The 144179-nt window shown below is 40.3% G+C and overlaps 2 long non-coding RNA genes across 2 annotated transcripts; both read left to right on the top strand.

Moving 5' to 3' along the window:
• Nucleotides 1-43983: 43983 nt before the first annotated feature.
• On the top strand, nucleotides 43984-99411 carry LOC135450352 (uncharacterized). Its single transcript, XR_010441042.1, has 6 exons — nucleotides 43984-44030; nucleotides 80461-80527; nucleotides 85886-85981; nucleotides 88950-89134; nucleotides 95237-95271; nucleotides 98704-99411. It is a non-coding gene; the product is annotated as an uncharacterized LOC135450352 (long non-coding RNA).
• Nucleotides 99412-118144: 18733 nt separating this feature from the next.
• Nucleotides 118145-121060, top strand: LOC135450039 (uncharacterized). The gene is made up of 3 exons (XR_010440930.1): nucleotides 118145-118270; nucleotides 119679-119825; nucleotides 120949-121060. It is a non-coding gene; the product is annotated as an uncharacterized LOC135450039 (long non-coding RNA).
• The last annotated feature ends 23119 nt before the right edge of the window (nucleotides 121061-144179 follow it).

Genomic DNA, 144179 nt, shown 5'->3' with positions numbered 1-144179 from the left:
TCTAACTTTATTTATTTATTCCCACCCCCCCTCCCTCCAAGTAGAGCAGTTCTCCCATTGGGCTATTAACTAGAGATATTTTCCCTGCTGATTGCTGCTCTGAATTGGGGTCTTTTTAGAGGCTTTATCTTGCTCTTTTCAGATTGTAACAGGATATGCTGTCTCACTCCCAGTGCAATAAAGAGAAAGTTTAAAATAATCTGAACTAAGAAACACTGACTGCTTTCTTTGCTCCTAGCAGCGATGGTCAGGGACTACTATTAAAATATCTTAAAGGAAAGAAAATAGTATTCAAATTGTGGACATAACCCCAAATGTTGCATGAAAGAATTGTGGGGGATTTTTTAAATTTTAACTAACGTTTTGTTGTCAGGAAAGAAAAAAATTGACTTTTAAGATTTCTCATCTACATACTTAAAATAATTTTCTACTGGCATCAAAGGAACAAATGCATGGATTCATTAGAATAATTACAGGGGAAAAAGAAAAAGGAGGAAAATGGAACGAGTGCGTTAAAATCTCCATTTTAGCTCTGTATATTGCCTGCCATGCGGGGGGAAAACAGTTAATTAGGACAGCAAAAGGCAGCACAGACAGAAAATGCGCTGTGTGACAAAGGTGGCAGAACTCGACAAAGATTCTGACTAGGGAGGAAGTTATAATCCTCCCTATAAAATGGCTTAAAAAAAAAGCAAAAAGAAAAATATATATAAAAAAAAATTAAAAAGGGATGTTTCAAAGCCCCTATAGCAAGTTGGTTAAGATATTTCTGAAAGGGCTGTTAAATAGTTAAATAGCATTTATTTCTTTCTGCAGCGCAGGCGGCTGCTGCTCCCTCCGCGCTGCCTGCGCCGCCTCCAGCCCCGCGCCCCGTCCCCATCCCTGTCCCCATCCCTGTCCCCATCCCTGTCCCCATTCCCGTTCTTTATTCCCAGAACAGCTCCCAGCCCGCGTGGCCAATCGGGGCGGCAGCGCCGGCCCAGGACCGCGCTTGGTGCTCAGCTCCAAATGTGATTCCAGCCCTGACAGGGGGATTATAGGAAACAGATGACTTACGCTTCTAATTTGTGGCCTTAAATTGCAAACAGAATTTCAGGAGTCGAGCGGAGTAATAAATGGCAATAGAGAAAGCCACACACAGCCAAATCAGTATGTGGTGGTTGTAGGTTAAACTAAATAGGAAGAGACAGGTTATGATGGTTTAGTGTATTACAGAGAAGAAAGTCTTAAATTACTGGTGCTGAGAGGTATTGCACTATGGCAGACAGTATTGCATTGTGTAGTCTACAGATATCACAAGCAGAACAATAAAAAAGCAGGTTTAGCATAAAACCTGTTGCTGGACAAATCTTTTTTTCCTTCTCCTCGAAATGGAAGCGGTGTTTTATGTTTGTTTTGACCTTAACTATGTGCTTGCCCCTTAACATCTGTTTTCTACTGTTGCAGTTTTTCACACCAAATTAACTGTCAGGGCTTCAGATAAAATAAAGTTGAAAATACTTCCAAATTATTTTTTTGGTGACTTTCAAGACTACAAGAGTGTCCTGTTACTCTTCCTGTCCTTATCTCCCACAGGCATAAAATATATTCTGTTAAACATTTTCAAACTGTTAAAAATTAAAATGGCAGATTTTAAACTTTTTTTCCTTCCCCCCCCTTCCCCTTTTTGCTGATGGCATCTCTGCCAGCCGCTGCTTTTTGTGTAGTGGCATCAGAGTGTGTTTTGGAGGAGATTTTTGCTCTTTCCCGCTGGATCTGCTGACTTCTTTTGTTATCATTTGTAGCTCCTGGTTCTGAAAAGCTTCAGCGTGTTTATTTAATGATGATTTGTATCAAAAGCTTGCTCCACGGTGTTAATTGGTGCATGCTCCTTGTAAGCCTTAAATTATAAAGATATATTCCTAGAGCCCACAATGGTCTCAGCTCTGATATGCCAATGACTAATGTGGGATTTGCTTTTTTTTTTTTTTATCCAATACAAGAAGGAAGGAGAGATGAGGAATATGCTTAAAGGTCTGGAGGAATAGCTGGTACCACAAAGGCATATGTCAATTGTTAGTACTTCTTAAGCCTCTTAATTTGCAGATGCATTTTAAAAGATGAAATGAGTCTTGTCTTTAACAATATGTGATCTCTGGAGCCTCTGGAAGCTGCTGGAAAAACATTCCCATTACACCCTGAGTAACGTGCCAGTATTATCCTACCACCCAGATAATATTGCCCTAAACTGACAACTGGCCAGACCTCCAAAGAGCATTAACCCAAAGGTTTAAAACAAGAGGGGAGAAATAAATCTTTGGCACCCCGGTGCTTTGCATTCCTGTGCTGTACAGGACCCTGGTCTGTGCAACCTGTGCTCTCCAGCCTGGTGATTTCCCACTCTGAGAAACCCTTTGGTGTCCCAGGGCACTGTGGCAGGGCCAACGTGGACGTTTCATTCCAGGCAGCAGAGCCTGCCTGCATCTGAATGAACATAACTGTTATTATTGCAAAATGATTATTGTTTTAAGCGGGTCTTTTGATTATCATTGGAAATGACTGGCTAAATACATTTTGATTAATCACTTGCAAAAATTATGCTTGTTAGAACTGTTTTATATTCTCAGTTGCTGTGCTCTCACTGTAGGTTGTAGCCATTTCTTTACAGATGAAGATTTTTTCCCTTTAAGTCACCTGGTGAGAAAGGAAAACAAATCTTTGTTGAAAGCTTTTGTCTGCGAGACAGACTCCTCTTTTCATCCCTATGTCCTTTAAAAAAATGCTCAATTATTGTCTGTGCCATGGAGGGAAGAATGGGGCCTACACAGGACCTGAACCTTTTCAGACAGGAGATGGCTTTTGTTTTTGCACCCCATCAACACCGCTCACCTAATTAAATCTGATATCTCTGGCTGAAGCAAAATGATTTGTTAATAGTTCTTTGGGAATTTCCTTAATGAGTTGAGATGTCTTTTGTATGGTACATGTGGGGGTATTTTGCAAATGGAGCTGAAAAAGGAGAAAAAAAAAAAGAAAAAGAAAGAAAAAGAAAAATGGGGCAAAGAGAGAGGAGAAAGAGCAGCAAAGCAAGGTGTGGGCTGACGGCAGGTCCTGGTGGGCTGCCGGCAGTCATTAGCCGGGGACAGGCGGCAGCGGGGCCCTCCCCATCCCAGGGACATCTGTCAGGGACTCGGGTGTTACACCTTGATCAGGCCCAGACAGTGACACCATTTTCTTTAACAAACACCAGCAGCTTTTCTTTCTCCTTTATTTTAACATTTCTCAGGGGTTGGATTCCCTTTCTTCTCCTGCTCTGCTGAGAGTAAAAGGAGCTTGTTAACTTGCTTAGATATTTTGACTGCTGATGCACTTTGGCCACTTGCCTGTGGTAACAGTGTCAAAGCATTACTTGGGATAATTGCTATATTTGCAGTCTGAAGAGTGCTCTGACTTAGTGTTCAAGCTGCTGAATAAAAAAGAAATTGTCATTTTGGAAGAAATCTGTGAATTACCCTCCCAGTTAAAAAAGCGCACAATTTTCAAAATGTCTTTTCCCCTTGTGTTCAAGCATAATGTTAGTCAGATAATTAACATTTTAATAACTCGCTTAAAATATGAGAGCGACTTAAAAGGCTCTGGTTTCAGTAGGGTTTTGTTTTGTTTTTATTTTTAGCTTTGGGGATTAACCACTATGGGGCTCTATTTCTTCATTCTGTGCATACCCAAAAGTACCCACCGGTCCATAAAAACACCGTGAGCTTCCAGCTTGGGCTTCTCAAAGGATGCAGAACCCAGCTCGGAGTTTTCACCCAATTTACTTGTCTTCCTGGTTTCAAACTTTGAACTAATACTGTAAAAATATCAGTGTTCTTGTAATTATGAAATAACTGGGATATTAAAAATATTAGTTAGGTTGTCAGTTGTGGCTCAAGCCATACTGCATATGGATAGCCCATGACAATTTTTTGATAGCCCTTCATTTAGTAAAGATGTGAATAATTTATAAGTGCTCTTATGACATCCATTTTCCATGTGGAAATCGAGTCTATAATGGAATTTAATTGTATGAATGCACCATAAGAAAATGCACCTTTAAACTATGTTTGTTATGCATTGCACCTTTCTGAAACGTTTGTGCATCCCATTTGTTGTGCAATCTTCAATCTTTTTCTTTGAGAGATTAGAACAGGTACCATGGGCAGGCTTTGGTCTGGGAAAAAGTCCAGATTTCTTTTAGACTCACTGGATGTCCTCAAGCTTCCTCTGATCCACCTTTAGCAGGGGCACCTGGCAGGATCTGGTTGGAGCAAAGGTTTGGAATCCAAGGACCACGGACTCCAGGTCAGGTCAACACTGCCATCAGCAGCACAGAGCAAAGGCAGGAGAAGATGATCCAAGAACACATTGCTTCTTGTGGCCCCTTTTTTGTCAAATTTGCCCCAAAAATCCAAAATATAAAGTAAACAGAATAGAAAGATATATTCTGATAGCTGGGATTGTGCTTTAAATCCTGCTTGTCTGGATTCACACTTGAAGTTGCACTGGATCACAGTATCACAGCACCCAGGCAATGTACTGTGGAATCATGGAATCCCAGCATGGTTTGGGTTGGAAGGGACCTTGTTGCAACCCTCTTACCGAGAACAAGGACATCTTCCAATGGACAAGATTGGCCCAAGCCTGGTCTTGAACACTTCCATGGATGCGGAATTTAGCAGACTAAACCTGTTGAGAAATCCATCATTTAATATCATCTAAAGGACATCCAGCAGGAGAAACAGAATGATGAAAGGCTGGAGTGAACCTTTCCAATGCTCATCCTCGTGCCCAAGTTAATCAGCTTAGAAATTACCAGTTATTATCAGCCCTGTTTCTCGCTTACCTGTGTTCGGTTTCAGTCCTCTTGCATCTGGCTCCTGTCGTTTTATGGCACACTGATAAACAGCTATTGATTTAATCAAAATTACACAGCCAGGACAGTGCTTGGCCCCAGGAAATCTTGCAGGGAAGCACCTAGTAAAATTACTCATCCTGCATTTTTCTGTTGCTCGTGGGCTTCAGCACTCGCCAGCTCTAATGCAAAGTGAAGCATACTTTGTTCTTCTGCCTCCAGATACCTTGTGTGGCTGCCTGATGCACTCTGATGTGCATTTCACCTGGCATTTGGAAGTATTTATTTAACACAGGCATGATTACTTCTCTGGCGGTGTTAATTCTGAAAAATGCTGAGCTCTTCCAAAAAGTGCTGATTGCTCTCCTGACAGACAAGGTGGCAAAGGGGAGCGGTGCAGGGTCCCAGCTGATGTGGCCCGAGGCTGTTGGTGGGGAGGGTTTAATGTGCATGACAAATTTGCTGCTAATAAAATTGTTCAGGGCCAGGTTTTTACTCTGGGTTGTGTGGATTTGAATTTGCAGCTCTTCCAGAGGGTTAATTTGTGACTGGAAATTTCAAAGTGGGGTGGGTCAGAATCTGGCTGGCTGTGTTTTGGGGTGTATTCTGCTCAGTAAGAGAAACACTGCATATTTTAACTCTTCCTTTATTTAATTATTCCTCTATAATTACCTTTTTCCTTATAAAAGAACTCTTTTTATTTTGTTTTATTTTAATTTTAATTTTAATTTAATTTAGTTTTAATTTAATTTTAACTTTAATTTTCTTTCCTAATAATTTAAAAACTACTTCTGTATTAAAAAAAAAAAAAAAAAGCAAACCAAAACCACCCCACTAAAAAAAAAAAGAAAAAAAGAAAAAAAGAAGAAAGAAACCACCCCTCCAAACACAAAAATCCCAAAAGTTACATAGTATGAAAGAAAAGCTCCTTTCTGTTAGGGTAGGATCAGCAGGGCTGGTTTAAGCCCCTTGCCATATTATACATATTTGAAACATGAGAGCTATTGTTTTGAAGCTTTACTATGTTATTGTCCTGCTTGTCTGAGTAAGAAGCGTGTATCTCTGGTGGATGGAGGTTAGCTAAGTAAGTCATGCATAGATGGAATTTATTAAGTTTGCATGGTAGTGACAGCTGTGAGTGGGAACAGTAACTCTGAACGTGCCAGGGCTGAGAAAGGGAAGGAATTTTCATATGTGTCTTAAAGGAAAATGGTGGGGTAATGGTGAGAGCTCTTCTAATCACTCCATTGCATTACCAAGGGGGAAAGTCACTGAAATGATTTTTAAAGTGTAATAGTCTGGCTGAGAGCTGTCTTTGGACAAGCTCACCAGGCAGATGAGGACAGGGAAGAGTCAGAACCACTGAAAATCACCAATTTAATACAAATCCATTCAAAAAGAGTTATAAATATACATCAGTGCAACGTAGGAACTAGTTAGTTATCTGTTAAATTGGCTAAAAATGTTTTTTAAATATAGAATTCACCCCCAAATCACTTCCTAACCATCTGATCTTCAGGAGCTCCTCATGGAAACATTTTTTTTCCCCCTTTCTTTATTTTGCATTCCCTCTCTGCCTCCTGAGATGAAACTCACCTTTGCTGCTGGATCATTAAAATGGCAGCTGTCACTTAGAGGGAGACAAATTCCAGTTGCTGGGGCTGATCCTGGCAGGGCTGTGCATGCAGAGAAAGGTCAGCCTGGCTTGTGAGAGCCAGGGATGGGCTGCCTGGGGAGCAGGGCAGACCCAGGCAGGGACACAGGGAGAAACACTGGGAGAGGGGGAAATATTTGTTAATGATGCACCTGATATTAATCCAGCTCGCCCTCCTGGTTTGTAGCTCTGGCTGTGGTGAATCAGACAAGCAAAGGAACCCATCTGGAGCAGGGATGCTCCAGCCCAAAAATAGCGAGAGGAGATATCTCCTTCCTCCCAATGCTGCCTGGAGCAGTTCCAGAGCAGAACATACTGACATGGCTTTTAAACGTCCCTTTCAAACCCGAAATCCTTCTCTGGCACCTGTGGGGCTACCAAAATGAGAGGTGATCCCTCCGCACCTCCTGTGCTACCCCTTTGTGCCCTTTCTCCTCTTGCCCTTCCCTGGCTGCACCCAGGACCCCATCCCCATACCCTGTACGTATCAGAAATGCCACAGGATGGGCTCTGCCAGTACATTTTCATGTGGTTTAGGCATAAATCTGAACAGCAGAGCATGATGTCTGCCCTGTTTCTCTAAAACAGGCTTCTCGTTCCTTTTGTTTGCCATTATATATATTTTTAAAACAAACCCCCTCTTCATAACTCTCAGCACCGTTCAAGGTTTTTTTTTCCAGGGAGATTAAAATTAATTCTAATTTTAGAGAGCTCTTTAGGTGACATCTTTTAATTTTCACCTTTTCCAGGGCTTTTGTTGCAGCCTAAAAATGAGCTTACGGTGGGTTAAATCTGTGTTGTTAATGAAGCACTTCTTGCTCTGTGTTTTTTTTGTTGTTGTTAGACCACATAGGATATGTTCTGTTGGTGTGTGGGGACTTATGATTAGATGAGAATTTACCTCTGAGGAAGCTCAGATTATCACACATAAAGCATAAGAAATAGAAAAATGATGTGCACAACCATGAAAAAAAACAATGGATCTTATCTTTAGTTTTTTTCCTAATCACCCTCCAGCATCACTACAGCAGTTAAGTTGCCTCAGGGCTCGCTAGGATTTATAGTTTATTAAAACATTGATAAGAGCAGCTGAGCGAGCAGTGAACTGGATGTTCGGTAAATATTAGTTTGAATTTGTGGCAGAATTTTGATCCGACGTGTTCACAGCTCTCCTGCATTTACAAAGTTCACTGCAGAATCGCTCTGCACTGACTACTTTGGCAAATTTTGTGTGTGTGATTTTTTTTTTCCTGGTAGGGAGCTAACCCGTGTAGATCAAACAGCTCTTGCTGTGGCTGGAAACACAGTTTGAAGTTGACGTTCTGTCTGTCACATGAATTCCATATTTCGCTTAATAAGTTATGCAAATGGTGGATTTCATGTTTGGCTTTTTTGTAGTGTTGACTTTGAGTTTTGAATAACATCCAGGCTTAATAGTTTGATTAGTGAAATTAGAGAATAATTGGGAAGAGCAAATCGTTGCTTTTGTGATCTGTCAGTGAATCACTTAGATGAAACTATTCCCTGTGCCTTGTTTCCTTGTCTTGTATTTTGACACTTGATGCCACATCACTCAGGGATTACCATGAGGAGTTTTCCCTTCCTTTGCAGGGAAGTAAAACCAATCCCCCCCTATACAATGGGAAGCCTAGAGTGGGAATACCAGCACTACCTTAACGGATGTCACCTCTGTGGATTTATGGATCCCTCTGCATCTAAATAATGGACTAGAAGTGATGCAATACTCTCCACCCCTCATTCTCTGTGGCTTGCTGCCACTGGGGCTGAAAGCAGCTTCTTCTCATCCAAATTCTCTATTTGGTGGGAATTTTAGCATTTGTATTTTTTTCTAGGTGTGGTCAAAGTTAAGAAATCCTGGGTTAGGCTGTTTCAAAGAAGGAGATGAAATAATGCAAGAATCAAACCAAAATTTTAACTCCACATCATTTTCCTCTTGAGCAGCAAATGAAGACCTGTTAGAAATCCCACTTTGCAACACATAGGTACAATAGGTTGTAAAAATGCTGAGTTACCTTGGGTTTGCAGCATCTGCCTGGTAGCAGGAAGGCAGAAGATCGTGCCTGGTGCAAACCTGAGCTCACATGTGGCCATGACCCAAATGCCCAACCTGCAAGAACTGTCTCTAACCCCCAGAGCCAGGCCATGCCAAGCTGTGCCACATCTGGGCCTCACATCTGCATGGCAAAGAAACCTCCATTGCCTTCCTGAGCCTGCTGTTAGGCTCATTAGAATAAATAAATAAATACATGGAGGACGAAAAATAGCCTCAAATCTCAGCTGATCGGGTCTTGCTGGATAATTTAACAAAAGTGCACATATTCTGCCTGTTTAACAGAAGGGAAGATTTTCTTCCAGGATTTTCCCGACTAAGAAAGTCTGTCAGTGCTGTGAACCGAAGGAGAAAGAAGCAGGAAAAAAAACCCCATTCATGCTTCCCTAAGTGAAATCACTTATCCCTGTTTTACCAGCCTTTATCAGAGTTTGTACACTTCCTCCAATTAAATTATTTTTTTCTTCAGGGGAGCGCGCTAGGCACTTACATAAATTCTCTTAATTTCTGAGTAATGCAGTCCTGACAATCACTTAAGACAGTGGAGTTGATACCACTGTCAGGGAAGACTCTTTTTCAAAAGAATGTTTTTATAGAATATCACTGTGACACTTCGCTTAGATGGATGTCTTTAGCAGAATTTGATTAATGTAATGCAATAAAAGAGATGCACACTAAAGTGTCTGTACATGTCTTGTTAAGTATGTTTGATTCATTATATGTAGTTCTCCTCACTTCTTTTCTCTTTCCCCAGTTCATTTTTTATCATTTCAATAATATATCTATAAATATGAAAAAGTTGGCACTTTCTTTGACGTATATGGCTATTAATTCATAACTCTAAAAAATTGTATCTTTCAACTTGTCACTTTAAAGCTTGTACAGTTTATTACAGTAAGTAACCTGTGTTGGAAATTAGATTTTGAACTTTAGCAAGGAGATAAATAAGCTTGTGGACATAGAAGTTATGGAGAAGATACCTAGATATAGTGCTAGAATAAAATTGCATGAAAAGATCACTTACTTGAAGATGATAATTTCAGAGCTCCCTGAGGATCACATTAAGATTGCGTATAGGAAATGGGCTTCAGCTTGAATTCCAATAACTTTAATTCCTAGAAATGGCAATATTTCAGTTAATCCTTTTCCTTGGGTGGATGAGACTCATTCTGTGGGCCAATAATATGTATCAGCAGCATGCAATTTCACTAAATATAGGAAATTTACTTTAGAAAGACTCGTGAAAATTCCTCTAGCCCAAGCTTTGTCTGTCCTTTTGCATTATCAATCAATCTGAGGAAGAGAAAAACCTGGAAAATTTTCATATCTTTGCTACAGAGTGTGCCATAACTTTTAAAGGGAAGCAGGCTAGTTGTTTCCTAGTTGGCCAAGTAAGTCCTGGGGAAAGTAAGGATAGTCATTAATGTTCTAATGCTGTTTTGCTCTGATAGCAAAAGGGCTGCTCTTCTCCTTTTCTAGTGGGGTTTTAGCCTGTGAATTTTCCAGAGCAGATCTGACAGGCCATCTGACAGTCCAAGCTTGGATCACTTCAGGTTTGGGAATGCAGAGATTGCTGGCACTGAGGATTCTGCAGCTGGGAAGATTTCTTTGAGTGAACATTTCTCAAGGCTCGTCTGGGATTGGGAAAGTTTCTCAAGGGGGTTAAGTGGGGTGGGAGATTCTGAGCTCAGCACGTTGTTATCAGCCTTCCTGATGTGGTGGAGGGTCTGCAGGGAAATGGAGGGGAGCAGAGGAAGGAGAGGGCCACTCTGCAAAGTTCCTTCTGTCCTCCTACCAGCAGGTTGTTGTGACGGTGGCCACAGGGGTTTTCAGGGTGAGAGAGAGACGAGAATGTTGATTCCATGTTCAGAAGGCTTGATTTATTATTTTATGATATATATACTACATTATAACTATACTAAAAGAAGTAGAAGGAAAGTTCTCAGAAGGCTAGCTGAGCTAAGAATAGAAAAGAATGAATAACAAAGATCTGTCTCTCGGCAGAGAGCGAGACTCAGCTCTGCCGTGAGTGGTCAGTAAATCCAAACATCTACAGGAGACCAATCACAGATCCACCTGTTGCATTCCACAGCAGCAGATAACCATTGCTTACACTGTGTTGCTGAAACTTTTCAGCTTCAGCAGGAAAAATCCTAACAAAAGGATTTTAATGAAAAGATATCTGTGACAGGTCATTTCATTTTGGTTGCGGCAGGGAACGGGCGAGTGGGACTCGGCAGGCAGAGCGTGTGAGGAGCTCGCCCTGCTGACATCCAGAGCACAGACCACACGGGGTGGGTGCAAACAGCGCCCTGGAGGATGCTGGCAGTGGGTGCAAGGTGGGTTTGCTGGCAGCAGGAAATGCAGAAGTCAGGGCAGGCTGGGAGCAATGGGAAACCGCACGGCGCTACTGCAGCGGGATTGCAAATCACAGAGAGCCCGAGGAGCACCCGGCGAGCAGGGGAGATGTGGTGGGGAAAGATGTGTGAAATCAGAGCTCCCAAGTGAGGACAGATGGACCAGCCACAGGAAGAGGGAGGCGAGGAAGGTGGGGATGCCACAGAAGACGTGCCATTTGGTACGTGGTGTAGGAGCGTTTTGCTGTTACTTTTTCTGCAAAGCGGGGATTTTATTGCTAATGCTTCGCCATGGTTTTTGTTAGACCAGGGCATGTGGTGCTGATAGCATGCATCCTCAGAATGTGGTTGTGTTAATTAAGTGCATGGAGTAAACAGGATCAAAAAAAGCAGCCAGGGGGATTCACTTTTGAGAAGTGCTCAAGCTTCGGTGTTTTCTGAGGCTTTGGGGAAGCACACGTGGCTGCCTGGAAGCCACAGCTGGTGGCAGCAGGTCTTTGGGCAGCCTGCAAAGAGAACTGAGTGCTCACAAAACAGAGGTAGGGCTCTGGATGAACATTGGGCCAGTAGCACTCAGACCAGCACTGATAATGTCCATGATATGGGGAAACAATGTCAGTGTTACAAACACCTCTCTGGAAAGTCCTGGGATGAGTGTTATCCCCAGGAGCATATATGAAGCTGATCCTCCAAAACATAGTCACACTTTGGAAGCTGAAGTTTGTGTTTCCCAGCTGGGGAAGATGATCCTTGCAGGTGTGCAGAGGAAGGAGACAGGCCCTGGCATAGGTTATCCATAGAAGCTGTTGTTGCCCCATCCCTGAAGGTGTCCAAGACCGAGCTGGATGGGGCTTGCACAACCCAGACCAGTGGAAAATGTCCTTGCCCATGGTCTTTAAGGTCCCTTCAAGTCATTCTGTGATTCTAAGAACTCTGTTGCTCAGAACTTCTTTATTTATGGCAGCTGGTAACCAGCCAGGTAAAGGAAACCCAGCAGGTTCTTCACCTTGAGCAAGCCACATCTCAGGGGAGTCAAACCAGCTGTACTGATTCCTGCCAGCACACATGTCTTTGGGGAATTGTTTGTTTCATAAAACCAGATTGCCAGATCTGTACAGCAGAAGGAAAAGGGAGAAAAACCAGATTTTGAATGAAACCAAACAAAACTTTTAGGAGTGAAGAGCTCCTATCAGTGATAATCTGCAATATCTGAGCATGAGCAGCTGGGATAGGCACCTGAAATAAGGAGTGAACAGAAGGAGATTGGACCACTGCTGTGAAAAAAACCCTGATGGGCTGGCTCACATCAGTGTGAGCACAGCTCACCTCCAATCTGACTTATCCTGGTGTCTCTGGAGTGTTTTCACCAGGGAAATTCATCTCATCCTTGGGGTGTTTCACCTGTAAAATTAAGGGACATTATTTGTGTTATGGAATCACAGAACATGCTGAGTGGCAAGGGACCCACCAGGATCATGAAGTCCAACTCCATACCTTGCACAGGACCATCTCCATGAGTTACAGCCTGTGCCCAGGAGAGTTCTCCAAACATTTCCTGGGTTCTGTCAGCCTTGGTGCTATGGCCACTGTCCTGGGGAGCCTCTTCCAGTGCTCAGCCACCTCTGGGTGAAGAAATAATTCCTGATGTCCAACTTAAAGACACAGCTCTAAGCTTTCCTCAGGCCCTATCACTGAGCACTACAGAGATCAGTGTCTTCTCCTCCCCTTTCCCAAAGCTGCACCCAACACTCAAGGTGAAGCAGAGTGGGACAGCGGGGACATGGTTTAGTGCTGACTTGGCAGGGCTGGGTTAATGGTTGGACTCAGTCTCAGAGGGTTTTTACAACTTAAATGATTTGAGTATTCACTTCTCTTATCACCATGATTTGGGACAGTGAAATAACCAGTCTCTACTGCGAATCAGGTGAAGGGCTAGAACATATTCTCTAAAATATGAATGAAACCTAGATAAGTAATTTTACTTTATGTGAATACCATGAGTAACAGAGAAAGATGATTAGAGTGCCTGCTCACCCTATCAGGAGGATTTTTACTGTCTCAGTAGATGTCCCTGTGTAAACCTCACATTTATTACTTGCCATTTGAGATGCCTTGGCTTGGTTTACAGGCTTTAATTCAATTCTTTCCCTGCTCCCAGGTGTGCTCTGGCTCTCCAGAAGGGGCAGGTGCCTTCACTTGGGCCTGACTGTGATGGCTTATGAACTATTTGTGTTTGAAAACTGGATGTTGAAGCCTAAATGTAATTTTTTACGTTGGGAAAGATTTGGAGTAGTTGATTTTTTGAATGCTTATGAACTATTTGGGTTTGAAGGCTGGATGGTGAAGCCTAAATTTAATTTTTTATGTTGGGAAAGATTTGGAGTAGTTGTCTTTCTGAATGTTTAGTGGTTGAGCCCTGGTCTTGCTGTTTGCTTTGGTTTCTTCAAAGAAATCTCTTGAATATGTTCTTAAATAAAACAAGCAAATAAGGTTGTCTTAATGGAGTTGGGGCATTTACTTGGCTGATCATATTAAGCGTGTGCTTAATTGTTCTTTTGATAGCAGCCAAAGTACACAGATATCAGCTCTCAGAAACTGCTCAGAGCAGCTATCTTTGCTTTCTGTTTGTGAGAGAGGACTGGTGGAGTTTGTGAGAGAGAAACAAAACATCAAAAGAAAGTTGTAGTTAGAGTTGAGGATCTTACAACCAGTTTTTAAGGCATTTTTATAGCAAGAGAAGTGGATTTCCTTCTGAAAGATGCCTGGTCTCCAAGCAGAATAATAAGAAAGGTGTGGAAAATATTTGTGGCTATTTCGCTCAAGACCCATAAATGCAGCAAATCAGGTATTTTGTCTATATGCTGAACTGGGAGCTGAAGGAAATATGTTAAAAACAGTGAAGCTGGCAAAATAAACCCTCTCTGCCTGTAGTTCCTGAGAGCTGAGGTGGTGTGGGCTGGAAGGGATGCCCAGCTGTGTCCCCAGGAAAGGGGAGGAAGGGCTGCCCTGTGCCTGTGGCTGAGCACAGGTTGCTGAGCACCAGGGCGGTTTGAAAATGAGGAAGGGGTGTTGCAGGCGATGAAATTTCTTCTGGAAAGAAGGGTGTGTGTGTGTGTGTTGTGGTGAGAGCACAGGGAGGCTGAGCTGTAAACACCTCTCCAACCGGGCTGCTTCCTTCCCTGTTCCTTCGCAGCCCTCCCTGTCCTCCCCAGCAAGAAGAGAAGTGAGAATTAAAACCTCGTGCATTTGGGGGTGTTGGTGTGCCTGCTGCACCTGCTCAAGTGCTGAACAGCAGGTGTTTGTGGCCACATTGGTGCTCCTGCAAGGATGGGGTGAAGGGCATGAGCCTTGCCCAGGGTGGCTGTGCAAAATTTGGGGTGCTGGAGATACCTGGATGCTCTTCAGGTCCCATCAGGGAGACACTCGAATGCAAAATCTTTTCATGTGTTTGGGCCCAGTTTATTGCCCTGCCATCCCCTTCCTCCCCCCACAATAAAACCCCCATGGTTTATCAAACCTCATTTTCTCCAAGTGCCTTTCTAAGTTTAGTTTTCTCTCCTAATTGCACGCCAAGATGGGGAAAGGGAAGGGGGGGAGAGAGAAATTGGTTAATTGATTAGTAATTTAGTCTCTGGTGATATGCTTATTTAAGAAATCTGCCAGAGTTATATATGTCAAATGATTCACATGAAAACAACATCAAGTGAATCATATATAAAAATGACATAATTGCTATTAAACTTAGAAGCCATATGTGTGGCTGAGGAAATTACTGGCTTTAGCAACTCTTTTATATTTCTTCCCAAACCCAGTTATACTCCTCTAGAACAGAGAAAGCAACTTTATGTGTAGGAAAATAGTCCCTGTGAGTGTTATTTGGAGATCTGTTAATTCAAGGAAGTAGGTGCATATTCCAGCACTGCAGGAAAAGAATCAAAATTGGGAGTGTTGGGAAGCTGAGAGAGGGGTCTGTCGCTTTTTCTTTTTCTCATCAGCGAGATTAAACTCCGGCTCTTGCAATATGCACCATCTGAGATTTTATTGCTTTCTGTTATTTTTAGTACTAGGAGGGAGATTAAATGAAATCCGGGATTATTTCAGACAGTGTTAAACTTTTTATTGCTCATTTCTGCCATCAGGCTCAGGCTGACCCACTTGGGTGGGTCACTACAGAAGGTGGGCTCTGCAGAAAATTAATTCCTCTCCCTATATGTAACCTTATAGAAAAAGAAGCAGCAGAAGTAAATATAGCTATTAATACAGCTACTCTTTTGTTTGACATTGCTCTCTTCTCAGAAGTCTGTTGTGTGCTGAACTCCACATATGCAAACAATATTTTACGTGTGGCTCAGCATCACAGGCTCATGTCACTTCCCTGGGCATTTTGGAAGCTTATTTTTATTTATCTCTTTAAGGCCGCTTGAAATAAACCTAAACTGATTTAATATTTTGCATTTCTTTATGAAGAGATTAATAGGAAGGCTGTTTTTTTTTTTTTTTGTGCGTGTATTTACTTCAAATCTTTACATTAAAATAATTCAGCTTGGTACAGCTGACTTGCTGATGGTTCCTTCATTTTTATTCCTTTTTATAGGGTGGTGCCTTTTCCATTAGTCACAGCCCTGGCCACGTTGATATATGCAGTGAGGAAGGCTTTAGGTGCTGCTGGTGATGAATAGCTGCTGGAGCACTCTCCTGCAGTTAATCTTGGGAGCAAGGAGAAATGCTGGTCCTGCTTCTGCAGGTTGCAGAGGTCTCTCTTGTCTTTGGGGTGGGTTTGGTCGGCTCACGAGCGTGCCTGCCAGCTGGTGCTGGCACAGTTTTAGCCCAGGACATTAGCAAGCCCCCCCTGGTGAAGAGGAGGGGTCGGTAGGCAGCTATTCAGCTCTGACAGGGTGCCCGTGTCATCGACACTGAGGGATGGAGCAGCTATTGTGGCCCGTGCGATGTGAAGAAACCCCCCAGTATTTTCTGTAATTAGTTGCCGATAAATCAACTTCCAGAAGCTGCACATGAAAGGCTATCTCAGTGGCATGTCGTTATAAGCTGTGTTTTGTTGTGTCTGGAGTAACATTCCCCATATTTTGGGCACTCTGAGTGTCCCATGGTTTGTCCTCGGCCGCCAGCCTGGACACACATCGTTTCTCCTGCAGGCCTTGGGCTGCCCTGGCACAAACAAGTTTGTCAGGAAAACGGGGATTACACTGTCCTGGGCTGGATTTTTTCCCTGCTGCATGTCTGTCTAATCTTGCTGTGGAGTCACTGATGTAAGAGGAATGAGCTCGGGCTGGAGTGGGCAGCGAGTGCGTCTGCGACGGAATAGCGATTTATTCCGTAAACACGGAGCGCTGATGGAGCCCTGAGCTCTGACTCAGCCCCAGCTTGGGAAACCCAAGCCTTTCCCCTTGCCCGTGCCTGCCAGCCCCTTCTTTCCCCTCAGACCCTCAGCCTTTCACCAGACACAGCCTGGGAGCTCGTCTCTGATCCTTATCTAGGAGTGCCCCTGAACTTGTCACTAGACACAAAGGGCTTTTGTTTCAAAGAGTTAATGCAGCTGGTTTGCTTAATTATTCAAAGGAAGGGTATGAGCTAGGTAGGGAGCCACAGAGTGACCAACATTTCTAAAGAATAACTTAACTTTTATAAATCTAAGTTTTCTAATGGGAGTGAATCTAATAATCTAAGTTTTCTAAGTGGGAACGAATCTGAGTGGAGAATTGGTATCAGCAGTCGCAAAGAAGCTTTTTTATTTCTTTTTGATTTTGGGAGCTCTTAGTCATTTTTGTCTGAATCCAGGTTCACAGCTGAGTCATTCCTTCTGCTCTTCTTCCCCTGGTGATTTTTCCGTGCTGTTTCATTTTTCCCAGATAGATATTACTGGAGTAAGGCTAGGCTAACCACACTGCAAGTAGTGAAAACTGCGTGTGATTTCCTTGGGAAGCAGAGAACATCCTCTGTGTGTGTTTCTGGGATGTGTATCCCCATCACAGGGAGGCTTGTGCAGTGGGAAAGTGCATCAGGATAAAGTGTGGGAGAGGCAGATGTCATCAAAATCACTGGATTTATCCCCAGCTCTGGCTAAAGAGGAAATTATGGGTAAACAGGTTGTGATCTTCATGCTGGTGCTCAGTTTGGCAGTGCAGAAGATTGAAGAGGAGCTGAGGGAACCAGTGTCAGGAGCTGCTCTTGCACACTTTGTATTTTCACCTTGTTTGGGACTGGCACAGCATGGGATGGCTTGAGAGAGACAGCAAAATGCATTTCAGAAGAGGAAAGGGCCCCCCCTATAATGAAGAGTTCAACTGAAATAAGTGTGGAGAAAAAATTTATTTCTTTGCATGCCAGATTTCTTGCCACTTTCAAGCTAATCCTTTCAGTTCACTTCAATACAGTCACTGAAGTAGCTTAGAAAAAGAGAGAAAAAGATCTTTGATATGCTAGATCAACCAAAGTTTAAAAAGTCTCTCTTTGTATATGCCATTTATAATGCAAATCTCAAGTTGGCATTTTAGTTTCACTTACTGCCGTTACTGAAGTACCTTGGAATACAAAGGCTGAAGATGGAGGGAGTTCCCAAATGACAGAGTGCGTTTAATAGTTCAATAATAAATGGGGGGAAAATTACATTTCCTCATTTCTGTAAATACCTTCTGCCTCCGTAGTGTGTGAGGCACAGGGAAAAAGAGAATGTTACTGTATAAAAAATGAAGTTATTGGTCTGAGTCTTCTGGGAATTTGAATTCAGCCTCGGTAGAACATCTCCAAAAGGATTTAACACTGGCTGGGGTGTGACTTTCCTCCTACTAGGAGAAAATTTAAGTGTTAACTCTGTTTGCTTAGGCAGTGAGCAACTGGTTAAGTTTTCTTTTGGAAAGAAGCCTAATTTCTAAGAGTTGCCTTCCCAAATATATAACCTGATTTCTTTCCCCTGTGTTCCCAACATTTAAGCACTGATTAAATGTCACCAAAGATAATAGGAGAAATGCTCATGACGGCCAGGCTATTTTAAAATAGCATGGGCATGCTTAAAGCAATAAGTAATTTTGCCTCTGCTACACAGTGTGTTTAATGCATATTTAAATTAAACTGTAGACAACTTTGAGCAGGCTGGATCTGGAAATGAGTTATCTTTCTAATTGGGGATATTTTGGGATTTGCCCTGCTGAATTTCACACATCCACTCTGCAGAAGGTGACTCTTAAATGGGGTGATTGTGGGCTCCTGTCACTCCTCAGAGCAGGGATCTTGAGATTATCCTGTTTGACTTTTGAATCCTTGTATTTTGGCATTCTAGAGACAGTGGGGGAACTTGGACTGTAGTGCATAACCCAGCCTTGTGCTCTGTTTCCAAACCAGAATTAGTTTTCCTTTTCACTCCCTGCTTGGTGCCAATGTGCCTTTGTCTCCACTGAGAAATCACAATGGCATCAGAGCTGAAGCTCTTCAGGGTATTTTCTGGGAGTCAAAGTATCAAGATTATATGTTTATTTATTAATTTTCCCCATTTTTTTTAAACTGCAAACACCACTTGAACCTCTGCTATAGAGTGTATTGCACTGTATCCACCAGAAGTGCCAGTCTGATTTTGAGGGGTTTGGAAATGTTTTGTTGAATCTGGAAAATGATGAGTGGAAAAAAAAAATAGTGTCTAACTAAGCTGTTACTGATTATCTGAGTGCAATGTACAGATTAAGGGCCTGATCTAAAGACCACTGGGGTCAATTGACTGAAGTGGACTTTGAATCAAGTCTCAGGAGGGTTCAGTGAATGCTGTGGTGGAGAGTTCTGGAGATGAGCACAGCACACTTTCCTCTCCAATAAGCCTGAAATACTCCAGCTGAAATTCTAAAGCAGACTTGGTTTTCTGGCTTGTCTTGAAAAGCCCTGAAATTATTGCATAGAGAGTGTTTTTAATATGTAATGCAAGAAATATTCAGCTGGGAGCAGAGATTATTTGTAGCATCTCAAGAATGTGACTTTCCAGGTGTAGGAATGGACGTTACAGAGGTTTTTTTTTTCTTTTTGGACAAAAGGGTGTTTCATCAAACTTTCTGCTCTCCAAAATTCTATGATCTAAGTCCTTTAGATTACATGTTTTCCCACAAGGCAGTGATTCTATTGCCTTTTTCAGGCTGCTATGGAAAAACTTGAGGGAAAAATATAAATAAAATATGCCCAAGCATGCAAGTCAATGATCTGTGTGTTAAGCCTATTGGCACATACAGGACAATTTTATTGCATGACCTACTGGTTAAAAACATCAAAAATATAAGTCAAGTCATTTGAAGAACTGCTGTTTAGTGAGTTAGAATGAATGAAGTCTTTATTGAGTGCACGCTTCCAGATCCATCACTGGTTCTGTTCTAGCCATGCCCTATCCTAGTCTTATATGCCCCAGGCAGTCTTTTTGAGGCCACTTGACCTGCCAGTCATATTTCAGAAACTACTGATACGGTTCCTGATTTAGTTTAGATTCCAAACAGGCTAGCTGAGGATTACAGACTAATGACCCATCAGATGCTAAAGGCAAAGGCTTAAAGTGCTCTAGTGAATTAAGCCTCAACATTGTCTGAAGGGAAGAATTTATTATGTCATTAAACTTGATTCAATAAGTTTCATTTCTTTGGATGTGTTGCGCTAAGCAAGAAGTCAGGAATTAGTGGGAGGGAGTGATACCATTTTGATTCTCTTCAGGTAAATCATTGATATTCAAGTAGAGCAGCAAGGGATGCCATTTCATAGAATTTTGGCTGTATTGCTAAAAACAATAGGTTGAGAAAACTCTTCATAGCTGATTAACTAACCATGGACTCCTCAAACTGGGTTCACTTGAATATATGCTTCACTTGGTAAATACACAGTAAAGTGAGGCTTGCCTGATTTGATGAGACCCTTGGTGAGGTTTCAGGGGCTTTCCATCAAATATCAAAGCCTCAGTGGTGTAAAGATATTAGTAGCAAGTTATAGATGGCACTGGGATTTAATGCAAAACTTAATATGAGCACATAATGTGATGAGTCAAACGGGGATTGCAGCCTGCCTCGGAAGACGGTGGCAGTGATCTGAAGGAAAATGCAAAATGCAGAGATCACTTTAAAACATAAAAAAACCTCCAAATTAAAAAAAAAAATAAACATTTGGTGTTTTATCTATCTACATATGTCTCCTAGTTGTGTTACAGCAACAGAAAAAAAAAAGTGTTTATAAATAATAACAAAGATTCTTCAGGAAAATGTTAGGATTTTTTTGTAGCTTTGTCACTCATCTCTCCCAGTATCTGATGGAGTTCATTTGAGTCCTTCAAGATGCTATGTTGTAGAGGTGGTCACGCAATAAGGAGAGAAGCAAAAAGCTAGAAAATGTGATTTTACTGGTGTTCTTTTATATCAGGCAGTAAGATGGTAAGAGTGTATATTTTTGAAGTTTAAAATTAATTTAAATGTGGTTAGATTATAATTTTAATAAATTATGGACCTTATTACAAATGTTAAGTTGCACTGAAATATTTTGAACCGTATATATTTATATGACAGCAGGTCTGGGATTAGTTTTTTTTTATTATATGATTTTAATCACTTTAATACAATTCATAATCAAAGGGAATATTTAATATTCTGGTCTTAAAATTAAAATTGACCTAATGGGCTGATTGTCTCATTCTTTAATGGAGACTGTTCTTTCCCTAAAATGCAATAGCTTTTCCTTGGGAGTTAAAGAAGTGGTAAAGGTCACTCTGATTTATGTTCATACACAGCTCTACTTTTTTTTCTTTAACACACTGGAAAGGCAAAATTCACAGCTGTGTTAAAACTACTTTCCACTGTGATCTGAATGATTAAGTCCTGCAGGTATGTCTGTATATACACACTTATGAATTCATATTTATCTTTAGGCTTCTAATGAAAAACATATATAATTTAACTGACCACTGCAAGATCTTTATAGGATGGGCTTCTGAAGAACTAAATCTGGGAAATTCATATGACTGCAGGAAATTCAGCCAAGCATCCAAAGTGTTCTTCACCTTCTCCTGCTGTTAGAACATTGTTAATTAGTGTGATAGTACTGAGTAGGTGGCCCACAAGTTGTCTCAGACCTGTATGAAATTCAACTTTACCTGGTTTATGGTGGGCTTGGTTTTGTGTGCGTGTTTTAGACAAAAAAGTTCTGCTGGGAATCAAGGAAAAGGATATATTTAGGACATACCAGGCCAGAATACATCAGCATAAAAACTTTAAAAACTTCATGTTGGAACTGGAATGGGCACTTCAGCTGTCTAAAGTAAGTGGGAAATGTTTGGAGGACTTTGCTTAGTGATTGTAAAACAAATGTTGGAGTCTTGGAAGCTGCTGTGTGGTGGTGTTGGAGTGGGCTTTTCCACCATCCCTTGTGGTGGCATTTTTGTTCTGGGCACAAAGTGATGTCACTCTGTGTGGGCACCCTCAGCCTTGGTCGCCTTGTCCTTCTCCACGGAAAATGTCAGGAAGATCTCAACTGGCAGTTTGAAAATTAAACAGATTTCGGTATTGTGCTGAAAAGGCAAAATATGCTGGTTAAATATGAAAGGGTGTATATTTATCTTCAGGCGTCAGCTGTGGCATCTTGTGCTGGTGGTGAGAAAATGTTACCCCCAGCTGGTGCAGTAGGACCCTGCTTCTCAGCATATTCTCCCCATTCTGCTGCTCCCAGTATGTGTAAAAACAGCTTGCTGGGGTCTGAATCATGGAAACTTTGAATTTATGGGACTTCCCAGATTCCCTTGGTGTTGTTCTTTGTAAGCAGTTTCCCTCAGGAAGGAGGAGAGGAGAGGGGTGATGAATGAAAGAGGGGAATGTGGGGCCACAGGTGGCCTCAGCATGGGCTCCTTCAGCTTTTGTGAGCCAAAACTCTTGACCAGTCCTATAGCTGGTGTGGGGAAGGCTGTAAAAGCATTAGAAACTGCCCCTCTCACCCCTAGAAATCTCTGTATAGGAAAACATTAATTTCCCCCTTTTTTTGGCATTGATTCCGGATATAAAAATGGGGACCTGAATCCCAGGAGATCAAACCCCTTGTCTGAGGAGTGGCTCCATGAAGCCTCAACACAACCTCTGCCAGTTTTCCCAAACTGTGTAACAGGGATAATATTTAACCAGCCCGTGGGGGTGTTGAGTGATTATTGCCTCTGTAGGACTGTGTTTTATTATCACCCCTGTGTCTGTTCCTGGCTGACCTGGGCAGTGTGTCCTTGCCTGCAAGAAGGGAGGTTTTGCCACCAGGTTTTGTCTTCATGTGCATCTTAACTTATCTTTAATGGGGAATAGATGAAATCTGAGGCTGATGGAAAAATAATAACCCAAAATACCAGATTTTTCTGTGAATATTATGTGGGTGGAGAAGAGAGCAGGGCAACACTGCCTCAAGGCCACCTCAAAGCCTTCTTTTCCTCTTCTAAACCTGTCCCATTTCAAACTGCATTTAGAAATCTTAACCCAGACTTGAAATTTTTCACAGCATTACAAATACTCATTCATTTCTCTTCTTTGACTGCTAAACATGTGTCCTGCAAAAGAAATATGCTGAAGGGGAAGGAGAAAATTTCTCTCCAGTTTAATGCTGTCATCACTCCGTAGCTCAGACTCTGTTGTGCTATGAAAACACAGAGTATAAAGATTTCTGCTAACGAATATGAATTTGACTTCTGCGTGCAAGTGGTGTTGTTCTTTATAGTGTTTCTTCAGCCTGTTCTGAAGATACTATTCCAAAAATAACTTCAGGTTTAGAGTGCTTTGAACATGATAGCTTTCAGGAAAGGAGATGAGATTCAAGTTCTCCCGTTTTATAGAAGGTGAAATTGAGGTATGAGGAGCCACAGCTGGCCAATTTTTCTTTTTTTAATATTATCTGATAACAGAAAAGGGTGTACTTTTGGAAATTAAACTTGCATGCTGTTTGTGTAGGAGAAAATATGGATTTACTTGGTCTCCTGCTTAAAATAGGTTTCCCCTTTTAACTGCTTCAAATTTGTGAATTTATATTTCTGTATATATGATTGCTGTGTATAGTACTTGGTACTTGTTTGGTAAAGTTTGTGTGTAGTATTTTCTGTAGTTTACTGCAGTTCTTGTTTCTGATTTTTTATAATGTATTTAGATACCTAAATAAAACTTGTGTAGCTTTACAAAGTTGCACAATTGGTTTAAAGGAAAAGAGAGGGGGAAAATCCACCAAAACATTAGTCTGTATTAGGTGTAGTTTATAGTATTATCACTGGATCTTGACATAGGGAGGAAAGTTAACCGCAAAGACAACAAGCCACGGTGACAAAATGTGTTGCTCCTTTTTTGCAGTGGATGACTTTAATTTTCAGAAGGGAGTCTCAGTTACCTATTTCAGAACGCTTCACTTGGCCCCAGGTATTTCAGGTAGATTAACAGCCTGGTGTACCGTGCCCAGTGGGAAATCAGTGATGCGGTGGTGTTACCTTGGATGCCATAGGTACAAGGTACAAACTTCATATTCCTGTTTTTCTCTTGCCTGCATTCCATCTTCCACCTTTTGGTAAATTTTAAACACACGTTGTTGCAGCTCCAGCAAGGTTATGATTTGGTTTGCTTGCAAAAAATTAGTGCAAACCAAAGGGAACAGGTCATTATTTTAAAGATTAGAATGAAGAGTCAAGGAGTTCTTAGCTGTTCAAAGAATTTTTCTCCTGGTTTCTTTTATTAAAATATCCATGAATCAGGCACAAAGCTGGAGTGTGACATGCATTCTGTTTATCTACACATAGACCTTAAATATTTTTACCTCTCCTGTTGACTTTGTTTGCTTCTTGCCATGTGCTTCCCCATGGATGGTGATGAAGAAATCACCTGACTGATGGATAATTCTGCATCCTCAGAGCAAAGGAATGTCTGGAAATTTCTGGATATGGCCTTCCAACCACAGGCTGGTTTGGTATCCACAATATAGATGTAAGACCATGAAATTTGAATCTGAGAGTGTGTTTGGACCTGAGTCTGTATGATCCTTGCTCAGGGGATGTTGTGGCCTGAGGGTGTTGCTCCCTGTGGGATGGTGAAGGTGGCTTCACCTTACAGGGAAATTAAGGAGCAGAGGGACTCACATTTTTAGCTGGATTTGGGTAGATAAATAGTTTGATAATTTAGCTTGGCAACCAAAACCCTTGCATAAGATCTGACCCTCCAAAGGGCCTGAGTGGCTTCAGCTGGCACGTGGAACTGCAAACAGGGCGGTCAGTCTGTCTGACCCTGGGCTGGCCAGATCACTTTCTCTGGCTGTCCCCTCTCTATCCCCCTTGCCCCTCTGGGCAGCAGCTCAACACTGGAAATCACTTTAGAAAGTAACACTCCTAGAAGGATATTTCCATTTAAGTTCATGAGATCAAATGCTGGTTTTGATTACAAAAGAGCAAACCTATTGCCCTCCACGGGGTTGTGTTGATGTAATACAGCCATAAAAGAGCACAATTTGTTTAGCCTAGCAACAACGAAGACTAAGAGGGGTCACGATTGCTCTGTGCTTGAAAAAAAGGGGGATGTAAACACCAAGAAGGGTTGAGTGGTCTCAGTTAAATGACAATATTGGCATGAGAACAAACGAATATTCAAGAGCCATAAATAAAACCAGCCCTAGATTAAGTCTTCAAGTTATCTTGGTTCTGGAAAGAACTTCCCATAGAAGTTATGGGGTTAACAAAGTTAACAGGTTTTAAGACCGAGCTAAGTAGTTTATGAACTGTATTCATTCAGCATTATATGATGAGCTTTCCTGGGATAGCAAGGGACAAGGCTCTAACCCAGAACTGAGCAAGATTTCCTGCGTTTCTATAAGCAAAACTTAGCCAATCTGGCCTGCAGTACTTCCAGTTCAGAAGATGTATTTATGTGAGCCCCTTTAGCTGAGCACGACTGAGGATGTCCAAGCTACATTTCCCAAATAAGGTGGTGGATTTGCTTTCTTCAAAGCCTTTCATCCTACCTGGGTGTAGGTGTGCTGTATTTGATGAACTGAAATAATTTGAGCTTTGCCCCTTTCTCTGGAGAGGCAGATGGGTTATCCAGATATCTCCCTTTGGCAGGGCTGCCAAGCTCTGGCTGGGGTTAGGAAGCCACTGCTCCCTGTGTGTGGTGGCAGTGACCCCCATGGTCCTCCCTGTGGGGCTGGGGCACCACGTCCACATTCGTGCCCTGTTGGGGACCTGGGAATAGATTACAGACAGTTTCAACTTTAAATTTCCTTGCTCTCTTGGGGGTGAAATATAATCCTTGCCCTCGCTCTAACACATCCTTTGTGGTTTAATTTAAATGGTGATTTTTACCGTGACATGTGATGCTCATCTGCTAACCCTTTCCCCAATATGTTCAATTTAAAGAAGCATCAAATCTTGGAACGCGCCTCTATCTATAGACACAGAAGCGTGCTATGAGGTAGTTTACCTACTTAGGTTGGTACCTAGGAGCTTGTAAACAAATTCATAAATTTGTCATGATGATTATAGTGTTGGCAAACACAATGGTTGATCATATTATAAATGTTTATCAACACCCGCACTCACCCACCTGCTAAGAGGTGCTACGCTTTAATGAAATTGTTTGAATATCAAGGCTGGTTGCTAAGATACAATGTTCTTGTTACCAGGGATGTGATGCTTACAGATTTCTGTTATCAAATAATGATTAGAGATGTGCTAACCTCAAGGTGCTCGGTGCAGTGGAAGGCTTACTGAGCCACAAATTAGTAAACTGTCTGCCTGAGCAGACACTTACAGAAGGAGCACATGTGCATCAAACTTACCGAGCTGACATTTTTAAGGAAGACAAGATCTGGCAGTGTAAATGTTCCTATAGATGATGAAAGACTGTCATAGGAAATGTTTACATGATCTGTTGCCTAGCACAATGTCTTCGTGCCATTTTCCCTCCCGACGCAGAGCGGTGTTGAAATCACCAAGTCAAATAACTGCTTTGCTCTTGCTCGCTGAAATGTCTCTTGCCACTCACCTCTTGAAATTACACATTCACAAATTTCTGTTTTCTAAGGGCCACACAAAGATGGAAACAAAGAAGTGTAAGAAAATGGCCAGCACATGGGTCTGCTGGATAAAAGATGGCATTTTGGGAACTGTGGTGGAGCCAAGCTTGAAAGTTTTGCTGTTGTTAAAACCACAGCTAGATGTTAAAGAAGACAAACATAAAATATTGATGATGTTTTCTTTTTAATGTAGGTGCTCTGAGGGCCGTGATTTGCTAATGCACTTTGTAATAAGGTATAAATATTGTACCTCATCTTATTCTTTTACCAAATGCTTTTCAGTGTTATTAATCATCAAAGAAAATAATGAACAGCACAATATAGGTGATCAAAAGGATTTTGCTAGCCTTGCTGCAGTGCTAAGTAACCTTTAAGTGTAATTGTTGATCTCATTATTGAATTAGGGTTCAAGGTGTGTTTGCAGTCTCTTCATTAGCACGAATCTGAGTTTAAAGCCAGTTCAGCTGATATTATCTCAATTGTAAGCGGGGTTCATGCTTGCCTGTGAGACTCAGTGTATTTTTACATCAGCAATAATTGTTTGTTTCAGTGTAAAGGGATGTTATTTTCCTGCTCCTGTAAGAATCCTTTTGTAGCTACTCACAAGACACTCCTATTGCTAGAAGTAAAAATCTGTTGGCAATTAAATCCAATTCAGTGCAGTTCTAGCAGATAAGTAGACAACTTTAAAATACATAATTGCAAAATAAAAAAAAAAATCAGTGATAACTTACTACGGTTATAATTCATGATATTAAGCTTTACCCTTTGGAAGTAAAATTCCTGCTTTATAAAATGATACAAGACTGCATCCTACAACAGGCTCTTAACATAACCCATGTTCTACCTACGCTGTGTGGGCTGTTCAGACAAATAATCGCCTTCAGCAGATGCCTTTGTCATAATGAGTGTGATAGTTTAATATTTATGGAAGAACTGCTGATTTTCAATGCCTGCTTTAAAACCCCAAGAATAATTTTTCCAGCTCCAAGGGCTGCATGGAGATGAAACGTGGTGCAGAGTGAATGGGGTGTAGAAACTGCTCAATGCCACTTCCAAGGGATGGGATGGGGTCTCCTGCAGGGAATAACCTGCACTGTGGCTCTTTTTCCTCCTGCCCTCCCAGTTTTACATAGGGAGCAGCAGTGGGGCTGGTCAAAGAGGCTGATCACTCTCAGTTAGGTAAAGTTGATGAAGTGATGCAAAGTTCCTAATTTCTGTTGCTTAAGCTGAGGTGGGAGAACCTGAAATCTGGCCTCTATGGGAATGGATTTGCACCGTGGCTTGTGTTCACCTCCTGGGACAGCTGATCCCCTTTGCCTGCTGTCCCACCTGTTCCCCTGATGGTTTTCATTGAGCTTTGGACCTGCATTGAATTTTATGGCTCTGCTATAATGTCTCTGACATTTGTACTTTTGTTATCGCATATATTGGCTATGAAAATATAAAATGTTCTCTAAAACCAAGGCCTAAAACTTCCCTTCCTTTCACCACTAGTTATCAGCAAGCTGGGACTGTAGCTGTGGCCACCATGGAAATGGAGATGTAGTGAAATGCCTTAAAATAACATCAAATAACAGATGCTCACCTGGCCTTTTATGAAAATATAGACACTTTATCTGCTGCAGCTGCCTGTGAAGTGGAGAAAAAAAGTCGTCTTTTTTTCTGCCTTTTCTTTTTTTCCTTAGGTTTGTTGTAATGAATGATTTACATGGCATTAGATTATGTTGGGATATACTGTGTCAGGTGGCATGACCTGATATAACCCAACTTAATGCAACACATATGTTTAGATTGTATTACATGTGAAGAAAAATTCCCTGAGAAGCTGTCAGGAGCAGGTGATTCCTGCAAATGGAAAATATTTGCACAGTGATATTTTATACGAGTCAAAATTGAAAGGTGTGTAATACTTCAGCATGGATTTAGGAGCCTTAGCCTTGCTGACTTTGCTGGGACTAAAACTTTTTTATATGCCACTGTTGCCTTTGGAAATATGATTTAACAGCTGAAGTTGAGATGGAAATTTTGCAAAATCCTGCTTTCGTTAGAGCTGATGGAGTTGCAGTTGTGTAAGAGACTGCAAGTGAGATCCAAATCAATTGACTCGCAGCTAGCAATAAAGCAGGATGTAAGGAATTCACACAAGCAAGTCTGGATTATTATTTTCCTTTTAAAATATTGCGTGCTTGATCGCTTCCCCTTTTGGAAATCAACTTGATAGGAATGTGGGCCGAAGTGCAAGGTTTACATTTCACTCCGACATGACTACGTCGAGGTACCCAGCTCTAAATTTGGACGCTCATATGGATTTTTTTTCTTTTCTTTTTTTTCTTTTTTTTTTTTTTATTTGGTGTCAGAAATAGGAGCCTAAATTTAGGCTGTGAAGTTCATTTAAGAGTCTAAATATAAACGTTCTGCTTTTCAAAAGTGCTGAGCACCCTGCAGCTCCCTCAGACTCCATTGAGACTTTGCCTCCGTGTAGGATGCTGCTCCCAAATGCACCCCATCCCGGGGGGGGTGTGAGGCTCCTGGGTGTGTCCATTCTGCGTTTGCACAGCACAAAATGTGTGTTTGCAGTGCCTGAGACTCAAAAAGTCAGAGGAATGCCTGTGTGACCCTAATTGTGTACACATGTAGTGGCCTTCTGTGTATACATCGTGACGGGGTTTGATCACGTCCTCGGTGGGTGTTTGGGAGTGTGGTGTGAGCAAGGCAGGGGTTACAGCCAGACAGATGTTTCTGTGAGGACAGAGAAACAAAAGGTCTGTGGTTTGAGAAGCCAAACATCCACGCTCCCAGCTTTTTCTTGTGGGCTCTTCTGTGGGCAAGCTGAGTTTAAAACCAAAGCATTATCACACTTCCCTTGTAGGGTGTTTTTTTACCTGTAGGCTGGTTGCTGTTGCATCTGTGTTGGGGATACTCCTGTTTCTACTCTGCCCAAAGCCTTTTCCATCCTATCTGGTACTCAGCATTTCATGTCATCTTGATCAGATTTTCTTCTACCTTTATCCTGTTTCAGCAGACTCATATTTTACTTTTATCCAGCTTTCCCTTAACCCCACCTTAACCATACTTTTCATAGAAAAATTACTTAATTTCTCTATGAAAAGTACTGACAGTTTAAATTTGTATTTGCTCTGGGTACCCAGCCCTAAATCCAGGAGCAGCATTTGCAAGTGGTAAATTCTTTTATTCCTGTAGCCCTAAGCTCAGCACAAAACTCTCCCATGCTGTGTAAATGGCTGTAGAAAACCCTGGGAAGGGATATGTACTTTCTCACAAGCCATACCTTTCAACTTTTAAAAGTTAAAAATCTGTCACAAACTTGAGGTGTAAAGAAGAACAACCTGAGATATAAAGAAGAACAACCTGGCCGAAGGCAAATGGGTGATCCTGGACAAGAGCTACCCCCATTTCTGCTGAATCCAAAGTTCCTACTTGGAATAGTGGTAGGATCTTTGGCAGGAATAAGCCTTGCTGTTATTCTGGGCAAGGCAATGCATTTCCTCTCCCCAGCCCTCATCAAAGAAATGCCTCAACTTTTTTGAGCTGAAGTGTCTCCAAAGCATCTGTCTCTCAAACAGATACCTGGCATAGCACTGCCAGCTCAAACAGTTAAAATTGGCTAGACAAAAAGTGACTGAAATCCGTGTCTATTAGTAAGAGGAGTTTTCAGGCAAATGATTATATGTGTTGCTGCCACTGCCAATAACGCCGATATTTATTTTTGTATTATGCACAAACCTTTAAACAGGATCATCCTCGTTACAACACATCATCAGGGGCTACTCTGCACTGAGCATATGGCAGGGCTGGAGCTTGGAGAAGTGGGTAGTAGCTGGTAAATGCTGACAGCTGAGAACAGACCATTGTCACTACGCTGAGCGTGTTTGCAGTCAGGGTGCAGAGGCAGCAGTTACCTGCTTTTGAAGGCTCCAGCTTCTCCAGAAAAGATGGGAGCAGATGTCAGGAGCCTCGGATTTGGATCCGATAAGGACTTGGATCAAAATATCAAACAAAAATATTTTAGGGAAAGTTTCTGGGAGGAAGTGAGCTATATGGGGAGCGTGGCTTGCCAGGCTTTTTAAAAATAAAACGTTCTCACTCTGTGTTTAGCTCTCCCACAGTTTGAAACACTTGCGGTGATCGAGCCTAGCAGCCCTTGTCAGTCTACAGTACATCATCCCCCTTCGGTTGGCTGGGAACATCTCTCCTGTAAGGGCAAAATAAAGCTGCTCATTTTGCACACATGCTTTTAAAACTACAGGCAAGGAATACCTAAATATAAAACAAGGGCACCTTGGACTGAATGCTTTCTGACTGGGGCTGTTATCGCCCTTTCCCCTTGCAGTCACACATCTGCTTCCCCTGCCTTTCCTTACACGCACCTGTAGCCTGATGACAATCACAGAATGGTTTGAGTTAGAGGAGACCTTAAAAATGCTCAGGTCCCAACCCCTGGCCCTGGGCAGGCACAGGGACAATGTGCCCCATGGTGTGTGTTTGTGTGTGCTGCTCAGGTTCACACCACTGTCACACCTCGCTCGCTCCGTGCTCAGGAGCGCGTTCCTCCAGTTAAATACCAAACCACAGCTCCGTATCTACAGAGGCAGCAGGAATCTGGTGCATGGGTGGATGAGAGAGGGGCCTTATGCTGCCTTCACATTACCCTTAGTCCTTTATTTGCAGGGGGATACAAGATTTGGGGGTCAGTGTGTGCTCTTAGTTTCTTCTGTGTTTTTTCTTAAGCAAATCGCCTTGGGGTAATTGTGGTAGTATGACCAGGAGAGAGATTTTGGTTTTTTTTTGGTGTCTTTTAAAAATTGCTATTCATATGATACCTCAAAATATCTATCGCTGGCTGGCTTTCTGAACTGTTCTTTTTGTTGTCACTTTGGAAAAAGTAAAATTAATGAATTAAAAATAAACTTATTAGTAACTGCCTCCAAACTGAGAAATGGGCAGATTTTTCTAGATTTTTTTTTTACTTGAAACTGCCTGGGTTGGGAAGACAGGATGCTTTTCAATGCATAGATTAAGAAAAAGGAGATTAGCAGACCTTTGTCGAAGAACCATGAGTTATGTTAATCTATGAGTCTCTTTATGGTAATTACAAACTAAATCAAACGACACAACTGTTGAAATGTGCTGTAGAATTTTTTTGCCAATTAACAATCAGAAACAGTAATGTTGATGTTCCTATGATAAGTCATAATATGTCAGCTTGCAAAAGCGTGCAAAGTAAGTTTGCTGTTTCATGGCAAGTTTTCTTTTGTTGCTTGGTAATGAATTGTAATGTAGCTGCTTCCCATTTACCGTGAAGAGGTAACCATCAGCACTCGGTGGGCTGGGGGCCTTCTCAGGGGTGAAGAGAGTGCTGTTTTGACTATAAATGTTGTGCTCAGCCTGTGAAGACATTATAGAAAGGTTTATTCACCAAAATGAAATGCAAAATCTGCCTAGCTAATGTCCCTTCATATACCAATATATTTGAACACCGCCTTACAAATTAAGATGCAACGTGGCTCGTTGAGGCAGGTGATTTCACTCTTTATAATACCATAACACCCAAATACGGAATCATCTCAACCAGCAGCCCCCATAAAATATTTTTTTTAGGGGTATGTTTTATAGGAAGAAACCAAGTTGGAGTGAGCATATTGCAGAGCATTGTTTTGTATACTAATTATCGACATCAACGGCTGCGCGGAGCGGCTCGGAGCGCTGTACCTGCTGTGCCGAACAACTCGCTCGTAGTCACGGAGTGTCTGCTTCCTGTGGGCACCTGCCCGCTCTGTGCAGAGCATCACGTTGAGCCATGTCACGTTGTGTCACATCACGGATGAGATGTGACCCGGTGTAACCTGACACAGCGCAGCGCTGGCACCGCCGCGGATCAAAACCGCGCGGTTGTGTTCGTCAAGGGCGGTGAAATGCAGGCTGGACCTGCAGGTTTGCCCCTTAGCCTGGCTCTGTGGAGGTAGTTTGGCATATCTGTCTGGGATATAAATACAGGAGTTTCCCTGCTTGTGCTTATTTATGGTACTTGTCATTTGGGAAACAGTAATCTTCCTACTTTTTAATCTAAATTGAACAGCGGTGAGCGTGCCAATAAAACACATCGTGACAAACAAAGGAAATTCTCCCTGTATTAATAATAAAATCTTTGAGATTTATCAGTCTCTCCCTTTTTCTTCCCTTTGTGCGATGCAGTCTAAAGCAACTGCTACATTTATAGATGTCTGATAAAATTTTAATAGAAGAACCCATTACCTTTGATTCTGGAGTAAAGAGACTATATCAAAACCAGGAGTGTTGAACCTGAGCTAAATATAACTTGTTAACTTAGAGTAGCAGCCCGTGAGCTTTATAATGCTGATGGATTTACTTTACATTGTCACAAGCAGTGGAACAGTGAATTTCGTAGCAGGTGAGATGCCATTAAAAAAAAAAAAAAGCAAAATATTTTCCAGTTACTGATTACTGGGGTGTTGATTGGACACTTTTTTGGAGGTCTTTTCCAGCCTTAAGATTCTCTGAGGAGGCTGTGTGAGACACACCATTGAGGATGGCTCCATTAACCCAAGATTTTGAGGTTTGCCTCCTTGATTCTGGGGGTCTAAACAATGTCAGAGATGGGGTTGCCCATTTATTAAGATGGATTTAAAACCCCATATTGAGATTTTTTTTCAACAGCCAAATCCAGAATTGCTTGGGGGGAAAAATGCTGGTACCTTGTACCCCTTGGGGGCTTTTCAGGAGCTGTATGCCTTCCAACATCCAACTCTGACTTCTGGATGCTCTGCATCTCACCTGGCATTTAGTGCCTGCATAATCATCTTTTTAAGGGCAGACTTCAAATTTTATGGAAATGTTGAAATAAATTTTCACTTTTAAAATTTTATTTTATATACTTAGTGGTATTTTGGGCAATATTTTTTTCTTAACACTTAAATCTTTAGCAGAATTTTTTAACACTTCTGACACATTACTAAATGAAAATTGATGATTTTAAATACACACACATATATATATATGCATGCATATATATAAATGTGTGCCATAAAATATGACTTTTTCTGTATCATTTAGAGAAGAATCACTTTTTCCATGGGAGGAGGAGCTGCAGTTCAGGACTGTTTTTAGCTGTGTAATTACTGCTGATTGCTGATTAGCAGGTAGAAAAGAGCATTTTTAGGACTAGGAACTTGCACTGTCCCATTTCTCCTATAGTGTGTGAGATTAAAAAAACCCCAAACTATACTACTTGCTATGATTTTTTTTTTTTCTGTTTGACTTGAAATGTGCTATTTTCTGAGTGTTTCATTAGCAAAAAATCCAGATATTCCTCTGACAGGATGGAGTTTAAAGATGGGGTGAAAACATGAAGTCAAATGAGTGTCTTATCTGAATCCCTATCTCAGATGGGAGGGTTTATTACTGAGCTAATAATGTTGTAACTAAAGTTGCACGATGCAGCAGGCTTCAGACAGAAGCTGATGACCTCTATTATGACACATCCACTTTAGAACCAGATGAAATGTAGTAAAACGTATTTAAAAATATTTCAGAAACATATGTAGCTACCAGAATCTGAAGTCCTAAATGCATATAGCCTCTATTTCTTCACCAAAAGATGAAGCTGGTAAATACAGTAACATCCTTTCTCTCCTCGAGCTGAGCTGAATTTAAACTGTGAGCTTCATTTCCACAATTCAGTGTCCAATATGCAATCTGATCACACCTCCACTTTTGTGAGTTGTAGCCATGGCCTTAAATTAAATTACAAACCCTACATTGGACTGACATAAATCTGATTTTGGGCTGAACTTGAAGTGTTTGAAATACCAAATCACTACTCCCTGATCCCTAATGAGAAGTAATCAAAGAATTTAACCAGCAGTACAAACACTTACACATCACTACAGATGTAGCCAAATTGACTCAAAGTACTCTTTTTCTCTATGAAAAAATTGTGTGCAAATATACCTTACTGACACAGGCTCTTCCAGCAGAATCACTAAAGAGGAGGGAAAAAAACCTGTTCTGCTTTATTTCTCAAAAAAGAATCCTTGTATTTTTTTTCTCCTTCCCTTCTAGAAATCTGTTTTTCACTGTTCTTCTTTGTGCCACATGAATAATAAAATGGAATAAGAAATTACCTAACCTGCCTGGATGTGACATGGACAGTTGATAACCTGGACATGATTTGGACACACATAAATTGGTTGGGGTGTCTTTCTCCTGTCTCTTTCCCAAAAAATAAACCCCTGGCTTGGCATCTCAGTTCTCCAAACAATCCTGATTTATTTGACTGTCAAATTTCCTCATTGTCTCCTTGCATTTTCCACGGCAGTTAAAAATCTCAATGCATCGGGGCGATTATGATATTATACAGCCATGTGTGTGATGGTACAGACACAGAGTAAAAAGAGAACTAAAAATCAATAGAGTTTGTATCCTTCTGAGGAGAAGCAGCACTAAAGCTGGCCCTGGTGGGAATGTGAAAAGGTACATCCTGAATTTTAGCCTTAAGGTGATGCAAAGCAAGGGAAGTTGTCTTTTCTAATGAATTGAAGCCCTTGCCTTCTGACCCTCTGGAGTTTTTTTTTTCCTTCCTTTTCTTTGTTTTTTTCCCCTCCTCTCTGCCTTTTTGGGGGGGTGTAGATGTGAGTAAGAAAACAGTTGTTATTAATGTTACTATAGGCAATTTATTATTATGAATTTTTTTAAATTCCTGAGCAAAGGGCAGATCGTGCCAGCTGCTCTGGTAACTGTAGAGTGGGATTTAGGATACTTAAATGAGGCAACCAGACTTTAAGTCATTCTATGACTGCTGGAGAAGTAATTTTACACCTGATATTTAAGATAATCTGTCTACATCATGCATGTCATCTTTCTCCAGTGTGTGTTTTACTGCCTAGGAAAGCTCATGTTCCTGCCTGGGTAAAGTGCTGTGAGTTATGTTTTGTCTGATACAGCTTTTTAGCATGCACAGTTATTGTGTGAGGGGAAAGGGATGGTGGGTGACACGAGCAGCACTGCTGCTGCTGGCTGATGCTCTTAAGGTCTCCTGTAATAAATTGTGCTGGTAAAGCTGCACCTGCTGCCAAAAAACAGGCAGGGTTTGCCATGCAAGCCCAGTAAACGATCCCAGGAAGGAATTCTTCCCTGGCAGGATGGTGAAGCCCTGGAGAAGCTGTTGGTTCTCCATCCCTGGAAATGTTCAAGGCTAGGTTGGACAGGGCTTGGAGCAATCTGCTGTGGTGGAAGGTGTCCCTGCCCATCACAAGGGATGGAATTGAGGGAACTTTAAGGTTCCTTCCACCCAAACCATTCTGTGATCCTGTTGGTAAGCATTCCAAGAATGAAATATGCATCTAAGGGAGCTTCTAATAACTTCTGAAGGAAAGATGATGGTGATGATTATTTTATATTATTTTCCATGTAAGGACATAGACTGCCATCTACTAAAACATCCATAAAGAACCAGATCAGTGTGTGAAAGATGTTAAATGTTGACTTGGTGTCTGGCTGCAGTGTCTTCCACAAATGAGCAATACTCAGACCATCATTTTAGCAAGGAGATTTATTTTTGTTTCTGCTATTAAGTAGAAAGTTGCATTGGCCAGCATTGAATTTCAGAATTTACATTATAAATCAGGAATTTTATGTATTCTTTGAAGGAAAGATGAAACTGACACACCTTAACAGTTGTTTTATATGTATAAACTATATATATAAATATATATAATATATATATATATTTATATATATATTATAGATGCAAACATATATAAATATATGTATATTTATATTTTATATATATATAGAATATATATTTTTGAATTTTTTTTTCTCTTTGGCTAGTTGACTGCAAGCTGGTAGAGAATCACTCTGGAATTATAGATTCTGTGATTCACGAGTTAAATTTACAGACTCAAGCCCAGTGAATCACAGGTTCTCCATGTGCACGTATCTTTCCTTATGCACTTGCAAAATCTGAAGTCATGAGGCTCCAAAGGAAAAGTTCAGAGATATAAAGTTTCTGTTCCTTCTTTCTGAGTGTCCTGGATGCTGCCATCCAACTTCCCTTGAAACAGACCTCATGGTCTTGTATTTTGAGGTGGCTGCTTTGTAATGACCCTGTTTTTGCAGAGGTCAGGCATGTGACTTGCAGGATGTCCACGAGGGAGAGGAGATGTGCAGAGCTCACTCAGCTGTGCTGGGGGAGCTCTGGAAATATGTTCCCTGCTAAGGTGTCAGACCCCAGGACAGGGCATCCTTTCAGCATCATCTTTCTGAGTGAGGACTTCTCACTCAGGTCCTTGAGATAAATAGATGTCCAAAAATATGGGTAAAGCCAGGTGGAATTTTTGGGATTTCATAGGTTTTGGCTGTAGAAAAAACACTTGATCTTAAGTGTCCATCTGGGATTTACCCCTTGAAACCCAAAACCTGGATCTAGGTTCTACATCCTGCTGCCACTTAACCTTTGGACAGACCTTGAACGCCTTAGATACGACGTGTGTGTTGATAAACTCCAAGTGCTTCTGAGAACTCCAGAATTGCTCAAGCACTGCAGGCAACACCAAGCAGAGCTTCCCCTGCCTCCCTCCATCGTGTCAGCCTGGCTGGACTTCTCGTAAGCCACGAGCAGGGTGGAGGGAAGCAGATGGAGGGAGGTTCAACCCTTCTGAAGCCCTTCCCTGCCTGCTCCTTGGGGAAGGACGTGCCTGTGAACACGTAGGTTTGGAAAACCTTGTGAGACCACACCTTCCACAAAGAAAGAAAAACTATTTCTGCCCCAAATAATGCTTTATTTGAGTATTTGTAGCAACCCAAATATTTGTAGGGTGTTTAGTGCATGTTGAGCAGGGACAGCAGCATTTGAGGCACCAACTCCTGTGTCTCCATTGGGAAGCAGCTGTTATTACCCTGTATAAAACAAAGTGTCCAATGTATTTGCAGACAGAATTTGTGAAGGCATTAAAGTGAGATCTGTCTGATGTCAGCTTTCACAATTGCAGCCCTTGGTGTCGTCTGACCTCCTGAAGACCCAGCTTTTTCCACACATTTCCTCTTACTTACAGTAGCTGACACTTAGGTGGGGATGGAGACCTAGGGAAAGGAAATGGAGGTTACATTGACCAAAAAAGTCATAAGAAATTCGGCTCCTCAAGTTTAAGCTTTTCCTGGTGATTTTTTTTTCCCCTTCACAACTCTTCCTTTGTTAAGATGAAGTGAGAAAACTTAAAATGACAAGAAAATTAGGGAATTGCAGGAATATGAGACAGTCAGGTTCATGCCACATTCTTTCTTTTGATTCTAGTGGAAGTATAAGCTCACCTGAATGTTGAATAAGTTTGGTAGCTCTAGACAAATCTCCCTTGCAGAGCAATCCCACAACATCACAAAGTGCTTGGATATCGCCAATTGTTAGTGAAAAGTGAAGGAATGAAGAGAATTTTTGTAGAGCCTAATGAGAATAAAAAACAGGGAACTTTTTGCTGTTATATTCTGCTCTAGGCACACATGGGGAGTTTTTTATCTTTAGTGTTCAAGGTAAGTTTCTTGATTAACAGGGAAACTCAATTTAGGAGAGCTGGGGGGAGGAAGAGAAGAGATGAAAATGAGGAAGTTCTTAGTACAGTACCAGAGGGGGAAAAAAAAAGTATTAACGATAATTGAAACTCACCTCCACGAGGGCAATGAATCATCAGAAACAGCCTGTGGAAAACAAGGTTGTGCAACCTTGACCAGTGTGTGTCACTGAGTGGTGGAATTTTTAGAAAAGCAGCAGTTTGGGCTCATCGCTGTGGTTCGTGATTGCACACACCTGTTCGGCTCGGAGGTTTTGCAACCAAATTAAAGTAAAAAAGGAAGCTGAACTTGCTGCTTCTCCTGAGCAGTGCAAAAAAGCAGAAAACCACAGCTGTTCTAGCTGTTAACAGATATCAGCAGAGCACCTCCTGTTACATAATTGAGGATAACGTTTTTGAAGCATATGGGCTGAAGGTATTGTAAACTCATTAAAGCTTGAGGTGGGAAACATTCTAGCACATTTCTAGGTTTGGTATCTTTAACAAATGTTTACAATTAGAGCTCCTATAGGCAATTTATTAAATAATAAATGAAGGGAAGGCTTGAGGAAGAAGCAGAGAGTCAGGAATTTCTGTGCAGTGACACGTGAGTTGCAAGTGTAATTGTGCAAGATTGCTGCCCATTGATGTGATAACTGGTCACTTAGGGTGGCTTGAGATGCAAGATGCAGTTTTACTGTCTGCTATGTAATCTGAGAGAAATACAGTTTTCAGACACTTTGAAGTTACTGGAGTTACTTCCTGCTGCTTGCCAACTTAGAGCACCTGATTAAGAAAAGCCATGGAAAATTAGATGATTACTTAGTGGATCTTGACAACCTCTATGGTTCTGTGGATCTGCTCCTTAAGAGAAAGAAGGACAGAGGTGGTTCTTGCTGTAATTGCACTTTCACTAACAGTGCATGTTTTTGGCCCATTTCTGGAAGCCCCTTCTTCAAGAAAAATTAAGTAACGTGACCACACTTGGAGGCTTAACACATGGGCTTTAGTGAGTATGGGTGGTGAAGGGCTGGAGCAGCGACAGATTTTGGGGATGCAGCTGCTGGGAATGGGGTTTGTGATGTTCTCCAGCCATTCTTATTGGTTCAAGAGGCTCCACTAATAGTGGGCTGAGGATCTCTGGCTGTGGGTCAAAATCAAGTTGTGTCAGTGAATGAATCTGGGCAGTGCAGCAGCCTAAAGATTGGGAAATACTCAGTCCATGAACTTTTCTTACCAGTGAAGCTCTACCAGCTAAAGCCAAAGAACATGACCTTGGTTTCTGCAGGAGTGATGAAGTTTTCCAGGCCGTAGCAACTTTTGGTATCATTTTTATTGCCCTAATGCACAGTCATAAGTGATTCAACTTTTATGGGGAAGTAGATAACATCCTGCAGTTTTCAGGGAATGTTGTCTCTTCAGATGAGGCTGAAGGCCAAGTTTCATCTCTGTCCTCACACATCTAGGGTGGTGCTACAGGGCCTTGGTACCATGTGGAGCAGAGAAGAAATGTGTTTAAGCCAACAGAGTGTCCTGTGATGGGTTAATGCAAATCCAAGTCTGTTACTCTGTGCCCTACTCTCCTCCCATGACACCACACAGTGCTGAGAATCCATTGTCCCGGTTTGCTTTCAGTGGCAGAGGAAATTTAGTTTGTTTCATCTGTATTTCATTTGGTTGGCATCAAAGTGACAAGAGGGCCATTGGCTGGCACAATGCTCGTTGTGTGGAAAACATGCTCTTGATGATTTATTATTAAGGACCAAGATTTTCTTTTGTGACTAAGGCTTGGCTCAAGGCTTGTCATGTTGTTGGCTGGCTGGCATTTTCCCACCACATGAGATGTGAGGTTATTCTAAAATTCACTATCAGGGCTATTTATCTTAAACAAAACACACGCTTGTCAATGAACAGCATGATGATTTTGAAGCTATAGCTCCAAAAATTATAATTTAAACAGCAGGCATAATAAAAAAAAAGAGAAAAGTCTAGGATCTGACATCCTCCCATAACTGATGCAAATATTGCTGGAATTTCATTCTTGTTGTTCTGAGGAATGTCAGAACAGCACCTGAGGTGCAGCCTGGCTGCTTCCACAGGTGATCCAGAGGGAGTGGGATGTTTTCTGTTACATATGGACTATGAAAAACTCTGCTGTATTTACCCAATAGCACATGGAAACTGGAGACCTACTTTTCATCTCTCTGGGTTTTTGCCAAGTCCTTAATGTGATTAACAATTTTATTTTTTTTTAATGCAATCAGATGCTCTTTAGAAACACAAATGTGTTTGAAGGCTCTCCATACTGGAGAACTTATGTGAAGATATCTATTTATTTCTCCCTTTTTTTCCTCCCCCTACTTTGCTCAGAGTTAAGATTTTAAAATTATGCATTGCATCTTGCTCTTCAAACTATTTGGGAAGTATCGCATTCTGGAGAAAGAAATGGGAAGTTATTGGCTTGGTTAGGGACTTACTAATCATTCAACTTGCCTACTTTGAGGAAATACCCATTTCAGTTCTAAATGCACCAAATATTTGAACTGGGTTCAAGCTATTCATCAGGGCTTTTTCTCTGCAGGAATTTCAGATCTCTAACTTCAGTGCAATTAGAGGTTAACCTGATCCTTTTGTTTTAATACCAATCTAAAGCAACACAGCACAGCTCTTTGCAAAGCCAGTAGAAAAAACACAATGCAAATAATATTCTGATTGCTTTGGTAAATCTCTGGTATTTAAAACAATTGAGTATATCAAGTTCATATGTGGCATTAATTACACTGCACCATTATGGATCAAGAACAGCTGAAAAGGAAGGACTTGGTGGGGTGATAGATAATCTATGGAATATTTGTGAAAATTTGGCTTCCTGTGCCTGGAGATGTGCACATCATCTGAGCTCTGGTTTCATCAAAGTTGCACAAACACATTTCTTGGGGAAGCTCCTTATATATAGTTGATCTTGTTGGTCATGCCCTTTAGAACCATATTCCCCAATTTGTCTTGTTCCCAAATTCTAGGTGGTGTAGGAGTTGTGTTTTATTTCAGCTTGTGTTATGTTGTTGGTGGGGGTTGTTAAACATTTTTTGTTTTGTTTGTTCAGCTTGATGTGCAGTGCTTTAATCAAGGTGTCTCCCTTACACGCTATATTCCCATCAGCATGGGTAACCCTGGGACACAAATTTATTCTGGAAGAGAGTAATAAAAATGAATGTTGTCAGTGTCTGTGGAAAATGAGCACTGGATCTCCAGCTAATCAGGTTATTTCAGGCTAGTTAAGCATATTTCTGATTCCAAATTTGTTTGTATTTGTTAATGTATTTCAGTCTAAGATGCTCTGTGTGATGCTTTCATGATGTTAGAGAGATTTGGAATGGGATATTTGACTTGTTCTGCAAAGAATGCATCTGTTCACTAAATCAAATTAGAAAATGCTTAATCTGTAATTTTTACTATACCAAGACATCAAGGATAGGAGAGGGTTTTACTGGCAATGGAAAAACTATTAAAATTTCTAGCCTTATGCAAATATGTAGAATAACTCTACATGGCGTTTTTTATTAGTGAAATAGTCCTCCCTTCATTAAAACACTTTACTAGAAAGGCAGAGGGCAAAATTGGCCAGGCATTTTAATTATCCCAAGTTTTCCGTGCAAGCTCTCATCTTGTGGTGTGGGTGTTTTCTTTAATAACCTCCCAAATACCTGTAAGGTTTGAAAGTGGTAAAACTCCCTGTAGGGTTACAGAAACCCATTCCAGCCTCACCTTTGGAAGTGAAAGGTCAGTGCAAAAACATTGACTTTTCATGCATGCCCTAACTGAGGCTTTTGCCTCCTTGTTTCTGTTTCTTGCTTTGGAAACAACTCATCCACTTGCACCTCCCATACTTCCAGAACATTCCTGCTTAAGTGAGTGACACTCAGGTAAAATACTTATTATTACAGATTACCCCAGTGAGCCATAGTCACAACAGATTGAAACTGTGCATGTCACCAGCAAAAGCCAAGGGCAGAGAGGAATTAATCCTTTTGGAAAATTAAATTGCAAATATCAGATATCCACAATAAAGAAAAGCCTAGCCCTTATTTTTCAGCTATATTTTTTTTTCAAGGCTATGAAAAGGAGCAACTGTGTTTGTTTTCTTGAAGAATACTTCAAACCCTTTGTTGAAAGATACTCCTTAATAGTGAAATACTGGCAATTCCTGAAAATCTGGGGCTGTGGGAGAGCTGCTGCCCGTTATTTGGCTAATCTGGGCACACTGTCACACTGTTCTTTTAATAGGTGTGTTTGTGAAACCAGAACCAGGCTTGCGTGATCGCTGGTGATGATATCTGATACCCAGTTTCACAGCAAACTGTGGCAGCGAGGGACTGAAACAATTTTTTCCCAAGTGATACTGAGATTCTCACGAATCATCCTTTTGTCTGTCCCCAAAACGTGGGTGCCACTGCCTGGGTGCCGAACACTGCTGCGACTGTGTAGTCTCTGTTTCTCCACGAGAAGACAGAAACCATCTGGTCTGAAACACAGCCCCCTTTGAAAATACATATCCCATTATGTTAGCTCTGAAACAGCCTGAGCAGCTCTGCCTCCGAGGAGGAGATGGTGTCTTGACATGTAGAAAACTTTTTTTTTAAAAATCTTTTGGATTTTTTTTTCTCTTTTACTGGGGGTTTGGGGAGAAATGCCAAGAATATTCTTAATTGTTTTGATTTTTATCCTGAATCTCTCTTGCCAGTGAAATTGCTCCCACAGAGACCATGCTTGCAGGGTGACTTATTCCCTACTTTTGCAGGGGGAAGGTCCATGGACCCCAGTGTGATGCTGCAGCAAACCAGGTGCTCTCTGGCTGGAAATGTTCCCTTCTGATTTACAGCAGCAAGTACAGAATTAGATTTGCTTTGCTCCCCCTGCCTCTATTTTCCCTGACTGGTATTGATAGGACTAGGAAGTTATGCTGGTTTAAAAAAAAAAAAACCAAAATAAAAACCCCCTAATGTGCTATGACTCCCTCTTTAGCAAGACACAGACACAAATGGCCGTGCAAAGGTTGCTAGATGCAAATTTAGTGTTATAATTAGGTCTCCACTATTGTTTTCCACTTTTTAAAAAGCCTAGGGTTTATTTTTTTACACTTATTTGCCTTTTGGCTCTGAAGGTGCAGGTTTTGCTTCGCTTCTGCAACAGGCCTTCTGATGACAACGGATTTGTGAGTTTGGTTTGATAAATCAGTGGTTGCTTGGGAAGCTGATGTTCTCAGATGTGCAGAGCTTAAAAAACAAAAAAACCCTCACAAACCCATCAAGAACAACTCAAACCCCTCATTTTGAGCCCTTCATTTGGTTGTGACAGGCAGCACTCGTGGCTCTTCCCTCTGAGGATGCGAAGTGCAGGCAGCCAGGAACGTATACGAGGTAACCATTACGTTTAAATCAACACAAGAACATGCCAGGAATGTTGCTGATGCTTTAAGAATGCACCTAATTAATTTAAAACTACTTCTGTGGGTATTATTCTCTAACCTAACCCCGAAAGCAATTGCCATTTCCTTTTTAACAGAGGTAAAGCAAAGCAGGGCTGCTCTGTTTAGGTGGGAGAGCTGCCTGATTTTCAGGGCAGGTAAGGCAGATTAATAACAGGCCACTCATAAGAAGGTTTCAGATCTCACTGTCAGAGGGTAATAATTAATGATCAAATGTTAATGGAGATGCTGGGCTGTTGATGCCATTAATTCAGCTCAGTGGAGCCAGTCCTGCCCAGGACCTGCCACAGCTGTCACTGCATTTGCTTAATTATTCCAGGGCCTTCAGGCTCTTTTTCCCTTTCTCCTGCTAACTGCAGGACAGTATGTTTCCACTGAAGCAGAATTATGAAGAACGCCCCGATTCCCAGGCACTGCCTGCCCGGCTCCACTCTCAGACCTACAGGCAACAGAGATGACCACAAAGTTAAACAAATAACCTCTCTCTGCCTCTCCACAAAGTCACTTTTTCTTTTTTTTTATTATTTTTTTTTTTTTCCCCAGAAAGAAGTGGGATGATTAAAAGGCTTAGGGCTGGGGGTGCCTCAGCATCATGACCTGGGTCTATCTTTGGTGTTGTGGATGCTTTGCTGGCCTGGGGGTTTGGGAGTGCTGGTCCATACTGGGAGCTCATTTATGGATTTCTTCCAGCTTAGACCAGCTAGTAAATTCATAATTCCTTTCCAGTTTAGAATTCCTACCTGCTGATATGTGGGGGCCTGGATATATGTTGTATTGTAAGACCTGTGTGGGTCTGAGTTGCTCCAAACGAGCTGCAGCTGCAGGGTCCTTAGTTGGGCAGCAGCTGTAGCTCGTGAAGGTAACTGAGATATATAGGGGTGGGTTGAGAGCCCAAGAGGAGCCCCTGAGAAGACAGGAAGGAGTGTGTGGCAGAGAATGGAGCAGAACAACACTGCAGCGAAGATTACAACACTGGTAGGCATCTGAGATATTCCCAAACAGTGTTATAATGAAGCATCAACCAGCTCTTTGTTGAATGTGAATGTTAAAGAGGGCAAGAGTGACTAAATTCCAGTGAAGTCCCAAAATCTGGAGAGTGATAATCCTTAGAGCAGGATCTCGGACTAGGGGTGAAAATTTGCTTAAAAGGATGCTGTTGTCAGATTGAGGATAGAAAAACGGGAGGTTTCAGTGTTTAATGCCATACACTCCTGTTAAAACTCAAGAATTATCCTTATCAGTCTTGCAAGAAATTTTTCAAACTTTCTTTTTAGTGTCTTGCCTCTTTTTCTGATGTAAAACTTCCAGATATTTCTCCATATTCATCTTAAAGGCTATGCTACTTATTTTAATTGCCCTACCTCTACCATCTATCTAAAAAAAAACAAAACCCAAAAACCAAAACAAAAAAACCACAAACCCCACCAAAAAAAAAAAAAAAAACCAAAAAAAACCCCAAAAAAACAGGCAGAAAGGTTTTTTTAACATTTCCAGTTCTGAGGAGTGCTGCATTTTAAAACCAGTCCAGTGTGTCTTGAGCTGCAAGGCTGGAATGCTTCTTGACTCGCTTCCAACCTGAAGTGCTTAAAAAAATGTGAAGCACTACAACAATTTTAAATCACTCTATACACTGCACATGGTGATTTAAAATAATTGAAGCTCTTCAAATTTTTATATGCCCTTGAATTTGGAAGTGATCAAGGTTCTGAGCATGTGCAATACACAATGATTTAAAATTATTAGAGCTCTTCAAATTTATCATAAGTGTTTCAGCTTGAAAGTGATAGGGAATCTGGACTTCAGCAGTGTAAAGTGATTTAAAATTATCAGAGCACTACAGATGTTTTATAGGTGCTTTAATTTGGAACTGATCTCAGTTCTGGGCTATACCAATGTATAGCATATTACTTTTAAAGTCACTGAAGCAGTTTCATATTTTTCCAAATCGGTTTTCTTAAAGTCAAACATCTTTGATAATTTTAAAATACACTCTGTTGCAAGTGGCACTCTTTTAGCAGAATATTTTACACTCTGTAATGGTGGCAGAAGTGATTGCAGTTGGGCTGCAATTTGCCTCTGTGACTTTTTAAAAGGGATCAAAGGTTCACACATGGATGTTTTGTGGCTTTACCTTCCCAACACATTTGCTGTGGAAGTGATGTAAACCTGGCACTGGAGATCCACACAGAACTCGTGCCCACAGCCCAGAGAACACAGGTTCTGTCCATGTGTGCGTAAATTAGGTGACAGCAAGTGCAAATGGGTTTTTAACAGTGTAATTACCCAGTTTGAGGGTGTAAATACACACCTGCTGCAGATTTCACCTGGATGATTCTGATGTGTGTCTTGGTGGTTTCTTCTTGGATGTCTTAGGAGGCTTAAAAAAAAGATGATAAAATAGTCTGGAATCTGAAATATAGAAAAAGGACTTTTTAGAAGATTTGTTGCTGAATTCATAGAATCATAAAAGCAAAGAATGGTTTGGGTTGGAAGGAACCTTAAATATCTGCTTGTTCCACGCACCCTGTCAAAGACACAGACACCTCCCACTAGATTTGATTGCTCCAAGCACCGTCCAACCTGGCCTTGGACATTTCCAGGGATGGGGCAGCCACAGCTCCTTTGGGCAGAAATTCAGTTGAGATCAAGGGGCGTGGACTACGCTATTACCTACAAGCTTAGATAATTAATAACTTAGATAAACCTACTCTTTCCAAATAAAAATGTTTTGCAAGTTATACTTACAATAATGTTTGAAGCCATAAGTGTGTGATCTGATTGTTTAGAAGAATTGTTTGCTCATGAGGTCTTTGTGTAATGCTTTTGTATAATTTATAGCCATATTTACACTGGAGTTGGGTCTTTGGTGCTAGGATGAAGATGGGCAAGGGCTCCACGACAGCCCCATTTTCCTTTGGGATAGCTCTTGGCAGCATTTCTGGAGATGTTTTTGTTGTGAGAGCTAAAGAGGAGCCTTGTTTGCTGAAGATGAAATAGATTTTTCTGGAAACTCGAGGTTGCTGGGTCTGGGTCAGGGACTAACACAGTCAGTGATCACTGTCACTTCAGCATGGCCAATGTTCACTGAGTGGTCATTGTCCTCCTTCTCAAATATTGCCTAATTTTCACCTGAGGCTACAGTCACAGAAGCAAAATCTGTTTTTCTTTTTCCGTTGACTTCCTATTCTTGGCAAATATTTTAGTTTTGATTAAAGGGGAAGGAAAAAAAAGTCGAGTAAATGAAAATTAACTCACACGCAGAAAAGAACAACCTCCATTTGAATTAAAAATTTCTAACACAGAGGAGTCATTTGACCTGTGCTCTAGTTCTCTGACTCTCCAAGTCATTGTGAGAGTAGAAATTTAACAGGATTAGGAATAAAAGATTCTAATAATAGCAAGTATTTTACATTTAGGATTATGATGGAAGATACCATCATTAACCTTAGCCCTAGGACTTGTTCTAACACCATTAACATCCTGACCTAGAGCTTAACACCATCCTATTTTCCTGGGTTGGTGAAATACTTGGCTTTGTCTTAAATTTTCTTTTTTTTTTTCCTTATTACAAAAAGCAAGTGGAACAGTTTGTGTTTGTTTAATGTTTTATGGTCTTTCTCTTTTGATGTTTCTCCTTTGGGATAAGAAGCTTATGATGAGAGGGGGAACAGTAGCCATCGTTTGCAGGTTTAGGAGAGGGATATTTAAATGCAGGAGGTTTAGTTGGGTGGCCTATTTCTGCTGCAGATCAATGATGTCGAGGGCTTGACTGCCCTTTGTACTTGGAAAATCTCTTGCTGGATGTGTGAAGTCAGGAGCACAAAGCCATACATGGGCAGCAAAGCCACTTGCTTTATATTTAAAATATCCTCTCTGATTTTTTGTCTCCAAAGGGGCTGATTTGGGGTTGACAAGATATGGGTTTTGGAGCTAAGGCAGTGTTTTGAGTGGGGTTGACAAGATATGGGTTTTGGAGCTAAGGCAGTATTTTGAGTGGCGTATGCTTCAATTCTGTTTTTTGTCTAATTTTTTTGGGGGAAAAACTGAACCCAGAATCAGAGTCCATCTGCTTTGGTGTTAGAGCCTCTTCTTTTAAGGGGTAGGGAAGTTGAGGAGGGGGATGTGTGGATGTGGGGTCTGTGTGAGGGGGAGTGAGGAAGCCATAGCTGGGTAAAGCAGTGCATTCAACACTTATTTCTACAGATTTTCTCATGTATCATTTCTTATAAAAACATATTTAACATCAGTTCTGTCATATGGTACCACAAGGTAAAGCAAAGAGTTTAAGAGAAGGTTGTGTAATTTATGCTCTGTCAATATTTCAACATTTCAAACCAGCAAATTTAAGAGCTTTATTCACAGCATTCAAGAATATTTAAGTATTATATTTAAGTATTTAAATATTCTGGTATCAAGAATATTTAAGTCGTGATGACCCTTTTGTGCTTTACTGGGTTTGCCATACCAGGGCTTATGTGTCTTTCTGGCAGAAGGTGTGAGGGCTTCTTGGATGGCACCAAATGCCAAGGTTTTATTCCCAGCTGAAACGTGGTGTGACAGAGCAGCGCAGGGTCCTTTCTTCCTCACCTCTGGCAAGCAGTGACTCAGAGATAAAATTCACTCTTACGAGTTAAATCCATCACCCCAACACACTCAGTTTTGTTCCATGTCACTGTCATGGGCCAGACTCACAACTGCTTGGTTCAATCCAACTCAACTCATGTTTGCAGCAGAATGGGTTCATCCAAAACCTGGCTCTGCACAGCGTCCTTTTGTTGATCTCTAGGAACTGCTAGAAATATTTTTGTTAACCTCAAGATTACTGGCCAAAAACTTTGGGCTTTTTTTGTGTTGTTGGTGTTGACCCACTTCTCCCCACCTTGTGAGTACAGTGATGGTGGGCAGTGGAGCAGAATAATTACTCTTCAGGCATATAACGCTGTGAATAATTTGTACTCTAAACTAGATCCTGCATAGGGAGGATATAAAAGGAATTTTAATACACAAATCATCTTTAATGGATATTGTCAAAAAATAGTGAGAACTCAACTCCTCCCCCATATTCCTATTCCATTTACAAAGTGTATGAGAAATTACAGTCTTAATAAACACAGAAAAGTGACAAATTGTTGCAGCATGAAGTGAACGATGATATATGGATACCACAAATCCTTAATTAGGTAGGTTTTATTTAAAGTTGACATAAATTACATTTTTCTAATTAATTTTTTTACCTGTTCAAAGAACTTGATCTCTTTTGCAGTTGAAAGGACATGTTACTTGGCCATTAGTTTTTTTTTTTAAACAAAAATAGAGTCCTAAAATAATATGAGGTACATTATTTTTTATATGCAGTGGTAACAGACTTGCACTTTTAATTTGACTGTGTTAAATGTTATGGAAGAAGCAGGTCACATGAGGGTGAACTGTCTTTATTGTTATCCTAATATGTTTAAAGGGAGACATTCAAGCCATACTAATTTGTGTGATAATAACACCCTCATCTGGGCGGTCCCAAGCCGAAGAAATCACTTCATCTCATTCAGCCTTTTGCTGAGTTATATTACATGTATTACCATGCATTAGCAGGCTATGTAAATTTGCTGTCCTCTGAATGACAGTTTATTATGGCGGTGCCTCATAGGTAGAGCAGTGCAGGCATCTTAAAGCAGGTTTTCCTCTTCAAAATATGCATATTTTTTGAATTTGAAAACCGAAAAGTAATTATTGGAAAATGGCAATTCTTCCAGTTGTGGGGGAAAGCTGTCAGTTGTTATTAAGAGGGCTCCAAAGGTCTGTGACAATTGGTTTTGTTTTCCAAACTGAGCTCTGTTTCGAGCTGGTCTCAGTTGTGTGTGGAGGTTTTGCTTCCATGAGAGAAGAGAATTGGGAAAGTGAGGGAATTCTGTCACTGGAGCCATTTTGACCCAGTCTCTGCATGATGAATGTGTATTTTCTCATGCAGCAGCTCCATCCTTGCAAGAGCGTGTTCATGGTGAGGTCAAACCGTTGAAGTTTCCTTGAAAATTCCAATTGAGAGAGGCTTTTGCCTGTGGGGTAAAAATGATGCAGTGCCATGGGCAGCATGTTGATTCTTCTGCTTGGATGACTGTAGAGGATATCTGCCCAGAAATACCTGTAATCCAGTTAATTGTGGCATCCCTGGGAATCTTCTACAGCAGTTGTATTTCTGACAAAGCCTTTCCACCTGGCACAGCAGGGCTTGCTCATAAACTGGGTTATTATCAGATGAAGACCGCCTATTTAACTTGGCTTGTGATATTCTTTTTTGCCCCCTTAATTTCATTCTTTTTGTAAGTGAAAATTTCAAAGGCTGCTGGGTGTTGTGTTTCCATGAAAAACTCCAAATCTTTTCTGTAAGTTAACCTATTAAAAGGAGACAAAATAATTTAAAAAACACAAACCACCAACCTACAACCCCCAAAAAATCCCAACAAAACCCCTAAACTGCTTCACACATTGTAAGCATAACATTTAGCTTCAAAAAATGCCTATTAAATTGTGTTTTTGTGGAACCTAAGTAAATTTGATGACAGTTTTATAAAAATTGCTGCTATGTATTGCTATTTTAAGATTCTTCCAGAGGCTGATTATATCATAGTCTAGGTTAAAGAGATATTGAATACATGCTTAAAAGTTGGCAAAATATTGAATTCACAGGTTAAAGTACTTAGGTTGTGCATGAAAAGAATCTCAAAGGTATCTTAGAAAATTGCAAACACTTTTTTATTTGAATAAACTAAACATACTGTCCTAGGGAAGGTGTAGTGCCTGAAAATTGTATTTATATACAGAAAATTATAAACCCAAGTAAAAAACCAGTAACCATTGGATGAATTTCCTAGGGGGTGTTATGATCTGGTTTGTGGGAAGCATATCTAGTTTTTGTTGAATTTTTTTATGGTCAGGATTTTTTTTAAATAATGAAATAAAATTTGGCGTCTCTCTAGTGTCTGGCCCAAGTGTGTAAGTGCAGAGGAAGCAGAGGACAAGGCAGTCGCGCCCTGCTTTACTCTGCTGTGCCTCATGGGTTTCACAGCTCTGTCTGGCTCCTCTGTGTGTGTGTTGTAGCAAAAAGCCCATGAACAAGCCATGGATGGAGCATTTGCCTCCTGAATTTTTGTGCTTTTGTTGATTTGTCACATAAATGTTATATAAATGTAGCTTTCTATGTGTTAATATTACATACTGTTGAGGTGGTCTCAGTCCCCTCAGCATTCAGAAGGACTATTTAAAAATTAACTAAAGAGCAGGTTCCACCATTTTATGGCATTACCTGGTTTAACGTGAGCACATGAATTATTAACTCTCTGTCTCGTTAAGTACAAGATCAGTGCCTTTTCCTGTAGATGGGGAGAAAAAAGCATGCAATGTAGGAGTACTCTGTAAAGCAGTGGCAAAATAAAATAATAATAAATAAAAAAAACCAAGTTCAAAAGTGAATATGAAGTGTAGGCCTTGTGCGGCTCCTTGTGAGGCAGAGGGGCCTTGCCTCAAACCAGTTGAGCCCTCATTGCCAAAGTGCTCATCAAATAAAAGCCATAGAAGTTTGCATGTTTCCAAACTTGTTTGGATGATGAGAAATTTGAGCTGAATAATTTATGTAGAGCAAATGCTGTGAAGGCCTGTGAGCTGTATTTCTGCCCTACCTGTGGAAATCATTTAATCCCAGCATGGTGCATTGACAGTGGTTTTTGGAATTACCTCTGCAAACACCTTAGAGCTCATCACATCAACTCCCTCAAACAGAGGTGAGGGGCTCAGCTTTCCCATCAGATAGTGCCTGGAAAACAGATATCTATCTCTGTTCCAAGAAAGGCATTCTCCTTTAATCTACAATGTGAAACAGAGTCTACAATGTGAACTAGCATTTTTTGTTACTCCTTGGAGTAAGAGAAATCAACCCAAAAGTGAAGAAACAAAAATATTCTCAAATCTGTTTATAAGCAGATTGCCTCTTGGGTTCAGATTGTCTCCATATCATGAATAAATGTAAGTCAGTCACAAAATGCTGTAATCCAGTACTTGATGAGGGGAAGTCTAGTGGTTTATGACTGGCAAAGTCCTTGATATGTACTAGAAATCACTGGGCACTTCTACTTTTCTCATGATGCTTGGAAATAGAGGAAACCAGGGGGGTGATAAGTTTCTGCTTTCTGAAAATGAAATGCCAGCATCATTCTGGGAAGCCAAGTATGTTTTTAGAGTTGTGAAAAAACTGAGTTAAAAAGTCCTGTCTCTACATGGTGATATTGGTACATTTGACCTGAGCAAATATTAACTAAAGGGCTGTTGGAGGAGTGGAGTTCAGAGGGAAATGAAAAGTGTTCCTGGAGGGTCATTCCCTGTCACTCCTCAGCTCAGCCATTGCCCTTTCCCTTTATCTTCTGCTCACCAAGCACTTGCACTGATCAGTGCCTGTGCACATGAGTGCCTGATGAAATGATAGTCCTCTTGTCCTCAATATTACTGTATTGGGTTTTTCTCTTGTCATTTCATCACTTCTGTCTACCCTATCCTTCCTTTTTTTTTTTTTTTTTTTAATTTTTAAAGACTACCTTAGAATCCTAGCTCTGTCAGAAATGGCCACTTCTTCCCCCTGCACCATTTAGAAATCACATGGAGCCAAAATTTTGCAGTATTTGTTAATCTGCTACAGGGAAGATGGAGAACAGCTGTTTTTTTCTTGTGAAAGGCAGGAAAAAAGTCAGATCAAAGCATTAACTATTTTCTCAATTATGTATATATATGTGTGTATATATATATGTGTGTGTATATATATGTGTATATATTTGTTGTGATTTTTTGTTTTGTTTAATTTTGGGGCATTTTTCCTTTCAAGCTTTTCCCCTGTTCTGAGCTATAGTTTTCTTGTGGAGAAGATTCACTTTTCTTCTTCCTTACTCATTCTTGATCTGTGGCTTTTGTATAGGGCTCCTGTGTGCCCAGCTGATTTTAAGCCTTTGTGAGTGTGGAGCAATATTTTGTTCCCAGTGATCTGGATTGAACGAGGCCATTCTCTATCCTCACATGAAGTTCTGTGCCTAAATCGCACCATATAAAATCTACATCTCAGCAAAATCTTCAGGCTGCAGCAGTGCACAACTGCAAACTCCCCCAGAGGACCGAAGCATCCCACAAATTGTGGCAAATTTCCCACAAAGTCCTGCAAATTGCAACAAAATTCATGGGAAAAGAGACAGGAAGTGATTTTCCCTGCCTGGGGAGAGCTGTTGTAGAGGTCTGACCTGCAGGTTCTCACAAAAGTTAAAGGGAAAAAAATACATTTTAATGTTGCACTATGGAATATCTCTCTTTTTCCTATTTCCTATTTCAGGGGAAAGCACTAAAAATGTAGTATGTGTTTTAGATGTTTATTTTTCACTGGTGTGATGCAGCTACAGGCACATGTAATAGTACAGCAAAAGACAGGGATCCTGGATAACATGACTGCTGCTGATTTTACCTCTAGTGTTTTACCTACAACTTGTCGACTCCCCAAAGTGGCACTGCTTGAACCACTGCCATTTCAAATATTAGCAGAAAGCCACATATTCTTTCATGCTTCGGTTATAAAGGGAGTGTATAAATTATTTAATTGGGAGAAAGTATTGCATTAATATATTTACACTTCTAATGCATTTACAGAAACGTGCTCCTCCCTGGTGAGAGTAATAAAACATCGGTGTAAAGTTGCACCGGAGACACAACTGCGGGTTGAGAGGAGTTCTACCCAGGGAAGCAGCCCCTTTTCATCCTCTTCTAGAAGGTGGTTGCTGCATTTTTAGAGCAAGGCACAGCTGCCTGCTGTACCCTTGCTGGAGCTCTGCCAGAGCCTGCTTTTCCCTCAAGAAACATGTGGTTGCTATACATCCGTCGATTTTTGCCTCGCTGCTCCCTTCATCTCAAGGGCAACTGCTCTCTGCAGATCACTCGTACCCTCCCAAACTGAGTTTGGGATAATGGCCCCGTGGATGCCATGTGTCTTAATCTGATTGCCAATGTCAACTCAAAGGAATGTGCTCCCCTAAAAGTCTTCTAATTTAAGTGCACCGAGGCTTTTGCACTAGTCTAGTTAAGTAGCACCCAGGCTTGTGATCTGCTTAGGCTTATGTTTCACAGGTACAGCTAGAATTCTGAAATATTTTAAACCATATGCCTGTTTGCCTCAAAGAAGAGGCTCTGTTTTTTAAATTTCATTTAATCCTTTCTGGTTTTACACTTTAAGGCAATGGATTCTCAGCTGCTGCAAAAGCATTGAAATTAGAGTCCAGATTAACCACAGACTTCAAGAATAGTATCAATGCTGAAAGTGGTTTTGAATGGGATGTGGGTGTTTACTAGGAATGTTCTGCTGCACCAAACCCACTCTTGGGTTGGATAGGGACTGAGTTAATAAAGGAGTGAGCTAAAAGGGTCAGGGAATACTGTAGGCTCATGTGTGTTCTGTGGCTGTGGTCACAGAAATGTGAATAGGAAATGGCCACCCTGAATAGAGATCATGTGTGCTGTCCACACTTTTCCACAGAGCCAGTGGCAGAGTTATGTGAGTGAGGCCAGTGGGCAGAGTGACAGCTTTCTGATGTGCTTTCCCACCCTCCTGTGACTGCAGCTCATGGAACTCCAGAGATAAGGATTTATAAAGAGATACCTTTAATGGATATGTTGAGCCACCCCTGGCACTAGGCTTTGGTGGAAAGGAACTGGTGTATCTGTTTCATCAGGAAATGCTCCTCAGATCCAGGTTAGAGGTTTGGATCAAAGCTGGGAAAGAGGAGGTTAAAGGACAGGGTTGGTGCAGCCAGGTTTGGTGTCCTGACCCACTCATGAGGAAATGGAGCCCACCACTGTGCTTTGTGCTTTTGCTGCTGTGGGTTTGCAGAACTGCTCTGGTGGAATTTAGAGAAGGCTGTTAACTACTTCTTATACTTTCTCTTACATTTCTCATCCTGTTCTTTACTTTCTTCATGGCTAGACCTGGGCAGGTAAATAATGAATGTGTTTCGAGCATGCTGCTGGCTGCAGGAAAATCACTCCACCTTCAATTTGTACTCTAGGTAGAACAAATTCATCTTCCAGTCTGAATTCCATCATAATTTTTCTTTAAGTCTCGTGAGAAGCTCCATCTGAGTGTGGATTCACTGCTGAGAGTTGGAGACTTTCTCTTGCTACCCTAGAATTTTGCTGTTGACCAAGCCCTGACCAACCTGGTCTGGTGGAAGGTGTCCCTGCCCATGGCATGGGTTTGGAATGAGATGATCTTTAAGGTCCCTTCCAAACCAAATCTTTCTGTGAGTCTGTGGAAGTGCATCTATGTTAATACTTAAACTCTGAGGGGACTTGCCAACAAATCTTGGCAATTTCTTTGGCAATTTTTTTTGCTAATGTTATTTTGATCATGCCCATATAGCACCAAAAAATATATACACTTACTAAAAATATTAACAAAACATCTAAAAAACCCTAAAACAACTTAAGCCAAGCAAACCTTCTCTCTCCCAAGCCTGGAGTTCAGTGGAAACATTTCTGATACTTTCTTTTTAATAGGATAAAGATGTGCACTAAAGTGCAACTGGATTTATGACAGAATGACCCTCTGTTCATTTACTGTTTCCAAGAGAGCAGCAGCCTTCAGCACGCTCTTCCCAGCTTCCTGAAAGGTGTTACAGCTCTGCCTCAGAGGTCTCATATCCAGGATAACAGTGATTTACCTTATTTACTCGGAGCTGACCTCCCCTTTAGTATACTGCTCCTTCACTTAGTCAGCTCAATGGGTGCCAGATATTGTTCTCCTGCAGGAAGTTCTTCCTGGAATTCTGCAGCAAACCAAAGGCTGGGAGAGTGGGAAAATGAAAATAAGGTCAACTTTCCCTTAGGACTAGAGAATAGAAGAAATACACTGACACCATTTGGGACCTCCTTCCCAGAAAAATAGAAGCTACAAATATGGCCAGATTACACAAATATTCAGATTCCAGTACACAATTAGTTCTTACCATTCCTTTCTTTTTCCTAAGATTAATTTAACCTAGCCTGTGTTTTAAAGGAAAGAGTAAAACGATTTATGTCTAGTAAAAGCGCATTTGGAGATTTTTGTCTGATTTTAGTATGCAGAAATATTAATATGTACTGAGTGTTACTCAATACTATCAAGAATTTGCAAAATCAGGGGCATGGCAGATAACTTGCGTAAGGCAGAATAGCATTATTTATTTGTGCTAAGGATTGCACTTTTAGTCCAACTTCAAATAAGCAAATATTTCTGGCAGGTCTTAGCTAACACCCTCCTTGCCATCCAGGGAAAATGCAAGCCATCCCTGAGAAGTCCCACAGTTTGAGCCATGCTGAACATGCATCAGTGACAGGCTTGAAGGCATATATATATTTTTAGGATATTTATGGTTCCTTTCACCCCACTTGGCCCCAGTTTCCAGAAATTATGAATCATAGCTTTTGATAAAACAGAAAATAGAAGCAGAGAGGAGAAAGATGTCGTCCGTATTTCCTAGGAATCGTTGCTGAGCGTCGGTTTGTCAAACACGTCTCCTCTTCACATCTATCTTCACTCTCTCAAAGAGGGCCTGGAGAAAGCTTTGGGTCTGCTTTTTAAGATACAGAGGTTACTGACAAATTGCAGAACGGTGATAAAAACCCCAAGATGACGATGAGGAGGACAGGAATACTGCAGAGTTTGGGCAATAAAAGGAGACAGAGTTGAAAAGTTACCAAGGAATGTTTCAGAGAAACAAAGGATGTGGTCTTGGGCTCTCCAGAGAGCGCAGTTATTTTATTATATTCTGTTCCTATTATCACTTTTGCTTCGTTCCAGGGAGATTTTCAGCAAATTCAGGAATAGATTTTGGGGCCAGCTATGAGTGCACACAACTCCTCTTGAATTCCACTGGAGTTATTTGTGGGCAACAGAGGGCAAATGTGGCCTTTGGTGGAAGATTTCTGTAGCCAGCTTGCAGTGTCAATATGTCCACACAAAAATGCAAGTATCTAAAAGCGACTGCTTTGACCTCTCATTAACACAAAAGGCTCTCAAAGTGATGGGGATGTGTTACTTCTGTTTTTTTTCTCAATAACTCCGATTTTTGAGGCCCTTTCTATCCCTTATGTGTCATAATCATAACTTTTTTATTTATTATTTATTTTTTATTCACTGCACCAGCAAGCACACTTAGTCCTTGTAAAACTGCCTCTAGATCCCCCGTCAGGTACTGTTCCAATTTTATGGCAAATTTCCTGTTTTATGGATTTTTTCTGAAAAACTACTCATGGTATTCTCCAAAGAACATGAACTTTCCTTTAAACCACAAGCAATTGCTGTCCTGTAAATCGTATTTTGCTTTAGTCCTGAGTTTGTCCTTATTTTTGATCTCAAAAATTGTTGGTATTATTTCTTAAAGGTTTTATTTCTATTTTATGTGTTTCTTAGTAGAGTTGTTATTTTGGAGTTTCTTAAAACTATATATATTATATTGTATTCATCTAATTACATAGATGTTATTCAGATATGAGAATAAATCTTATCTACAAACCCCTCCCTCTGCTCAGGCTGTAGTTAAAGCACATGTACAGGATATCACAATTTGAAGTGTGCAAGGCATTTGTGTTTTAATTAGAATCTTAGAGGAGAAACTTGTTCACATGAATTACTAGCTGGATTTTTAGCGGGTTGTATAAATGGTGACAAATTAGATCTTTGTATTCAGGGAGAGTGTGGAGTTACTTGGTGAAAATCACTACATATGTTAAATCTTTTCAGTGTCTGCTATAAATATTGAAGATATGTGGGTATGAAATTATATGAGCGCAAACGACCCAAGAGTAATTAAAATATTTGATCTGCTTCTGTTTGCTGCAAAAAGGAAAAAAAAAATCTGAATTTTAGACTGTCTTTAGAAGAAAAAAATAGTGAAGAGAAGATAAGAAACTTCCTCTTACAGCATCAAGGTTTGTGGTGAAATAGGGCAGGGCAGATAAGGTTCAAAGCAGTTAATGAACTCCTTGCAAACCCTGAGGGGCAGCACTTGGTTCATACCCTGATTTCAGTTGTGAGATACCTGAGACACTTTCCCTGTAAACACATGGATTTATCCCAGTGATTTTTGTAGATATTTATTACCCACATGTATTTATGTACATATTTATTTTATGCAGCAATCTGTCTTGCTGAAAATACTTAAAATTTTCCTCCTGAAATAAAGAGATACTCTTGAAGGTGGTTCTTGCAGGTGATATGTTAAAATTTTGGGGTTGTGAAGGTCTATGATGTCTTAGTAACTTGAACTAGAGCACTGGAAGACTGCTTTTCCACCAAAAAAATGATTGCCTGTCTGTGTGTTGGGTGCAGCCAGAGAAATTAAAACTGCTGGCAAGAAAGTGGCTTTTGAGAAAAATAGTTTTTAGATCCAGTGGAATCTGCAAAGGACACTGCATTAGTTATTGGTGAAGTGCTCACGCTTGGAAAAATACCCTAATATGTCTGTCTCGAGTACAAGTGCTCATCTTCAAAAATGACACCTCTATTAAATTAACTTGTTTCTGCCAGCCTCTTGTTTACTTAGGGCTGCTTTTGCTGTTCCATAAAATGCCAATAATGGAGATGACTTACGTCATCTCCTTTGACATGTGCTCTTTGATGTGTTTTTATCCCATATGTACAAGAAAGGATTTAGGTCTTCTGATTAGCTCCAAAGACTTGAGTTTTGCTTTTTGCTTGTGTGTCCTTATGACCTCCAGCTCCAATGGTGCTGGATATTTTCAGAGGCAAATTGAAGGAAAAAGCAGCAGCAGGTATCTGCTTGCTGGGAATCAGTTTAGGTATTTAAGTGTACATGCACCTATGGATGTAGATTTATATATATTTACAATATATAAATATATGATCTGCTTTTAGTTTTTCCAGGGGTGGTGGTTGTGATATTAAAATAATAAATGTCTTTAAAGATTAATTTAATCCCTACAAAGCTGTTAAAAATCTTCAAACAAATAGTGATATGACTCTTCTTGAAGGATATGGAGATTAGTTTCATTTCTAGGCATGAACTCAACAAGAGTTTCCACTGGTAAACTTTTATGGGAGTTGTTCCCAGGGCTTTTGGACAACTCTAGGCAGCAAATCTCTACTGCTTCAGTTCTCTCTTGAATAATTCTTACTGTGTTGAAGTGCTGTATGCCCCATGTGTGGAGTTAGCAGTGAGTACATGGAAATTTACTTTGCTTATAATACATTATTTTTCTAATTACATTCTGGTCTCTCAGGTTCTTCAGACTTCCCTTGGTCAGACAGAGTGCTTTTAGTGAGGAGTAAAACTTAAGGTAGTGCTTTGCCAGTGCCCTAAAAAGTCTTAGTGGTAGTAGTGACATATCCTTAAACATCAAATGACAATTCAACAGAGACAATCTTTCCTTATTCATTTAAGCAACTACACCTTGAGGGCAAAGATGTTTGCCAAAATATGGATAATGATTTAACGCCATGGGCAGTGGAGGGAGAGCTGCAGCCTCCACTGCACATCCTGGACACACACAGTGATTAGAGCAAAGAACTTTTTGTCTGTAGGAGGCACTGAACTAATCCCACCTCCAAAGGAATCTCCCTAGTTTGCTCTCTCTTTTTAACTTATTGATCAATGTGTTCTTGTAAACCTACTTAATGATTCTTGGTAAACCTAATTAGTGGTTCTTTTACCTTTTGCTTCTGATAAGCTTGCCCTCTGTGTTTTCAGCAAATTTTATTTTCTTCTACTATTTAGGAATGTGTGTTCAGGAGCTGCATTCGGGAAGTAAATGCATTTACTTCAGTATTATCTCAGGAGCTACTGAAATTCAAAATGCAGCACTCAGCAATAACTGTAGGAGAGAAAGGAGTTAAACCTGGGAAGAACAAATGTCTGTTCTGTAGGTTCTCCAATGTTTGTTCTGTAGATGTGACTCTGTGAGGTGCATTTATTTTTTTAATTGTGGATAAATAACTCCTTAATATTTCCATAGCAATTCCCATTGCTTGAATGGGTCGCTTGACTTCTTTTCTACTTTTCTGGTTTGAGCATTTACAGGCAATCTTGGCAAAGCCCCTCTCCTACACTGGCTCTCTATGAGCATCTCCCTCCAGATATCACGCAGAGGAGGAAGAAAGAATTGGTGCCTGGGTTTGTTTGTTGTGGTTTGGGTCCCACAGCCGCTCGCGCTGAGCCGGCACATGAGGTTCATCACTTTTGGAGCGCCAGGAGAAAGGAAGCTACTGCTGCTGCTGTGGGGAAATCTGTGAGCTTCCTCTTCCTGCTGGTCAGCCTCTTTCTTCCCCAGCTTGGCCCCTCTCCCAATGGGCTGCTGAGAGCCCAAAGCTCACTGGATGGAATCCTGGCCTAATTAAAACCGGTGCCAAACCTCCCATTGACTCCGAGGCTCTCACCCAGCGCGTCACCGCGTCCAAGGAGCGCCTTGCTCCATTGTTTATGGGATTGTTCCGATGGCTTTTCTTGGGCGCCGCTCAAACGGCTCACAGCTCTCCTCCCCCGCGGACAGGCAGCCGGCTCCAAACCCAGTGTTCATCATCAGGCAGCGTTTTATCAGTTTTAGCACAATATCTTTGTAAATTGGGCCGAAACAAGTCCCAGACTCTCAGCGGTTCCTGCAGTCTGGAAGTGTGAACTTTTCTGGATTTATTTTGTTTTGCTGGTGTGGAGAGGCTGGGAGATCCCCATGTGAAGCCTCCTGCAATGTAATTGCACACATGTAAATTTTGGCAATGGGAATATATTAAAGAGCTGGTGGAAATAGTAGGAGGATAGAAAAGGAAAGGGTTGAGTCCAGAAAGTATCAGATGCAGCTTCGACAAAGCAAAAACTATCCCAGTTCTCATATGCTACAGTACAGAGGCAATGTCCATGTTGAAGTAAGAACTTTATAGGAATTTACTCTTTGAAGTTGGTGATGTAAAAATCAGTTAAAAAAACTTGAAGAAACTGGTTATTAATAACTGAAAATGTTGATTTCTTAGAGCTGTTCTTTTTTTCCCCTTTGACTTTCATAATGTATCTGTGTTGGTTTTGCTTTGGTTTCTTTTTTTGAGGAAAAGGAGCCTTTTCACTTGATTAAGCCATCTACTTGAACTTGTTTGGTGCCATGTGTTATAAAAACAGAAGCAGATATAAACATAAAACAAACGATTAAGCAAGTGAAAAGAATTCTGAAATGAAATATTCAGACTTGATTTGTGAGTGGGTCACTCTGTGGTCCCTGTGACCTCAAACACAACAGCAAAACGCGTTTTTGAAAACCACTGGAAAGTAAATAGTGCTCTTGGCTGGTGGTGCTGAGGCACTGGGTCCTGCTCATGTCCTGAGCATCTATGCTGACTTCTGCGGATCCCTTGTCAGGTTGTACTCCCATGTTCTTCCTTCAGGAAAATGATTTGTAAACCATTCTGGAAATGCTTTCAGTTTAAACTCTTAATGTTTGTTTCCTACAGCTGTTTTAGCAAAAATCTAGAGAGGTGTTTGATGTGGGGAATTTGATTTGCATCAGGAGTTGTGTGCTGAGATGTACAAGGAGTGCTTCCAAAAGAGATAGGACCAGGTCCTGCCATCCTGATGCAATTGATGGGCTTTGAGATGTGCAGGAGTGGTAGTCCCAGTAGTACAAACCACCAGCCCATTTGACAACTGGTGTGCCCCTTGGTTTCCGTGTAGGAGAGCATGAAATGCCTTTAATTTGTCATTTACTCTTGGTCCTACAGGATGAATCTGAGTATGCCACAACTTTTGTTTTGCAGTGTAATTTTTGAACCGTGTAGCGCAAAAAAGCAGGAGAAAGGGGACTGAAGCATCAGGAATTCCCCTGAAAATGAGCTTCTTATCTCCTTTAAAAAAAAGGCAAGTGAGAGAAATTATTTCATAGATTCAATAAACAGTTCAAAGTCTCCTGCAGGACCTCTCATACTATGCATGTTTTTCATTGTTCTTTAATGAGTAAATGACCCGTTAATGTGCACGAGAACATATCAGAAGCACATGGCAGTGAAGAAGCTTGGGTGGCAGTAGATTTGATCAAAGATTTTCAAATCTGACCCCAAGTATTTGATGAAAAAGATTAACATGGAGACAATTTACCAAACAAATACAGCATTAAGAGCCAAGAGACAGGCTGAGGGAATTGAAGGCTCCAGATTGCCCACATAAAGAATATCATTAAACATAAAGAAAACAAAGCCAGGATAAATGTCTGGGATGTGGAGTCCCACAGAACAGGACTTGTGCAGTCAATTGATTTTTTTTCTTCTTTTCTTTAATGCTATTTTTAATATAATATGTAATTCTTTTCTTTTCCTCCCAAATAATAATAATAATAAAAGTTCTTCCTGTGACCTGGGTTCTAACCGTGTTACTCTAAGCATTTAAAAAGATTTCTGGAGCAGAATTGGTTAATTAGTGCTTTGTGTTACATATGACCCAACCAGAGATAAAAAGGTTTAAAGGTCTCTTGTAACCCTGCAATGCCATTTGTAACACAAAAATAACCCCCTTTCATTACTGGCATGCCACTGTAGCAGGCAGGTTATTTTTTCCCTTCGCTGCAATGAGGGCAGCTTTCGCATCAGAAGAATTCTTGGCAAATTAATGCGCTACCTCTTGGGCTAATTAAATTAGAAAGGATCAAAAATACAGAGCAGCTTTTGTGGTGGACACAATGTTGTGCTTCATGCATCTTGCTCAGAGAGGAATTTCTGCCATTTAGCCCCTTTTTGCCTCTAGCAGCGTTCTGGACTCTCTAACACAGTCAAGTTCCTAATTTGCCTCAATGAGAGAGAATTATTAACTGATAATAAGAAAAGGAGCATTCACAGCTCCAGGCTGGGCTGTGTGGAAAAGGGTGAGCCACACAGCACCTGAAGCGCATGCAATTTTTATTAATTCCTGCCTAAAACAACGCATTCAGGAGTAAAATTGCTGTGCAAATGACAAAAACAATTATAATTTTGATTCTTCGGTTCTGAAAATATGAACTGCTTTATCTTAAATACGACTAGATTAAACTAGTAATAAGTTCACCTCTCCTTGAGCCTGCACAGAGCAGTTTTGGTTGTGGCAAGCCTATTTCATTTTGAAGTTGGTTCCACTTAAATTGATTGTTCTTGTCTTTAGAAGTATTTTTGAGAGCGAGTGAGGTGTAGTTTTTCATTTATGCCGGCGACGCGAAAGGCAAAACTGCTTTTACTCATTGCAAATAGAAATTGTGCTGCTTGGAGAGAGCAATCTATACAATAAAAGGTATTAAAGTGGATCTAGCATAATGCAAAGCAGTGCAGCAAGGGTGCCTGTAGATGGACATAAGGTTACAGTAGGATATTCTTATTTTTTTATCCCAAGAGCCATTTCTTGTTAGCGCAGGGAGATGTTCCCTAACAGGCATTGCTGACAGAGTTGGACTGGACTGTGCCCCTCTTCCAAATGCAATTAATGGCCAGGACCAAGCAAGCCTTGCTCTGCCCGCTCTTAGGCAGGGGAAACATTTATTAAAGATAATGGGAGTTGGCTGGACAGGTGAAAACGGCATGAAGACCCTTCACATAAAGCTTAAAAAATAATTCTTTGTCCAAGAACTACTTAAATTTCTTTGCTTTTGAGATGTTGAAACCTCTGCTTGTTGTTTTTCCACGCAGATACTGTTTTTCTGTGGTCAGTGTTTTTGCCTGTAATGATTCCACTCGCTGCCATACTGGAATCTACAGAACTTTCTGGGCTCATCTCTATCTGCTTTGTTTTTTGATTTCAAGCATATGTGTTTTTATGTGAGACTGAAAAAGATAAATTCCAAGATTTTGAAATAGCCAGGAGGGCAGGTATTGCAAGTTACAGCAGATTCAGGGTAACAGCCTTTTCACTAATGATTCACATGGAGTATGGGACTAGAGAGACTTGGATTTTCTTTTCTGTTTCAGAAAACCAACACTGTGCTGTTTATTGATTTGTATTTCATCAGCATGCTCAGCATCTTCTCAAATGACTTTTGCATATATTTAATTTGAAGGGAGGAGAAGCATAAGTGATAAATCTGGAGTTTGGGTTTTTTTTTGGGGAACATTTGAAACATGAACCAGTGTGTGGCACACATGATTTGTGTGACTTGTGACTCTGTCTGCATTTCTATAATAATTATTATATTAATAATAATAGAAATGCAATGGATGACCACAGTTGTAAAGGCAGCCCCTGTCCTGGAAAATTTTGCAAACTGAAAAATTGTGGAAGAGAAAATAGTAGAGGGAAGGGAGGGTTGAGGCAGAAACAGGCTTGGCTACAGGAAGCAGGTGGGAGCAGGATAGGACCCGGTACCCAGTCCCACCACCTGTGCTCTGCTGCTGCTGCTCATGTGAAACCATAAAAATCTTTGGGCAGAATGGAGGGAGGGGAAAAACCCACTGTGAATGAAAGGATTTAAAAACTGATCTCATGGATTCTCTATTTCCTCGAAGGTAAAAAACCTCAAAAAAAACCAACCCAAGAAACACTGCAGAGAGTCCAATTATTTCAGTTAATTACTTTTGAAATAAACTATTCTTGATATGTGTAAAGGTAGGAGACTATGATGCATTTTATATCTTTTTAATTAGTTTTCTTTTTCTTCTTTCTTTTTATTAATGTTACAGTACTGATGAAACAAGCCTTCATGGAACCTTTAGAATTGCCAAAAAACCTGGAGATCTGTGATACTGTCCTGGGCTGTTTATTTGTGTGAAAAGGAGGGGGAAATGAAATCTTGTGTTATTTGGGGCTTGGAAGCCACCTGGTCTAGTGGAAGATGTCCCTGCCATGGGCAGGAGGTTGGAATGAGGTGGTCCTTAAGGTCCTTTTAACCCAAACCATTCCATGATTTCCAGATGTTTAGTGATGAATCAATGAGGTTCTTATGAGTGAGACACTGTGGTGTGGAGTATAAGCATGAATAAAAGGCAAAATAAAATTATAGGAAAGTAATTTCTTAACTAGAAGTGAAAAAATATTTTAATCAAATCATTCAGGAGTGGGAATGATCTCTTACAAGTCTGTAGAAGTCTTTTGAAATATTATTTCCTGTACACTCATTAGAGCAATCTGGTAAAAGGAAACGATGATTATGCACATAATTTAGAAAAGAGAAGAAAAACTTGGATATTTCAAGCAAAGCTGAAAGGTTTGTACTAGTCAATCATTATGAAAAGACAAACTCCTGACTCTGCATTTATATGTTTACATGAAATCATTTTGTGGAATAATCACTTTCTGATTATAGACCCTTACCAGGAAAATTGGGAAACTTGTGCCAAGTGATGGTCTGACTAATTAGTGCAATTTTTAGACTAAAGTTCACTTTCCAGGAACTTCCACAGCACTTGGATGGGAGAGTTTTGTATCCAGGTGACTCCCAGTACTGTAAGACTGGACAGGAAAATCTTCTTGTGAAATCTCCCATGTGCATGCAGAAAAATGAAACTCTGGCTAGTTCTGGTTGCTTTTTATGGTTTGTGATGTGAAATGAGGCTTTCGGCAAAGAAACAATCCATGAATTTTAAAAGGATAGGGAGCCCGCTGTACTTATCCTTTATTCCCAGGTCTCCTATCCTCGGCGCTAGCCCCTTTTACATTTGGCTTTCACTGTATGAACAGCTTCTGGGATATTTTGTTATTAAGATTTCAATGATTTAAATAAAATATATTTCACATCAGGTTACCACGTGGACAAAAAAGTGAAGCAACCCCATGAAAGCTGCAAAAGTACCACCTATATGCAAGAAATTGTCTCCATAATGGAAAATATTAGGGATAAAAATAATAATAATGGAACATTATAGTGTTTTAAGTAAAATAAATTGAAGTTTATCTGCTGCTACAACTGCATCTCCCAGTTAGCAAATTCCAATGAAATGCTTGGGATTGTAAATCCATCTTTCCTTGGGTCAGCCCTGTGAGGGAAGCAGCCTTGGGAGACTCAGGCAGGACCAAAGGGACTCAGCACTGCAGGGAGCCTGGATCTTCTTCTCCAGAGGTCACCTCCTTACCCCAAACATATGCACACTTTCCTTGAGCAAATTTTGTTGATGTCTGTTTGCTAAACAAATGTTGTCCTAAATACACAAACTGTTGCATGGTTTCAAAGAAAAACCAGTTTGGTACTGATGATTCACTCCCTGAGGCTCTGCCCAGGCAGAGTGATTCCCTTCTGATTTTCTTTCTCTTTTTTTTTTTTTTTTTTTTTTTTTTTTTTTTTTTCTTTTTTTTTTTTTTCCCATGAAATTTCATTTCCTGGCAGTTGCAACATTTCTGAGCTGTATTGTTTGCAGTGGGGAATCCCTTTTTTTAGAGGCCTGTTAAAGTAGATTCAGCTGGTGACTGGGTGTGCTGGAGATGTGGGTTTAAATTTAAGTTTTCCTCAACTTGGAGGTCAGCAATGAAAAAAATGTACTCTGAGCCTGAAAGGTTGGATCTTGTCCTGGGTGTGGGTTAACTGAGGGCCCTTCTGCTCTGCATGGGGGAACTGAGGCCTTGGAATCTTGGAAAAAGGCCTAAAAGGCCTGGCTGGATGGAATCCTGAGCAACCTGGCCTGGTGGAAAGTGTCCCTGCTCATGATAGGGAGGCTGGGATGAGATAAGATTTAAGGCCCTTTCCAGAAGTTCTGTTTTGTTTCCAGTCCAAAGGCATTTTGGGATGATGTAAATTGCTGTAAAAGGAAATTCATTCCATAGTTCTGCTCTTGGATCCTCCTGCAAGTTCAGGATTGTGTGAGGGCTTTGCATCTGTATCTGAGCTTTGTGAATTGTTGTTCCAGCAAGGCACTTTTCCTGTGACAAACTTTTACCTAAATATTGTCCCTGCTGCTTTTTCTCGTCTTTGGTATCCTTCTGAGAAATAAAGCAGTTTGCAAGTGACACAAATTCTAGAGGAACTAAGGCAACAGAGAAAATTTTGGTGTCCTGACACCACATTTTGTATTATTTTTGACTTTTTTTTTCCCCCTCTCCATCTCTGAAATTGCTAATAACAGATGCTTGAATTCTAGTCAAGTGAAAAATTCCAATTGATTTCAAAAGCAGTTGGATTGGATCCTAGCATCAGTTTGGCACCTATGAAAATACAAACATATGCAAGGGCCTCACTTTCAACTGCACTCAAAAACAATAATAAAAAACCCCAAACCAACAGTAAAACTTTTGAAATTACTGATTTAGAAGAAAAATCTTCGATATTTGCAGATATTTCAGATAAGGAATGTGAGGTACTGATAAGTTTTGAACAAAAATCTGAATAAAGATTATATTGTCTATTTGTCATGGAATTGCCTTTGACCTCAACATCCTACTTTTTTATATTTAGGAGTCCTTGGTTCTGAAGGCACCACACTTTGGCTCAGATGTTTGATTTGGGTTTACTCTTGGGGTGTTCTCTTCTAGCTGGGCTCAAGCATATGGTTTGATTTTCAAGTGAAGTGACACCACTTCTTACAAATGCACATTACTCATTCCCCATGCAAGTTCAATAAAATCATGGCATCTTTTATTTTTTATTTAAAGCTGACAAAGAAGTCATACTTAAAAACCAATCTAGGAAATTACTTCATTGTCAAAATTATTTCCTCTGATCATTTCCATGCTTTAATTTTTATATTATTCTTACTGTAGCTGTGGTGGTGGACTTTTACCACTGGAATGAATGGGAAAATGACATCATAGTAAAATGTCATGTTGTTTCAGCTCTTAAATGGCTCAACTACAATTAATCAAAATTGGTGTGATCTTTATGAAGTGATATGACCAATAATTTAGGATTTTAATTGCTGCATGAAAAGTGTTATTTTTTTAAAGCCATAAACATTTAGGAATACCTTTTTTTTTTTATAAGAACTGCAGAAATTTGATATTATCAAGTGATTCCAACATCAAATATTGCATGTATGGTGTGAAATGGTAAATGCAATGTTGTTAAGAGATGTCTCCTTTTCTTTGCCCTGTCTGGGAGGATGATGTGCATAATTCTTTGCAAAAGATAACCTGTTTGATGTGAAGTTGCACTGAGCAGTGTATGGGATGGCAGCCTGCCAATTAGTGATCCATTTTCTAGAAACCCAGTTTGAGGCCGTGCCAACCAGTCACATACATCTTATCTTCAGCATCACAGTGCAGCCTCGTAATTCCTGCAAAATTATGTTTGACGTTAAATTATAAACCCTTAGTGTAATAATAAAAAAAATAAATAACCCTAAAAGCAAATTAAAAATTATGTTTTCACTGGAGCAGGTTATAAGCCCACTAGAAATGTGATCTGTAGTCACCAGTCTATGGGCAAAATTCCATTTCTCAAGCATTGCTTTTTTTTCCTCCTCCCTCTCTCTACCAAGCAAAAAAAAGCTGCAATTCAGAAAACTAAGTTTTGGTTAGGGCAAAGAGGTATTTTTTTAATTTGAGGTGATGGATAAGAACCTTTTTAAAATTAAAATAACATGTCAGATGTGATGCAGGGGGGTTATCTCTGCCATATCCCTACCTATCAGTAGCTTTGTTCTAAAAAGTGGGGATTTTGCAGGAAAAAAAAGTAGTGAAGAGGTAAAGCAAATGCTTTCCAGATGCTGTTTCAGGACCAAAATCTTGTTTTGTGACCACTGCAATGGTCCAGCGTTGTCCAGGTTTGGGGACGCAAAGCTTCTTTCTGCCCCATGGATGTGATATAAATGTCCTTGTGAGCAAAAGCTCACAAATAAACTTCAACCTCTTCAGAGGCTGAGAGAGAAGGATTGGTTACAAGTAGAGTTAGCCATAGTGATATGAAATATTTTATTTATTTATCAGTGTAAATTTCATAAGTTATCTCAGGGCATATTGTGACATCCTTGCATCATGCTAGTTTTGTTTTAAACTTAAGCTAAACAAAAAAAAAATTGATTACCAACAGAATTTGGGAGGATTACTTATTTTCAAAAATATTTTGAAATAAAGAAGATTTCTACCGAACATTTATCCATCCCCCTTCATAACCAAAATTCTATGTCGGGTTCACACTTTTCCTGGTTTGCTGATATTATCTGGCAGAATGATTTTGAAGGACAAAGTCACAGGCTGAAAACATTAAAATTTTGGTGATTTTTCAGTACACAATTATAAAAGTTTGTCATACAAGCAAAAAAAAAAAGATAATTAGAATACTTCTGAACAGTCTAAGATTGTTGGCATGTAAAATTCTTCTCATTAACTAGAATTCAAGCTCCAGTGAAAATGGTTTTAGGAGGCCTTCAGCGCCCAAACATATGAAAATTAATCCAGAATCACTTAAAATGTGACTTTAATTTACTTTACAGAGCAGACTTCTCTTTACACTTGTATCTGGAAGATTTCTTAGCACCTCTAAGTTCATACTTATCACCATCTTCTCACAAAGCTGGTGAGGTGTTCATGTTTATTTATAAAGGCCTGAAAAGAGCTTATTGACTCTAAATTCATTCTTAATTGTTTAATTTGTCCTTAAATTGTTTCTTCGTGTGGCCGCAAAGAACATATTGTGTTAACACCAAGATTTGGGAGTTCATCCATTTAAATGCCCCATCTTGGTCCATGTCAGTCTTCTCCTTGCCTGGAGGTGCCCGAAAAAAGGTTGGGATGAGCTCCATTCCCAAAGAAAAGGTTGGGATGAACTCCATTCCCAAAGAAAAGGCTGGGATGAGCTCCATTCCCAAAAAAAAAAGGTTGGGATGAGCTCCATTCCCAAAAAAAAGGTTGGGATGAGCTCCATTCCCAAAGAAAAGGTTGGGATGAGCTCCATTCTCCAGGGCCAGGCATGGGGCAGTGCAGATTTCCATGGCAGTGGTGCTCCTGAGCCTCCATGAGGCGGCAGGCACCTCTTCCCTGCCTCCAAGATGAGACCTCAGAGCCATTGCCAGGTAACTCCAAACAGTGTTTGCACATCTCCTAGTGCCAAATTAATTCCATCAATGGAAATTAATTTCCTAGCGTGTTTTGGGAAGGAAGAGGTGAATTAATTGCTGTGGACACCACGACACCCTCCAAAGGCTGCACTTAGTCCTGGGCTCAGATTAGCATGGAACCAGTTGTAATTGGGCTCTGCTCCTTTACCATTCAAGAGCTCTTTTGCATGACAACAGGACACTCACATCTCCAAGGGATACCTTTGGCACTTCCGCTGCTTTCGCTTCTTTGCACACCCCTGTTCATTACTGAAATCCTGGAACCAAAGCAGGGCGTGGGGAGGTCTGTCTGTCTGTCTGTCTGCTTTATTTCACCTCAGCAAACTCTGCGCTCCCTCCTTGGCACAGGAAGCATTTACAAAAGTTGTTTAAAGAGCAATTGCTCTTCTTCGCAGGAGAAGCTGGTCTTTGCTCAGAATTTAAATCAGGTTTGTGGCTCAGGAGGGGAATGTGAGGCTTCTGAGCTGTGTTTATGAGCCCAGTGCTACTGATGGGCCTCAGGGAACGAGATCTCAGTGGACTGGCTGTGTGTTTAGGCAGCTCAGTAGCCCCATATTGCTGTTCAGCATTAAAATTGTGTACAGAAAACAGAATTAGGAGATTTAAAAATGCATAAAGTAAATAAGCTCTGAATGCTGTCAAGTAAATGCAAAGGTATTGTTGAAACTGGAGATCCTAGAGCCATACTGGTGCAGAAAGTGGGCCCTGTGTCTGTGGCAGAAAAGTTTAACTCAGATTGAAAGTCCCCAGTTGGGGTCTGCTCTGCCTGCACTTGTTTTTGTTGCTCCCTATATGTTTCCTGTGTGTTTTGCTATGAAGTCTCATTCTCTTTATCTGTCTTGACAGATGGAATCAGTAAATGCTACATTATCAAGTTTTATCTAAAAATGTCTTCCATTGATAGCGCATTTATATCGTGTCATAATAGCTCTTTGTACCAAAGCAAGGGGAGCTGGGAAAATCCTAACTAGTGAGTAAGCTTTCATTTTTAAAGTAGTAAAAAAGTTCTTTGTTCTACAGCATCCTATTTTTAGAGTGAACTTAATTAAAGTGAGTTAGGAATTTTGAAATCTGGAATAGGAAAAATTGGGTCATTATTAATTATTATGTATATAATAAATCCAGGGGCTGTGGTCTTTTTTCTTCACAATGCACGTGTGTCTTCTCCTTCCTCACAGGCATTTTTCATTACCAGAGGAATCAGCTTCCCTTCTCCAAGGCCCTGGCTTAGCAACTTGCTGAGCTGAGAATCGAGCTGTAAGCACACAAGGAGGACTTTTTTTGGGGGGTTCACTCCAGACCTTGTCAAGGGCATTTCTGTGCTGAATTATACGTAGCACCCTGTCAAAACCCAGCTTTTCTAATGCATCTCTGCAGCCACTTTCCCTCCTCCCAGTCCTTCAACACCTTCTCCCTTTCACCTGCTCCCTGTCAGTCTGCAGTCAAGGAATGCAGGTTTCTGTAAATGGGAAGGTGAAGCTCTCGGGACCACAGGGAGTAATAATGTCCCCAGCTCATATTATTTTCTAGTGGTGTTCATATCCCCTAATCAATATAATTCATGTTGGTTTTCTCTCCCCTTTTTCTTCCTCTGACTCTTTTTCCAGAGTCAGCATTCCTCTTGTCAACTGCTTTTTCTTTCCTGTTTTCTTTCTCCCCATCACCCCCAGCTCCTGAGCTCCCTTGTCACCTCTCTGACCTGGATCCTTTCCTGTAGATGCTTGGTCCTATTGTGAGCTCCCATCTGCCAAATCACCACCTCTGCTGCTGCTACAAGTGTGCAACAGTGTTCACATCTGGACAGATGTGGACAGATGTCACCTGGGCCTTTTTTTGCTTCTGGATCCCTGGGGAAGGGGGTACCCAGGTAAAGCAAGGCAGAATTGTCTCAATGCAAACAACTCATCTGCAGTTCCTGGGCTTGGAGTAGCAAATAGGAACTTTTCCAACTTGTACCATGATTTCTATTCCTGTGTGAGCCAAAAAACCACTGAAGAAAGTTGAATTACTTTTTTTTATAAATAGTTTCTACCTTTTTTTTTTTGAGTGTAGTTTTAAAAACTCTCAAGGTTTCATTGCATCATCTTTTAAGAAATGAGGAAACACTGAGATATCAGTGGTTTTTCTCTCCTCTTCTCTCAAACTTGTCTGAACTCTTGAGTTGAAGTTTAGTACTGTTTGAACTTTCCACAAAGATTTCCTAAATAATTTGTTCTAACTATGCCATGTTGGTAAGAGATTCTTCTGGTTTTACTAAGCTGCTAGGGCTGTACTGTTTTGTGCTGTTCAATATCTGGTTTTACCCTCATAATTCTTGGATTATTCCCTGTGACATCCTGTCAAATCTCTTCAGTTTGGGCTCTTGTAAATGATGCCCCTTGGGTTTCTCTGAGTGCCTACAAACAGACAGGAAATGTTCAGCAGTGATTAAAGCCCATCAATAAACTCTGTCAAGTAGCTGCTGTATTTAAAACCATAGGTGGATAGATCTTAGCAGTGGAAAAATTGGTGAGGTAAAGTAATTATGATATTTATTTCTGGGCTACAAAAGAGGAAACAAATACCTATACACATATACCTATATATTTATGAAAAACAATGCACTTAGAAGAATGAAAAAAATAAAATAAATACCAGGTAACTCACAATTTGTATTTTCATTCATAAACCTCTATTTTATTTTAACTGTGAGTAAATTACTGTATGAGTACTGTAAATGTAAATATGAAAAGAAAGAAAATGAGCATTTACGGCAGCCCAACGCTTTTTTTTTCACTTGAATATTTGTTTTTCCACACTTGATGTGCACTTGGAATGGAATTACTGGTAGAGAGATTATTGTTATTGCTGTCAGCTTTCCAGTAACAGGTAAAGGGCAATTGTTTCCTAGGCCAAAATTTCTCTGTGGCAAATGTCAGCTTTGAACTGCTGATTTGAGGCTTCAAATTTGTATCTGATGGGTGCAGAGAAAAAACTTTAAAATCTGCTCTTACATGGCATTAGAAGGAATTCTTCTAAAGTTACTCATGGAGATCAGCTGTGTGTTGAGGGGAAAATGGAGAAAAAAAGAAAAGGTTGTTTTTTCTCTCCAAACTATGCATAAACCTCTTGATAAATCTGAAGATCATGCTTTGTACATGCAGTAACACACCCTCTGTATAATTTTTACAACCCATCAACAGATATGTTGCACACTCTCAGGAATTGTGTTGATTTAAGAATTTTGGTGCTGTGGTGGCAGATTTTCAAGGAAGATCATGTTGAGAAGTGCAAAGACTACCTCAGGGGCTGTGTCTTGTTCACTTGTCTCTGCTTTTGGATCAAGTGGGTGCAGTTTATTTTGAAAAAGCCCAACCTTTGCTTTGAATGGTCTGTCCAGGAATGAGTTAGCCACTGCCCTGCCTCTAGTTAGGAGTTAGGGGTTTTTTTTTCCTCACTCTGGAGCTTTTAAATATGGATGGAAAGCTGGTTGAAAGGTGAATCCTGTTGTATTTCTGGTTTCTAGAGCCTTCTGCAGCAACCCCTTCTAGCAATGTGTGTCAGGTCTGTGTTTGGGGCTGTTCGTTAATTCAGCTTTGGAACCCCAAATTTTCAAACTGCTCTTAGAGGTGTTCATCTTTTCAGGAAGGAAGAGGATAAGAGGACAAAAACAAAGAGATTGCATCCAAATTTTTAAACCAGAGCCAAATTTCAAGAGTTATTAAATTCAAGGGATGTGACTTTAGGTGCCAGTTTATTTTAGAGATAGTGGCCAACAAGGTTTAGATCGCTAGTCACTCAGACCCCCAAACTTTGGGATCAGGGCTTGGTTTTGGCCAGGAATTTAGACCTCTCTTTTTCTTGGTGCATTTCACATGCATAAAATCTCTGTCTTTCAGTGAGGCCTCAAACACCTGCTGCAGACATTCCTTGACTTTAGACACCAATATTCAGTTTGCCAACCTATTGCTTCCATCTTCCAGACTTGACAATGACTGCTTAGATACATTTAATTAAAATGATAGACTAGAGTTCAACTAAGAAGTGTTGAGCTAATTCCATTCCGTTAGGGAAGAAATAAGATTAAAATCCAGAAGGGACCTCCCCTCCCTTCCCCATTTCTCCGGAATTACCATCAGCCATGAGATTATCTCCAAGGTTTCCTGGAAATGCACGAGCCCAAAGCATGCCACGAACACCTACCCTTGAATGGAATGGTCCATCACTCATTCAAACAAACAAAACCCCTTCTGAGCCTAATATCCTTAGTGTCATCGTTAATTATAATATGCAATCATAATCATTTTGGAGGTAGACCTGGGGTTAATTTGGCCAATCAACTGCTGATCATTAACAGTGGCCTATTGAAGTGTATGAAAATGATCCCCTGTAGTTGGTACACGTATGAGGGAAGTAATACATTGTGTTCTTTTTTCCTACAGGCTGTGTGCCAAAATATTCCTTTTCCCTGTGACTCCAATTCACAATTACTGGATACTTTTAGCCCTTATCGTTTTTTATGAACAGGTGGATAGGAAATTGTTTTGGCATAAAATAAACAGGGAGAGGTGCTGCAAAGGGTTGTCTCTGTTTTAAAGGCTTGTTGCCAGCCTTTTATTATTATGTTTTTTTTTTAACCTTTCCAGTTTTCTTTTTATAGCAGGGTTTGAAATAATATGCAGGTTTGTTTTGTCAGAAGCATGAAGAACAGGTCTTTTGTGGCATTCAGTTGTGTCACTCTCCTTCTACCTGCGCTGACACTGTGTTGCTCCTCAGGACCTTTGCTTCATTTGACTGGTGAAAACTGATCTTAGCTAAACCTCAAAAGTAAAAAAAAAAAGATGTGTCAAAATCTGAAATCTCCGCTCTTGTGTTTGAGCATCCACAAAGCAGTTAGAGCCTGTTAGCATATGTATGCATACGCTAGCATACCTTTAAAATGGAGGGGCATATTTATTTGAAAACATAAATAAATCCAAAACATTTTTCAATTTCACAACATCACAGAGTATACAGTTGCAAAGTAAACAGTTCAAAATTATGAAACGTTGAAATATTTCTAAGGTATCTGAGTGGATAGGCCTGCAGGATACATCTTAATTAGATTAATTGTGTGTCCTGTGATTTGATCACCTTTAGTGAAATCACGAAGAAAGTTTTTTGTATATGAAGCTGTAAATGAAAACAAGTGGATCCAAGAGGTTCCTTTCCACTGACAAATTAATAAGTGGTGACCAAAATGACTTTAATATAAGAGCTGATTCTCAGATAGTGGGAGGCTGAATAAAATTAGATGTCTACAGCAAACATCTCTTTTTCTCATGTCTAAAGAAGGATTTCCCAAATCAAGGCCACCAGTCACAAGTTATGTTTTAACTACAGTGAATTGAACTGGTTCAAAGTAACAGAAAGAAAAAATTATATGAATGATCACATCAATTCTTTCTCTTCTCTTTTTCAGGATTATTGTCTAGGAAAAGGGATACTGTATCTGAAGTGGAGCAAGGTAGTCATAGAGTGAAAGGCAGAAAGGAGCTACAGTTGGAGGATATTTTGATTTTTTTAAAAAACATTTTTGCCCATGTACTAGTGCCGAGGAAACATGAATGGGCACGAACGTCTATTTTTAATGAAAGAAAAGAGTTGATTCACTCTCAGGCAGCAGTAACGTAACTTATTTTCTAACAGCAAGAGCCAAGCATATGGTATTCATCATTAGCAGTAGCAACAGAAGCCGTTTCTGCCGGGCTGGGGCTGCAGAGCCCCGCTCCAGGAGCCAGCCCTGCCTTGCTGGGCTCCCACCTTCCCCTGGCACTCCTGATGCCTCTCTTAGGGCTTCCCTAAAAAATAGAGGCCACACAAGACTAAGAGGATAAAAGCTGATGTGTTTATTGAGGGGCCTTCAGGTGCATTAAGCAGATGAACCGTGGCAGTGTTCGCAGGGGTCTTAGGATGAGAGAAGAGGTGAGAATGTTGACTCCATGTTTCAGAAGGTTTGATTCATTATTTTATGATATATTATATTAAAATTATACTAAAAGAATAGAAGAAAGGATTTCATCAGAAGGCTGGCTAAGAATAGAAAAAGAATGATTACAAAGGCTTGTGACTGACAGAGACAGTCCGGACAGCTGGGCTGTGATTGGCCATTAATTAGAAACAACCACATGAGACCAATCACAGATGCACCTGTTGCATTTCACAGCAGCAGATAATCATCGTTTACATTTTTTCTGAGGTTTCTCAGCTTCTCAGGAGAAAAAAATCCTAAGGAAAGGATTTTTCATAAAATGTGTCTGTGACAATGAGCCCTGCCTGAGGGGCTACACCCAATATGGACAGCAGGTCATGAGATTTTCACACTTTTATAAGTTTGGTCCATTTCCATATTGTTGGTTGTAATCTTCCAATTACAGCTTCAGGTAATGAAGTAGTTTACCCCAAGTTTGCTTCTCCCCCAACTTACTTTTTTTTTGCTTTTCCAGACCTTATACTTTTCCTGTCCTTGATTCCCAGGCCTAGAGAGGAATTGTTTTGTCTAATCAAAATGGGAAGGCAGTAGTTAACACTCCATATGGAGTTTAGAGTTATACACTTAGGAATTGTAAGATTACAAATATATGAAAAATAGAAAGCTAAAATCCTATGGCATCACTACCAATGCCTGTGGCCCCAGTGTGTCATCTAAGATACCAACCCCATGAGCTGTTAGTATTTGTGGCCTTCTCAGGGAAACCAGTTCCACAATTAATGGTGTTCCACCTTTGTTTAGCCCTTTTTCATGCTATTGGTTATGAGCTGTATTCATCTATAGGGCTATCAGGTCTATCTGAAGAAGCACTATATGACAAGAAGAGCTTTTTATTTATTTTTCCCACCTCCTCTCTTAGTAATTGGCTGGGCAGCTTGTAGATGTGAATCAAAGCTGGAGCTGTCAGTGAGCAGCTTTTAAAATGTCCTTACCATTCCCCATTATCATTATGCTTACACACTACACCAGCAGCTAAGCTTTGGCTTGATAGCCGCAGCCATCATCTCTATTCCTCTATAGCTTTCAAAATGTTCCTGCAAAACAGAAATTCCTGGCAGTGCATCAGGATGGAGACAAATGTTTAATATCCATGTTGCTAATGGTAAAACTGAGACACAGCTTGTTCTAAGTGGCCAAACCCAAGTGTTTCAGGCAGTGAGAGATCTCCACGTGGCTAGCAGCCCTGCTGGGTCCCTGTCACTCCAGCCCTTGCTGGAACAGCCCAACTCCTGCTCCTGCACACACCTCAGTGCACTCATCAATGACCTTGGGTGTGCTCTCAGCAGCTACTGTGGTGCTGCATTAAATCCTGCTTGAGATGAGAGGAGGTTTATTCAGATATCATGCTGGATGGTAAACTTTTTGCTGCCTTGCAATGGGGTTTGGAGTGGGGAAACTTGAGTTCTGGACTTTATTTTATTTGTGGATACTCAGCGGTTGGAGGTGAGGTGCATGTAAATTGTTTATAAAAGAGTAGAGTTGCTAAAATTGCACATAAACTACAAAAAAAGGTGAGCTGAGGCCCTGGCACAGGGTGGCCAGAGAAGCTGTGGCCTCATCCCTGGAAATGTGCAAGGCCAGGCTGGACAGAGCTTGGAGCAACCTGGGATAGTGGAAGGTGTCCCTCCCCATGGCAGGGGGTGGAAGGAGATGAGCTTTAAGGCCCCTTCCAGTCCAACCTATTCAATGATTTTATAATCAAATGTAACCTTTATTGCCTGTTTACACTCTCCTTCACAACTTTTAGTCTTATGAAAAGTCACTTATTCCTCAACATCAAGCTCTCTTCTGTTCATTTCTGTATTCATTTAAACTGAGAGATGAATCCAACCACGGGTTGGCCTGGGAGCACTCTATTGTTGTTGTCCTCAAAATTCCAATTCAGTTTGTACTTTGTTTTTACAAAATCCCCTGATGTTGCGTAAAACATTGTTATGTTGTGCTGTTACTAGATTGTGTCAAATCAGGAAAATAATTGGAGGCTGCCATTCATCTCAGAATATTTTAATTAGTGGATTTCTTTATCTGTCTTAAATTACAAACAACTTCCTCCTTGAAACTAGAAAAGTGCGGAGGGCATCATTAGTTCTGTCTGTGTGTTGCACTTGAGCACTGCTAGAAATTTAAGTCAGTGACTGAAATGTGAGTTTTGCTTTCAGTACCTTTATGTTCCAGTCTCCCCTTTCCTCCACCACCCCCCTGTTTTCCATTTGAAACACAATGCTTCTCTCTTCCCTTTTCTGTTAAAGGCTGGTTTGTAATGATGGTAGGATTATGTGAATACTAATACAGGTATTTGTATTCTCCAAAGGGAAGGCAACGTCGGTTCTGGTCTGTAAATATGTACAACAGTTTATGACTTTCATGAAATATTGGAGGAATGCAGAGATGAGAAGTTTAGTAGTATGGTAAGAAAGCCAAAATCCAAACAATGCTTCAAAGGCTTTAAAAATAAATCTTTATGTTGGTGTTGACAAAACTGAAGTAGTGCCATTTGAGACAGATTTTTCCATTGAGAGGCAATTTCAAAAGAGCAATTATATTCGTATTTGGCCAAAGTGGTGTCCTATCTGAGGCCACCTAGACACAGACCAAGATGAATTAATGCACCAGCCTCTATCCAGAGCCAAGGGACTTCTGTTGCTTCCAAGGAAGATTCCCTTCTCACATGCAAGCTTGTAGAAGAGCTGATGATTTGTTCCATAGTAAAAAAACCTCCCAGATACTCTGAGATGAAAAAAAATCTGTATTTCTACTTTGGACCATTTTGCTCACCAAAATTTGGGTATCTTCTTGGCTGAGGCAAACCATTAGCCCTTGTTTGATACCAAGTCCTGAAAGTCATTAATGCAACAAATTAATGGTTTAGGGCAAACTTTAGGGGATTTTTTTTTAATAGTAGGTTATTTCTTCTTCAATCCCTTTGAATTTTTTTCAATCCTTGTGAATATTTGTGAGAAAACTGAACTGACTCAGCTTTTTACTTGAAAAGGAAGATGTGATGTGTCCAGCCCCTGTGGTTAGGTGATGCTGAATGCCCAACTAGGAAATCCTGTGATCCACCAAATAAGGTGGTAAATTTTACCCGTCAGCCTTATAGCTTGCAGAAAAGCAGAAGCAATTGAGATAATCAATGAAATTGGAACAAAACCCCCCCCCCAAAAAAAACAAAAAAAAAAAACCAACCAAACAAACAAAAAAGCTGGGGAAAAATGTGGGAAGCAGAGAATTTCCCTTGCAAATCTAAGGCTATAAATTTCCATCCTTACTTGCACCTCTTGGGGAGAGGAAGAGGAGGGGGATTAGATGAGGTGGCTCTGCTCTGCCTTTTTATTCTCTGGGGAAGAGGGGATGCAGCATCCTGGACCTTCAGACTTGAGGCTGTTATGGGATGGTCTGAGCACTTTGGAGATTTGGTGGGAGCAGGCAAATTTTTACCAGTTTTTGTTGCCAAGCTACACACCACAAATGTGTCTGTAAGCCCTGAGAAATAAATATGACTGCAGCTTTGTTTATAAGTGGCATAAAAACAACAGAGACAGCCAGTCAACCAGCTTTTATAAATTATAATTTTAAACTGAAAACATAATTTGAGGTCAAGGCTGCTGCTCTGATTTCCAGGAATTTTTTTTCTTTTAATTTTAATTCTTTTAATTGATTTTTTACCTCCTGCTCCATCATGAACTTTTACCCATGTTCAAATATTGAAAGAAGAAATAAATGAGGAATAAGGAGTACTGTTCTTAGAGGATAAAAGGTGAGGATTTAAAATTAAATTGTGGGGTATTTTTACTCTTTGAGCAACTTCATGTTTTCCTGAGGTAAAAGGTGTGCAGCCCTTTAGATTTTGTTGCTCTATTTTGGGACCTCAGCTGTTTGTGTGGAGCCAAAATGGCCTTTGCAGCACATTAGGGAACAAAGATTTCTAATCAGTTATTTAAATAAAAAAAAAACCCGCTAAATTCCTAGCAATAATTCCAATACTGCTGTAAAATTCTCCCAAAATAAAAGGTGTGGTGCTTGCATCCCTGACATTGGTAGCAGATATAAGAATTTGTATGAACTTTTACTAATTAATCTCAACTGTTTATTTAAATTGAACAATATTTGCTTTTGTTGTTTATCATGCAGATGTCCTCCCTTTAGGTTTTTTTTTCCCTCTTTTAAAGCTTTTAAGGCTTTTTACTGCTGCCTAATCCCTTCCAACGTACTGTATATCACATTTATGAAATGTATGGGTAGCAGAGAGCAGCAGACAACTTTGTTTTTAAACAAAGACCCCAGGATAAGGGGCAATGTTTTTCCCCTCACAGGTGATGGAGTACGTACAAAGAATGCAGCGGATAATGGCAGTCCTGTCCTCTGAACAGATGGTGATGGTCCTGTTGCTAGGATAAGGCCTGAAGAATTTAGTTTTTAATTCCACATTATTTGCCTCAGTGCCATGAATATCCCTAGGTTTCCTCGGGCAAAAATACAACAAATACACAGAAAGAGAAGTGACATGCGGATAGAAAAGGAGACAGAGCACGGGAAAGGACTGGAGCCAGGTCAATAGAAGCTTTTGGGAAAATGTCTGCTCAGCTGTCTGCAATCACCTGGGTTTGAAAGGCAGGCAGGAAGGAAGATTGGTTTGGCATGAGAACGAGGCCTTTGATGCTTTAGATACCACAGAGAAAAATACGCATTTCTTCCCATTAGAAGTCTGTTGACTTTCCTAATTAAGATAAACATGTTTCTGAAGAAGTTAGCTCTCACAGTACTACATTTGTAAAAACAACCATGCTTTTAAAATATATACACAGACAAGGACGTGTGCCAAGAACTAGTGCTGGTGTGGTCTTACAAATCACTTTACAGGAATATTTTTAAATCATTGCTTTATTTAAAAGTGAGTGGATTTCATTCCCTCCAGTCAATTAAATATCTAATTTCAACTCAAGTAGATAATAACCAAAGTATTTTTATATAAATGAATGAACAGTTAGAAAACTGTTAAACACACAGCCCTCAAGCATGAAAAATATATTCGTTTAACTGTTTTATTCTTTTATCACTAATTTACTACAGAGATTTTTGCATTTACATCATTTTAAGTTTTGGCACTGGGGGAAAGAAATCTTATTTAAAAAAATTAATTCAGATTGAAATTCTCAAAGATCCCTGTGCCACCTGAATTATTCCATCAACCATATTAAGGATGTGGTGGACAGTGCTGGGGGAGTTGTGATTTTTCCACAATGGCAATTTTGAAAAAAAACCCAAAACTATGAAAACTTCCATGACCCAGTTCCCACAACAAAGCACGTGTTAAATGTTAAAAAACATGTTGAATTCATATAAAGACACAGTGCCTGAAAAATGTACAATACCTGAGGTTTGGGGGATTAATTGCAATATTCTCCTCTTTCTAGGTGCCTGCACAAAGCCAGGCTGTATTAAGTGATTTAAAGGAGTCCCATAAAAGATGCTCTGGGATTGGTGAGTGTCTGCTTCAAATTGTTGATTTTTCCTCTGTAGGGATTCTGGTAATTGGGATGTAATCCATGCCATCCTCATTACGATTTATCACACAACAATGTCATGAGAAGGAGGTTACATGGTGCAAACATCTCATATTTTGTGAAATATGATTTGTATGAATATTTTGTAAAAATAAGTTGAGAAAAATGTGGATGAGACTATTTGGGACAGAGAATGCACTGTGTACCAAAATACATCGTATATGTTATTTATATTGTGTGTGTTTATGCATATATGTAATTCATGTTTTTGTCCTCAAAAAATTGACAAAAATTAATTTTATCAATAATGGGGTGTTATGTTTCAGGCAGGGTTTCAAAACCACCACATTTGGAACAGAAACTTTTCCTGGTCTTCAAGCAGTTTCTGTTTTCATTATTTTTCCAGAAATATTATTGAGTAATATAAAATGGATCAGAATTTATTGATATTCAGTTCTTTGGGTATCGCATTGTCTTGGAACCTCATAATCACCAAACAGGCAAGAAAAATAATAATGAAAATTAATCATGAACACACTCTCACTAATATATTTTATTTCCAAGCACCCCTTTATTTTTACCTCAGTTTTTGGTGAAACTGGTGATTGGCTCATAGAATTCCTTCTCCCTCATCTTCATCATATTGAAAAATATTCAATCAGCTTGTTGAATATTTTCTTTCTTAGCTCTCTAGATGTTACCTGGCTGTTCTCAATTCTCATTTTTTCAGGGCATAGTCATTCATTCTACCACATTCAAAGGAATAATAGAATTTTGCTCAATATTAAATGTTCATCAGAGAGATGTCTTGGGTGCAGATGCCATCTGACTACCTGAGGGACACAACTCCAACCTCTACATGTCTTGGTGAGGCTGCTGAATCAATGTATTTTTCAGTTTATTGTACGAAATGATGGGGTGAATTTGGTTCACAGCCCTTCATATGTAAATAAATAAAAATACCTCTGAAACTTGATCGGAGATGAAAGAAACCATTTCCGTCGGAGAGAGGCAGAAGTGGTTTCCCATGCCGTGTGCTTTGTGATACACACAGAAGCCTTTGTGGCTCATCTTGTTTATCCTTCCTATTCTAAGCAGGAGTCAGACACAAGCCTTAAAATGGGATAATGTGTCACTTCTGACATTGCTCTTTTGCTGTAGTTTGTGTTCTTGCCTTAAATATTGGCTGTTCTTTTAGAAGCCTGTTGTGAAGGGAGATGTATGTGCTATTCTTAATTCCTGGTTCTTATCATACTCTGTGATCTTTTCAGATTATTAGCATGGAATTCAGATTAGAAAATTTTTTATGTTTTAATCTCGTTACAATGGTACATAAATTTCCTCAAAAACTGAGTTTTCTTTGCTTTCTAATCTTAGACCAATTTTTTTTTTTTAATACAAAAGCAAAAGGTGCCAGTGGCACAGCTACCCCATGTAATGAAACACATAGATTTCTCTTCTACTTATTTTATTTCTCGCATTCATCATTCATATTTAATGCCACAGGCATTTGACTTCTTAATTCCCTATATTGAATTGAAGAGGCATGCACAGCATGCACTCCAGTTTAATGACTGGTAATTCTTCTTCATTGATGACACACTTTTTCACCTGGGAAACTTGTGGTGCCAAACTTCCCCTCACATGTGTGATGCAGTCAGTATCCTTAACAAGGTGGTGATGGCTGGAGAGTGGAATGACTGGAAAGTGTAAGGTCCTAACCTTAAATGCCTCTTGAAAGAAAAGAACATTAGTCTAAGGGTTTTTCTGGTGATAGATATGTATATATTTATTATTTTATTCTGTAGTTGAACCTCAATTACTGTTTTTACTCCTGCTGACTCTAGGACATGCCTTTTTGCTTATTCATTTTCTTTTTGAGAGCCAAACTTCGAGTAATACACAACTTTCCCGCCCTAAGATAATTAGCATTAATCTACTGAGTAGGTTTGGCAATAATATTTCTAACAAAAAGGTTTTGTAGACTTCAGCAGGACTAGAAGATCATATGAAGGATAAATTACAGTGTCTGACGTCAGTATTTTGGACAAAGATATGATGGACTAAGCACTATCCTGAACATTATTGTTTATTTACAGACATCTCACAGGACTGTTGTAGTTAAGGTTAGTTACTTGTAAAAGCCCAAGATTTTGGAATAAAATATTCTGTAGAACTACAAAGCATTAAGGCCGTTATAAGAACATTGCACCTTTTCAGGTTTTCAAAGCACTTTAGAAGCATTTGCCAACCCTCATAACACTGAAACATGGGAAGTCTTATCTTTTATTGATTTCCCAAGTGGGTTGACTGAGACATTGAAGAGTCCTGGTTTGCTAACTGCGAGCACTCTGATAGCCAAATGCAACGTCTGAAGGAAAACAAAAAATGACACTCAACTTCCCCTCCAACTATTACAGGGAAACCTTTTGGAGAGCTTCCCAGAGGAAAACAGAGGGAAAGACACAGCGATGAAGTCGCCTGGTTATTCAGGCAGAGCACTCCTGAATGGGAGCAGGAGGATGTGGAGGGATTTTGCAATTAGAGTCAGCTCCAGAATAGAGGAAAATCCTTCATTCAAAACTTGCCAAGATGTGTGTTCTTCATGATGGCATGTGGATGGATGGGGAGAGGATTTATTTTTTGAAGAGTAGGGCTAGGTAAGAGAACAAGTCCAGTTCCTTGTGTTGCAGGAAAGGTGTATGTTTCTGATCCTTTTCCATCTGACATCACTTTTTGAGCAAGCTCCAAGAACTGAAAGAAGTTATACTTGAGTGAGTGCAGTGATCACGAGAAAATAAGTGTTATTCTGTTCATGAACGGTGATTTAATTGTAGTCTTGGTAGTTGCCTTGAAGTTTTCCTTTGGAATATATCCTAAAGGACTAAAAAATAAATTAATGGTACATATTGGAAAAGATCTGCAAACATTTCAGCATAGAAGTACGAAGCTAATGTCTGGGAGGGATTTCAGAGGTCATCTAGTTGCAACTCCTGTCCCAAGGCAGGGGCAGCTCTACCTAAAATGTGCTTTGGTTGTCAGGTGGTTTTTTAGCCTTGGAAATTTTTCATTATTTTCATAACTTTCCAATAGTTCTCCCTTCCACCCCCCGCCCTTGAAGATCTTAATGTATTTAGTGTTCTGATTTATCTTTAGCAGTTAGAAATGTCTCAGAAAGTGGTTGTTAATAAATCATTAAAAGTTTGCATCTCATTTCATTTCCTTGCTGCTCTACTACTCTTTATTTCCAACCACAGTACAAAATCATTTTGAAAACAGAAGGAGGAATCTTTCAAAACTGAATCAAGTCTAAATGGTGGGTATAAACCCAGAGATTTTTTTTCCTTTTCCTGGAATGCTCTTTGTTATTCGAGTTATTTGCTTAGATTAAAGATTTCTTAGCCTGATCTTGTTTTATCTGGCATTGGTGAAGAAGAAATAATCTTGCATGCGAGGCTTTACAAGCTGCATATCTTGAACGTGGAGTCGCTTCACCAATAGGGCTTTCCTGGGAATAGGGAATAGCAAGGTTGAATATAAGGCTTGATAACTACAGATATTTTCAGTAGCACCAAAGGAGGTATGGGAAGTGATGAAAAAACTTATGAAAGGTAAACGGACTATAATTCATACTAAATATCTCCCCTTGTGCAGAAGCTCTTTTTAAATTACTCAGATAAATGAGCTCATTTATGGAATATTTTGTACTGCATGAACTTATATGGGCACCTGTCATGTATATATATTTTTAATACTGAACTCATATAGACGGCTTAAAGTCCCCCTTGCCCTTTAGTAAATTTAAATCTCCCACAAAGCTGCTGTACAGTAGTCATAAAGAAACATTTATGGTTCAACATAATTTCCCTTCATTTCTTTTTCTCTTTCTTTAAAAAAAAAAGGCAGTTTAAAAGTAATAAAGCACTTCCTTCTGTAAATCTTTGATCTTTTTTCTTCCTAAGGGAAGATTAATTTGTAAATATGCTAATGGATTTGTATAATATGAAACCTTCATAAGAAAAACTACATTAGTTCATATGAATGAACACATCTATCTTATTCAATTTATAAACTAATGGCTGAGAGCATCAACAATGCATTCTGCTCAGTCTCATGTCCAAAATCACTGCCTGTGTTTCAAAGACAGCACTGAATTTTGCAAAAAAATATAAATTTGGCCAATTTTATTTTCACTATTTTTTAAAAAATTTGTTTGCAATGGTGAAATTTGCTGCTGCTCCAGCCAGGTGAGTACCCTGCTCTGAAGAAATCCCATGTGGTGGGAGTTGCATTATGTGGATGCAATGCACCCAGCTGCACGCCTTCCTGATGGATCCGGGTGGTTTCCAGCAGGGTGCTGAGCCTGTAAGCACAGGGATGCCTCAGACAGGCGCCCTCAGAAGCTGAATGGCAGCAAAAGGGTTCATCCAGGTTGCTTACAAGCTGACCCTCACCAGCTCCTCACTGGGATAGTGATCCTGCCCCTTTCCTTCCAGCTGGAAGCCCTGGAGGATGTTGGTTCCAGCACTGCAGCAGCTGGATGCAGGGATCCTTGTGGATCCCTTCCAGTGCTGCTGTGTCTCTCTATTTCCCAAGCCACTGCAGCTGCATTGGGCCCAAACTGCCCTCTCTGCTCTGTGGCAGGAGGAGATGGGACACGGGCAAGGATTTAATGGAGGGATTCCACCCAAGCTGCACACAAAACCAGCGAAAATTTGTTCATTGGAAAGTTTTCATACTTGTTTGTGTCCTGGGTGCCTCTAGGCAATGCAGAGCTCCTTCTTCATTCCCCTTTTCTCTCCCCAAGCCCATATTTCACCTCTTCCAGTGTTTTTGCCTTTATTTGATTTATTTTGGTGCTTGGCTGAGATGCCATGAAGGGTTGAGGTTTACTCCAGTGAGGCTGTGGCACCTCTTCTGGGACAATGGGACTGGCAGTGGAGAGGACACAGAGAGGCTGGAGCAGAACCTTCTGTGTCTATAATTTTCTTTCTGACCAGGTCTCTTTGCTACTTAATTTTCTCTGTGATATTTTTCTCCTGGTATTTGTCTTTTCTTTTCTGAATGGAACAATCCTAATAGAAACCTGACATTAAGTGAATGTAAAAATCAGTCTGTGTGTTGATTCAGAGGGGCTGTGCATGGTCATGCCATGGCACCCCAGCCCACAGGGAAATGCTGCTCTTAGCCATGGCCTCATCTCTCTGCCTCTCCACAAGGAAGAAATCCACATACTTTGGTTTATTCCCTTCAATATATTTAAATAAAAAGCGTGTGTGGAAGATCAAAATTGATTTTGAATTTAGCCCTAATTTTGATCCAATTTTGTTTGCAGAATGAAGCTTAGCGCCAGCAGAGTCCGAGTGGTGCCCTTGTACCTCTAAGCACCTCTAAGCTTTACAGGGTGATTTTTCAGGCCTGGTTTATTAAGGTAAGCACAGATATGCTGAACTTCAAGCCAGCATAGCCAATGAAGGATTGTTTGATGTGCTGGGGGTACTCAGTGCTGCCATCGTTAGCAGCCTCTTTTCCCAAGGGCTGACAGATTTGTGTCCAGCTCCCGTGGCTTTCATCCTGCTGCCATAAACAAAAGGTGTGCATTTCTTCAGGCCTGGAGCTTACCCAGACCCCTTCCCTCATTTGATGCTATCGTGCTCTGGATAAGAATGGAATTGTAATGTGCACCTTGAGGCTGGAGAGAAGGAGCACAGGGAGGCAACCCACAGCTGATTCCTAATAGGGGTGGGTGGGGAGGAAGTGTCAAATGCTGCTCAGAATAGATGAATATTACAAAGGGCTCTGGAAAGATCAGAAATAGCAGCGATTCAGATATATTTTTTTTCTTTTTTTCCCTTTCTTTTCTGTCCAGGAAATTCTTTCCAGGGCTTCCCAATGAGAGTGGGGATGGAGGGTGAGCAGAGGGAAACTGGTGGGAGAGACGTGGCCGCTGTAATGAACAGAGCTGAGCCTGCCATGCCAGAGAGTCTGTTCTCTTTAAAAAAGGAAAAGGCAGGGGGTGGAGGGAGGCTCAGGCTTTTCTCTAGCAAACTTTTCTTCCCAACAGTCAAAAATAATAGAAAGTAGGCATAGAAGAGATCTGTTAATTGATCTTGTCCATATCTTGCCCAACACAGGGTTATTCCCTGCAGCATATTTACTAGTGCTGAGTTCAGCTTTGTTTTTGAAACCTCCAGTGACAATCTCCCGAGGGAAGTGGTGAAAGCCTGACTCTACAGCCTACTACATCTCCTTGTCGATCTGCTTTGCAGAGGGAGACTCTCACAAACCAGGAAATATTTTCTGACGTTCAGCCTACACCCCTCATATTCTTTTTTTTTCATTTCTGTCTTATTAATTCTATTTATACTCCTCTGTATCATGCAAAATAATGTCTTTCCAGGAGCACATCACGAGTTCTACCACCAAAAGGTTATGTTCTTGAGAAAAAGGAGCTTTGCTTCATGTTGATTCTTTCTCAACCAAAGTAAATGCATAATTTAATTCCCTGATCTATTACTGGCTCATAGGTGGTTGTTAAACAACTGCAGGTAATTTTAGGTAAGCCTCTAAACTCAAGATATTCTACATAAAGAGCAAATAAATCAATAGGATAAATCCTTAATGCTTTTTAAAATTTAATTTCTAAGATCTATTTTTTTTTTGCTTCACTTCATCAGTAGAAGCCTTTCTGCAAAGCATGTCCTTTCTCATTGCCTTTCCCCCACTCCTAATCTTAGCACAAGATCACGATTTGGTCAAGGTCCTATTTAAATAGTTTTGGGGTTGCCAACATGGTGTGTTCTGATATTCAGATCTCATAATCCAATTTTGAAATTAAAGAGCTCGGGGCAAAAACACTCGCACAACTGAAATGCATGTTTTTGAGCACTGTGCCAGTGTTTTCTTAAGGATAATATACCAAACCTCCTCTTTCTCTTCCCAATTAATACAACAAATGTCATTTGCACAAAATCTCCCTTTTTAACTCGTGCCCCGTGTGAGCACGAGAGGCAGCGGAAATGTAAGCTGGGCTGTGATTTCAGGGAAGGTATCTGAATTCCAGCTGAATGCAGAAAATATGCAGAAGAGCAACTGATTTATAGTGCCTCGTTTGCTGTCTTAGCAGAACGATGTTCTCTGTATTCCCAACAATAAAAGCAACAGCAAAGAAAAAAATAAGTCGGCGTGTTTCCCCCCCCATACCAAGGCTTTTCTCCCCTCTGCCCAAGTCATTATTCCAAGTTTCTCAGTATTAAATCTAAAGGTTCATCAACTCACATCTTTACAGCTCTGTCTTTCTGTATACAGGACCCTGTCTGCCTGTTTCCTCTATTGCACTATTTTGTTTGTACTACTGTAATCATTTTGCTGGCCCAGATCTGTGTGGGTGTGCTGGCAGCTTTACAACAAAGTTACATGGGAACTGAGTTAAGGTTGAATATTTATTAGAAGAAGCCATCTGGCGTCAGGCTGTCTGTACAGGGGGGCTTATTTCTTTAGTAGTCTCTCCTTTTTCTCTCTAGCTCTTCCTCCCTCTCTCTCCGTTTCTCATTTACGTGCCGCATATATGTGAAAAGTGGAACACACATCTTGACATATTGATTTGATTCTTGATATTTATAGCAATTAACCCCGCTCATGAGATTATCCCTGTCGCCTCACCCCGTACCCCTCTCTCTTTCCCCCTCTCTGTTCCCGTGGTGGGGGATGCTGGGGGTCTGTTCCCATGGTGGCAGCCCCCCGGATGCTGCAGGGCTCCCTTCCCTCTCGTGCTGCTTCCCACAGCTCCAGCTTTGCTCAAACATCTCCCTCCTGCTCCTTCCACACTTTCCCTCCTCCAGCTCGTGAGCTCATAAAAGAGTGCAGCGCTCCAAAAAAACTCCCGGCTCACCATATTAAACAAACTGGCCAGCAGAAGGGTGTCCGTGCTATTTCACCATTTGTATGACATCGCCAGGCTTCAAAGTGCAGCCCCAAATTGCCAAAAGATGTTTACTTTACTTGCTTAAGAGCTCCTCGTAATTCAATTGTTCTCTCTCCCGCAGTAGAAGCACACATGTATCCTGAGCCCTGCTCTTGTTGAGCTCCCACTGGTTATTTACCCACGGGCTTTCCTCCCTTGTTTTTTACACAGTGCTTGACTTTTTTAATTTTTTATTTTTTTTTCTGTCTCAAGGTAATTTGTTTTTTCTGGGGTGCTCAACCACAAGGACCTTGAAACATGCAGCTGTCTGGCTGAATTTTTTTCCCCCTCAGTGACAGAAAATTAGTGTTTTTTTCAAAATAATACTTTTTTTTTCTTTTTTTTTTTCTTTTTTTTTTTTTTTTTAACATGCACAAAGTTGGACATCCAAAACTGTTGGTCACCTTGGAAGACCTTGACCTATTTTTCCTAGCAGGCCAGGGAAGCTGATGCAGTCAAGCTGGCAGCCCTTTCCCACCATTCCTGAATTTTGTAAGCTAATATTCCGGCCTCACAGCCTTGCATAACCTCCCTGCTCGTCGGTGTGGTGGTTTTGGTGGCGATGCCAGGTGGGAGAAGAGGAGCACTGGGCAGCAGAGATTCTTTCCACTGACACAAACAGTGAGTCACTACTGTCCTGTGATTATTCCCTGGCCTTCCTTTGCCAGATTTGCCTGCGGGGATGAAAGGAAAGTCCTTTCCCCATGACCTGTTCTGGGGGTTAGCAGCCTCCCAAGCTCTGGCACAGCACAACACGTGGGCTGGTTCTGAGCAGGGCAAAGCAAGGAATGAGGGCTGGGAGCCATGGGGGCTCCAAGGATGTAAACTGGGAGATGTGGTGGTTCCCAGCCTCAGCCTCCCACTGCCTTTCTGCTGGCTGGGAGATTGGCAGCCTGTTGTCTCCTCCCCCAGGTAGGGTCTGTGGGCTTGTCGTGTCTTTCTGTGTGTTTAATCTGGGAAAGAAAAGAAATAAGGATGTTTCCATGTGGTGCAATAGGATGGATGAGCAACAGCCCTGCTTGGGAGCAATGCAAGGAGGAGAAGATTGTGAGGCATGGGTGATGAAGGAGGACGGAGAGAGGAGATGCTGAGCTCACCTTCCTTTCTCTTTTCTGAGTTGAAATGAAGGAGGCTGCTCATCTTCACTAGCCTGTGGTAATTCTTTATCTGTAATATGAAAGGGGGGCAAGACAATTACTCTGGTGAGCACCAGTGGCTTTATCTCCTCATTCTCCATCAAAATGGGAGATAGCAAATCATGGAATCATGCAGGCTTTGTTTTCCATGCTTTATGCACAATGACATGAGTCAACCCTGGGTGTGAAGCCCACCAGATTTCCATTGCCCAGCAGGCTGGAAGGGCTGTGTTTAAATCAGTGGGCAACAGACACTGACATTGCTGCTGCTGTTAATTCATTTGTCCTTTGGCAAATGAAGTCATCTTAAGTCATCCTGCATGATGATGATGGCCTTCTACAAGTATTGCAAAGCAAAGGTTGATGTTGGTAGTAGAATTCTGTGAGATGTTAAGAAGAAAAGTTGAGTCAAAGTGTTTCCTTTGTCAGGCCCACAAGTCTGGCAGCGATGCTTTCTCACTGGTATAAACCCTATTTTATGTACCGAAAAAGGGGCAGAGCTGCTCATTACTGGTGTGAACAAAATATATAAAAAGAGGGTTGAGTTCAGGTTTGCTTTAAAGCTTTTTGCACTTATCAACTTCCCATGCTCTCTGGACAGGCAGCCCAAGTATTAATCTCTGGTGAAATATGTCAGTGCTTGCCCTGGGCTGGTGTTACACAGACCAGACCAGATCTGATAATGCCTGAGCAAGGACAGTGATGGGGCAGCAGCTTCTCACAGGGATGAGAAAGCAGCCCTGAGACAGGATGAGTGTTCAGGATGGAGCAGGACATGGGGGAACCTCAGACTGAGCACTTTAAGCGGTGGGTACTGTCACCAATTAAAATAACCATAAAAAGCCAGACATTCCTCACTGGAATAACTCATAACAGATCCCCAGCACTGAGTTACCTTTCAGCAGAGCTCTGCAATGTGTAGATCTGATCAGGAAAAGAGGCAGAGAAAAGCTTTTTTCCCATCCCAGACCACACCATCTCATTAGTGTCACTCAGTGATGCCCCTTCTCAGGCTCTTTCCCCATTTCTGAAACCAGTACAGTCTTTCAGCAATCCATTTTTTAGTGCCCCCTCCTTTCTAGGACAGAAGGGAATAAAAGAAGGGAAGGGAATAGAAGCCAAGGAATAACCCTTCTGTCTGATCTGGAGGTAACTCACAAAGCTAGTGAATCGCAGCATCACCTGTCAGCTCTCCTGTCCTGTAAAAACACCAAATTTGGCCCACTGTGCTCTAGGCAAGGACAGGGAACTCCCCCAGAATAAAGGAAAGAAGAGATAGAAATGCAGAAAGCAGGACCACTGTTTAGGTCTTTAAAAAAAAAATTACACCCAGAAATCCCCAGAGAAGTTAATCTAAAGTGTAAGCACAAAGTAGGGGAGTGTGTGTCTTAATATGTGCCTTCAAGTTGACAAGTAGCTTGATTTCCAGCACCAGAAGTGAGTAAATACTTTAGTTTTGTCTGTTCCCACCTTTCCAGGTGTAGTCATTAAAAAGTTTCTGTTGAGCCTTTTTCCTGTTTGATCAAATTTTCCTCCAGCTAAACTTACTACTTTTCGTTTTTAAACAAGAGTATAAAGGTGCTGGCATGCATTTGAATGAAAAATACGAGTTTAATAATAATAGCACAGTAAAATACAGACTTCAAAACATGAATCCAGGCAGTGTGATTTGTGTTGGAAGAGCTGAGGGTCTGAGCTGTAGTAGAACCACGTGGCCCCTGTGGTGGAGCAAAGCCTCCCAGCCCCACGGTTATTCAGGGAGGGAGCCAAGTGACACAGTTAAATAACAACTGTGCTAAAATCCTCCTTGCTTTAGTGCTTTGTGAAAAAAGATGGGGTTGTGACAAGAATGTGTCTATTTTGAATTTTTGTGTATGAAGTGTTTTGGTACCAAACCCAGTCTGTGCAGTTTCCATATTCTGTTCTAATGGCTGTTTTTTACTGCAGTGCAACATCCTTGGGACCCTAAAACTTATTTTTTCAGATGTTAGAGTGCCCAAACGGGCCAGCTACAGATAAGACCCTTTTATTAGAGGGATTTTTGCTGCATCTCCCATCCCTCAGAGCACCCTGGCTGCTCCCATGGGGCTACACCAGCCCCAGAAACTCCACTTATGAAACAGAACATGGTTTAAAACCCAAACTCTTCTCTCTGCTGCTCGTTTAGTCCAACAAAATGTGTTTTATTGTTGTTTCTTGACTTTTTCTTTGCAGACACAATTCCTCTGGGCTATTGTTATTTCAACAAAAGAGGGGGAGGATAGGCTCAGAGAGTCACTCTGTGGCTTTCTGGTGAGGAATTAAGAAATACTCTAACAGTTTAATAATGATAATCTCCAAATAGTTCATAACGGCATTAAGGGTAATTAATGACATTTGAACAGTAAGAGTACTTAATCCCTAGGGAAATGTGATAACCACAATTTTATTTACATCTGAAGTTGTTTCAAAGGTAAAGGGAAAAGAGTAATCTGTTTTTTAAAATGGTTTCGTACTTGCACTCTTTCAGATTTTTTCCTTAATTTATTGTAAGCAAATAAAAATAATAGCTTTTTTTTGGCCAATAATAAAAACTGCATTCCATGTTAGATACAGCATTAGGTTAAAAATAAAGAGGAACTCTTCTATGCTTCCTGTGGGATTAAGATTTTCTGAAAATTATAAATCACCAGTGATACTGTGGTTTACAAAGAAGGATAACTACTTCTAAAAGACCCACATATTTACATTTTAAAAACATTTTTCATAGCCTTTAGAGCCATTAAAACAACCTAAATAATTTTGAGGATAAATGCTGTGTGCTTTACCTTTTATGTTTAAGCAGTACTTCTTATTTTCTCTGCACGCAGCTGACCTCCCTAAACCTTTGAAAAACGCTGTTACATCCTTTTACGTTTTCACATTTTTTACAATGAGGGGAAAAAGAACTCCTGTGATAGTTTTGGAGATAATACTCGAAGCAGCCTGATTCAAATGTTTAGCTTTGGAAAGTCAACAGAAGGAAAAGGCTTTCGTTGACCTTGGGTTTTGAGAATAAATAGGATAACACCTGATTCAAGACAGGAAGCTTTGGCTGGGGTAAATATGCAGAGCAAAGCAGAGGGTGTCAATCCAGTTTAGCATTTGAATGCAGCCTCTGCTCTTTTGGTTATGCTCTTGAGCCTGTTTCTACTTTTGGCTCTTGCATTCCACAGAACTTCTGTAAAATCAGCAGGGACAGTGCTAATAAATTTATAATGTTGTTTTGTATTTCTGAACATAGTACCTCAGTAATTAGGTGAAATATTTATGATGAATATAAAACAATGCAAATTCATTTGTTTGCCTGAAAGCCAGCTTGTTATTTATTTAGATTTATCTTTGAATGATTCTTAAATTGAATCACAGTATGAATGAGGGTGATATTTAAAGCAGAGAAAATTTGCTATAGTGTATTGATGCATTACACTGTATTAGCTAGTGTTAAAGCTATGCAGAAGATAATTAAAAACAAAAAAAACCCCAGAAACCAGAAAAACCCCACTTTGATCTGAGAATAATTCCTTTTTTTGTCTGATTTTTGGTAGGAATTCCACAAGCTGAATTAATTCCCCACTGCTCAAATCTTTAATAGATCTTATGTTTCATTACAGCAAGCTGTACATATGTGAACTGGATCCTGAATTACAGGACAGGTAGGAGTAGTTTCAGCCTAATGTGATCTAATTTTCACCTCAGCTGGCTGTGTTTTCCTTCATGGGCTACTACTTCCAGTACTTTTTGTCATTTACTATTTTCAGTCCCCTAACTAATTCTAATCCAAGGAATGTAGTGACCTATGAAAGGAAATGTCTGCGCAAAGTGTCCCTGTGTTGATGATTATGAACTAAATTGTTTACTTCGTTTGGATTTTTTTTCCCTTCCCTAAGTGAAAAATACCTTCCAAAATTAACTTCCTTTGCAAACATAATACTGTTGTTCTCCTCAGCTTTTATGCTCCACAGTCATCATGTTCATATCATGACTAAAGAAGGTTATCTTAAATTAAAAAAATAAAAAGGAAAATATATGTATTCAGTTTGAAAAAGATGTTTTATTTTGGTGTGAAAAAGTGTGCATCCACTAATAGGAGCAGCTATAGATTTTTTATGATATTTTATCTAATATTGGGTCGACTGCTAAGGTGATGAAAAATTATAGAGGCTCACAGCTGGGAAGACTTCACTAATAAGCACTTTAGCAGTGTGTGATGTGAAAATATCTTCTGCTGCTTGCTTGATCTTGGTTTTGACAAAAAATCCCTGAGTAATCAAAGGTGACCACCTTTTCTTGGCAAAAAAGCCCTGAGTAATCAAAGATGACCAACTCTTACATGAATTGACCAAGCACAATTTCCAAAAGGTTCTATCTCACTGTCAAATCTACAACCATTACCTGGGTGTTTGGGGAGCATATGGCCATTACTTGGGAGCTTTATTTCTCGGTTTTATCATCATTTAATGTTTATTTTATGAGCATATAAATAGATTTTAAAATAGCTTTGCCTCATTACACGACGGCATCTAGGCTGCGATGTTCAGACCGAGAGCAGGGCTCCTGGACAGAAGCAGGGAATGAAGTTTGTGCCTTATGGTGTCTCGTGTTGCCACCAAATGTGCTGCCACCAGAGCACATGGACTGTGATTCAGGAGCAGGTGGGGACAGGAATGAGCTCTGTGTGTCATCTGGGACATGTTCAGCCCAAGGTGGAGGTAGGCACTTGCAAGGATTTGCAGGTTGGAATTTCAGTTTTTTTCTTTGGCTTCCCAATATCTTAAGAAGGAGATAAAGAGGCCTAGAGAAAATGTGGGACCTCTCTATAAGGAAATGGGAAATCTGCTTACCTGGAATATGGAGAAGGTTGAGCTTCAATTTTTAAAGAGGGGGAAAAAAGGAAGGTGCTCAGCAAGATGATGGAGGGGATCCTCCTGGAAACCATGCAGAAAATAAGGAAATAAGGAGGTGATTTGTGACAGCCAACATGGATTCACTGCAGGCAAACAGTGGCAGATGTGATAGGGTTAGAGTGTTATGGATAAGGAAAGAGTGACTGACCTCATCTACCCAGAATTGTGCAGAGCATTTGATGCTGTCCTGCAGGACACCCTTGTCTCTAAACTGGAGGGATTTAAAGGACTGCATTTTCAATAAATCACCCATGCCTGCTGCTCACTTTCTGGGCTCTTAAAAATTATCAGAAACACGCTGAAAACATAGAGGAGTGCTCAGTAAATTTAGTTGGCTTGAAATGTGCTACTGTGTGTTACTATGAGAATGCTGTTCAGAGTCTCTTGCTTCCACACGCGTCTTTTGGAAAACAATTTCCTTTTTGGAAATGCAAATCAGACACTACGGTTTGATGCCATAGCAGAACTGGGAAGTTTGAGTCTGATACAGAAATATTAGTCACAGAAGAGGTAATTGAGTGCTGTGCTATGAAATTTATTACTGAAGAAATTTCATTTGTGATTCCGCCTTAGAAAATTAAAACCCACACATGATGGGCAGTCCTTGTTCCTTTTCCTGTTCCTATGCTAAAAGGTCTTGCTAAAATTTCATTCTTTTACAGGCATTCCCAGAAAAAAGATGAAGCTGTCAGCTTGAGTAAGTACAGCAATGCTCCTCCTCTTCAAACCTCAGTGGCACGAAATTTTCAGCTTTTTTTCATTTTTAAGATATAAAAAATTATTTCTCCTGGTGAATTGCCCATATGGAGAGATTTGAAGAAATATATGAGGCATATTCATAGCAAAGAAGAGGCAAACATTCCCACTCTCTCAATTACTTTTGATTAAAAAAAAGAGGTATTTTTGAGCAAATCTCATAATTTTAGGGCTGTCTCAAAGCTTCAGAGCCTTGAGCTGGCAATGGCACAGAGGTGGGGGTGTGTCGTGGAATGGTATGGGAGGTGAAGTCCTGTGATCATTTTCTGTCCAACTCCAGAAAGGAGGCTAAAAAAACCCTCTTTGAAGGAATATTTTGGCTGATGTTATATTTCCTGGTATTCCCGGATCACATGTGCCGTGGAGTCACGAGATTGTTCAAAAATCTAAAAATAGAGCTCAAAACACTCAAAATAGGAACCTCGGTGGTATAAATAACAATTTAAATCAGGGTGCATAAATAGCTTGTGTTATTTATTTTTGTGCCCCTGTCTCTGTGGTGGGGCAGTTTTGGCAGAGGTGCCCCAGCTCACGCTGTCACTCCTCGAGCTCTGCTGCTTCTTTGGGCTCCCTCATCCCTTCCCAGACCCCAAGATCACCATGAAACTCATGGTTATGGTTGGCCTTCACATAAGAATAGCATGGTTTGGGTTGGAATGGACTCTAAAGATTGTCATTGCAAGCCCCTGCTATGTGCAGGGACATCTTCCACTATCCCAGGTGGCTCCAAGCCCCATCCAGTGTGGCCTTGGACACAGGAATGGAGCAGCCACAGCTTCTCTGGGCAATCTGTGTCCATCCTCACAGTAAAGACTTATTTTTTTTGCTAATATCTGGTCTAAACCCATTTTCCTACTGTTTGGAACCATTCCTCTTTTTCCTGACTTTTTTAAATAGCCTCTCTCCATGTTTTCTGTAGGTTCCCTTCTGATTCTGGAATTAGGTCACACTGAGGATTCTCTTCTCCAGGGTGAACATTCCCAATACTCTCAGCATTTCCTCACAGAGGTGCTCCAACCCTGAAATTTGCTCTGTGGTCTCCTCTAGACTCACTCCAACATGTCCTTCCTGTGCTGGGGACACCAGAGCTGAAGGCAGCACTGCCTGGACTCACCAGGGTGGAGTAGAGGGGCAGGGTGACCTCCCCAAATGTTTGGTCAATATAAATAGTAATATTTTATTGAGCAGACACACTAAGCCTTTGGCCTTGTTTTGCTGATGTCATTTTCGAAAAGTAGTTGGAAGTGGCCCATGAGAAGTTAAAAGTGCATTTATTCTGAGAAAAAGTAAAAAAGGAAAATTAAAAATATATATATTTTTTATAATAACGACATAAAATGTGAGATGGGCTTTGCCATTGAGCCCTCAGTATGTTTTTAGTGAGGGACTAGTTGTTCTCCCTCCACCCCCACAAGAAACCCACCCCAAACCCACATTTATGTTGTTAATAGCATAACTGCCTCAGCCCCAAGATGTGATTCTCTGCTGTGGTTGACAGTGCTGGGGAAATAGCTGGCTAAGTGATTCTTGGATTTTAAACCACAAAATGCTGATCATGAGTCCAACATTCACTTTTCAACTTTGGGAGGATCGGGATTTTGACCTCAGGAAAGGCACAGTGCCTGTACTCATTAACATCTTGTGGATATCTTTTTCTTTTAAGGAAGGTCTATAGGAATAGACCATAAGACATAAAGAAAAAAAAAATCACAGACTCTAAGCTAGTCATGGTAATAATGAAGAATGACAAAAAGGTGAAAAGGAGAACTCAGAAGCCAAATTTTACCCAGAAATTGAACTGCAGATATTTTCACTGGTCTTATTGGCTTTCCAAAAGCCACTTTGTGCTAACAGAGTTTTATGTCCATAGATTTAAGTGGAGATCAGATACTATGCCAGTAGCAAAAATTTGCTTTAATTACAAGATGAAAATAATTTTTTAGTGGAAATTGAAGTCGTTTAGGTCTCAATCCTGCAAAGAGTTTTATGCTTGTGTTTAATTAGTGTTAATGTCTCTAAGTAGTCCCATGATGAATCCTATTGATGAAAATGGTGCTGCTCAGTTTGGGTACAGCTAAACATAAAAATATGTCTTTGCAGGGTTAAGGCTTGGTTTGCAATTGCACAGATTGAATTTTCACTTGAGGTCTTGAAAGCTTGAGTTCTGTGTTACAAATATATTTTGATTTTACTGTTTTATTGCCCTGGTCACTAAGATAAGGGCTGGATACGGTAACCTGTTGATTCAAGTACTCAGCTACAAATAGTTTTGTGTTTAAGAAAAGGTTTTAAATCCTGGTTTGATTTCCACCCTCTCTTAGCCTGTCATTCCCGCTAACAAAATTATTTCCACTGTCCCTCAGAGTAAAGCAAAGCAAAAGCAAATTATTCAGAGTAGCCACCTGCTTCTGTAGTTTAGATCATGTAATCAAAGAACAAGAGCACTGCAGTGATGGAACATTCATTTCAGATAGCAAATGATTTATCAGATATTGAGAGGAACAGTGTCTTCAGTGTTTTGAGAAACAGTGATCCTTGCTTATCAGTGGGTTACCATGAAAAGGTCAAATATTCTGAATTTTTGATTGCACGCTGCATTTGCTGTAACTCAATACTTCCCCCAAATTAAAAAACAAATGAGGCCAGAAGATGTTTGTCCCATTAGCAATGTGTAAGTGAAAGTCTGCAAATAATTAGATATCTAGGATACAGTAAACTGGTAAACATCTTAAATTATTAAAGATATTAATAAGGAGCACTGAGGAGTTATTTTTCCAACTAAGAAATGATTTCCTGATGAAAGGGAGAGAAATTATTCTGTGTTAGTGAAAAATTTGTACATGCTGATGCTGAAAAGTCCATGAAATTAAGTAAATTTCCAAGTGATAAAACTTTATTGTCCTAGAAAAACATATATATATATATATTTGAGAGACATTTGTGCGCACCTATTCCCATAATCTCTCTCAACCTTTTGAATTTCTATTACAATTTTTCTTAAAATTCAGACTGTCAAAGTGACTCTTTTCACTAGGAAAATGGGGATTGCACACACCAGGTTGGGTAGCTTTGGGTGGGGATGCGTCTCTGTGGGTATTTCATCATGAGTTATGCCAGACTAAAATTAGAGTTTTTCCCTACCTGGTGTTCTATCTGCCTTTGTTCTGCTGTAAACATGAGGAGAGATATCAACTTCCTTACATTTAAAAAAGCCTTATATTCTTGTTTTGCTGCATGATGAAGGCTGGAGAAAAAACCCCCCACTTTATTTTATTTATTTTCCTCTCAGCATCTTCCAAGTGCTATTTTACCATACCACTAGAGTTTTGGGTTTTTTTAAACTGCTTCCTTCTCTCTCTTTTTCTCCCAACAGCCACCACATCAACCAAATCTACAGGAGTTCTTCAGAATAAACCCTTTCAAACATGAAGATCATTGTTTCACTGAAACCCGCCTCATGGACCTGCCCCAAATCTCCTAGTAGTGAGGAAAATTATTTTCCTTAAAAAGCTGCCGTCCTGCTACTGCATTTATTGGCAAAATCTGAAGGCTTCCTTGCTTTTTCATGGGATTTTCCTGACTCAATGCAGCACGTGGTGGTGCTGGAGAAGAAATGTGGGTGTGCTGCAGAATCTCTTGCAGCTGAAAGAAAAGCACGTGAAGAAATGGATGGTGTCTTCACCAATAGCAAAACATAACTGGAATTAAGTGCACATCTGCCAATGATGGTCAAGGTAATGCAAAATTATAAATATTGACAAGAGAGATCTGGTCCTGCCTTGGCAGGTGAAGTCACAGAGACAAGAGTTGTGTCATCAGCTTTGTGTTCATTTCAATGAACCTGGTGAAAAGGAAGAAGTGAAACTTACTTCAGTGCTCAAGACAAACATCCTTTCTTACCTTCTCTGGTTACTGGTAGGTTCGAAATTTCTTTTTAGGTAACTTAATTTGAAGTGTGATATCAACTGTTATACTTTTGAGACTTTCCTTTGTAGTTAGAATAATATAATATATTGTAAGCATGAAGAATGTTGGATCTGCACTTCACTCTCTATTGGCTTATATTAAAATACTAAGTTGAAGAGACCTGTACTTTTCTTCTAAGTCTCCAACCAAGATTTTAAACCAAAATCAAGGTTTCAATCCAAACTTTTAGACTTGGTTCTTGCATTTCAGGTATTAACCAGTGTCTATGGGCAGTATAGAATAAGCTGGCTGAAAATAGTTTGCCTTGGTTGTCAGTTTTCTATGGTTTCTACAACCATGAAAAAAAAAATAGAATATAATTTTTTTCTTAGTGTTTAATTCCTCAAAGTGGCAAAAATAAGTGCCTTTTCATATAATTTAGAAAGGCATTGAAAATACAAATATCTTGAGTGTTGCTGGATATTAAGATCCTTCCTTGTGCAAATAACCAGTGTGTCTTCAGAGAGAATTTCTGGGAAGACCTGTGTAAAGCCTTTATCTCTCTTGACCACTCTTCTCCTATCACATCCTACACATCCTGTCCTACCTTTGCTGGCCACAAGGTATTTGAAATGTTTCTTTTCTTTGTTTTTAATCTTTTTTTTTTTTTAAATCATTCCCTGACCATTGTCTTCATTTGCTTGTATTTTCGTGCAAGAAGACTCTCCACCAAGGGCTGAATTTGGTCCTCCACACATGGGACCCAGCCACTGCTGGATCAAATGCTCATCACCTCCAGATTATCTCCAGATTATCAATCTGGAGTTTGGAGTGAAAGATCTTTGATAGCCATGGAGGAGCAGTGCAAGTGACACATGCATGGGCAGCTGGAGGTCAGAGGGACCAGGAGAGGTTTCACCAGCAAAAGTTGAGAAATAGAGAAGGGAATTGTTGCACTGCTGGTTCTGAGAGGAAAAAAAACCCAACAAACTCTCCAAAAGACAAAAAACCAAAGTTCTGCAGTTGATTTATATTTCTATTATAGGCTTATCCTGTTAACTTGTTCTTAGAGAAGAGCTGTTCCCTGAGGTACAATTTATCCTTTTTAGAAACTCTCCTCCCCCAGGAAAGTTGCAACAGTGGAAAGAACAAAAGTTGGGACGGTGTTTGAAGGAGGAATCTAAGAAAAGTGGTTGAGCAGCTGGATTCAAGGCTGCATGCAAAGAAAAACTCTTTTGGGTGCAGGCACTCAGTGTAAATAGCTGAGAAGCACTTGTTTCTCAAAGAGGAGGGCTTCATGAGAGTTGTAAGTGTCATTTTAGAGGTTTTCACCCAAATGCTGTTAAGGTGGTGTTTTGAGAACTACAAAAAGAATATTAGGAACGATTCTAACTATTCATATTGTTCTGGTTTGCTTCTTCTCCATGGGGAGCACAGAGGATGTAAATGTAGCAGGGATTGGATGGGTGCAAGGGATAAGAAAGAGAAAGTTGAGTGAAGAGCTTGAAGGGCACAGAAGATCTTTGCATCCATGAGGACTCAGCTGCTGAGTCAGGCCCGTGGCTACGTGCACCCTCAAGAAATACACATGTGCTGATAGAAAACAGATTTAAAAGGTAATCGTGAAATTGCTTCAGAGCTCTGGATGTGTTTGGAAGGTTGTGACTGGTTGTCAGTGATGTCATAACCATATTTATTATAGCTCATAAATGGATGGGTCTGACTGTTTTCCTTATTTTAATGTATAAATTGCAGTTTATAATGGCAATAAAACACGCCAGGCTGTGCATTTCAGGGTGATTATTGCATTTCTCAGGTGGTTAAAGTTACTCTAACTGCCTTTTAGCTCAGATTTCAATGGTATTTGCCCAGTGTTCAGGCCATTTTTACTTGTATTTTTATGTACAAACCTCAAATTAAAGTGTTTTATTGCTTTTTAATTAAAATGTTGAAGTGTAAAGAAGGAATGGTCACAGGCAGATAGAGAGGCACAGTAGTAGGTGTTTTGATGTGAGAGGGGAGTGTGTGAGAAGGGAGATGGGGAGAGGGGAGTCTGCAGGGCCTGTCACTGGTTTTGGGTATTTTACAGGTACCCACTACTGGTTCCAGTAAACACGAGGCTGAATGGAAACATTTGTGAGCCAAAGGCATCGGTGTCTGCCTCGTAAAATCTCAAACTGAGAAATGAGGGATTAAACGGCTGTGAACCTTTAATTAAGTGCTCAGCACCAACGTGCCCTCCTGCTGGAGGCTGAGCTGTGCTGATTGTCCCCACACAGGAGCTTGTGGGGAGCTCAGGCCCAAGGTGTTCCTGATTTTCAAGGCAGAGAGAAGTGCTGTGCTCTCCCTCTCTGAGACAGACCCAAACCCAGTGGCAATGGTGGGTTTTCAGTGGAATGCAGTTATTCTGGGAGAAGTAAATTCCTGGCTATGTGAGTGAATTAATTCACCAGTTTGGGCCGAGCGCAGGGTGAAAGTTCTGCTCCTGAAATCCTTTTGGGTGATGTCATGTCTAAGAGCCTGCAAAGCACCAAGGTCCTGGTGTCACGTGTGTGTGTGGAGTGGTGGCTTTGTGTGAAGGGAAGGACAGACCCACCAGGACACTGGGACAGGGCTGTTTCTTGTGATGGAGCCACCACCATTCCATTCCTCCACACGCTTATTGATACCACCTTGTTCCTCCTCTAACACAGAATCCTGGAACAACCCACCATGTGGATGGTTTTTCTCAAAAGAGAGAAAATATTATCCCATAAACATGCAAGGTGGAAGAGACCAAAGAGGCACCAGATGGAAAATTTAAGTTCTCACAAGAAAATGGAGGATATGGTGGACAGCATATGTAATGGAGAGCAGGTTAGGAGATGTTGTTATTGCATTAAATAGAAGGTTTGAAGGAGAACTGTAGGTAAAATAAGAGCCTCCATATACTGTCAAAGGAAAAGAAGAGGAAGCAAGTGGAGGGGAGGTATTACTTGTGAGATTTCCCCCATTAAAAACAATGTAGAAGGAGGGTGTGCAGTACAATGTACAGCTGCAGTGAAGTGTTGGGGTGGCTTTAGGCACAGTCAAGTGAATTGGGATGGAGCTACAAAGATAGAAGAGCTGAAGAAGTAGACCAATGAATTTGCAAATATCAATACAAATAAGTAGATATGGGGCTTAAACCAACAAATTTTAACATTCATGTTATCACTGAAAACTCATCCTTGATGACCTAAGAGGTCTTTTCCAGTCCAAACGATTCTCTGGAATGCTGTCTTGCTGGAGGTGAAGCTCCTTCCTGCCTTGATTCTGTGAGCTTCTCAGAGAGTGGTGAAGATGTGTGGCACACCAGGACAGAGCATCCACAAGGCTCCTGCTCCTCTGCAAGGCTCTGAATCTGAGAAAAATTATGGCCATGTCTCAGGTTTGTGGTCATATTTCAATTTTAGGAGTTTCCATCTTGAGGCACGGCCATTGCAGCTCTTTGGGTGTGTTGAGTTTTGCAGTCCATGATTGTTGAGGGGTTGGATATTTGTATAGAGAATTACAGAATAATTTAGGCTGGAAAAGATTTCCAAAACCATTGAACCCAGTCTGTGACTAATCTCCCACTTGTCACCCGGACCAGAGCACATCCAGTTGGTCCTTGGACACCTTCAGGGATGGGGAATCCTCCACCATCTCCCCTACCAGTGTTTGGATGCTACACACAGTCCAAAGTCTTTAATTGAGATTATCTCTTCTGGTGCATCTTTACAGGAATGAGTGTCAGAGGGCTCTCGTTTGTATCATATTGGTACAAATTTAAATAAATTAAGAACTAAAATCATGACTATTCACATGGGTAAGGGCATGAGTTTTATAAATTTAAATTAGGGATTGAGTCTTTCATTAAAGAGAAAAAACCCTCCACTCGAACAGACCAAAACCCAACTGGTCTTGCTGCCTAATTTTACACAAAAAATGTACATAAAATAATTTTTTAAAGGCAGGTTTTTTTCTCCCCCATTGTTTCCCCTATCTTTATTTTTATTTCTCCTGTGCAAAATATCCCTCTTGCATACCTCCCCTTTCTTCCCATGCAAGAATGGAAGAAATGCTTAATGGGAACCAAAGCACGTTAGGAATATTAAGGAAAAATTACAGTATATACACTATGAAATGAAATGCATCTTTTGTGAATAAATCCCCCCAGAAATCTTATATTTCCAGGCATCCACTTACATACCTTCATGTAACAACTTATACATTCGTAAAACATTCATTGAAAGCAGCTCTGCAGTTTTATAGAAAACAACATGCCAGGGATGCAAGAATCTTGCCAGTTCTGTGAAAAATGACACCAATTAAAGCTTAAATTGCTTGTTTTCTCATAAGGTACATATTTTCATAACTTTGAAATCAAATAATTGCTGCTTTTATATTAAATACAATAAAACAAAAAGGATGCTAGTTTAGAGGAACTGCTACAAGCATTTTAATATAATTTTCCCACCATTTAAAGTCACAAAATATGGAAAACAAGTCAAGTATGCAAAGTTCCAAGGAGATAGAGAAACTCCTTCAGATTATTACATCATTTGTCTTTTGTGTCAGGAAATGTGTATGTGATTTCATTGTTTGATTAAATGCCAAAAAAAAAGGCATATTGCACTTATCTAACTGATTACAGATTTTATTCATCTGAAAAAGTATTTGTTCGTACTTTGACATTAGAAAGCAATTTTTTTTTAATGCTCCAAACAAGCATTTTCAAAAAAATTATAATCCTAACTTCCCAGGCTTGCTTTTTATTTTGTATTAACAATGCACTGTACTAAAATTTCCCATACTGGAACACAGTCCCTAGTGGTTTTCAAGCTATAAACTGAGTAAACAGTCCCTTTCTTATTGAGTGTCTGTGTGAGTGCATGTTGTTTCTGGAATACATCATATTCATTTGCAGAAACCCTGTGTATGGATCTTTAACACTTTTTCCCCCTTTTTTTTTTTTTTCCGAGGTACCTAAAATAATGGCTTTTTAAGACAGTAATAAAGCCATGTAACTTGTGGGGAAAAGCACACTGTGGCTCACAATCTGAATTAAACGTGTGTCATTGGGGGTAAGTTTCATTTAAAATACCTATTTCTGCTAATTATTCAAAATGCTAATGCTGTGCTGCTGTACTATCTTTGATTTGTGTTAGCATGTTTCTGGCAATGCTGCGCTAAGAATATAGGAAAATCAACTAAAAATATTTCTGCATTGAGTTCCTTGGGTTTTTTTAGTAAGAGCAGAGAAAGGTGGCACTTATCGGTGACATTTTTTGGACTCTCACCATATCAGGGTTGACAAACTAAGCTTTACATAATGAAGGCACCTTAAAAAAAGCCTCAACAGAAATAATTTGAGGAGAAACACGAAGCTTCATCTAGGGACTTCAAGGTCAGATACCATTGGCCTGGCCTCCATTAACCCCCACAGGAAATCTTCCAGAATCCTTATTTTATCTTGAGTGGGTGTTCCCAAACTATCAGTCTTTTTTTTTTTTTTTTTTTTTTTTTTTTATTTTTTTCTCCACCAAAATAGAGACACAGTTTCCTTTAAAAGACATGAATTTCATCTGGTAGAACATTTTAACAATGTTTACATGCCACGGAGAAATTTTCAGGGAGAATGGTGATATTTTAAATTGCTCTATTAACAAAACTCTGCCTAAATTTGGAAGAGGGAAAAAGATTTGAGAACTTAGTAAACGATTAATAGTAAGATATTAAAAGACAGCTAAGCGTTCTCAGTCACTGGGGAAAATAAACTGGGATGGTATAATGAGATCCCTACAGTCTTGTGATCAATCCAAAGTAGCAAGAATGTAATACCAATGGGTTAACTAATTATTTGTATATATTTAAAAAGTCTCTCAGTAGTCTGAATCGTGTCCAATGTGAATGCTGAGGATTACATGATCTATTATTAACCCATTAGTATTGTGCTTTCGGTGTTCTTTGGCAACAAAAAGCTCCAACAGGAATAAACTGTCTAAAATATGTGTCTTTTTAATAAAGTGGGTAATTTTTTTTTTTTTTTTGATGGGGAGGGAGAGTGTATCTTATTTATAGTGTCATTTTAAACTCAAGTTACAACGTCTTAGATTTAAGAGACAGGCCAGCAATGCAGGCAAGGGTGTCTCCTGCAAGGAGACAGAGATTAATGCCATGTGTACTGATGATTCTCCACCACAATTTAGGATTCTGGTGGCGCCATGACGCCCGTTTTTTATGGTGGTTTGCCAAGAGAAAATTACTTAAACCAATTGTGAATGCGTTCCTGTTATACTTTTACACAACCACATTTCTGTACATAAATAGCATAATGAGTATTTTTTAAATGATCTCTCATTCCAGATTCACCTACTTTGCATAAAACGTCAAGCACAGGAAGGAGAGGAGTTGAGATTTTGTTTGTGCTTCTCTTCTTTTCTTTTTTTTTCTTTTTCCTAACTGAGAAAGGTTTTCACATGGGAATATACTTTTTCCCCCCCCTTCCTTCTTTCTCCATGACAACTGACCACAATTGAAGTAGATTCTTCTTAACATACTGTAATGTGAGAATTTTCTTCAGCTGGAGGGTGTTTTAGTTTCCTAAATTGAAAGCTGTTCTACTTCACTGCATAAAATGTGAACATGAATGTTAGGATCAGTACCTTTGCCAGGTGGGAACTGGGACAGCTTGAAGGCCCTCAAAACCAGTTGTTTTTAAGACTTTACACATTTGAGGTTGAAAGCTGACTTGTTCTAAGCTGAAATGTTCTAAACCCAATAAGATATTTGGATATTAAGGAGAATCTACATCAGGCAAACAGAATATTTTAAAGTGCTTTTGCTAACTGCACAATTGTTTTTATCAATTTACTTGTTTCAAAATTTTGCAAAGAGTGCATTTATTCTTTTTTGCCCCAGTCTATGAAGGGGGGTTTCTGGAGCTGTCTATTTTATGGCATTATTTTTGTGAGGCTGCTCTAGGTCAATAAAGCAAGATTTATTAGTGGCTTTTAGAAATGCTGGTATTCTAATAATTGCTGTATTTTTAGGAGTGAGTCTCTTTGTTGCCTGAGCCACTTAATCTGTCTCCATGAGTTTGATTCCTGGTTGTGTCCCTATTTGAAGGCAATTCTCAAGTGCAAGTGTGCTCACGCTGGGTGAGGGAGCTCGCAGAGCTGCTCTGTCCCTCTGAGGGTTTTGAAAACTCAAAATGAAATGCAAGTATCTGGAGCGATATTTAATGGGAGGAGGGCTGTGTGTGAGGATGATGGGCTTGGAGGCCGCCTCTGCTTCTGGTTCTGCTGTGCTCTGAAAGATTTGTAATTCTTTTAAAGTCAGTGGCTTCCTACTGTGACTGTGAGAACTATGGTAATCAAGCCTGAAGCATTTGAATGACAATGTTGTCATGTTTAAATATTAATCTGACTGGAGCAGATAGAGATATATTGCTGGGAGAGAATAATGTGTGTCTATAAATAAGGTCTTTGACCAAGGCCAAAACGAGCACTCTCCCTTCATCCTTAGGCATGGAAAGTTCTTCCTGGTCTGACAGAAGGCTTGGAGGGGTCTGATAAACAAAAATCTTTAGTCAGAGTTGTAGTTTTCATGAAGAAAATGTCAATGTGTGTGCTGAGGAGAGGGTTTTGTTTGCTTTCTTACAAGCATTGCAACAAATAATGGAGTTCACACAAAACACAGCAAAGCAGCTGGGTCTGACCACATTTCCATTTTTATAGTGCTCATGGTGGAGAGGTGTTTGCTAAGCAGGTCTCTACAGAAAAAAAAGGCAGTCTCCAGTACACCTCTGTGTGTTCTTTATCATAATATTTTGGTTTGGAAATTAGAGATTGATTTAAAATTGTGACGCTTGAAAAATAATTTCCTCTTGATGTGCAATTAAGTTTGGTGTTTAAGCATAACTTCAGAGTCAGAATAACAGATTTCTGGTGCTCTGTGTGGTTCCTGCAGTTAATGCACCCAGTTGTATCAATATCCGCTGTTACACCCCTGCAAATACGAGGGGTGGTCTTGGAAGGGCACTTGCTCTGAAAATTGGGGAAATATTCCAGGGAAAATGAAGAAGGAGGACTAGGAGATTAAACAGTTTGGTAGTCAGGATAGAAGAGGTTTCCCAGCAATTTAGGGGCAATTACTGGAAATTATGAAGGTCTAGCATTGTGAAAAGAGAGAGAGAGAGGACTTTAGAAAAGAGATGGAAGGGCCAAGTACACAGGACAGAGAGGTCAAGAGGAAGATTGGCAGGACAGCCAAAGAGTTTTCCTCCAGAGAGAAGCAGAAAGGGATGACTTCCTAAAATAGAAAGCCCAAAGAGTATCATCAAAGGATTCAGCTGTGGGAAACCTGTCCAGCTAGAGAGGCAGCAAGTCTCAGATGTTTATTATTTTTTGGAATGCTGCAAGATGTAAAGCAGTCAATTTCAATTAAAATAAAAACATGTTTAGATTCAGAGTAACAAATTTGCCTTTCAGATTTTCTTCAGAAAACTTTTGCTACAGTTCAAAAAACCCAAAGTTATCTCAGGGTCCTTACATGTCAGAAACTGCCCAGTTATTTGAAGCATAGTTGAAAATGGGGGTAGGGAACAGCATTGCAGAAATATGGAATAAGAAAAATTTATAATTTAAATTATCAAATATAAAGTGCAGCCCAGTTTGACTCTTATCACTGGGTAACATTTTCAGGCTCACTCATTTTTTAACTGCTCAAGTACCTTTATGATCACCTGTCATATGTGTGTCACTGACATCAGCTTGAAAAATCAGGGCTTGCTGTTAGAATTTTGCAGCAACAAGTAATATCTGTTACTTTTTCCAAGTGTATGAGATAATACAGTGTACATCAACTGCTGCTGCTGGAGAAACATTGACTTGTGATGTAGCTATGCTTGATAGCTTAATTATTCATTGCTTTGTTCCTTTTTGCTTTTATAAAATTGGTTTCTGTCAGGTTTGAAGTATGTCAGCTCAAGATCCAAACATGGATCATACTTGCAAAGTCAGCTGTACAAAAGTCTTCACTTAATGAACGTGTTTGCTTTATTTTTGTGCTTCTATAAATAATGCATAATGTAAATTTCTGTGGTCTAGGGTCCCTTTCCCAGAGGGGAGGTAGTTCTGGTGCAGGAATTTAGAAAGTTAAATCATTGTTGCTTCTGCTGAAGGCTCTGCAGCTTTATGTGAGATGCTCTCTAGAACACCTTACTCAAGGAAACTTACATTTTTGGCTGCCAAATGTATGGAGAGGGCACATAAATAATAAGGCAAGGGTTGGGTGTTTGTGGAAGTTGTACCCATATCTATCACAAAGCCTTTTTCTGCAGGCCTCTGGTTTAAGGGGAACCTAAAAAAAATTCTGCCTCTTATGCATAAATGTTTGTTTGACACTTTGTCAAATTATCTGGGTAGCCCCATAAAAACTTGATGCTGTGGTTTTTATCAGTTTTATATCCAGAATAAAGAGGAAGAAGTTACTATTTTGCCAAATACACATTTAAGCCTTCAGCCTTTTGGTGAGAGTTGGGACATTTCAACACTAGTACGTAAGCAGGAAAAGAAATCCAAAATGTCCTTGTAAGGAAGCATCTGTTTACTAATGATGCTTGGCTATTCCAAAGCCAGCCCTGTGTACTGGGCTGATTGCAACAGGATTTCAGAGGAAAAGAGGCAGAATATTTGGATGAATTTATGTGAATTTAACAGAAGCAAATTTTAGTAGTAGAGACTGATGTGTTTGTGAGAGCTGTGTGAGAACGGTGTTGCAGAACAATAATCCTAGAACAATGATACCTAGGTTGCTTTCAGTGGGACCAAAGCCCACATTTGCTCAATTAATCTACACTTTCTAGCTAACCATGAAGTTTTGCACACCATCTCCCCACCAACCCAACACTGGTGTTAATCATAAGCATTGGTTATTTCTTGTTTGAGGAGCAGAGCTTTCAGGGAGGGCTCTGGGAAAGGAGCAACCAAGCCCCACTGTCATGTTCAGCTGACACAGCTGTTTATTGTACAACCTCTCCTCCCTGCTTGGACCATTGCCATGGATGATTTAAGTGTGTTTGGACTCCTGGTGGGTGCAGGAGCCTTGCTGGGCTGTCTCCACTGGGACCGGTGACAGAAGAGGGCATCAGTCGTGCTCGCTGGTTGGCAAACCCATGCAACGCCAAGAGTGAGGAAATTAAAATCTAATGCTCCTCAAATGGGCAGCCTGACGCATAATGGAGATGGGGCAGCGAGCCTGGGTATGTCAGGAACATCATTTTAACCCGACAAGACACATGTAACCAGGCATGACACGCTGCCCTGCTGGCACGGGCACGGCTGCGTCTGGAACAAAGGCACTTTGCTGCAAATCAGATTCCCCTCACCCCAAACGAATTTCAGCTTGCAGGATTTCATGATTAACAGGCTTTCTAGGATATTTACAACTTTCTGGAGAGAGAGCACCTTTTTTTTCTTTTTTTTTTTTTTGGTAAGAAAAAAGTGAAATGGAACACACACATTGCCTTTGAAATGTAGCCATAGCAAGGTCATATATTTAGGTGTTACATATTAAAATATTGATTTTTTTAGAATATAAAACCCCTGCTTACAATAAATACAATGCAAGTCATAACCTTTATTATAAAAATATTCCAGTGTTCCACAGTAAAGGGTCATTAACATTGCTATACTGTAGGGTTTGATCATTACTGGAGGATACTATGTTTTGTTTTTAATCAGGCAGTGATTTATATAGAAACTTATTAACAACCAAGATATGGCTCATTTCTGATCTCTGACATGCTTAAAAGATGTTGCAAATTAAGGGATTGATCCTGTAGATGGCTGAGCTGATAGGAAGAAATGTCAATAAGCAAAGTGCTCGCTCTGTCACTGGCCTGTGCCTTGCACATCAGTAGATGTGCAGCACTGAGATGCTAGAGCTGATCCCAATGTCCCTGTACTTTAGAGGGACTTTAGAAGCATATGATTCTTTATTTTATTTTAATTCTGGTTGAACTCTGGTTGAGAGTTGCTTTTTCTTTGAAGTGGAGAAAGCCTCACCCCTAAGAATGCTTTGGGATTTCTCACTCGAGGTGTTGGCTTTCCATCCTCTGGTACTCAGCGTGTGTGGGCAGACATGGGGAATGGAGAGCTTTGGGAAGGGCTGGTGGTGACCAAAGGTGGCTGGGAGCATGGCTGTGAGGGTGAGGGACATCAGGGAGATGGTGTCCATCACACAGAGATTCTCCAGCTCCTCGTAGTGAGGACAGGAGCTCACAGCCTCTTTAGTGGGCAAAATGGACTTTGATGGGCTTCTTCCTACTCAAGATATTCTGTGATTCTCAGTGCTGAAAATTCAGCCTCACACTGACAAGGACAGTTCAAACAGCTTTATGTGATCACTTATCATGCCTTTAATTAATTAATTTAAATTATTCAGGCTGCATTGCATCACCCTCCAAGAGCAGTTCAGCCAGGTTTGTGCTGGGGTACTCTTGGCTCCTGCCAGCATCAGCAGTGCTCACAGAACCACTCTCAGGGATAAGAAATAGTGTCCCCCAGCTGTATGACACAGCCCACCTTCCTGGAATGAGGATCTGCTGTGCTGGGATCCCCTTTGGGATGGCAATAGCAGAGCCAAGGGTGCTGAGGGCAGGAAAGTGCCACATGGCAATTAAAATGACTGCTGGAAATGGAGAGTTCCTGGCTGAAAAAACCTGCCTTCAAATAAGTCCCTTTATGTGAGGAAATCTGTCATGTCGAGTGTTACCCAAGAAAATTTCATAGAGGGGAGCAAAAATCTTCCTGTGCCAGATTGATTCTGCTGCACATGCATTACTTATTAACGTGGGTCAGTTTGGTTTGAGGGGTTTTTAAAATATTTTTTTTAGGTAGTGAATGTTTTCCATTATTTTAATTGGGAAAAGCCTGATAAAAGCAAATGTACACTTCACGTGTCGGAGAACACGCTACAGCTTTTTTATTCTCATGTGAAACCTGCTTATATGTCACTTTATATGATTTTCTTTTTAAATTTTATTAGCTGAGTTTTAGTGCTCTTTAAAGTAAAAGTGATAGCAACCAGGTGCATTATGGGGTGGATGACACAGCCCTGCCAACACACCTATGTGAATAATTCCCACATTTCCAGGCTCAGCCGTTTGTGCAGGACCAGGCAGATGTTTTGTGCTGCTGATGCACAGAAGGCTCTCAGGCAGACACCACCAGTCTGATTTTGAGACCATAAACTGTATGTCACTCCTCTAAAGTGAAATACAGCAATTAAAAAAAAAATTGTCGTTCACTGATTTCACATTTTTGTGCGCATAATTTTTTTCTAATATTTTTCAGTTCTGATGAGAATTTTAAAAATTGAACATATCAAACCCTCCCTACTTTACTTGCTTCCCCTGGCTACTCAAATAGAGAGAATGCCAGTTTGTCTCTTGAACAACCAAAAATAAGTATATGAATTTTTGAGGATAATGAGAGGCACAAACTGCACCCCATGCAGTCACTGCTGCCTGTACCTACACGAGCCTCTTACTGCTTAAAATTTTATATGGTTATTTCTTTTTAAACACCTCAGCAGATTGAAGCAAAGATTTTTGCAACCTGAGTTTAAAGACAAAAAAAAAAAAAAAGAAAAAATAAACCCAAAAAAAAGCCTTATATTCTTTTTTCTTCCAGCCTTTGATCCTGGCTCTCCAGTCGTGGGAACCAGGAGAAGTCATCTCCTGTGAACTGTGAGTAGGAAGCTGCGAGGGAATCAGCAGATGAGTTTGAAGGTTAGGCCTTGTTTATGCTGGGGATTAAGTCATTTGTGGTCAGTACCCAAGGCAGCTGGGCTGCTGCAGGCTCCCAGCTCCCATCAGATGACATTCCTGCAGGGAGATTCCTGCAGGGCGTTTCACTCTGCAGGGTGAATCCAGACCTGCTCCTGTCCTTGTGTTCAGATTGGAGCAGAGCTCCTTGGGTGAATGGAAAACTTCAGAGAATAAAAGGGTCCTGGAAGGGATTGATCAAAACCATCATTTTATGGGTGTAGTAATAAACAGCCAAGCCAAGCCTGAGCTGCAGAAAAGCTGCTCCGTGTTTCTCAAGGTCCTGAAGGAAAAAACAATCAGCAGATAGGGAAGTGAAAGGGGGAAGAAATCTCCTAAATTCCTGCAATGCTCTGTCTGTGGGACCATTTCAAATATCTGCCTACATTTGGGAATATCCTGGGTTGTGCTCTGAAAGTTTAAGATTTTTTTCCAAAGGTGGTTTTATTGCCAATCACGATTAGGGTAGATTTACTTTTTTCTAGCAGGCACATGGTTAACATCTTTCTGTGCTTCTAAATTTAAACCCGCTTCCCAGTAGTACTATCCAGGTCTCATTCCTTCTCTATTTCTCTTCCTTTTTTTTCTGTTCCTCTCCCTTTTTCTCCCTCTGTCACTGTGGATTTGATGGGGCTCCAAGTTACAACTGGATGCTGTTGAGATCTGTGCCGAATTGCACCAACACTCTCTGTAAAGTTTTAGTTTCGTGGACCGCTATACAGCGACTTTTTATGTGTCTAAGAAATGGAAACATTTTGTCTCGTATTAAAAAAAAAAAAGAAAAGAAATATTTTTATACTGTGCTCCATTCACAGACCACATCAGAGGTATTCTAAGAATAGAATAGATCAAATATATTTTATGGAAATATAATGAGAAAAGGATGTGTTCCCAAAACTCACTCTGAACAAAGGAATGCAACATAGTCAGGAATACTTTAATGCGCCTAACAATTTTCTCATGTGAAAGGCTGAAGGAACAGTCTTGGTTTGAAGAAATCTTCCAATTCTCCCCAGGCACCCTGAACTTGAAATCAGAACTAGGAAAGCTATATATTACAAAAAAAAAGAAAATGTATGGAAAAAGTGACTGAGGGCATTAACCATAAAAGACGTTTTGAAAAGAAAAATAACATCAATATGAAACATTTTGTCATGTTCCATTTCATTGATCATATATTTATTTTATGTGCTCTGGAGCGCTGAAGCTTAGATGTAACTACATTTCAGGAGCCTCATATTAGACCTGTCATTTTCTTTGTGGTGAAAACTAAATAGCAAGGAAAAAAAAATAGAATAGATTGCAATTATTAGATTTGGGTTGGATTCCTCTGGATTCTCCTTAAAAACTTAAAAAAAAAAAAAAGGGAGCTTGGAAAAAGAGACATTACATTAACAGCTATTAAAGGCACTGCCTGTGTGACAGATAGAGAAGTAGGAGGTACACCTACAATGTAAAATAATGCATCTTTTCCACGGTAATGCAATATGTTCACCTTAAATAGGCTTGTAATTAAACCTGCCACTGTTGATTAGATCAACCATGTAGGAAAGATGCATTTGTATTAGTTCTAATTAAATCTCTTTCAAACAAGTTGGAGTTATGGATTGTTTTTTCCACTCCCCAATACAATAAACATGTATTTCAGATGCTGCACGTGGCTACCCTGTAGTAGATCTCTGCATAAAAGCCTTTTCTGTAGCTGGTCTCTGATCTCATGTTTCTTCTGCCTCAGGACTGAACTTCCTTTCTAGGCGAAGCCCTCAATGATTTAAATTTGGATTTTTACAGGAGCATGATGGATGGAATCAGGCCATTCTGAGCACCATAAAAAACTTGTTTTAGCGTTGGTAAGGAAAAAATATTTATTATAACTCAGGTTTTTGAGTCTTAATGTGTTTTCCAAGAAGCATAAGGCTGGTTTAGAAATTCCTGGTGGAGAGAAGTGGAGTAGGGAAGGCCTGAGCTTGAGGAGCTCTGGCAGGTTCTGGCACACTCTTGCCACTTTCTCCAGTGGTGGGTGGCATTACTCACACTCAGCATCTCTGAATGTTGCTGGTCTAAAGCCCAGTGAGATCCACTGTGTTCTCAGAACCCCTCTTAGAGTCTGACACCCTGTTAAAGATAAAAGTTACACTCTCCTTGGACTGTCTGGAGTGAGGATTTTGGCACTAAATGGAAATTTTCAGGTATACCAAGCAATGCAATCTATAAATGCTAACCAAGTCCCACTGTGGTGGTAATTTATTTTGGGGCATTTTGTGCAGTTCAGGTTTTCAAAGGAGTGAGTCCAGGGGAATATCATCAGCCTTTCTCTCAGTTCATCATCCCTCCTCTCAGGGCAGAGCAGGTTGTAGGCACGCAGTGAAAATGGAGGGGTTGGAGACTCTGGGCTCCTTTCTGGTGCTTTTGGGCTTTCTCCTTGTCATGGTGCTGCTGGCTTTGTGTGGGCAGGTGCCAAAGCCCTTCCTCCGAGGCAGGATGAGTCTGGAGGGCAGAGGTCCATCCTGGGACTGTCCCCAGGATGGGAGGATGGCCAGGGATGCTGATTCACCTCTGGGCACAGCATGGCTCTGCTCCTTTGGACTCCTCCCTTGCTGCTGGCAGCCAAGTGGGTCAGGAATTGTGATCATGGCTCTGTGAATGCCAAACTTTATTTCTGAAACAGCCCAAGAGCACTGAAAACCTCCAGGAACCAAGAGTGCTCTGTTTCACATTGTAACACAACTGGAGAAAAAAAATAAATAACTTGTGCTGTGTTTTCATATTGATTTTCCTTCTCTTGGTGCAGCATTTTCAATTTAAATGGCAGCAGAGCGAGGCACAGAATGGGAAGGAATGTTCTGAGCCCTGCAACTGGGAAAAGAGCCTGGTTTTCTGATTTTGTGTCTGTGTTACCCAATTAAATTTTGTCACTGTCCTGTGATTTCATGTCCAGTGCAGTATTGCTTCCACAGAAAAGCCAATTACAGAATAAGATAAGAGTGACAGTGCCTATATTTAATTACTACCATATAATATATTCAGGAAGAAGATTTTTTTCCGTAAAACTTTTTTAGTCAACATGAAGGAAGAGTTTCTGCTGATTTTTATTGTCATAAGACAGAAAATTATTTCATGCTACTATTGAACTATATTTAACTTGCATCTATCTACAACAGAAAACTTGAAAATCAGTTTGTTAGATTTTATTGCTCCTTTTTATCTCATAAGCATTTTCCTCAAGTACCATTAAATAATGATACAATTTTTAGAATATCAGTTATCAGATGGTAAAAGTTTAATTTTTGTTTTTGTGTTGTGTGTTTTGTCCTCTTTGTATTTCTTAGCTGCGGGGGAAATCTTCTACCTTCAAGAAACCTGATATTTTGGACCAGATCCCTGTCTGAACAGGTTGTGTGCTGCCCTTTTCAAAATCAAGCTATCAGAGGATGCCCTTCAGCAGAAGTGTTAAGAGGACTTGGTGAGCTTAACATGTTTCGCCTGCTTAATTTAATTTGGAAAAACTCAACCAGAAAATGAAGTTATTAACAGGTTGGTACATTCAGAGATAAGATGATGTCACAGGAAAGCAGTCAAGTGGGCAGCTTGTCAAAATATAAAATATGTATCTGTCAGAATCAAATGATAGATAAGCTGTGGCTGGGTGTAGGATGCAGTGAAAATAGTGTGCTAAAAATTGAAGCCGAATCCCACCAGTCTGGAGCACAAGTTTTAGTAACTATTGTGGTGAGCAGAAATACAACAATCCTGGGGACGTGAACTGTGCTGCTGGAACACATTGCTGTGTGCAGTTCCTGCCCAGTAGCCAGAAATCCATCACCATGAGACCTGCAAGGGACAGCAGAGACCTTGGAAGAGTGGCTGTTCCAAAGATGGGAACTGAAACCAGCCATGGAGTGCCCAATTTTGGAGGATGTGGAGCTGGTGGGGAGAGTCCAGAGGGTTCCATGGAGCTGCTCCCAGGGCTGGAGCCAGGGTGGGAGAGCTGCGGGTGCTCACCTGGAGAGGAGAAGGCTCCAGGCAGAGCTCAGAGCCCCTGGCAGGGCCTGAAGGGGCTCCAGGAGAGCTGGAGAGACACTGGGGTCAAGGGATGGAGGGACAGGAGCCAGGGAATGGCTTCACATTGACAGAGAGCAGGTTTAGATTAGAGATTATGAAGAAATTTTTCCCTTTGAGGGCCAGGTGAGGGTGCCCAGAGAAACTGTGGCTGCCCCTGAATCCCTGGAGGTGTCCAAGGCCAGGTTGGATGGAGCTGGGATAGTGGAAGATGTCCCTGCCCATGGCAGGAGAGTTGGAACAAGATGTGCCTTAATGGTCCCTTCCAACCCAAACCATTCAATGTGTCTGTAACTAAAATTGGGACACACCATTAGCCCAGATATGCCAAAATGAGCATTAGTAAATCTTTCCCTGGGTAACTTGGAAAGTTTTGAGGGCTTCAAATGTGAGGATAATCTGTCTGGCCAATGTAATGAGTGTTTCAGTGTTGGAGAGGTCAGATGAAAGAGAGGAGCCTCCAGTGTATTCTCCAGGAACGTGTACATGTCGTGTTCCATCACAGTGCCCTTCCTGCCTTCTGGTTTGTTGTCTCAAATAGCTGGCACCAGGAGGTTAGAGCCAATAAACTTGGGAATTTTAAATGGCAATTTGGAGTCTCGTATGAGCTAAACAGAATAGGCCACTTAGCAAGGAATGCAGTTGAAGTCCCAAATATTGTGATGGCAAAATGAAAGAAATACCATTACAATGAAAGTCAGTATTGTGTTATCATTGAATTTGGGAAAATGATCCTGTTTGTGTGGAACTTCATTCACTGCAAGTTGCAAAACTGAGCATAAAGGCTGTAAACTCTTGGGGACAGCTCATGAAATGTGCCTGTTTGCTCGGGATCTTCCATGATGCAGAGTTTGTGATGGGAATTCTCAGGACTAACAGAATACAAAGAGTAGAAGCCCTAAATAAAATGCTGCTCTTTTATTTAAAGGTCAGAAGGGACTGGTCTGACCCCTTGATCTATAGGCCATAGTGCTTTTTTCACTAACTTCACCATGATAGTTCCAATTTATGCTTCAGTTTAAATGGTTCCTAAAGACTCAGCTTGAGATATATTCTTCCTCAGGAAAAAAATAATAATGAGGTTTTCTATTGTAAATATTTTTCAGTATAGAAAATATTTATCACCTAAATTCCTGTGGCCTTCTGACCTTCAGAATTTGGTTCTTATTATTTATGCCTGAACAAATTTAACTTTTATCAAAATCCTTCTCTTTCATAAATGAAACAGGTGAAGTTTAAATCTGTAACAGCTCTTAAAAATTGTCTTTTTTTTTGTTTTGGTTTTTTTTTTCTCCCCTGAGGTAATTCCAACAAGTTTGCTAGGCATTTTATTGTGCTATTTGCAGAACTGAGCATTTTTGGGTTTAATTTGATGGGGATTTTTTTGTTTTGTTTTCTAATAGTTTCCCCAGCGCTGTATACTGGGGTGACAGCAACACTGTGCTGCTGTTATCCTCCATTTTATGTATACTCAAGGATCACATTCTTCCTTTGGAACTTCAAGCTGTTGGCATTTTATGTGCTATACTTAGTCTATATCATGTTAATTTTTTATTTAACAATAATTTTAATGGTGATACAGAATGATGTATAGTACTGCTGTACAAATTTAAAACATCATAGATATGTATAAACTCCAAAAGTGGAACATAGAATGCATTTTTTGGTTAAAATCTGAAAATAAATCACAAATATCCTGGCATGAGGAGCTCTGTTTTAGACTTGTGTAACGACAATGCTCTCGTAATTGAAAGAAAAAAAAGAAAAAGGAAATTTGGGAGACTGTTAGTCTACATGTGGCATACTTTTTTTCCCTTGAGTTGAAAAAAAAAAAGCCCATTGACACATTTGGACTGAAAAACCCTTTTCTGCACATGTTTTATATATGTGGGTTTATTACACAGATCATGTGTCTTAATTAGGTAATTTATATTGTGTTATCCAAAGAAGATGTTCTTGTTCAATTGGATACACAATGAAAGTTTCAAGAAAACTCATTAATCCTGTTTTTACAGAGATCAGAGCATGGCCATGGAATAACAACAGCTACAAATATATCTCCATATGCTGAGGCAGTTACCTACGAGATCGTGTTCCCTGGATAGTTGTGTTTGTAAATATAGATGTATACACAACACAGGTAGGGATGAATCATACCTTTAGTGGGAATTTTTCTTCCTAATTCTCTTCCTGAAGCTAAATATATTAGATTTATCCACTGTGCGTCTTTTGAAGCAAAAATGTATTTACAAATCAAACTGATCTCAATGAGGAACTTTCAGTCGTTTTGTTATCTCAGACAATTTGAGCACTGATGTTTCAGTGGGGTAAGGGCAACTTCAATTTGAGCTCTCCTGACCTGTTTTTTCCTCCTTCCCACAGAACCTTGATATTTTCTAAATGAATATTTTGTTTCCTTGTACTAATCTGACACTGTTCACCCAGAAACTGAATCTAGTTATTGCTGGTTAGGCTAATTAAGATTTCTTGGTTTCTCTCCCCCTTTGTCATTAAAGCTGGATTTGAGCTTCACATACCCTTGCAATTACTTTGAAATTCCAAGTCTCCTTGCAAATACTTTGAGAAATCTGAAAGCTAAATGGTTCCCAAGTTTAAAATAGGATGTTCCCTAGTTGAAAGGCAAAAAAGCAATATTGTTATATTTGTATTCTGATGAAATTCATTATGTACAATATAATTTGTGTCTCCATAACAATCTACTCTTCTTCAATTAGGGATTAAGCTAGATACTGTATTTTCTCTAGATCTTTTTAGTAATTTTTTTTTCATTGAAAATACAGAAGGAATTTGAAGTGTTTGTTACTGGCAGTAAAATATATGTTTGCCGAGTTCCTCTTCTGTTTATTGTAAATCAGCTACAGAACAGCAATCCATGGCATCAATCCAGGAAACTGAGAATATGAAGTTAGGCAGTAAAAAATGAAGAAAAAATCGTGTTTATAAATCTCTATGAACATCTTCCTTGCTATGCACTGAGGACCTGTTCCAGCTCCCTTTGAAGTCAACAAGAAAACTCCCACCAACTTCCAGTGGGATTTGGCCCCTGATTTCCCACATTTGTGTCCAGTTTGGGCTGGGATAGTGCAGGCAGAGAACTGTAACTGATGGGATTGGTGCAAGGACCAGTGCATTGTGGAAGGAAGATGAAGAGATAAAGGTGTTTATCACACCAATTCCATTTTTCATGGGAACATGAGCACTGGAAATGGTGCCACATTGTTGGCCAATTTGTTGATGTGCTACAAGCCCTCACTGCTGTCCACAACTTCAGTCCCCTGAAGAACATCTGAAGTGTAACCTAGGAGAAATCTGTTGTAATTTGCACTCCTGCTCTCTGTATTTATAAGCCTACAATATTGTAAGTTTTTGCTGTGGGTGGACAAGCAACATCCACTCATATCAAAGCAGATACAAGTACAGATAAATATAACTTTATACATTCATTTTTATATAACTTATGCAAATGTATGCACAAGTTAGTCACAGTCCCCAGGCTGGCAGCAGCTCTGATGTGGCCATTGTTGTAGCTCATTTTGGACACCAGTGTTGGACAATCCTCCAAGAAGAGCTTTGCATGTGAGTTAGTGTGCAAGAGCAAGGTTTGGCTGGATGGAGATGGCAGGATGGGACAGAGAGGAGCACAGTCACGGCAATTCATCATCCCTCCAGCCAAGGTATGGCTTAGGCAAGCTTCATGTGAAGGCTCCAAGTGTTTTTTCTCTTGAGGGCATTGCCAAGAGGGCTTGAAGTCTGAAAACTATAATCTAAGCAGTAGGGACCAAGTTATTAATGGATGTTTAGGAGGAGCTGGCTTGTGGATGGACTGCAGCCCACACTAGCATCTGTATTTTCACAGAATGATTTGAGTTAAAGATCCCATAGATGTCCCATAGGCAGGGACATCTTCCACTTGACCAGGTTGCTTCCAGCCCCATCCAACCCTCAGCTTCATCTCCCCATCAGCCACCTCCTATGACAGCTAGAGTGCTGTTCTCCACTTTTAAATTAAACAAAACATTATCTTTTACCCCATTGCAACACTAATTGCTCCAGAAAAGAAGAATTTTCTCTAGCACTTGCTGTACTGACCATCTTAAAAAACAAATCAAAGACTATAGACACAGCAGCTTATTGTTCTTTTCTGTGTGAACTTATCTGTTCCCCAAAGACTAAACAGAACAAAAGGGACAGTTTTGGTATGTGGGGTTCAGTTGTCAAAATTAGTATTCTTAATGTTCTTCCTTATTTTAAACACCCATGAATAACTTGGTCCCTACTGCTTAGATTATAGATTTTAGTGTATGAATTTTAATAATTCTAATTAATGGTGCTATCTTTATTATATTACTTTGTACTTGGGTTCACTCTTTCATCACAAGATCTCAAAGCACTCTATTAAGCTGCACCAAATCTTTGTAAAGTAGATGAATTTTAGCCTATTGAGTTTATGTATTGGATAAGTGTAGTAAAGGGAATGAACAGTTTCTCCAAAGTTCATTTCAGAGCTTTGCATTGATTCTCTGCAATATTTAAACACTGGGAAAATTAGGCTCCAGAAAACTTGACTCCCACTTCTACCCGCTAAATTATGGATCTCTTTACTCCCCATTTTGAATTTCAAGTAATCTTTGAAAAATTTGTATTCGTGAGTCTTCAAATATGAATAGTGATAATTATATCAATATTATTAATATGCACTATTAAAAGAAATAAATCTACATTTTCAAAGCTTTGATGTGCTTACAAAAACTGAACTTTTAACTGAAAGTGTGTTCTTAAATCACGTATGTATTACAGAAATCTGTTAAGACAGTCTCACAAAGATCTGCATATGCTCAGAGCAATGATTCATGTGCTCCTGCAGCTATGCCCTGGGAGCATCACAGAAATCTGAGGGAATGGACCTGCCCAGCACCTCACAGGTTTTTCCTCAAACCAGTTTTGTTGTGTTTGTTAATTATGGTAATTTTTAAAAATCAGTTTGAGATATATACATATTTATAATTTTTTGTGTGATTTTTATGGTGTTGTAGTTATGTGCTGTAAGAATAACCACCTGGAGATTCTGTCTGCTAAATCCACACCAGATCTCTCTGGTGGACTGTTATCTCTGATAATGTCCCCTTTCAAATCCACCAATCATTGTGGATGTTGTAGTACTTTTCTTAAAAGTTCTTCCTCTCCTTTCCCACTACTCTACACCAAGATGAGAGCTGGTCATTCACCACATGGATTTCCTTCTTCTAAAGGATTTTCATATTTGAGACTTGTTAAATAGTTCAAACTGCTACATCATTACTCTTTCTTTTCCATTTGGGCATTTTAAGACACTTACTTAGCTGGTTTAAAAATAATAAAGTTGTGACCTTTAGTTGACATTCCAAGCTCCTGTTTTGAAGGCTGTGCTTATATTTTGAGGTTGCTGCCTAGGAAAATCAAGACTAACTGAACTGACTAATTCTGAGTGCTTACCTCCTTCCAATGCATTTTTGGGGTGGGGAGTTTGAGTGTAAAGGAGCATGTTTTAGAACCAGTCTCTGCCCAGGCTGCTGAAGGCAGAAGGTGCCTGAGAGTGAAACAAAAATGTTTTGAAGAGCAGGATTGGACTCCCTGTCTCTTCTGCACTAACCACCAACAGCTGGAGAACAGGCTGCAAGAGGCAAGGGGATCACGTCTCATGGACACGTGAGCAAAGTTTCCTTAGCAAAGTTTCCAGGGGAAAGGTACAGGTTTTTTGCTTGATTCTATTTAAATATGATAGAACTTCTACAGATCTTTGTAAAATATGTAAGTTGCAGTCCACGGACTTTCTGTATCAGGTAAGTGTGGCAATATGTAGGGCTTTTTTTTTTGTTTCTAGCTATTTTTACCAAATTGCTGAACAATGCAGCTAAGCATCAACAGGGACTTAGGTGGGAGGGGGAGATAAGAAAAGTTGAGGGAAAGACAAAAGAGTGTCTGTAGTTGTCCAGGCAGTCTTCAGACTTTTGCACTAGGACTTCAAACCCTGGCATCAGTGAATTCTGCCTATTCCAGCAGCAGTTTTGGTCAGGGCAGCAGTACATGGGACGATGTCCCATTGCAATTCATGGTTCTCAGTAGTGATGGCACAGTGCCTGTACCTATCTGATTCCAGTTCATGTGTGGTCAGAACGTGTTTGATCTCTTCCAGAAGACAAGGAGCATCCCACAGCCACCTTAATATCATCCACTCTGGCATCTGCTGAAACATCTGGTGGTGGCTGGTGCTGGAGACATTACAGTGGATGTGTTGGGAAACCCGTCTGGCTCAGGATGAGAGTTTTTCTGCTCCTCTGTGCTCCACAGCATTGGGGGATCTGGAAGTCCTTCACGCTCTGACCTTTTGGAAGTTGGAATGCTTGGTGCAGGGCTGGCAACGAAAAAAACAGCATTTCCTGCTTAAAACTTTGTGAGGCATATTTTTATTTTAATTGTGTACTTATAACCACTTGTTAAAAATGGGGTATTTTAAACTATTACCTTAGACCATTGTATTTTAGTATAAAAACCCACTCTGTTTCTCAGTGATACTCTTTTGCAGAACGTAGTTATGTGGGAATAGTGTTGACTAGTAATTATTTACTTGGTCAGACTGGTTAGTTTACCCTCAAACCATGCATTTCATTTTAACAGTGGCATCTTAAATAGTTATTTAGAGAAGAGCTGCAGAAGACAGCAACTTCACAGAGGAGGGGAAGAAAAAAAAATCCAAATAAAAAAAACAACAACCCACCACACACAAGTTGGAAGGGCTTAGAATAAATTATTGCATGTCATTCTGTGGGAAAATCTTCCCGTACGGATGCTGTGTTGTTCGCAATGCGAGTGCCAGATCCACTCAGCTCTGCTTTGCACTTCTGTCACCCTTATCACTCATGAGACAATCCTCCTCTACTGTAAGTGCTACCCCCAGCGGCATGTATTCATTTCTAGGGCTCGCATGCTCCTGCTGAAGTCAGGCACCCAAGAGGCACGGGATGAATTGACAGTATAGGCAGATGCTTTCAGCAAAGGAACCAGGATGTTAAAAGAGCTTTAGCGTGGTTATTGTTTTGCCAGGCAAATCCATGTACTTGTCATCAAGGTGTTCAGGAGTATTTCAGCCTCGTCGTACAAGCTGAATACAAGAGCTGTAATCAAGAGTTACATCATTTGGTGAGACAAGACCTTGAGGAATACAGCAAAGGGAAATGTGCATAATTAGAGCAGTTCAGTTACAAGGGAAAGGGGCTTTGATAGTGCTAGAAATGCAGCTGAAACATGCAGCCTCCATTGCCCTGTCATCAGGCATTAGATGGTAGATGTCAATGGGCCAGGGGGATCTCAGGATCCAATGGAGGAGCGTGGGGTTCCCTCTTTCAACCTTTCCAGCCTTCAGGAAAACATCTAAGGTGACCATCTGCTGAGCCACAAGGTCTCCATTTGTGGACAAACACCAAACCAGAGATTTAAAAAGGAGGCACTAACTGAAAAGAGAAAAAAATTAAAAAGCAGTTTGTTTTGATAGCTTTTCTCAGAAAAGAATGCTGAGAAATAGGAGCATGACCAATTCCTCTGCCACCTCAAAATTCCTGTAAGGGAAGAGGCTGACATGAAGAGGGGCCAGACGTGGTGACAGGGAACACGTCGTAGGTCGTCAAATGCCTTGGGGCCAAAGCACTTCCCATGGTGATTTCCACACTAAGAAAGTTGCCAAAATCCTTCCTAGAAATTTCACTTGGGGGAATAAAAAAAAAAAAAAAAACAACTTTAGTGACACCCGTTCTAAGTATGCAACATCCAGCCTGCTTTATTTAGATTTTTCACAAAATATTTATCACTGCCATAGTGATATCTATCCTAAAAAAAGAGACGATGTTTCAAAGCAATTTGACCTTCTCTAGACCCTATCCAGAGACATCTCTATTCTTGCACGTGTATTATTGGCAAATGTTTTGAATTTTTGAGTTTGTAGAGGAAAATGTTCAACATCTCAGGGATTCTTGAGCCATGGGAGACTGCTTTCCACCCACCACTGAGTAGGTTACCAGACAATACTGAATGTTTAAGTATCAAATATGCTGTAACTATCCCTGGACGTGCAGTGAATTAATTATGTTGCTTTTTCATTGTTCTTTTTATTATAAGGCAAAGCTTGCTGGTGAGGCAGTGTGTCAGTGGGGCATTTCCAAGGAACACCACTCAGAGAGCACTGGAGGAAGGATTTCAGCACTGATGCTCTTCCAAGACATCAGCACCAGCTGGCATCACTGGCATTCATCTTTTGGGTGAGACTCTGGCTGGAATCCTCTCTCTCTCTCAAAGCAAGCACTGCAGGTGAGTTCTTCTGAGATGAACTGATTTCATGATGATATAAAACTCAAGGTTAGACCTTTTTTTCCTTGAGGCTGCTGGCTGAGCCCTGCTGGGTGCTGTGGAACGCCAGCAGTGCTATGAATATCAGGAATGCTAATAATGGGGTCCCATTTCTAACTTGGGAACAAAGGTTTCATTGCGTGCACATAACTTCCACGGGCAGGCATTCCTCTTGTCTTGCTGGATGTGGGGTGTGGCTCTGCGTGAATAACCCCAGTCCTTTAAAAGAGTACTGGAAGACAGTCAAAGAATTGTTTCTTTGCCAATAACTGTAGTGTGGGGAGGCGCCAGGCTCAGGTTTTAATCCTGCAAATGATTCCAATGCAGGGAAGGAGGTAAATATAGAGTGCAATCTGAGATCTTGGTCTTCGTTGGGTTTGGAGGTCTGTTGACTGGGGGTTTTATTGCTGTGCTCTTGAGGGTTTTTTTAAATTTCGTTTTTTAGTAGTTTAATTAATTTACCTTAATTTCCTCTGGACAATTCATAGTGTTTCTTGTTACTAATTGACTCCAGGGTGTTTAATATGTTTAAGCCAATAGCAGTGGTCAGAGGAACGGTATCTAAAGACCGCGTGGAGAGCATCTGCATATTTGATCTTGTTTGCCCCAGATTCCTGGCTCTCGCTGTCTTAGGGATACCCAAGAGGGTCACAGTTGTCATAAGCATGTCTTAAGTGGGTGCTTCAGAATTGCCCTGGGATGGTGTTGAGCCAATGCAGCAGCTTCCTCGCGTGAAGTATGCGCAGCGGAAGAGGGAGCAAGGGAGGAGGAATGCGTGGCATTCCCCTCCGTCTCTCTGGCACAATTGTCCTGGTGGTCCTGTTTCAGCTGGTGGAATCCAGAACAGCCCCGTGGCTGTGCTAGGGCTCGTGAAGCTCCTTTTTCTGACCCTTATATGGCACAGGTTCACAGCACGACTGGCAGGGTGGGTTTGCAGCTCCTCCTCCTCTCTGCTCAGCCACAACGAGCCCAAACGTGACGAGTTTAGGAATCTGGCCCTATATTTCCAAACTCCATGCAAATATGGTAATAATAGCTAAACTGACATTTGCTTTCACTTCTGTATAGTATGTCTTTAATATGATTACTACCCTTAACATTTAAAGGAACTTTGACAGTTATGTAATCCCTTCAACATTTAAGTACAACAGGAATTTATTATTAAGTGCAGTGGCTGGAAATGGAGCACTTTTTTCATTCACACTATAAACAGTTATGTTGGATTAGTAATCCTGCTTGTCAGAGTTGTTCACTGTTTGATATTAATCAGTAGGTTTATGAAAGGTGCAATAGAAGGCAGAAATGAGCAGTGGAGAAGTAGTAAACCTTGGTTCCATAAAATCAGACTCTATGTATTGCTCAGGTTCACAACACTTCTTGCAGTGACCTCAGACTGAGGAGAAAAGAAGGGCTGCATTATGGTAGTGGTGGCTCTAATATATGTTTTGGTAAACATATATTTAGTTTCTTGCTATAAAAACGCAATAGCTGGTAGTGATAAAAGCCCGGTCTTTTGAGAACATTTTTAGGTTGTTTTGTAAAGAGCGTGTTTTTCAGATTGTTGTGTAGATGGAACATGATACAACCTAGCAAAACACTTAATGATCAAATATTACATGACAAAATGAATACTGTCTCCTTTTGGTGCTTATCCACTATTAAAATCATGTGCAAATCACTTCACCTGAATATTTCTACCTAATTTGTGGGCTGTTATCTTTGAGCTACATAATTAATTTCTGTATCTTGCAAACACTGTTGCACTGCAGGTTTGTTGTTGGTTTTTTTTTTTCCTTTTCTTTTTGAACACTTCTGAGTCTCTAGTACATATTCATGCAGCACGTACAGAGGAGCCAGGTCCTGTGGTTGGAAATGTCATCCTGTGAGATCTTTAGATGATCAAAGTGACAATGACACCATTGTAATGCAACATGTCTCCAAACAGTGCATAATAAATTACCATGATTGGTTAATGAACATGCATGATTAATGAAACAAAATATAGACATATAATAAAGGTTTTTTTGTAAATGTCAGTCATCTTCCTTGTTCAAATGCTTCTGGATATGTCCCTTATGCACCTTGCAGAACAGTTGACACATATATGTTTGTAGATATACTGTAGTGAAATCAAGATACAGTATATAACCTTCCACTTAGAAGCGAAATTTAACTTGAATAGCATATTTGACAGATTTCAATGCCTAGGTTTTTTTCAAGTTAATTTTTTCCCCCTTATTTCTGAAATCTTGCTTATTACAGCTTTGTTTTGGCATTGATAAAAAAGAAATCTTCATTGAATAACATTGGACTTTGTTAAACTATGTATATCTTTCGCTGATCACTTTTAAAGCATTAGCTTTTTAAATTCTTGGGGCTAAATTTAGCATTTACTTATGGTAGGATCAAAAGTGTCAGAAATCTGCATCACTGCCTCATTATCAATCACTGGGATATTTTGGGAGAAGCAGTTTGATTTGCATTGTCGGACCTCCTACCTAGCATCACAGAAGGCTGTGCATCAATAAAATTAACTTTTGTCACTCAAACTAAATTGGGCTGAGGCGCCCCTGCCAGAACAGCTCATGTGCGTGCAAGGAGCGCGGCTGATCCCGGAAACGCTCGAACCTTGTTTGGGAAGGCAGAATAAAATAATTAATCCCCTTCTGGGTGCTGTCCCAGAGCTTTCTTTATGTCTCAAAAGAAATCCAGCAGGAAGGTGATAGATCCCCCTCACACAGAGCCAGGAAAATGAAAGGTCTGGATCCAACCAGCCCGGCGATGGGCTGGACCAGACCCTGCCTGCTCCGTCGTGGTGTGCCCAGCTGTGCCTCACCTGTGGAAGCCTTGGAGCTGTGATTTACAGTGCAGCCGCCCTTTGCTCAGCTCCCCGTTGCTCTGGAGGAAGTTGCTGCAGCTCTTTGCAGAGCAGAACATACCTCTCATCTCCTGCCAGCTCTGCAGAGCAGAGCCGTTCCCGACGGCAGGATCACCACCCTCGTCGCCTCCTCCACCGCTCGCCAAGCGGGATGCGCTGCTCTTCCAACATCTGGAGGTCTGCTCTGCAGCATGGGGTGCCTGGGGTTCACACGCTCCCCTTCTCCATGGATCTAGTTCCAGCCATGCTGGGAGCCCTTCCCAGTGAAGCCCAGCATGGCTGGCTGTCCTTGCTGCCAGCGGGCCACGGCAGCAAGGCAATAAAAAGACAAAAAGTCACAGCCTTCCTACAACATCTATTATTTTGTGCTGGAGGTTGTGTGAGCAAGAGTGGAGGGAGGTGAATGTGTCCTGCCTGGCTGCATCCTGCCTTGCAGCCAACCCACGCAAGAGACAGAGTTGACTTTTCTTGGGCCTTTTTGGCAGAAGAAACAGTTCTGTTAAGTCTTACCCATTCTGAAACACTTTGTGTGGTTTCAAGATAAAAGTGAGTGTATGTTCCTAGGCATCAGCTTCTAAATAGCAGATCATCATTCAGTAACTGCTTTTTTCACCTCTCCTCTCCAAAATTTCTTTCAGGTGCTCAGCACTGTGCTGTAATTATGCATGATATCAGCTGCTAAAGATATGTTCATAATGCATCCAGTCTTCCTTCCTCCTGTGAATTCATCCGTAGCCCACTGATAGGTCCTCATCCATGTTTACTGATAGATTTTGTTATTCTTTTGTTATTCATGACGAAGAATGGTGGTTTTCTGTGTTTCTGGGGTTTTGGTTGATTTGTTTGGGATTTAAGTTGCTCTGTAGCTGCAGTTTGCCCCAGGAACTGAAGAAACCACTGAGCTTTTTATCCCCTCAGGAAAAAGGTAACAATTTTTGGAGAGACTGCAAAAAGGCAGGATTAGGGGATTTCAGAAAATGTAAACCTTTTCCTTTTTGTGTTGTACAGTCCTTTCCCAAGATGTCATTCCTAAGGAAAATATGCTACTGTAGTGTAGATGGATGAAAAGTTTAAATCTGAGTTTGAACAAAGTCAGTACATGTGCACTCTTCGTCATTTAAATAATTGTTTCAGTATCATCTGTGAAACAAATATTTAGACTTTGATCTACTTTTAAAGCCAGTTATTTCTTGAAAATTTTCCTAAGCACTTTCCCCATTTCCTGAACCAAGGAAATGATTTTTCAAAGCCTAAGTCAGCTTGTTTTATCTCAGAGGAAATAATGTTATTTTAGTGTACCTGGTAGGGCCAACTGAAATATTAGGAAGCCTAAAATGCTTGCTTTTTGGGCAAAGATTTCTAAAAGGGTAAATCCAAACAGGACAAAATAATTCCTTTTAAACCCTTAAGCAAATGAAATGTACAGATTTGCACTGTCTTTTCAATAATATTCTTCAAATTCTAATTAACAAGTAAACCAGGCCACATGCAAATTCAAATGAAATTTTATTAAATTTTATCAAATTAATGGTATGGGACATGAAAGGAAATAATCTTAAAAATATCAGCAGAACACTTACTAGTAATAATGTTAATTGACTTCTCTTTGCTCTATACTACTGTGGGGGCTTGGACAAATCAGTCAGAAATATAGAGATGGACTTGTATGAATTGCACTCTGAGCTGGGTGAGAAATAGCTTCAAGAGGTTGAACTATTTCATGGCAAGATATGAGACAAAATATTAAGAATGGCAACATTTGGTAAACCAACTTTCACCTTTTCAATGCTAATAACAATCAAGCTTCATTTTGACATTAACAAATAACTTGTATCTTTCCAAACTTTTTAAAATCTAAAATTGCTTGTTAAATTAATTACAGGAAGAAAAATGGGATGCTCCATTAAAAAAAAAAAAAACCAGACTGTTCACCTCTGTGGTCCTGGTGTAGGTCATTTTGACTAATCATGGGATGAGCTCTGTTGGTGTTTGGAACCAAGTTCCAAAGATGAATTAGTGGCATCACTTGGAAACAGATTTTACAACTGAAAGTAAATAAACTGCAAAAAATCTAATCCTGAAGACAAAATTAATTAGTATGAGAGCAATTTATCAAAGCATCCATAAAAATAGGAAAGCTACCACTGGTTTGAAGCAAACAGTCCCTTCCTTTCCTTTCACTGTTTAGCCTTTAAAATAGTAGGTAATTTCTAATACTTGCACGCTCTGTTTTTTCTTTAAATTTATTCATTTGTAACTGACTCTGAGCAGTCTTTCTGTCTAAAAGGCATTTGTAACACCACCTAATTTCTTTCTACTTTTTTTCTAGGTTAAGAGTATCCATAGGTATCTATCCAGGACATATTTATTCGATGGTTAGAAAGTACACCAAACTGTTGTCTAGTGTAGACTTTATTTTGGGAGCAAACATAAACACGAAGAAACTATAATCCTGGTGTAATGTAGGAATCTAATTAAGACTAATGAGGCAACATTAAATTTAATGTATGATGCATTTTATATGCCTTACCATTAGAGCTGCAGCAAGCTGTTTGTCAGAGCGTCGAACTTTGGTGAATAAGCCCCTCAAGGCATTGTTAAACAATTGGGGTTCAGGCCTTCTCCTGCCCATTAGGTTGTGGTGGGCTTGGAAAAATGTAGATATAAATGGAAATTTGGGTAGGGGGAGAGAAGAAAAAGGGGGGAGGCCTCAAGAAGTTCTGCCCATCTTTGAATGGCTCAGCAAGCTGATAAATGGGAAGATAAATGGATGGCTGCGTGTGACACCCTCGAGGAGGTACCAGGCTGGGACAGAAGGGAGGAGGGCCAAGTGTAATGTGTGAACTGCTGTTTGAGAGACACCTATAGCAATGGGAGTGGGAAACGGCTGGGATTTAAGTGACACAGCTTATCAAGAAGAATTGGCATGGTGATCGTTGCTTAACAGCTAATTAACAGTATGGTTTATTATTTTATCTTTTTTTTTTTTTTAATTCTTATTAAATTCAAGAAGTTCAGTAAGTCCTTACATGTATTTAACTGTACAGAAAAATAGAAGTATAGCTCCAGGTATAGATTTTGCTCTCCAGAATCCTTCCTCCCAATAGAAATTGAAGGCTCCTCCTACAATACAAACAAAACTTTTAACAACGATTTATCACATAATCCTTCATAAACTTTAAGTCCCCATTACTGGAGAGATTTAAGACTTGTAGATGTGACACTTGGGGGCATGGGTTAGTGTTGGGCTTGGCAGTGATGGGCTAACAGTTCAACTTGATGATTCAGAGGGCTTTCCCAACCTAAATGATTTTGTATTTTCCTTAACATGCAGGGAAGTATACAAGATACAATGAAGGTAAAGATGAGTTTCAATGAAGAATGGTGCTGAAGAACGGGGAGATTTTTGGAGGAGCATGTAATGAGTTGACTTCATGGGTTTGCAGTATAAACCGATGCTATGGTGATGGGTTGGAAGTGCAGGCAGAGCTGCAGTTGGACAAGTTCATGGGCTCTGGTGTTAATTGGTGATTGCCAGCTGCTGTGAGACTGGGCCAGCCATGGGAAGAAGGTGAGGTAAGGAGGATTTAATTGGCGTGGGGAGAGGGGATGGGGAGGGCTGGTGTCAAAGTGCACTTCAACCCTGCCGCTCCAAAAGCTGTGTTTCAGCCTACTACATCCTGGAAATTCATTCCAGTTTATATTATTGCATGTGTTAGTGATGGCTTGAGTGTTTGAGACTTTGAAGTATTTAATCTACACATGAAATTGGAATTTTTTTTTCTTTCTTTCTTTTTTTTTTTTTTTCCTGTGGAATATAGCCATGGAAACCTGTAGTCTGTGCTGGAAAATAAGTGACTGGGAATGTGACTAACTTGCTGCAAGACGTTATTGTAAGTGCAAGCACCAAGTTATACTTTTGACAACAAACAAATGTCATGTGCTGGGGTTGGAATTAGAGATTCAGCAGTCAGGCTGGTCTGAGGAAAATGAAGGAATGTCAGGATGACTGGCAGTGGTGCTACAGGAAAATTGCAAAGCTACCTATTGCACAGGTTTGGGCTGGGGGAATGAGTTATTCCTTGCAGAAACATCAGAGAGCACCATGAAAGCTCAGCTGGGGGCAGAAAAGAAAACAATGCTGCCAAAGGGGCTTCGGGGGGGTGGGAAGGAGCGACGTGTTCACAAGTGTTTGGGGATTGACCTCACTCAGCTGCTATGGAAGTGTGGGTGGGGGGCACGGCTTCAAGGCCAGCAGATGTAGGCTGATGCTGAGAGTTTTTACAGTCCCCTGGTGTGTGGGGGACATGCTGGGACCACCCCATTGTACCTGACCCAGCTGCCTGAGAGATGGAGAGGAAAAGCACAGGCAAGGGGGGTGGTTTTCCCACCACAACCTGCTCTGCTCTTTCCCTTCCCAAAGAGAATGCCTGCGTGTCCCATCCTGTACAAACCTGAGTGAGGTTTATGCTGTTGTGTCTGCTCCTTGTTCAGTGTTGAACTGAAGGTAGATGGAGAATGAATTCAAACAGGGAGATGTGAAGGTTTATGGAAGCAGACAGCTCCTGTGACCCCTCCATTCCTCTTCCCCTTGTGCTCGTCTATCCATAGGAAAAAAAAGCCAGCAAACTGCAGAAAGTGCAAATTTATTGTTAGGAGAGTGAGTAATTAATACTAATTCTAATTTCATCAATACCAATTCCTGAACTTTTTTTGTGACTGAGCTAGAAATATGCACACTTTTCAATGGTATAGATCATATTTTTTCCCTTTAGGATTTTATCTTTTCCTTGACCATGTCACACTCTGCTCAGCTTTTGCCAGCTGGGTGCTCTCTTCCTGTGTTTGGATCCTGTGGATCAGAGTTTTGGGATGCACTCCCAGCTTGGCCTCACTGCTCTGGCCTCCAGGGCAGCCTGTGCCCCACTGAGGTTTGTAACACAAAAGTTTAAACAAGTATTGCAACCAAATCAGGGCTAAGACTTTTGCAAGGCTCCTTAAATCCCACCACTTGGTGTTTAAGCCAATTCTAGGGAAAATGTGATAGATAAACCTACCTGCCTCTCCTAGTTGTGTATGAGTGTTGTTTGGATTTAGGTCAAATTCCTTGCATGAGATAAACATCCTTTTTATCTCGGCATCCTGTTGCAAATGGCTTTTCCTTTAGGAATGGATTCTCACCCTCCTCTGCAGCCAACTTCCTTCTGCTTTCCCACTGAAACTACCGTGGCATTACCATAGCTTGGGATTTCTGTCTGGGATGTTAGGACAAACAAGGATGCCATAAACTTTGGGAAGTGTTTGGTCTGCTAGAAAAGCATCAGATGAGCTCCAAATAGGATTCATAAATTGTGCAGGGATCTGGTGGTTGTCAGAAGCCCTTAGTTCTATTTACTGCCAAAGTGGCCACAATGCAGTGGGAACTGCTAACTTTCCTGGTGCAGCGTTTTTCCTGCTGGGGTGTGGGATGTGTTCTCAAAATCCATCTGGCCATTACTTGTTTCCCCGTCACAACAAGCAGTCAAGGTGGTTTTTACATAACCAGCCTTCTGATGGAAGAAAAGAGGTGATTCTTGCCCAAAACTGTTCCAGGGCTCCCTCCATCCCTGCCTGTTTGGCTGAGCTCAGCTCCTGCAGGCACTGAGCTGGCTCAGGGAAAGGTTGGTCTGTGTCTGCTCCCTTGAACCTCTTCCCTCTGTAAGGAGCCTCTTTCAAACGCTAAATCACCAGCGATGATCTGTGAGAGACTGATCCTCCTCACCTCTTCAATAGGTAAATTGCCCTTTTAGAAGAGTGATCCATGCTCCTGTCCTCATTTTTCATATCTCACTTAAAAAAAAAAAAAAAAACAGAAAAGAAAAAATAATCTTCCAGGGACTTTGACTTAAGCAAAAGGCACTTTAGAGTCTTTTTCTAATGTCATTCTAAAGTTAAAAAACAATTTGACTTCAAGGGAGATACAGCCCAATTTTTTAAAAACTTAATAGGATTAGTCATGGGAACTATTTTTAGCAAAAGTTCAACTTTATCCATGTATTTTAATGTGGGAAAAGTGTGTCCTTTTCCCTCTGCTAATGTTTGATGTATTCCAGCCCTCCTGCGAGTGTGTTTGAGTATCTTAGGGGCTCTGGAGTGGAGGAGAACTTCCTCTCGGATTCTCTCTGTTTTCTTTCGTGAAAATGACATTCCTAAGCTGTTTCACTTTCTGACAGGAAATGGAGCCTTGCCAAAAATGATTAAAGTCCAAGAAAGCATAACAGTTCCAAAGCTGCAGCAGTTCTTTAGGAGTCCCGAGTTTGACATTGTGTCAAACAAATGTGAAATATTGTTTAATAAATTTGAATAATACAGGGAAAGGGAAAAATGGTTCTTGGCTTATAATGCTGGTGCTCTTTATTAAGTCTGTAAAGGCCTGCCTAGCTCTAATAAATTGAAATATATACATAAATATACTTGTGCATGGATAACAGTTTAATATTGTAATATATAATGAACGGCCCACAGGCACCCCCCACATGCAGACATTGATTTATTCGTGCTATGGCCATATATATATTGATATGTGTGTGTAGACTCCCTCACAAGTTTGTATATATTTATACACGGAATTACCATTCACAGGCAACTCCTGTGCCTGCTTCATATAAGAAATATCATAAGCATTATTTATAAGGTGTGACCTGACATTATGACTTTATAAAACTACTAATCTAATGCTAGATAAAATACAATTGTTAACGGTTTCTCAATGGTTTTTAATTCTGTGTTTGTTTAAAAGAATTATTTTGAGGCCTCTGCAAATGCCAAATTACCTTATCATGTAATTCCAGCGTTACTGGAAGGGCTGTGCTGAGGTTCAGGAAAACAGTGGGAATTCTATGGCACCCAAGAGCCTGGCTCTGCCACCTCTCCCCATTTAACAACTCTCTCTGCCAGGAGGGCTTCCAGCCACTGAGAGTTTGACAGTTTTCAATATTAGGGTATTAACGCAACAGTTCTATCAAAATGAGCCAGACTTCTAAGAAATTCCTGTGCCGTCAAACCCAAGTGTGAAAAAGTCCTGCCAGGCTCCAGTAGTCCTAAGGTTACTTCTGAGAATCCACAAACACCCTTCAGCATTTGTAACTTGGCTCCCAATTTTATTTTGGATTTTGGTTGCACTGCATTCACAAAAACCACATTTTTAAGTTGCTTTCTGGCCACAAGATCAGGAATTTAGTTTTTTCTTTTCCTTCATGATTTTAATATTAAAGTTGGATTACATCATCACCAGATTTCAGGAGCTCTGAATTTTAAAATTAGTCTAATGACTTAAGGCTCAGTAAAATTGAAACAGTTGGCAACTTTTCTAGAAAACATGAGAAGTTGCTTTGTTGGTTCTTGCAAGAAAACTTCACTTGTTTCCCCTCTGTCAGATACATTACTTCTCCACCAAAATATATCAAATATTCAGGAACGTATAAAATAATAAAAATGTTCTCCTGACACGGTCTCGAAGGCAAAGCATTCTTTAAGTGAGGTGCGTTTCAAAGCAAAGCTGTGGGAAAGGTTTCTATTTTTCATCCTTTGTACGGAATTGCGGTGCTATTTGATTAAAAGGAGCCCTCTTTAATAGTTTTTCTAATGGCATTTGAGATTTCAGGTCGGTGAAGTTGAGCCGGCACCGTCGGTGCCGCCATTCACCGAGGACAGCGATTCGCGGCCGCTCTTCAGACGAGCTAAATTGATCAGACAAGTCAGTCAATGTCATTGAGCACTATTTGTCACTTCATAAGCAGCTACAATCTGCTGCTCTATAAATGCAGAAGGACCGTCGAATAAATCACATCAACCAGTGGGAGTAGATAGTATCCCTTCATCCATAATTGGAGCGGTCCTCTCCTGTCACATTCGCTCATTTCCCGCGATTCCGGCGCGGATTGACACTGACAAAGAAAGAGCAGCCGCTGTCAGAGGAGCTGGAGTCTGTCTGCTGCTCTGCTCTCCCCACTAATAGATATCTATCATAATATTGTATTAACATCACAAAAAATCAGACTTAGAGCTGCGCTATCTGGGTGTATCGATGACATATGCAGGGGTTTCTCCTGGGTTGCGGGGAAGGCTGATTGATGCAGAAGGAAAGCTCCTGATTAAAACCACTTACCAAATCCATCAGCCACAGGAATATTTACTGCTGCTGTGTGCTGCTGGTTTCACAGAAAAAAATATGATTAAAAAAAAATAAAATAATGAGAATGTGGTTTGTTGTAAATCGACCTTCTAGAAATGTGTTAATTATTATTTGCTGGTGAAGGGTTACGTTGTGGAATTATTCCTATGAAGTGGTTTCATGGTTAAATAGTTACCAAAATAATTAGGAAATGGAACACCTTGAAAAAATATTATTGTCTGTTTAGCAAAAAAAAAAAGAACCCAAACTTCTCTCCGGTTCCTGCTTGGTTTGGCAAATATGTATTTTCTAAGTGAACAGATGAAATCAGAACAGAGTATTTATTACAAAGGTGTTCCAGGCTAGGAACTTTTTTTGCTGGAGAAATGCTGGGTGGTTTTTACCAGGAATATGTTGGATTAATCAGCTCTCTCAGTCCTGGAGAGAAATCACAGTGGAATACCCAAACTGCTGTGTAGTCACATGTAAATCTCTCTGACAACCTGGAGGCACGGATCATTTGTTCAGCGTTTGGTTCCAACAACAAGCTCGTGGAGGAAAATACCTTGTTTGCTTATAAAAAGATTGTAGCTGAATACGTAATTGCTGAGAACAGAGCACTGGGATACCAGATCTCCAGGATGAGGCTCTGAATTCTTTATTTTGGGGGAGAAAAGTCCTTAAGTCAGTTTCCCTGTGTATAAACAAAGCTTCACATTGCGTGTCTTGTGGGAAAGTAGTGAAATTCTTTCTTTTTAAAGGTGCTTGGTGTAAATGTCATGTTCCTGGCTGGAGTCTTTGCTGGGCCCAAAGGCAAAGCCTAATATCAAATGTTTGCTACAATTTTCAGTCTGGGACGTCTCTTGACCCGTGTGCACAGATGATGAACAATTTCTCCTTTCTGGGTTGGCTTCTTTGCCTCTTGGTGCAGAAGTTGTCCTGAAAGCACGCCAGGAACCTAAGTCATAGGTAAGCAGTAGAAATTGTTTTATTTATGAAAGATGCAGCTCTGTTAATATGCACATAAATTCCACTAGAAGTACAGTTCAAAAGAAAACACAAAGCAGTAGATCACAAAAGTATTCATCATTAAATACAAGACTTTGACTTGTTTTTAGATGGAAATAATAGAAATGTTACGCTTAAAACCAAAATGTGAGACAAATCCATGTGCATTGGAGAACTGAGCAGCATCCAGAGGAGGCAGCTTACACAGGAGTGAATTCATTGTCAACATCTGATACTGAAAAGGTCAATAGTTAATTAAATAATCCATCACCTTAGGATAGAGAGCCGTCCTCACTTCTGACAATCAATGGCAGAAATATTAAAAGGTCAGAAAATGAGTTACTATATATTGTGTTTTCTTACTGTGTGTTATAAAGATGTGGCCTGTGTTGAATGGTGTGGGCATGAAGACAGGTGGGAAGAAATATTAGCTGTTGCCCAAATATTTTCTTAGATGCTCTTTTACCAGGCTTCTTTATGTGTGGGCTTCTGAATCGATGGACCTCAAAGATGTAGTAAACTTTTACAATGACAATTTAAGACTGTATCATAGAATTTATAACATGCTTTCTTTAATTATAAGTGTCTTTTCAGGAGCATTTTTCTCCTGCGCTGCTTGAGGTTATGCTGGGTTAAACTCGGTGAGCATGCTGATATTCAGGTTTTGTTTAGATATAGGGTAGATATGGGGTTACTTTGGGAGCTCAAGAGGCAGTTTTTGGTGCTTATTTCCTAGATCTGATGGGTATAGCAGGGTAAACAGAGTCCACTCAATGACTGCTGATTGTGTTGTTTTGCAAGGACGTAGTGTATACCTGGTTCCAGGGTTATCCACATAAATAATTGCATTACTTATTATAGGGTAATGTTTTTGAACAATAGGTGTTTATAAATAGTTTAAATTAATTACAATAATGGTGTTGCCATAAATATTTTTTGCTTTTTCTGGTCGTCTTTTGCAAAAATCTTTTCCTCCCTGGTTGTGGGGCGACTCCTGCATTGTGTTTGTCAGATGATGAGTGTGGGTGACTTGGTGCATTTTTCCATTCCTTTCTTAGAACAAGCTGAAGTGTTCTTGTTTTCTGAATGAAAACTGGGTTTTCCATATGAAGGAAAACAACTGACTGATGTTTCTGTGCCCAGCACAGCTGGAAGGGACTCCTTTGAGTGACACCCTTCTCACCCTCTCCAACTGCCCTTCTATGTTGGGACCCTCCAAAATAAAGGAAAGGCTACAAATACACCAGGACAGGAATGTGCTTCTCTGTTCTCCCACAGTGCAGGAACAATATGTATTTATTAATCTTCTCTTTGTTTCTAAATATTCTTACTTTTACTTTCCTGGTACGTAGCTTTTGCCCTGAGCGTAAAAGTCATAGCGCTGAATTCCGGCAAGCGTTATATGATTATTTTATCTCTCACTATAAAGAGTTTTGAAAGACTTTGTATGAGAGGCAATATAAAAATAAATTGAATTGAACTATGGCTTCACCTCCCCACTTTTTTAGTGCAGAAACCTTTAGAGCAAAAACTGCAATATAAGGACAAAGGAGGAGATTAAGGCTGTGTCATGAAAGAGGTGACGCTGGGTGACAGGTCCGACCCTGCCTGAGCAGTCTGGTGGGTTTGCAGTCGGCTGTGTATTAATTAGATTTTAAGCATGTTCACAACTGGGGAAAAGCCTGTTTGTATTTTTAGTGGGAAGGTTATTTTAAGCCATGAGAAAGGTATTAGGTATTATCTACTGTGGTGCATTTATATAAACAAAGGTCTACCTGATGGCTGTGCAAACATCTGTTCTGTTCTTACCCAACATTGCACGGTTCATTAACACTTACCCTGTTGGCCTCTGAAAGGCCAGTTCTGGAAGCACATAATCTTACTTACAGATCCACAGTTGCAATAATCTGACTTTTAAAAGAAAATATTCTTAGCTTGGGGGTAATGAGGGGTTTCTTTGCTGTTTTTTGTTTGTTTGTTTAGTGTGTGTGAGTCCCACAGTAAAAATATGATTTTATGTTTTACAATGCCAGCTCAATAAATTACATTAATAAATGACTCCTGGTTCATGAGAAGTGCTGTATTTTGACAATATCAGCCAACCTTACCATTTGTTTAAGCAGGAAAAGTGGGGAGCCAAAATAAAGCTGTTACAGAAGAAATCTCAAGAATGTTTATGAAACTTTGCTCTAGCTACATTTATTAGGAGTAGAAGAGTAGTCTTAATTTGTCATGCAGAATTCCAGGGGAGTGAGTAATTTCTAGAGCTTCTCTAAATGCCAGGACTTAATATTTTTCAGCAGCAATTTGTTTGTAAACAGGGACTAAATTGTATAGGTTGCAATGTGACAAAAAGGTGTCTAGGATTTGTCATCTTCTCCTAACAGCTGTTGGGTTTATTTTATAGCATCTCATGGGGTTTTTTGGATAAATGCTGTGCTGATGGTAAGCAAAAGCACCCTGAGGATCTCCAGTGGTGGGCATGCACAAAGTTTAACTGTAATAAGCTGTTTGTCAGGGATTTGCTCTCCAATGGATCTGCTTCCCAGGATCGCAGCAATTCCCACCAGGGTGTCCATGTGTCACCTTCAGAGAAACCCACACTGAACAGGAGGCAAACTCCAGGCAAGATGGCAATCTCCCTTCTGGCAGGGAGAATTTTATGATGTGAAGAAGGGAATCGGAGCTTCCTAAGGAGGATTTTTAAGGGAATGGAGCTCATGAATTTTACTTGCTGGTTTCCCTGGTGCTGCAGGAACCCCGGATATTTTTTTCTTGTTCCCCCAGCTCTCTTTCTTATCTTGTGACATACTGTAGTTATGGGTTTTGGTCTTTTATTTGGTAATCTGAGGCAACATCTTTGTTTGTGATGTACATGCAGTGCTGGGTTCATGGTTGGACTCAATGACCTTAGAGGTTTTTCCCAACTTTAATGATCCTAGTGAGCAGTGGAGATGGAGTTGATGCTGAGCACCTCAAATCAACCCCATTTGTTTTTTGGGGCTAGCCTTGGGCTGGATGTGTCCCATGGCCTGGCTCCCTTGCACTGATGGAATGCTTTGGGTTGCCCTTGGTGTGCACCAGCATTTTAGTGCCATTCTAAGGACACCCAGCAAGTGGTTTCCAGATACTTCTTTGCAATGAGATGGGCAGCAGGGACTGGAAGATGTCTTTCAGAAGTTCTTGACTCAAGAGAAAATTCCTGCACAAGCACACACCTGAACGTTAGACATTAGAACATTTGTGGCCTTTCCTTACATATCACAATTAGCTGCGTTCTCAAAACTCTTCAATATTAGATGTTTCTAGTTTGTTTAAAATAATTCCCATGCCTTCACTCAGTCTTTGTGTAGGAGGTGAATGTCTCCATAGGTGCCATCAGTGCATCCCTAGGCTGAACGTGAGCACAGCAGAAACCTCAGTAAATTCATGGAAACCACATTTCAGGCACATTATTACCTCGGGAGGGAGATGAGCCTGCCTTGCACTAAACATGTGCTTTCTTGGATCCTTTCAGAGGTTTTTCATATGTGAGTAATGTGGCAGTGACTGAAGCAGCAGCACATCAGTTCTCATGGTCCCCTGCTCCCCAGATCGATTACACCCTGTCACAGCAGCGCAGCACAAGTCATCGTCTGAGGGAAAACCCACTCCTTTCTCACTGCATTCCCGGCCCCTTCAGAACCTCTGCCAGCACATGCTAGCCCTGATAACATTTTAAGATACTGCTCTGCTGAAATGAAAGCCTTGCTTGCAAGGCCACGCTGTCTGAAGTTCCCCCATCCCTCATTTAAATCCAGGGTAATTAGCCCAACTGCAGACCTTGTTGTTATACATGCTGAAGTATAATGGCTGCTATTATAGCAGCTTGCAGCAGCAGAGATATATGATTTTGAACGATATGTCAAGGAAAAATAAACATGTTTCATTTCTTCATTAGATAATGTTTATTTATAGCACAATATACATCTACCTCCACTGTACCATTAAAGTTTTGACTGCCTTTTAACTATAAAATTTGATATTGTTGTGGCAGCTGCACTACTCAAATGATTGCTGTAGTACAGCTGTTATCAAAGAGTAAGATTTATAGCTGCCCTACATGGTGTAAAGATATGTACATATTTACTTTGTGTTTTACTACTTGTGTCCTATATTTTAATGACACAAGGTGAGATGAAATAGTGAAATAATAAACTCTTTTTGCTGCCTCAAAAGCGAATGGCACTATTTGTTTAAAGTTTGGTGTTAAATTATCTATTGTGCTATGACAAATTTTTTTCCCTCTGCTATTTTGGTTTATTTAAATATATTTTACATGTTAGTAGCAATCTTGGAGGTTTTTTTTTTACACTTTTTTTACTTTTCAGAGAAGTGCTCTGGAACTGGAGTGAGAACAACATGCTTGATGAAACATGTCAAGCTATGTTATATTGTAGGTAAGGATCAATATTTTAACCCTTGGGTAGGTTGTTGGAGCTCAGTGAGCAGCAGCTTCCCTCATTGGTGCTTTTCTAGGAAAATCAGATGGATGTGTAAATGGGGCACCAATATCCACTTTATGGGGCTGCTGCCCCACATGACCCTATTGCAGCAGGTCTCTGAGCAATACACCACGTATGGAAAGAGGCTCAGAAATTCTCTTGGTAAAGGAAGGGGTGAGAAACTCTGTCCAGCCCAATGGCCAGGTCCGGACCATCAGCACAAATCACTTACAGCCAGTGCTGAGCTCTACTGCCCAAACCCAAGGCTGGTTTCCATGAGATTCCAATTTTCTAACCACAGCATTTGCAGAGTAGGCACCTTTGGCTGCTGTTTTGATTTTTTTAGTGACCAATGTCTTTTTACATATCCTTCTTTTTATTTTTCTACTAGTTGGATCTCAATAAGGACTGCCTAATCAAAAGGGCCCGCAAGAAGAATTGGGTTATTTCATGAAGGCTGAGGTCCTTCAGCAGAAATGTGGCATAAATAGAGTGCAGTGGATAGTCCTGTGTATAGGAGGAAAATTTTAAATTCAATGTTCTCTGAAACTCCAAAACCAGAAAGAAAAAAAAGGAGAAATCAAGCTACAGAGGAGGGGTGAGTGATAGACTTTACATTCTTATTTAATTTTAATGACCTGCCTTGTGCACCTCTATTTGGTTGATGTTGAGTCCAATCCTGTCTGTGTGAAATTCAATTATGTTGCATTTTTTTGAGTGGGGAAGTGCATTTTTTTGGTTCCCCCTTAAGAAAATCCATAAGGCAGTATTCCTCACTCTAGTCTGTGTTGAGTCAGTCATGCATTTGTGTTTCCTACCAAACTCTTTTATGTACTAAATCTATGACATTTATCTTTTTCTTGCAATTTTTCTTTTTTTTTTGAAACAGGAAAACATAAACTGCAGCAGATTACTTATCTGCTCTCCTTTGAACTCACTCCTGCCTGTTGCCTTGAACATTTCCTATGCCTGTAGTAGGTACTTTTACCTCTCCATCATGTTTTTAATGTATTTGAGTGAAATTAAGAGAGTGTTTGAGGTAGCTCCAGCTGGAAGAACTGAGCACTGGACAACTGAATGTCCACAGGTTCTTGCTGAAGATGCAGTCAGGACTCTGTCAGGTTCTAATACATGGTATCACCTTTTGATTTGGTAGGGAAAGAAACTCCTCATGTTTTATTGATTTTTAACTTCTGTACCTTTTTTTTTGCCATTGCATACACTTTGAAAGCTGTGTAAAAATGTAGTGCAAACAGGCTTTCTCATGAGGTCTCCTTTCCTTCTGGATTTTCTCATGTCATAAATCCAACAACAAACTTCTGTCTTGATATTTTGGTATTTCTACTTTTTTTTTTTTTCTGACACAGGACAAAAAGTCTATGACAAATTAAAACAGAAAAAAAAAAGAAGAAAAATGAGAACTTCATGTCTTGTAAAAGATTTGGCTCTAGGTTTGAGAAAAGCTCCATGCTTCCTATTATTTTACTCAGCCATCCTTACCATGAGATTACTTTGCCTTAGGGTGATGGCTTGCAGGATTTACTCAAGCATTACTTCTTATCAAAACTTTGACCAGCAACTTGGTGATCACTGGGGTCCCCAAGCACAGGCTTTACAGGGAACTCACAGGCTCAGTTAAAATCCAAATTACTGTTAATTAGGCAACCAAGCTACCAGTAAAGCAGATATGGCAAGTGAGCTGACATCAGGTAAAGCAGAAGTGATAATTAATAACCCAACAATTTGGATGGGTCATTGGCCCAGCTCTGCTCAATCAATGGCTGCTGTCTCTGTGCATTTTGGCTGAAGCTGTACCTAGAAATAAGGGCATTTTTGTGAAAACCACTCTGACCAGGCCAGACAGATGTGCCCCACCACATCTATCCTACCAATTCCAAGCTTTTTGAGGAGGTAGGGCCAACTCCATAGGTATGGACACCAGTATTTTGGATTAATTCACCTTAAATGAGCTTAGTATTAGTTTTCAGTCCTTTCACTGCTTTTTTCTCTAAAACCCTGCCAGATATTACTGAAGATCAGATTTTGCAATTACAGAGTAACCACATCCTAATCCTGGGTTTTCCTGCTAATCAGAAACAATTTTTCTCTTGTCGGTTGTGTTCGCTTAATTCATTTTGTCTTAACTCTTTCACTACACTTAACAGAAGATAGATGCCTAAAATTTTCACCTCTGCTCACATGGGGAGCTCTTACACTGACCAGACACCAACAGTAACTTCAATATTATGTTACAAAAATATTCTTTGAGCATCTTAAGCACATGCTTCTTTGAGGTTCAGGAAACAGGAATGAAAACCAGTAGCTCTGCTATAAAGACCTCTGCATCATCTGTTGAGTCCATTTTCCTTATTTAAAGTAGACAGGGAAAAAAAAAAAAGAGAGAACCATAAAGAAGATAGAAAATAAGTAGCTGAAAAACCCACTGAAATAACACACCCACTAAAATAATGAAGTCATAAACACAAGGAAAATTTGTGTTAAGGCTACAAAAATACTTTACCTCAGTTCCCTTGGGGCTTGTCTTTACAAGACACATGGCCCTTTTCACTTTATGAGAAGAATCCAAGAAGCTCAGCTGTATTTCCAAGGCTGGGCAATACTTAAAGAAAATACTGTAAGACTGCTATGTCTGGTCTGACCCAGAACCCTGCTTGAAAAAGCTTCACAAATATGCTAGAACAGAGGTTTGCCTTGGAGTATATCTTCATTAGCTGATTAATTATAGATCTAATCCCTTAATGAGGGTCCATCATCCCAGAACATTCTTTTAAAACTCAAATGTTGAGTGTCTCAACTGGGTGACTCTTTCTTTGAAGCTGAACAAAAAAAAAACCTCATAGAGCAATAATTTTTTTATCCTTTCTCAGGCACTGTGTCACTGTTTTGTGCTTCATAAATACGTTCTATAAATACGTTCATAAATACAGAGAAAGTTTTGGGTTGGAAAGGTCCTTAAAGATAATCTAAGCTAAAATCACCCTTTTTCTCTCTGCCATCTCTTTGCTTCTGCATATTTTCCAAGGGATACAAGTCTACCTCTTGCTCCCACACACTGATGAGGTGATGCAGAAGAATTTGCAGAACTAGCACTGACTCTGGCTTGCATCCA

Source organism: Zonotrichia leucophrys, chromosome 7, assembly GCF_028769735.1.
Source record: "Zonotrichia leucophrys gambelii isolate GWCS_2022_RI chromosome 7, RI_Zleu_2.0, whole genome shotgun sequence".
Classification (NCBI taxonomy): Eukaryota; Metazoa; Chordata; class Aves; order Passeriformes; family Passerellidae; genus Zonotrichia; species Zonotrichia leucophrys.
This window is presented reverse-complemented; position numbering and strand designations above follow the sequence as displayed.